This window comes from Phaethon aethereus, assembly GCF_964289735.1.
Source record: "Phaethon aethereus genome assembly, chromosome: Z".
NCBI lineage: Eukaryota > Metazoa > Chordata > Aves > Phaethontiformes > Phaethontidae > Phaethon > Phaethon aethereus.
In genome coordinates, this window is record NC_138577.1 from 54762361 (window position 1) to 54906539 (window position 144179).

At 39.5% G+C, this 144179-nt stretch overlaps 2 protein-coding genes across 2 annotated transcripts; both read right to left on the reverse strand.

The window, feature by feature from the left end:
* Positions 1-9768: 9768 nt before the first annotated feature.
* On the reverse strand, positions 9769-29518 carry PRRC1 (proline rich coiled-coil 1; the record flags this gene model as incomplete). Its single annotated transcript, XM_082012826.1, has 8 exons — positions 29059-29518; positions 24885-25268; positions 23446-23603; positions 19502-19604; positions 17664-17827; positions 16240-16343; positions 11706-11808; positions 9769-9978 (listed from the first exon to the last, which is right to left on the reverse strand). Exons 1-8 carry the CDS (start codon positions 29150-29152, stop codon positions 9769-9771), a joined length of 1320 nt encoding a protein of 439 aa, XP_081868952.1. The 5' UTR covers positions 29153-29518.
* A 12341-nt stretch (positions 29519-41859) lies between these two features.
* MEGF10 (multiple EGF like domains 10) lies at positions 41860-118657 on the reverse strand (the record flags this gene model as incomplete). The annotated part of the gene is made up of 24 exons (XM_082013096.1): positions 118533-118657; positions 115641-115742; positions 114166-114266; positions 104516-104608; positions 88752-88998; positions 88028-88148; positions 86030-86166; positions 83507-83719; positions 77344-77518; positions 76366-76486; positions 73857-74020; positions 70576-70678; positions 60878-61024; positions 58525-58659; positions 58022-58150; positions 54837-54965; positions 53005-53133; positions 50294-50422; positions 49464-49700; positions 48031-48158; positions 47739-47862; positions 45771-45815; positions 42984-43190; positions 41860-42020 (listed from the first exon to the last, which is right to left on the reverse strand). Exons 1-24 carry the CDS (start codon positions 118646-118648, stop codon positions 41860-41862), a joined length of 3393 nt encoding a protein of 1130 aa, XP_081869222.1. The 5' UTR covers positions 118649-118657.
* Positions 118658-144179: the final 25522 nt, after the last annotated feature.

A 144179-nucleotide genomic window follows, 5' to 3' on the forward strand; every position in this document is an offset into this window, starting at 1 on the left:
TTATATGTATGCAAGCAACACCCACTTTTATGTAGATACCTAGGTAGAGTGTGCAAAACCATGTTGTGTTTGTGATTGCTTCTAGATGACTCATTTTTTCTGCCTCTGAACTGTTTTCCTACAGTGCCTACTGTAGGAAGTGTTTTCCTACAGTGCCTGCTGTAGAACACGCAAATACATTCTTTACCAAGAAACATTTCCTCCTCGCTGTACAAACCTAAGTAAATAAAAAGATATGCACTGCAACTGTTTTATTCATATCAGTGTACTAGGAATTTGCTAGAATATCCTCTACAAGTAGCAATTTTATGAGTAGGTGCTTTGAGTGGCTTCAAAAATTCAGTGGAAATATGCCTTTCTTTTAAAAACTAAACTTAAAGATAATTAGGCAACTCCACAGTTAGAAGGATGCTATATTGGCAGTGGCAGGATGTTCTGCTCAACTTCATCCTGAAAACATGTGTCAACATTGACTGGAGAGATCTGCTCTCACAAAACAGAGTTTATTCAGCTCTTCTTTTTAATGCCAGATGAGTTCAGCTAGCACTAACTATAGGGGTGGTTTTGATCACAGCCAGTGAGTAGCCAGATTAATTTCTGAGGCTGCAAAATACTGGGCAGCATGTGAACTCTCTTCAGTTCTCAAAACTATGAGACATTTGCAAGCTTATGTTTCTGTGGGTTTACATTCAACTTTTTTATCTGTGGATTCAAGCCCAGTTTGTTTTGGTTTTGCTGTAACTCAAAACTCAAAACAAACTGCAAAGAAATTTTTTTTTCCTATTCAATTAGTTGCATGGAATCAATGGTTTGGTTTTACCCAGTTCTGCAGAACTCTGAAAAGTATCTTATGACCTGTTGTCTTTAAATGAAACCAAATAAAAATAATGAAAACATGGGGCTACCTCATCAGCCTGCATGAACTGGTATGTTTCCTCCTGTGTTAATAAAACAACACTGATTTAAACTAGCAAGGGATTAAGAGCTTGACTAAAACCAGTCAACAGAAATGGGAGAGAGAGGTGGGCTTCTGCATCAGGAAAACAGAGTAAATTGTAGGCAATATAAACAGGCCGCAGTGGTAGGTAACTAAGATTAGCAGGGCAAATTAAATACATCACTCAAAAATGTTACAAAAGTCTTTTGTGGGCAAAATGACAAAACTTTCCTTTTCATACTAGGAGAAAATTTACTACTAGAAATGAATCTAAGAAAAGGTAGCACTGTTTTTGTTTCTTTTGTCTGAACTGTGGGCTTTGCTAGTACCGCTTCATGTACATCAGCTATTAACTAGCCATTATTCTGTTTCAGTGTACCAATCTAAGCTGTAAATGCACATGCTGAACCATTTCCTACCCAGAATCAGTCCTCCAAGATAAGAAAGGCAAAGTTGCTCACGCAGTGGCTTCCAACATTATTTTGCATAGCTACAGGAGCAAGAGAAGATAGTGGGAACACATATCATCATCAAGAGTGGCTGGATTTTGTATCAGCAAGGCCTTGCATGTGTGTAACTATACTCATTTATCTCACAGCAAGATCTCAAGTACACCATTGATTGCAGGACACTCATTTCGCCTGTATGGGAAGACTTTCTAAACCTGTTACTCTGCAAGATACTTTTTTTTACCTCTTGTTGGATGGCATAGCTATTTCAGAACCCAACTACTGGTCAAAATACTCTTCCGTACACAACATAAAATTTCCTACACTTTTCCAAGAACTCATGGAACAATCATCACTTATTTGCAAGAGTTGTTCCTGTGACCGTAAAGAATAGATCATGAAAATGATCCTTAAGTACTATGCATTCATGTGTGGTCTATTGTAAAAGCAGTCAGAACAGCTCTCAGTGTCACACTTGAGGAAAAAATAAATTGGGGTGCTTCTCACTGCAGTTAAATGCTATTCTTTTTACAGCCTGGGCCAAGATGGTAAATATACCCAGTCAAGAAAGTTTAATTAAGTCTCTACCTCTTACCTACTCATTTTCTCATCAGAAGACATAATTAATCACTTTTTAGCATACAAACATTAATAACTTTTTAGCAACAGCTATACTCTTCTTTTTGTTACTGAGATGAAAAGAAACAAATTCCCTCTAGTGTTCTGTTAGATGAGAAGTGTTTTCTTCCATTAGGAAATAGTCCTATAAAGTCCTGAGCAGAATTGACTGAACTGCACGGGATGTAAGGCATGAATGAACATACAGATACTCAAACTAAGCCTTTTCAAGTGAAAACTTAAAACTCAGAGAACTTTTGATGCAATACAAGAGAAAATTGAGGGAGGAATTTGACTCAGTGGTTCAATGCATTGTTCACAACAAGCTACCACATTAGTTAATTTTAAGTTTGATCTTTATCAAATACATGCTGTTTGCATTGATACGACAAAAATAGATTAAAAGAAGTTTGAAAGTCATGATGCATAATTTCTAGCACCAGATGTAAAACAAAAAAGAAACCCATATTCATTTCTGTTGCGGAGTGTACTTTTACAGGAAGCATGCTTTTGTGATTAATACCAAAAAACTCCAGACATAACAGAATTCTATGTAATTTTGCATTAAAGAAAGCAAACATAACATTGGAAAATGTTCTACTATATCAGGTGCTTCCCTATTTTAAAGAGAAGTCCACAGCTATATTCACTCACACTTGTAGAATGCAAAGGTAGTTGGAAATCACCTTCTCAACACAACGAACTTTTAAGTTTGCCTGCAACATTTTTAAAGCTACATCTACTTTGATTCCAGTACATGAAAAATCATTGGATTAGCTCAGAAGCAGCAGTTGAGTGTTTTTGGATCTATTATTCCTCTGCAGCACTGTGCGTTCACAATTTAATTGCCAGGTCATAATCTGGCTGCTTTACAAAGTCAGCTGGCTGGAATATCTACAGCTTCAAGAGAATTCTGCACAATGAGACAATAAATCAAACCAATTGGCATTTTTTCCTTTTAGGAACTGAAGCACCATGACTTTTATGCAAATAATTTTTCTTTAATTGTATAACTATGGATGGAACACAGCCATAAAATCAAAGCCAAATGGCTCCAAGATTCAGGATGTCAAAATGTGAGTTCTTGATAGATTACAGGCAGACTTAATTGTTGAAGTTAAAATCCACATTGGAAAATTAACCAGGTTTGAAGCTATTTTACTCTGGTGTTCAAGTCTGTTAACAACTTTTGATGGGATTCAGAATGTTCTCATTTGCAACTCATTCCAGTGTCTGCTAACAGTAGGAAACAATGAAAGACTTTTTAAAAAAATTTGCTTGGCCAAAGATGATTAAATGTAATTGTAAACTAGACCCACAGAGTTCTATCCTTCAGAGTGAATGCTGTTCAGTGATAAACTCTTATTTTTCATCTGCAAAGTTTACATCACATCATACTATTATGAAAGAAAAGGCTACATTTACAAATATCCATAACAATTTTTACTAAAATTCTCATTTTCAGGTTTATACTTAGAGAAGTTCTTAACCTCCCACTTGAGAAACCTACCCTATGCTGTATGCAAGGGTAAACATCAAAAGCAACTTGTAAACTTCATTAAACACAGATACTGAATCACAGTTACACTAAACCTCTCTACTGCATGACTTGCATGTATGTGTTGGTGCTCTTCTAAAGCTGGCCAAAATCAGCAGTAGCAGAAACACTCAAGTTATTCAATATTCCCACCTGATTTCTCAGCTACCCTCTACCATCTCCTGCACCGAGAGCATCGAATACAAGACAATTAAGCTACTGTACCTTCTCCTCCATTCCTCACTTGACATTCCTACCTCTCTGGTACTCTCCTGATTACTGTCACATCCTTTCATAATTCATTCTTTTCTTTGCCACCTTCTTGCCATTGTTCCCTATCTTGCTCACATTGAGCAGTTGTCTAAAAAAGACTGGTATTGGCATTTCTGTAAGCCTTTTGTTAAAGGAGAACATTCTAGAAAACATATGAGCAGTCCTTGAGGCTGTTTTGTTTCTGATTTTGGATCAATATGTTCCACCAAACTTTATTTGCTGTTTCAGCAGGCCCCACATTCCCCATCCTTTCTTCACAGATGTTTATAGCAAATCTTGAGAGGGGCAGCTGGGTGAAAGTTATCAGATTAGTTTCAACAAATGTGTGAGGAATTTTATAACCAAGATTTTTCTAACAGAGCCACACTGTTGTGAATGGTGCTGCGACAAAGAAACTGAGGCCAGGCCCAGAGCAGTAACTTTTCAACTCAGCCTACTTGCATCCAAGCCAATGTGAGAGCAGCTCCAGATAACTTTGGCTCATCGTGAGTAGGGAGAGCGTATTCTGCTAGGAAGTCTACAGCGGTAGAAACCTCCACCAACAGGGCTGTAACACCTTACACACTACAGCTGCTTGTAAAGTCAATGTCTGACTCAGGCCACAGCATAAGACCTGGGATAATTATAGACTTTCTAAGGCAAAAAGCTGTCCAGACTACTGACTCTGTGCAAACGAAGTCCAGAAAAAGTTTCATCTGAGAAAAGCAACTCTATTTCCAGCCCTTCTCTACTGATAACCCGGCCATGCTTTCCTTCAAAATTATCATGACGAAAATTCATCTATCTAATCTTACACTGAGGGTATGCCAGTGTATTTGTTCCAGAAAGTACTTACACACATTAAGGACTTGAAAAGAAGCAGTAATAGCTATTTGCTCTTATTCATGGTTGCTATATCTTCAGTGAAATCAGATAATTTTCAACAGGACTGAATGTGACCCTGGCATGTATTTGCAGCATACACCTGATTTTAAACTTTGCTATTCTGTATTGTATATTCTTAGGGCAGGGCACCATAACAAGATAAAGGTGGAAATGCAGCACGCATAGCCAAACTGTTGCTACTGTAGCTTGACACAATTAGCAAGTGTTTTGAAAAAGCAGTGCCAAGGGCTTCATCGCAGAGTATCACCAGTCCAAAAGTATCCAGAGCTCAAACACATCTGTTTCTCCTTCTGTTGTCATCTGCACTAACTAGAACAAAATTAGCACGTTTAAGCTCGTCTCTGCTGTCAGCCCATGCGCAATTATTTCCAAGGTACTTGTAACTGGTAGGCACTCATTTCTCTCTTTGAAGATACTCCTGAAACAAGTGTCTGGCTGTTTTTGGCAAAGCTTTCAGCTTGGACCTCTGTTGGATAACTCTTCAGCAGGCTACAAGTATTTAAAAAAATATGGAGTTTTTTTGGTTTTTTTGTTGTTTTTTTTTTGTTTTTTTGTTTTTTTGTTTTTTTTTACAGAATGGATAGACTAACTATGGGACCAGAATATTGGGAAGAAGAAATAAAACAAAGTCTAAATACTTCACTCTCTCCTAAACGCTCATTCTGAACACAACGGGCAGGTAAATGGAATGTTTGCAGCAAGTCTCTGAGAAACTTTTCTCAGTTCTGACCTACCGAGCATTCCAGTCATGCAATCAGGCCCAGCTTTCACAGTTCATTCATTCTACTCCTGGGAACCTCTCAGCCCATTAAAGCTTTCAGCCTTATCACTGCATGGGAATATTTGTGGGGATATTCCTTAGCAGAGACATCCTTTTACAGTTTTTGCTTAGTTTCTTTAAACATTACCCTCTTGTGGGGGGTTACTTCTTGTGGAGTTGAACCAAACAGGCAGAGTAAATTTATTAAAAAAAAAAATCAGATTTTCCTAAGCCCATTGATAATAAAAACTACCCAGAACTCCTACTACAAATGGGAAAGCCCAGTAGTGGCCACTAGGAGTAACTTGTCACAGAAACTGCATGTGAGACAGTTTCTTTTTAACAGGACAGCTGTTGACATAGCAGTTTTTTTCCCCTTCGATAAAACCAATTAGAATAAAAAAGCTGGAAAAATGTTACTAGCTTCCTCTGATCTACTGATCTACTAAAATCTCACTTGCAGAAACAAACATTATTGATGACTCTCAGAGCTGGCATCACATACACATAATAAAGGAATTTCAGAGGCTTCTACACTCACCAGCAGATGCTAGCTATCATTTCTTTCAACAACTTCATTATGCCCTGAACCTATTTTTCAGCCTCAGAATAAAACCCCAGCATTCTTCCTATATATAAAATCCTTGTGCTGGTTTTTCTGAAAACTGATCGATCTCTTATTAGGCTATACAGATCTTCTTTCATTCAGCCTGAATTTATGACAGCTCTGCTAAATACTGCTTTCTGTAACAGTAACTAAAATCCTGCCATTATGCAATGCACAAGTGACTTAATGCCTTAATGTGTACAAAGCAGTGTATTTAAACACTTAGCATGACAGGGGCTGCACAAAAGCAGCAGGTGTTGCTGCTTAGGGTACCAGACAATAGCAGGGCTAAGAAGCTATCCCCAACATTTTAAAAGACTGCCTCAGTTTAAAGATCATGTAGCTCTGCTTCAGTTTAATGCAAACTGGAAGAATTTGGCTGCACCTATCTGAAAGACTCCTTAAAAAATGGTAGGACAAATATATACTTTGGCATGCACACAGACAGGTGGAGGTTTTTAATCAGGACATCTTTGTCAGAATCATGAAATAGCGATTAGGCAGTGCTGAGAATGTGCATCTGTCATCCGTCACATTCCAGCCCCAGAAAACTGAACTGACCACATACTGGCAGTGAATGAAATTACAGTATCATTATAAAGGTGTGCAGCAAAAACAATCATTGTTGCCAACACCAGAGCAGAGCATGCAGTTATTGGTACATTTTGACTCACCTACAGATGCAGACCATCTCTCACAGCCTGGCCTTCTGCTCCCTGATGATTACGTTTAATTACTTTTACATTTGACTGCAGCGAGGCAGGAGCTACAATAGAAGTGGGTCAGGCCAAAGTATGTTCTTTTTACAGTGTTATTTACCAATATGTATTGCCTTGCTGAGGCAAGGACCTCCAAAACATCATGAGAGTAGTGAAGATGCCCATGGTCATGGAAAAATTGCTTTCACTACTGCTTGCTACAAAAGATACAGTAAACAAAACAAGAATAGCAATTCCAAATACAGAAAAATAAACCACAGCAATTAATATAGCTGGTCTCCTTTCCTTCTGGATGTATCCCCAAGACCATTTTCAGCAATCCTTGATATCCTCCCATCTTCAAATGTGGGCAGCTTCCTGATGTTTTGTTTATGACAATCATTTGAGTAAACTTACCTATTCACAAAGCAGCAGAAATGGCTTCTGCTGCTGTATATACAGTGATGACTAGCAGTTGAGAATTGTCTTTGCATGTCCAAACGTCTTCTGATAACCTGCTTTTCTAAATTGATTTCAATATAAATTTAACACAGAATGTCAGTATCCTACCTGTTGAGCTTCCTCTCCTATTATTGCCCACAATACAACCCAGCAGATGGTAAAAAGCTGAATGTTGTCTTAACTTACTCCAGAATTCATCCATGCCAAATGCAATTCAGACACTGAAAAGGGCCTTCACTCAGATAGGAAGTTATTTCAAATTTTATTAGCTTTCCAGACCATACTGCTGACATTTTTCCTTTCCTTAACCTCTCAGGGAAGAAGTTGAGTTCTTGGCTTTTATGTGAGGATGGTTTTTTTTTATACATAAACAAGTAATGGTCAGTAAAGGGAGGGAACTGATCAAAAGTTATCGAGTTGAGCCACTTTAATTCTTGGGTGAGCAGTCAAACCTACATCAAAAGACCCTCATTAAGCCAGAGATTTTGAATGGAGAAAGACTGTTTAACTTTACCACGTCCTACTCTAGTACCCAAATATGAGGAGACAATACACAGAGAAAGCAGCAGGCAGTCACTCTCATTTTGGCATAAAGAAAGCAAATTTTTACAGGAGAATAGAGACCTAAAAATTCTCTAAGGCAGGCCAGGGCAGACTTGGGGTATGCCACATTAGCAGTTTCATAAGATAGCTGGAATGCTGGGCCAATGTCACCACAATTAACCAGGTGCTGCAAAATGAGAAGCCACCTTTTGCCTCCACTCTTATCACCTCTGAAAAACAGTGAAGGCCAAGGCCAGGAAAGGGAGAAAGAAAATGGAAATTCCTCTTCAGTTTTAATTTTAACTCGTGCCAGTGCACATAAACCTACTGATTTCATGTCCTCTTCCTTTGCATCATGGAGAATGTTGTACACAAGGGATAAAAGAAGGGCTGAATTCAACATATTATACACTGCAACATGAAATTACAATAAAAAGCAAAGACACCTTTACTGAACAATGACAAACAGAGGTCCCCATATCATCCTTTTAGTTTGATACAAAGAAGTGCTCCCAACAAGAGACCTCAAGACCGCAAAAGTCAGGTTCTGTTTGTTTTGGGGTTTTTTCAGACAAAATAGGCATTTAAGTATGTGCCAAATTTGTAACTTGACCATGTAAATATAATTTCACTAAACAGATATTCATGAGCAATATTAAAAAATAAACCTTTAAAATGAATAAAAGCTCTTCCTAGAGGATTTTATCGAACTCATCTACCGAGTCAGCCAATTAAGGCAAAATATATTACTTGGAAATAGACAGGCTTTCACGGGGTACAAATATGAGCTGGCTTAATAGTATATTGTACACAAAAATGTCCTTTGAAAGCATCTAAGAAAGGTAACAGTAGAGCAATATAAGCTGAAAAACTGCTTCTTTAAGGCAAAGAAAAAGTATCTGTTTATTCTTCCTTTCTTAAAAAAAAGTATTAACAAAATATTTTCTTCACAATTACTTCCGTATTTCAAAATGAAGATTTAAGATTGTGTGAGCATGGATAGAGGGCATTTATAGCCACAAAAAAAAAAATTTCAGACACCACTGAAGGAGAAACAGTGAGCTCATGACATCAAGAAGGCATTTAAGACATGAAAATGTTTAGAAAATCCAGGATAGCAAAGTAATACACATCTCACCATTTTCCGCATCAAATTGCTGACAACCTTAACTTTATAAAAGAAATTATGTAATTCCATATAAAATATGAAGTTTGGAAGCACTGGAATAAATTATGTTGTTGAAACTGCCAAGATAATTTTATGCATATGTGGTACCTGATCGAAAACCCACTGAAGCAACTTGAAACTTGTCTAGTGTTTTTAACTGGACATGAAATTCATTACCTTTACATAAAAAGAAAAAAGATGCAGCATGGAAAATGAGATTTCAAAATTATTTGCCAACAACTTCAACTAATGGGGCATGGATTTATCCTCTTCAGCAGCTCACTGTTATGTGTTGTAAAAACTATTCAGCATCACTCCTCAGAACTTATGTACAGACACCAAACCTATTAAGTGTTAAGTACCACCTAAACACAGGCCCCAAGAAAGCATCTAATTCAGAAGGTAGTCTCTCTGGATCGAAATGCACATATAACATATATGTTATGCTGTCAACATGTTTATATTACTAATATAATAGAAATAGCTAAACAATGAACCCCTTCTTTAAAAAAGTATACTAATATATCTCAGCAAATGCCTAGTAAGGTGTCAAATAATAGCACATTCCACTTCACAAACTGTAATTTTTTTTGTCCCAGTTACAAATGTTTGCTCTGATTTACTGTTTTGTGAATCATATTGGAAATAATAGTAAAAAATTTCACTTGCTCATTTCCACTATTGGAAATTATCTTCACTTCTTAAAAAGTAAAATACAGTTTACAGTTAGATTACAAATCTGTTGCATCCACTGAGAAACAGAGTATGTAGCTTTCATTTCAATTCTAGAATCAAAACCAGTATTCCTTAGTGTCATGGATCAGCCTTCTTTCAAACGGTCCTGGGTGGTAAGTGTTGTTTGTACATTCCTGCTAGAGCCTTAGCTGCACTGTAGATCATCTGTCGGCGGGACATGCCAGTGAATACCATGTGCCAATCAGTCCTGTTGACGTTCAGTATACTCTTCTCAAGCACTTCGCCCACGGTTACCAAGAGGCCTGACCATCTCAGACTGTAGTCCTGAGGAGTGAGACTCTTAGCCTGTGTAACATTTTGAGAAGTGATTATTGAAAGAGTTTGAAACGAGTAGTTTTGTTTCTATCTTCACCAGTACCAACTTTCAGAAGTAATCATTCTTCTATCAACAGGACTACATGGCAAATTAAAGGGTATCAGAACCCAATTTTGCCACTCAGCTTTTCAAAGCTGTAAAACCTCTGAAAAATAAGAACTAAAACCAATCTCATAAATGGTCACTCTACTGCAATTGGTACTACCAAAAAAAAAAAAATTAAACAGTTATATTCTGTTTTCTCAAAACAACTCCCTGAGGATCAACAGTTTTATTTTGAAATTCTTTACGGAAACATTTATTTTAGAAGAATTTTCAGACCAGAGTTCACTAATGTATGACTCATATCTGCTGTCAGGCAGCATGCAGTGACTGGAGTTTGGAGTAATTCCTAGTGTGTGCCTAAAGAAATGTAAACAATCTCGCAAAAAACTTCTACTGTTGATATTTAAGAACAGCACAGTACAGCATTATTTTCTATGGGATGAACCGTGATATTTCCAAGATTTAAATCTTGCCAGGGGAGGTTTAGGTTGGATATTGGGAAAAATTTGTTCACCACAAGGGTGGTCAAGTATTGGAACAGGCTGCCCAAGGGAAGTGGTTGAGTCACCATCCCTGGAGGTATTTAAAAGACGTGTAGACATGGTGCTTAGGGACATGATTTAGTGGTGGACTGGGCAGTGTTAGGTTAATGGTTGGACTTGATGTGAAAAGTATTTTCCAACCTGAATGATTCTATGATTCTATTTCAGAAATTTTACACCCTTCTCAGAATAGCACAGTCAGAAAAGGCAATCAATCTTGCCTTTTAGCTGAGGTCTGTATTTTCATGGTGGAATTAAGTCCAAGCACAGACTGAAAAAGGGGTATCCTTTATTTATTTATTAGGAATGACTTTTTGGAATACTAATCAGTCCAGTATGCTGTCTGTTGTTAATTAACAACATAAATACTAAGGCTTTATGAGCTTTTTCAAAAATTGAGAGGCAAGACCTCAATTCATAAACTTGTGCCTAAATGAAGTGTAAGCTACTTCACCGAATTGCTAACAAGTATATGTGTACACACAGACACTTCACTATTACACAGTTTTGTTGGCTTTAGATGAAACTCCAATACATGTGTGAAGTAAGTTATGGAAAGGAAACCAAGCCTTCAGATGGATAAGACTGCTTACTGCACTTCCTTGGTGTGGTTGCTTAGTGCATTACTTCAGCTGCAAAGACATCCTTCTGCACCTGAATAAGAATTTGTACTCTTATCTATGTAAAGATTCATGAGGGTTAATTTTGAGTCACTGACCCAGACTGATGACAATATTTCAATGTGTAAAGTTATCTTTCTTTTTTGAGGGAGTACCTCCTTGTGATTAATTTCTTTTTGGTTAGTATTTACTCTGTGATAATTTCTTCTTGGCATATTTCTTCTTTGTTAACAGAAGCTTCCAAGTGCCATGTACTGCAGAATGAGATTCTTGATCAAAAATTGCTTTGCCACAAATGCCTGAAGACTTTTAGCTAATACATAAACACAATTCAAATATAGTTTTTATCCTCACTTCTTAAATTAAAACATTCAGGTGGAGCAACTGGCAGTAATAACAGACATCATAAATGACATCAGAAATGAAATGAAAACTTAAGTCTTAGGTCTCAACTGTTAATCCAACATTGGCAAAAAACTGAAAACTCACCTGCTGAACATATTGCAAAGGCACTGGTGTTGCTTGGGTAAAAGCTTCCAGATGAATTCCATGAATTGGATCCTCAATAATCAGACATCCAATGTCAAACCACCTGCAATGACATGCAAGTTACTTTACTTTTGCATATTGAGTATCACTTAATTGAAGAACACATGAGTAGTTGAATTATGACCATTTTACAAATTCTACTACAAATATAATAATGAGTTTCAAAGTGTTTTTAAGTAAATTTTGCATTTATCAATTTATATATATAAAATTATAGTGCATGTGTATGCATGTAAAATACATACTATATATAAAAATATATAAAATACATGAAATGTGCAGAACAAAGAAACAAAGAAAACTGGTGGGGTGGGCATGTGTGCAGATACGTTCTTTTGGCCATATTTATTATGCTACAGTTTTTATTGAATCTTTGAAAGGATGTTTCTCATTAAAATAATCTTCCCTAACAATTTAAAAAATATCTATTATCATTCATGTTCTATATTCAGAAGATTTTTTGGTATGGCTAATCCTAACAATCATTTAAATGATTTACTCAAAGAAACACTTCTGCACCTTTCAGAAAAGATGGTGCCTGCTGTAGCAGATATGGTAAAGGCAACTGAAGCAGTACTCAAAATGGTTCCCTATCTAGCTTGCAGAAACACTAAATCATTTATCCCTATCAACAGACTAACAACCTGACATGATCCAAATAACACCAAGAGCACTGCATCATCACTACCTCATTGTATGCAACTCCTGTAACAGCTTTACAGTTGAGTTGCCACAGGAGAAACATACTCCAGGGAAAGCATAAACACAAAATCAAGGCCAAGAATCATGTAAGATTTAAAAAGGAAAATATTATTGTAGTTGTTGTTTCATGTGTACTATATACATGTCTACATATAAGTTGTATTTTATTCTTTAAAGAAGGGTAAGCAAGGATACTGGTTACAAAAAGAAACACAAGATTCAAACTTTAAATAACAACTGCCTGGGCCCCATAAGTTTTATGTTAAGAGTTTAGTGGAGCGAGACAGAAAGAAATACTTCACTTGCATCATCTTCATAGTGGGGAAGAGCGCACTGGAATGCTCTGTGATAGAGGACTACCTGCAACTATGGAAGACTGTTGAGAAAGCTTCATGGTTAAAGATAACTTGCTCCTAATTAGTAAAGGAGTTAAGAGTCTAAAGGGTAAAATACAGATAAAAGTTTGCAACCATTTCTGCAAACAATATTCAGGACATGCAACTGGAAGGGGAATTAATGTCCTTCAGCTGTCTGATGGACAACTGAGAATTTTAGCTGTGAGCAGCAACTATCTGTTAAGTGTTAGGGGCAGAGCTCTTAGTATTTGATGGGTGGTTACTTACTCCTTTGGACATGTGTTAATTATTGTGCACAGTATCAGCAAAACACTGACTGCATCCCTCATATTAGAACTGCAACACCACAATGCTCACTTCAGAATAGTAATCAATCAATTTCTAGGACTATGACATTTCATTGCAGAAAAAAACCAAGAGCCAGAAATAGAATCATAGAATCATTAAGGTTGGAAAAGACCTCTAAAATCATCAGGTCCAACCATCAACCTAACACTACCATGCCCACTAAACCGTGTCCCTAAGCATCATGTCTACACGTTTTTTGAACGCCTCCACTGATGGTGACTCCACCACTTCCCTGGGCAGCCTGTTCCAATGTTTGACCACTCTCTCAGTAAAGACATTTTTCCTAATATCCAGTCTAAACCTCCCCTGGCACAACTTGAGGCCATTTCCTCTTGTCCTGTCGCTGGTTACTTGGGAGAAGAGACCAACACCCACCTCACCACAACCCCCTTTCAGGTAGTTGTAGAGAGCGATGAGGTCTCCCCTCAGCCTCTTCTTCTCCAGACTGAACAACACCAGTTCCCTCAGCCACTCCTCAGAAGACTTGTGCTCCAGACCCCTCACCAGCTTCACTGCCCTCTTTGGACACACTCCAGCACCTCAATGTCTTTCTTGCAGTGAGGGGCCCAAAACTGAACACAGGATTCGAGGTGTGGCCTCACTGGTGCCAAGTACAGGGCCATGATCACCTCCCTGCTCCTGGCCACACTACTTCTGATACAGGCCAGGATGCTGTTGGCCTTCTTGGCCACCTGGGCACACTGCTGTCTCTTGTTCAGCTGGCTGTCGACCACCACCCCCAGGTCCTTTTCTGTTGGGCAGCTCTCCAGCCACTCTTCCCCAAGCCTGTAGCATTGCATGGGGTTGTTGTGACCCGAGTGCAGGACCCAGCACTTGGCCTTGTTAAACCTCATACAACTGACCTCAGCCCATCCATCCAGCCTGTCCAGATCCCTCTGTAAAGCCTTTCTACCCTCGAGCAGATCAATACTCCCACCCAGTTTGGCAGCTGTGATAAGATAATCTTTCAGATGAAGACCTGGTCATGTCTCAAACATGGTTCTTAAGAGATATGTGACCACAGAGAATGCACAGGTGTTGTGAAACCAGCTATCCAAGGGATGGAGGTAGCACAAGTCCTGTGTAGGCAGGTCAGTGTGGTTCTCCCAACCCCCTCAGAAGCAACCGGTGCATCAAAAGGTTATTCATTGCTTAACTCCCAAATGGGAGGGGCTCGACCACCAGAAACCCTCTATTCCACCCCCCCCCACCAAAAGTTCTAGAAGGTTAGACTGTGCATGAATTAATGGGCATTACCTGATAGAAACAGACTATATAAAGCCACAGGTTTGCCTCAGGCAGTAGCACGCATGCACACCACCACTCTGGCACTAAGACGACTACGACAGGGTGGTGATATTACCAGCCCCCCTTCTCTCTCTGTCTCTCCCCCCCCCCCGCCCTTCTTCCCCTTTATCTTATAAGTTTAGAAACTTTCACATTCTCCGTTACCTACTGGTTAATAAAGCATAAATAATCGTCTCAGAGTAGTTGTCACTGCTCTTATTTATCAAGCAGAGGATCACCAAAATTACCTAGCCCAGGCCCCACCAAGCACAACAGGACAGCAGCATCTACAAACTTACTGAGGGAGCACTCAATCCCCTCATCCAGGTCATCAATAAAGATATTGAACAAGACCAGCCCCAGAACTGAGCCCTGGGGAACACTGCTTGTGACAGGCCACCAGCCAGATTTAGCTCTGTTCACCACAGCTCTCTGGGCTCAGCCGTCCAGCCAGTTCTTTACCCAGCAAAGAGTGCACCTGTCTAAGCCACGAGCCACCAGCTTCTCCAGGAGAATGCTGTGGGAGACTGTCAAAGGCTTTACTAAAGTCCAGGCAGATAACATCCACAGCCTTTCCCTCATCCACTAGGTGGGTCACTCACATGTTTTTTGTAACACCATGCAAGGAAGGTTTTGGTGTTTCTTATTGAATAAAAATTAAAAGTATACATTAAGTTATTCTTTGTTTCTACTGTAACTAATATCGAAGATCAAGAAGTTCTTGGGGCCTGTCATGTGTGGACAGAAGAGCTAGCATTCTTTCAGTAACACCGCAGTCCTGGGTGAGCTCTTTCATGTCAAGTACCTTAAGCAACATTTTGAGATTTAGGAATCAGTAAATTCAAAGGACAAGAACAGCAATTATTTTGAAACAGATCTCATTGTCATAGTTACTCTTTTGTGGAAATATGGTAAAGCATCTAAATCACACTAGATGGAAATAAATACTAAACAAAAATTAAAACACATTAAAACACTTCATAATCTTATTTACTTCAGAACATTCACCGTCCATCTTCTACTAAGGATACTAAATGTAGCTTTAAAAAAGGAACAGAGCATGAGTATGTGTCAAAAAATAAATCAAAGCCTGTCAGAGAACAGAAATGCAAACATTAGAAAAAAACATTTAAGTTTGCATTAAGAAAAACATGACATTGTCCTTAAGGTTTTGGAAATTAATTATAACATTTTTATATTATATTATAATGTATATTTATTATAATTAATGATAGTTACTTCAAGAACTGTCTGTCAAAAAGCACGTTAAAAAATCAAATTGTAATGTATTTGAAAACACCATTTTTATGTCTGTGCAGTGCAAATTAAAAGTAGTAAGGATATTCTCGGTGAAGGGAAAATGGATAGTATATTATATGTGATAAACTCATACTGGAAGATGTTCTGACCTATGTAGTAATACACTTCGAATTGCATACAGTTTCAGAGAAAGAAAAGAGAGAGTGCACACACAAGAGTGAGCAAACCACTAGCCAAATTCCAACTTTTACAGCTCCTTAATTTTGTCAGTTCAGTATAACTTCATTGCTTTTTTATATTGTGAATCTTGAAAAACCTGAGAAGTTTTTGAACATTAAAGTCTCAAGATGCCTGGACAAAAAGTTGAACATCACCAAAATCAAGTCTGCCAAAGTAATACTGAAGAGAGACTCTCTTCTTTCTTCTGCCCAGAGTGATACGGCCAGCAACTCTTTATAGGCCCCTCTGAGTCAAAGAATATTCCTCCTCCACCCCGCCCCAAATATATTTAAAGTTCTCACTTGTCAGGAAGCAATTCCTCAATGAAGTTTTCTACTGATACAGCAGGCTGTTTTTCATGTATTACTCCTGTCCGACGCAAGCTGTCTATCCTTTCTTGGGCTCCCTAAATGGTAACATAAGCTATTAGACAACATGCTCTTTGAATCACAACATAGTACAATATTTAAAGATGAATGCAAAAAGAACTCTAGAACATACTTTTCAAGATAAACAGAAAATATGAGACATTTTGAAAATTACTCTCATTTCTATGTTAGAAAAACAAAGAACTCATGAAAAGCCGTAACGGATTCCCGAACAGTAACAAAAACTATGATAAAACTAATTAAATATTTTTAATTTGTTATTTTTCCATGAAAAAGACCTAGATTAGCATGCAAAGAATACCTAACTTGTAACTGTGCCAAGTTTCACTATTAGTTAAAGCATCAGTATATGTTTCTGTTACTCACACTGACATTTTTGCAGCTTAAAATTTGTTGGATTTAGATCCTTTAAGAGCTTTGGACCAACTTTAAGAAAAACAGAGAGAATCTCTTTGTTGTGGTACCTATATAACTCAAATGTAGGTATCATTTGCTCCAAACCTGTTATCACTCTGAAGTTGTAACAGAAATACTACTACTGCTACACTGCAGTAGCTAAACAGGTAAAGGAACATATACATTGTCCTCCTCCACCTCAGTATAAAATTGTATTAGCTAATGTATTGTTGATATGCTTTATTCAGCTGTGAACACCACCACAGCAGTTAGGAGAAAATAATTCCTTTTTAATGAATAAATTATTTGCTTACATTTAAGAAACAGAACACGAAATAGTTGTTTTCAGGGTTTTTAGTTATTGGCCAAAGAGATGGTTGCACATAGATACACCTGACAAACATGTATATTTAAGTCTGGTGAAACAACCTTTGCTAATCCTTTCTCTGGGACAGCCCAGCTGTTTGCAAAGCTGCACACTGAATTCTTACTTTTTACATCTAACATAGATCTGTTCATGAAGATCCCTGTCAAGTGGTGATCAAACTATCTTTGATCTACAGAATTAATGGGGAGACAACTCAGCCCCAAAGAGTCGCTTTTAATTTCTAACATTCCCAACAAGGTGTGCTAGTAATAGACTAAGAAGAAATGCCTGATATACTTTGAAACTACAGTAATATCATAATATATGCTAGATGTGATAGCAATCAATGACAGCATAAGAAAACTGACATAAATGGTCATTTGCTGTGATTGTGTTTGCAAAAACCCCAAAAACTATTTCAACAAGCAGCTTTAAACTGATCTAATGACCCAGATGGCAATTGAAAAAAAAAAGGAAACATTTACCTATCCCACAAATTGGTTTTCCCTTTATGGGAAAACAGATTCTTCTGGGAAATGTTTCCACACTCTCTTTTTGCATTGGAAGTACTTACTTTTAAACCTGCAGCATAGCCCACAGGTTGGGGTGCGATGTTAGACTGTGCAGCCTCTCCAGTAACAACAGCCATTCCAAAGACTTCTTGAAAGGCATCTCGAATTGCTGCGACTTTTACCTCTTTATTAGAGGTAACCACTATGTCGAGTTCTCCCCCAGTTTCTGCAAAATACATATATATATATATATATGCATGTATTTTTCCTCGTTCCCACTATAAGCTAGTTCAAATACAAATTCTACATCTTAAGGGTATGCTTCAGTTTCTTTCCTCTTTCTCATGCACTGTACAAAAGTTCTTTCATGAAGCAGAAGTAACTTAAGTTAGGAAGTTAGATGAATAGCTAAGTGATTCAGGGATGAAAGACAGAACAGGAACTGATGATTGCTCAGCACATGAAAAGAGCATACCACTTAAGATGACAGTTCATGGATTTAGGAGAATAACTCAGGACATCCATTTCTAAAGATGTTTTGATGTTCTGGGAAGTGGTAAGGAATGTTGGTGTGACACACAAACTCGTTCGTATGAAAGGGACCAAGATCACAGAATGTCACAGATCACAGAATGGTAGGGGTTGGAAGGGACCTCTGAAGATCATCTGGTCAAACACCCTTGCCAAGGCAGGATCACCTAGGGCAGATTGCACAGGATCACATCCAGTCGGGTTTTGAAGGTCTCCAGAGAAGGAGACTCCACAACCTCTCTGGGCAGCCCATCCCAGTGCTCTGTCACCCTCACAGTAAAGAACTTTTTCCTCACATTGAGATGGAACTTCCTGTGCTGCAGTTTATGCCCATTGCCCCTCGTCCTATCACTGAAAAGAGCACTACTGAAAAGAGACTGGTTCCATCCTCCTGACAGCCACCCTTCAGATATTTATAGAGATTGATAAGGTCCCCTCTCAGTGTTCTCTTCTCCAGACTAAACAGCCCTAGGTGTCTCAGCCTTTCCTCATACGAGAGATGTTCCAGTCCCTTATCACCCTCGTACCCCTCCGTTGGGCTGTCTCCAAAAGTCCCCTGTCTCTCTTGAACTGGGGAGCCCAGAACTGGACACAATACTCCAGATGCAGTTCACAAAATCCAGTGAACAGCTGTTAAACAAAAAACGGTGAATACCACAGTGCTTCTCCTTCCTATTAACTTTCAAGATGTAATTGAAATGCTATGCTTTTCCTTCCAGGCTCAGTGCTTAGCAATACTTCAGACTTCATTAGACCATTTTAGAACTTTAACGTTCCTACTGATGCAGCAACAGCTTCAGGTTTGCTGAATTTCCTCAAAACGGTATAAACACTATTAGGCTGGAAAAGTGGAACAGCTGAAAGTCAGAAGAAAGCCTCAAAAGCTATGTAAATACCTCTGTCCTATAGCTCTCTGAGTATGCCTGCCTTTTGGCTTGTTTCAACTTTAGTGTGATAGCTTGCACAGTCTGTGATCCAACAGAACACATACAGCATATTTTAAATCCAAATCTATAAGGCGTAAGTAGAGACACAGTAGGAGAAAACAGTATGCAACTTAGGGATTATAGACAAGGTATCGTCACCTTTTTTTCTTATAACTTCCTCATCTTTCACAATCTAAATTAAAGGGTATTACTATGCCACTATCTAACTCTACTGGACTACAAAAGTCAAATGGACCTCAAGACACACATAAAAAGTCAGCCTTCCGTATAGACAATACACTTGAGAAATCAGTATAGTACTGTAACTTTGAATTAACACACTACATCTACAAAATTCAAGTGTAAAAGTAGTGTGCTATTATATTATATTAAGCTCTCTAACATTTACATGTATTACTTAACGGTTTGTCACAAATACTTACTGATATATGGAACCATGCCAGGATCCAGCGTTGTTATCATGGTCTCTACTGAGTGTTTGGTTTTATCAAGAACAGACTTCACCATGGGATTCTCAGCTACACCCTAAGTTTAAGCAAATAGATTTCCATATTATCTTCTGGTTCCGTCCCCCCCCAAATGTTACAGTTAAACAAGCAAACAAAAAACAAGTATTAAGCTGCTATGCACTTTTCTTACCACATCTATACTTAGTAACATCTATTGTATCTTACTCCTCAGCACAAATGCTACAGGATAAGACTATCAGTGCATGATGTTTCAGTTACAACATAAAGTTCAAATACGATCTTTACCATCCTCATCTGCATTAATGCAGAAACAGCCCTATCAGTGGCGGTAGGCAACACACTTGATCTAGGCATATTCTGGGACCAGAAGCCTTAAGCATTTAGCAAAGTTGTAGATTCCCAACGTTAGTTATGGGTATCAGACTAGGTAGCTAGATTTAGACTGTGATAACTCAAGCCGAAGAGTCTCTCTTTTCTAACCTTCTTAACAACAATAGAATCTATTTTTGAATGGCCCATTACTAACAAATATTTCTAGAGCAACTGAGCTGGAAGTCCTTAAGTTATAAACAGATTCTAAACATTGCTGGAAAACATTCTACATTCTCCAGCCAAATCGTAGGTGGAGCTCCTGACAGACCTAAAAGTTCATTAAATATAAATACACTGCCCTGTGTCTTGCAAATAGTCTTAATGACTGCTTGTGTCTTACCAAAAGTTTACTTAAATTCAGGTAAGATCACAGGGTGAAATAAGAAAGATACCAACGCTGAATCATTGAGAGGTAAAGCACTGGAAACTATTTTTCAGAAACCTGTTATAAAATTTCTTCAGTAACCAGACTGCTTTCAGTCTATTATTAAAACCGCCTATGTTTGTATTTGTTTCACTAAATAACAAGTATTACACAGGACAGCACTGTGCACATACATTTTTCCAGAAAGTGCTTGCTTAATACACCTACACAGTATTTCAGAGAACTGCAGAATCATAGTAGTTTTAATTATCTCAGAATAACTTTTGCTCAGCAAAGCTTAATTCCCACAGATCATAGAATGGTTTGGGTTGGAAGGGACCTTAACGATCACTTAATTCCAACCCCCCTGCCATGGGCACAGATACCTCCCACTAGATCAGGTTGCTCAAAGCCCCATCCAACCTTTGAATGCTTTCTATTTCTTTGTAGCAAGCTTAAAGAAAAAAAACCCCACACTTCTACAACTACTGAGATATTGTACAGCTACTAATAATGATTATCTTATCCCATGCCTCATGCTGAAATAGTTCACTACTGGGTTCAGGTACTCCTCTCACCACTGTGCAGAAAACTAAGCCTGACTATAGAATTTGGTAAAGAAAACAAAACAATTACTCACTCCAGCAGAATTAAGCTTTTTCAAGCCAAAGACCACTGTAGCCACTTGTTTCTCATGAACATAATACAAGACTTTTCTGAATGGTAGCATTCATTGCGTAATACATACACTCTTGTGACTACTCATGTAACCACAGGATGCCATCAAGAACAGGGAAATTTATATTCCTCCTTCAGCTCTCTCACAATTTGAGGTTTGTCTGTTGTTTTAACAAAAACTGAGTGAATGCTATGAGACCCTTAGAAATATTTTAAGTAGGAATTTCCAGTTCTAGCATCTTTCCAGCAATGCAAAGCCAAGCAGTACTTCTCCCATCAGCAGCCTGGCCGTCTAACTACCACAAAGTCATTATACATTTCCTGCAGAGAATAAGGTTCCTCAGCACTAAAAAGCTCCTTCTACTTGTGGAATATGCCTTTATGTTCATCAGTCTAGCATAGGCAGGGAGAAATAATCTATAGTTCTATAGCTATGCAAAACATGAAGTTATCACAACACCATGAACCATAATGCAGTTAAGTTTGGAATTTCTCCAAGTCAATTCTGGGTCAACATAAATCCAAATTGCTCAAATGGACAACCTTCCACATTAGCAGAGCACAAACACAAATCATTTGAATATTCAGGTCCTGGCTGTCTTCATTGCTCAAACCATCAAATATGCAAGCTGTCAGGTGCAATGACTGCAATAGTATCCAGCTTTGCCTCTAACAAATTATGTAGAAATCAGTCTTGTAACTGTTATGAGACTGCTCAGCCATCTTTGACAGACCAAAGGACATGAAACTGTCTCATTCAATTCTAGACCATTAATTTGTCAATTTTAGATTGTCACAGTCTTGAGTATTATCTACCTTGAAGGAAATCTGGAAGAAAGGTGTATGGTTTCTTAAAAACACCAGAAGAAAAAGGGTTTTTCAAACCACTTCAAGAACAGAAATAAAGATAACTGCTGCAACTACTGGGTAAGCTCTTCAACAGGGAATCCAGGATGCGATGCATGTAATAATTACCAGTTAGTATCACACATTGTGGCTGACCTTTAAAAAACACCGTCTAATGTGTGCTTACGCACATAAAGAACTTGATGGCTTCAGTATAAATAATGATTCCTCATTCTTCACCTAGAATATTCTCAAAAAGAGGTCACTGAACACACAGGGCACATGGAATGCTTAATACTTCAACAAAAATCTAGATTTTATTGTTGAAGTCAATGATACAGACTTTCTCCATAAATAGAAACAGGACATCTTTTGGATCCTACTGGTATAAAGGCAACAATCATGTGGATGAGATTGGCTTTTCAACTAATTTGCAATTGCAAGCTCTGGTACTTTCAAAATGGCTACAGAATCATGTTACAAGAAAAATGTTCTCTTCTGGAACATTAGCATCTATTGTAAATATTAAGAGTAATATGATGACTGAGAAAAGGACATTATTATTTAAAGGAGAAAAGAAGATGTGTTTTTAGGATCACGAGAAGACATCCCTCCTTCAAAAAGGTGTGACGACTGTGCTCTGACTGTACTGATGAAGGATTAACTTGCTCTTTAAGACTGTATCACCATCAAGATCTGTATTTCTAGAATAAGGGAGGGCTCAGTTTGCCAGGTCACACAACTTTTTCTCCCAGCTTTACATGTTCAAAAGGGCTTGAAAGTCCCTCCAAAACTCTGTGATACCATTGGGACATCAATCTTCTTGATTCTTCATCTTCCCATTTAGTATGAGACAGTAGAGAAAGTGGTGTTGCTCTTGAAAACAGTTCAGCATTCATGCACAGTCCTTAGATCTTTTTACCACAATCTTTATGATGCTACTTATATGTAGCATTTGTCACAGTTTTAAAAACCATACAGGATAATGAAAGTCTACTAGTTGCTGCTTATTTCCTCTGTACAATTAGATCGCACCACAAGGAGCATCTATTCCATGCTATATACTCCACGCCTTCCAGCAGAATAGAAAAATCCTACAAAATATCTTAAGACACTTCTTAGGTAAACTGTTCTTTGGTGGAAGAAATATGTATTTGTCTGTCCTTGAAGAGACTTGTTTGTTATAGAACAGGCAGGACTTACATCCCATAGAAATCAAACTCAATTCATTAGGGAATGATAAAGAAACAGGAAATACAAAGAATTGTGGTGAGGTAAAATGGACTACATCCAGTCGCCGTGAAGTAAAAATTAGCTTTGAGGTCTTAAAGAGGTTCTGAAGCTTCAACTGATGTAAGAACATGTGACAGAACCTATTAGGTATGCATATCTTCCTGTTACAAGCATTAAATTTTACCTAGAACATTCGCATTAGCCTAGTCCTCCCTCTTCTATACAGAGGAAGAGCAAAAGCATAGTTTCAGTAAACACCACTATTAAAAACAGCCACCTTGCACATGAGGACAGAGAAAAGACAAGATTTATAGTAATACACATTTAAAAAATAAGACATGACTTGTTATAGTCACTAAAAAATGGTAGTTCCTTGTGAAGAGTAACAGGTAAAACTCCATACCTTTATAAAACCCCACAGTCCTCCAGCTGGTGCTCCACCTTGAGCAGTAGATACTCTGGGGTCTTCACGCTCCTCAGGAAAAGTGATCGCAGAACCAGTTCCAGGAGCCAAAGGAGATGAGAAAGTTGCTTGTTGAGTAATAGGATCTGCCAAAACACCTAGTAAGAGGGAAAAATAACACAGAAGTGTTCATTTATTGTACTGCATTCAATTTGTTATACTATAGCTGCATGCAATTGTTTAACAGGAAAATGAGCAGGAAGAACAGAATAATACTAGTCTGATTCACTTCATTTCTTGAAGGCCCCAGAACAATTCTGCTTGTTAAAGGTTAGTAGATGTAACTACTTTAAATTAATTATAGACAATATATATAAACAATATCTGCTAATAGAACCAAGACTGCCTGTACATTATGTATAAAACTAAACATTTTTTTTTTCTCAGCAGGTTAGCTTAACAGCGGTGCTTTTTATTGGATTCAAACTTTCATAGTAAGCCCTCAGCAGAGGAAAAAGAGGAATGGGTGTTTGAATAAAGAGATAGGAATGTTCTCATACATAATAAAAGAGAGAGAAATGGGAAATTTTCTAACCCCGAGTACTAGAAATTAGTAGCAATAGAAAAAGGAGCAAGCAAATTAATATTTTAAAGGAAAACAAAAGAAATCCAAACAGTAGAAAATTTAAGCATGAGCCTTTGCCCCATTACTCAAGCCTATTTTAACAGATTTTCCAACACTAGCCTTAATCAAGAGTTATTTTTATTTTACACTGCACAATTGATAGGTCTTTTTAGACATTTTCCTAATAGAGACTACTTAAGAGATATCACCAATAATAGTAAAAGCCTGTCCAAATTGCAGTTGAAGAGCCAAGTTTCCATTCCACTAGCAGAAAGTGACATCAGTTCAGCAACTACAGCAATGCTTGCATGGAAGGTATGTAATTCTAGCTGTCCTAATGCAATAGAGTGGCTGGAAACAAGAAAATAGAAACTGGTGTCATGTGATGAACAGCTTGTTATAGCTAGCTTTTGAGAGTAAAAAACTGACAATTGTGAGATTACAGCCTGACACATCATTCGGTGGAAATATAATGGCTGAAGTTGACTCTCTGATCTAAACAAAAGATATGTATATATGTTCACCTGGGCTTTCCTGTGAAGATTAACAAACAATAAAGCTCTCACACAAAGATTCTTCAGTCAGCCTCAACTGCTAGCAGAACTCTACTTAAAGAGGACTCTCTGTCCTAGACAATGACTGTATTTTAAAGGCTACTCTCCCTTCTTCTGAGTGCAGCTACATTAATTAAGTGCACCCAGAACAATTAAAAAAGATGAACTTGCAGGACTCTCCTAAAAGGAGTGGAAAAAGCCACCCAGGAGCTCCCGCATCCTGTCTCACAAACACAAAAGCATACAAACAAAAAGGTTACCTGTGACTGCAGGTGCAGAAAATGATGGCATCAGTGGGCTCTGTGGTGCTCGACCAGCATGACCTCTGGTAATGTCATAGGTTGAAGACATGGAAAATCCTGAAATAGGGGGACCAGTGGGAGGCACAGGAAGACCAGGGCCAGTAGTAGAGCTTAATGGAGGAGGTGTAGAGAACTGGGGCATGGAGGTACTAAAAGCTGAAGGGGCAACAGGAGGTGGGACAGGAGTCAGAGGTGGTGCAATAGTAGAAACTGTTGCAGAAGGCACAGGTGGAAGAGAAGCCGAAGTCATCATAGGAGGCGGAAGTGGAGACACTCCAGCTGGCAAGGGTGGTGAGTATGCAGGAGTTGACACGCTTGGTGTAGCAAGGGGACTGGACAAAGCTAGGAAATAAGAGGAAAAAAAAGAATTTTAGAAATGCTGAGCCTTCATCTCAGAGATACAGGTACACATTATTCAGATATTTCACAAAAAGTTTTGACCTGATCTCCATTTTTCCCTTCAAAGCAAATTTTAGTTCTGCTTGAGTTTACATACAACAAACACCAACAGTGCTCAATTTTTGGTGATAGTATCCTGTAAGCCACGTCTCTTTTTCTTGCATGACCCTATTTGTCATAAGGTTAAAAAGATAAGTCAATATTTGGCTATGAATTTATAGCAGCTGAAGACTGCCTCAGAATTTCTAGCTAGTACTGTTCTCTCTAAGTGACTGCTTAATCAACAGGAATAATGATTATGCAGGAAGAAGTGCCCATCTTTAAGAATAAAACATATGCTCACCTGGAAGAGTGAAAGTTACTTCAGATATGGTTCTATATACTTCAGATGGGCTGAGCAGCAGGCAGCCCTCTCTTCCCTGGCACCCAGCTTCCTAATCTCTCTGCTTTCTCTGTTTCAGTCTGGCCCTCAGCTGATCCTTGAATAAGCCAATTTTGCTCTCTAAACTAACTTTAGCCAGCAAGAAAAACAGAAATGACCATTTCTGATAGCAGTAAGCTGTTGGATCAGCTCAAAGCATCTCACTGGCCTCATCCTAAACATCAATGACAGTCAAATGATATGCCAAGTTGCACTAATACACTGGTTTCCAAACTTTATCGCACACATCTAGCAGTAAAAAAGTTTTGAGCATGCACTCCCCCAATTTATGTAAATTTATTTATAAATTAATTGCAGATACCACTGTACTAGTGTATTATGTATATTATAAAACATACACAACAGAAATTAAAGAAGGATGAGATAAGATGAATGAAAAAAATTATTTTTTTAATTTATTATCAGTACAAAAACTTTTCTGCTCCCACTAAGAATTGTTTTACTAATATACTATTAGTATAATAATATAGTATGTTAATAATGGTTAACTTACTATATAATACAATTATTAATAATAATTTTTAGTGTGAACAATGTGGTTGAAGAAGCCTCTTTTTAAATCTTGGTTTAACACCTTACGATACAGCAATTTGAATGTCTGGTTCTATGTTCAAATTATTGCAATATTTGGCTTTAATGGTTATAATAGCTGGAAAAGATACCTCAAAGATACATAGATACAAATGGAAGATGTTGGCTGTCCTTACTAAATAATGCTATTAATTTTCCACTCCCACTAACCAATTATGCAAAGGTTTTTCTTGCAATTCACCTAGCAAATTTCCATCTTCCCTGATTTCAATCAATTGTTTGTGCAAACTAATTAAGAAGGTGTTGCACTTCGGTATTTTTAACAAAGAAGTTCAAAACCCACTGAAACTCTTCATTTGGAAGATGTTTTACAGAGGTCAAACAACTCCCTTTGCAATTTTATGTGTACAGAGCTGACAGCTTTTATATGTGAGACTTGTATTGGTTTTGGCAACAGGATTGAATAATGATGGAAACATTTCCAAATATCAATTTTCAAACTGCTCTCTCAAAAGCATGACTTTCTTACAAAAGTAGTCACTGTATCATTCCTTGTTGAACCATCACCTTTAGGTCAAACGGACAAATTATGAGTGCGTATTTTTTTTAAAGTATCTACTTGGTAGCACACTACTGACAGACACCACAGAAAATGTCAGCAAATCTAGGAGACTTGTCTTTTTGTAAAAGAAAAATGTTCATGTCATCTTTAAGTTCAACAACACTTTTAAACACCTTGCCACATGACAACCAGCAAACCTCAGCGCGATACAAAAAAATTTCATGGTGACTCCCTATCTCATTACAAAGTATTGTTAAAAAATTTACTATTTAAAGATCATTTTTATAAAATTAAACACATTGCTAACATTTCTGGCTCCAGTTTCTTTGCTGCAATAGCTTGCCCATGAATGAGGTGGTGAATACATTTCCTGTGTGGCGATATCTCTGTAACCTTATTCCAGAATCCATTTTTATCCTAGTGAAAGCAACTGCTCCATCAGTGGTTACACCTACTGAGTTTTAATAAAAACATTGCTTCTATCAGAGAAGTCATTTACTGTTAAGGATATATCTTCTCTGGCACATCCCTGCTTTAGCATTTGACAATGAAGTAGTTCTTGTGTATTTTATGATTGAAACAGAATTTAGCAAAAACCGTAAGCTGAGACATGTTAGGAACATCTGTACTTTCAGGCAACTGAATAGCAAACCTTCCATGCTGTGTAATTTGTTCCAATACTTGTTTCTTCAAATTCTCAGCAGTGTTTTTCTATGTGTCTTCCAACAGTATTTTCTGACAAATGCATTTTAGTTTTTCACCATATTGTTTTCCATGTATTATTTCAAACATTTTTACCATGTCAGGAAGAACAAGTGTTTCCCCTATGTACAGGGCTTTTTGTCCTCACTGTTAGGTCAGGAATCTTGGGCTTCCAGGATTTATCATTAAATTTACTGAATTGTTTAATTAAAATTTTATTATTTTTTAATTTAAAACTAATTTTTAAGTACTGGATTCAGTACTGTATGACTTGAAACATTAAAAAAAACAGCAGAGGTTGTTTTCATGTTCTTAGTTTTTAGTTGTCTTGCTAGTGGCTTTATACTATCCTTAGCTAATATCTCAAGGCACAATACACACTTAGGGCAAGGTTCATCTTTAACAGTGGCAGATACAAATTTGTATTACAAATAGTCCTCTTGAAAATTTTGAAAATTTTTTTGCCAACTTTTTGTCAGATCTGACTGGACTGTTAGACATATTACAAGGTAAAAACAATGGCAAAGAGCTCATACTAGGAGTTGGAGAAATGTCAGCTCTTCCATTTTCTTGTTGTTTCCTCGTGCTCGCATTATGAGCAGTATTTTCAACCCATGGTCTCTTTGCAGCAATCTTTAAGTCACTTGTCCATTTTTTGAGGGTCAGTACAGTTAAAACTAGCTAACATAATCCATAAATCCACTTAAGCAGGCACACAAACTGCAAGGTGTCGCAGTATGATGAAAGTGAGCAAACGAGCAAGGGTGCCACTGTCAACCCCTTTGCACTGTTGAACAGCCACTCTTCCCTCAGGACACGTGAATGTCTGACATATGGACCAACTAAATATTAGTTGGACACTAAATATTAAAGCTTAATTTCTTTCTTATTTTTTAGAGAAATATTAATGGAAGTTCTAGTATTTTCTTCCCACACTTCAACAGATTGCTTTGCACATCCCCTGGGGTAAGGGCTCCTCACTCTGGAGTCCACTCCACTACTGTACTCCAGATAACAATACGTGTCAGAAAATCAAAAATTTGGTGTTCAGAATATGGTGTTCAGATTCTTGAAAAATCAGATAAAGTGCTTTGATTACCACCCACAATACTAAAAACAAGTGATTATCTAGGTTTACCACTATGCCCTACAAGACTGTAAATTTATTTTATTTTTTAACTCCCTTTATGCTGCTCATCTAACTGTGCATTGTAGTGGAAGGTATTATTTCCCTCGTCTCACACCCTTAAAAAACACAAGTGCACCCACATGACTTCATAAAAAAGTTTCAAGAATAAAAAAATGCTTAAACATTCTGTATCTCAGATGCATGTCAGATAAGAGGCACACTTCCATGATTAAGAAACAATTTAAATTCTTCCAATTAGTCTGGAGAAGAGCACTGTAATTATGCTGATTGCAAGATTTTTGGATGAATGGCTGTACTTCAAGAGACAAGATTAAATATGGCCAAGTTGCTTAGGAAGTTTCTGTACCTAATGAGACAGGTGTAGCAGCAGCAGCAGCCCCTGCTGTGCTTGGTGGAGGTGTGCCAGGTGGAGTTGACTCTATTCCACTCTCTTCCATCATTTTCCTTCAGCTATGAAAAGCTGTGACAAGAAAAAAAATGCGTATCTTGAGAAACAAGGGAAAAAAGTTCGAATCATAACGTAAAGGCCACAAGGCAGTGATTTACATTCCTGAACAGAGCAGGTAATCCAAATGTCAACTCTAAAAAAAAAAGAAGAAAAAATTGACTGATCTCAAGTACATAATTATCCAGTATGTCTCATTTATCCTGTATCTTCCCTCTATTTTTAGCACTGTGATAATACCTCAAACTCCAAGCCACTTTCTAAAAACCTTACTGTGCATGCCCAGTTACTGCTTCCAATATATACTGGTGGTACTGAGATGAGTAATAATAGAGAAGAAATTACACATTGCAAAACCCATATCCCATTGCAAGAAAAACATAACTACGGGGTAGTATTTTGCTGCATTATTGAGCTGTAGTAACTCAAAAAAGGACCTGCTATTTTCAGAGCTGATGCATGACAGGATGCAAAACGTGGCATAAGGCAAGACAGAGGGATGAAGTCCTACCCTTCTGGCAGTGGGGGACCATGACTACCTGTCCTGGTTTCAGCCAGGATAGAGCTGGTTTTCCTCACAGAAGCCAGTGTGAGACTGTGTTTTGGATTTGGGATGAGGAACTGTTGATAATGTGCTGATGTTTTGGGTTGTTGCTGAGCAGTCAAGGACAGTCCAGCTTCTTGTGCTGGCCTGCCAGTGAGCAGGCTGGGGGTGCACGGGGAGCTGGGAGGGGACACAGCCGGGACAGCTGACCCAGACTGGCCAAAGAGATATTCCCTACCATCCGACGTCATGCCCAGTACATAAACTGGAGTTGGCCGGGGGGCGGAAATCGCTGCTCAGGGACGGGCTGTCAATCACGGGGTGGTGAGCAATTTCTGTATTGGGCCTCACTTGTTCTTGTACATTCCTTTGTTGGTATTATCATTATTGTTCCCTTCTTTCTTTCTGTCCTATTAAACCGTGTTTATCTCAACCCACAAGGTTTTTCCTAATTCTCTCCCCCGTCCCACTGCGGGAGGGGGAGTGAGCGAGCGGCTGCGTGGTGCTTAGTTGCCAGCTGGGGCTAAACCACAACACTACCCAAGAAATTGTAGCCCTCTTGGGCTTAAGCACTTCAGCAGATGCTCCTGAGCATCACACCTGAGGACATGCACCTTGCTGAAAACTGCAAACAGCAGCACAGCTGGCAACAGACCAGGAGTCCTGACTCTGTGACATAAGCTCTAACCATGACCTTGTACAGCTACCTTAAAGTGGAAGCATTTGGGGGTCAGCTAAATAAACCTCCGGGAAAGCCAAATGAAATCTGCTGAAATTCACTTCCACCATTAATAAAATTACACTGAAATTAATTTACACTGAACAAGTTTTCCAGCAAAGAGTACAGTAAAATCCAAATACCATACTGCTCTGGTGACAGAATCAGAATTGAAAGTAATTGAAAAATTTGGCTTTTATTTTGAAGGCTAGATTATGTTGGAAGTACCTTTTTAAACATCTTTGAGTAAATAGTTAAAATATACTAATTCTGGAAAAGTAAAGCTATATACTTATTTAAAAATCTTCAATTAATATAAAAGGGCTTAGGAGAAGAAAAGCGAAGTACCTGTAGATTTTTGTTTGTCTGTACAGAGGCAGCTAACAAACCCTGCTTCCTCCCAAGTCTGGTAAACTAGACAGCAACGATTTGTACCACTCCCTAAGATAACAATTCCTACAGAAATTTTAATGAAATAAAAATCCTATATAAAGTAATTATATGTATGAAAAATAGACAGATGTAAACAGTTTCCGCCATACCCATTACATCAACAGCTACCAAGAACTGCGAGCTTACTCCTTTTAACAATTTACAGAGGAAAAGGCTTACATAATGTGTTGAGTAAAAATACCCATTTGTATATAAATAGAACTCCACTTATAAAAACCCAGCTATTTTCCTCTCTTTCAAACCCACACCATTTCCTCATTGTTGCTTTAAGTACATATACAACTTTTAAATTTAATATGGTGGAAAAATTACTGTTAGAACCAAATTGAAAAATCCAAGAAGTAGGATGTTAGTCTTGACAGGCTTACAAAGAGTCTCAAAACCATCAGAATCACTCAGGAGAAATTACAGTCCCTCTGACAAACCAGAATGCTTTGCATAAGTGATTAAAGATTAAACATTTGAGCCCAGACTCAGAAAGAAAGTAAATGTGGCTTATGTGCAGCACTTTTCATAAAAACTCTTATGACAGAGGGATTCTGAGTACTTCTTCAATTCATTTAAAAGCTTCTCTTCAGATGGGATGAAAGGGTCAGTATTCGCCTGGTGGGGAACAGACTGTCCTTGCAGAAGAAGTACATCTCTTCACCCCTTAGAAAGGAACTGTACAGTCTTCCGTTAAACTTCACTAAGCGAAAAAATTTGCAATAGCAAGATTTTGTTCTTTAATCAAGCTACAGGAGTTTACATTCCCCTCATAGAAGTATTTCTAAAGTCATTCTTCTTCCAATTACACACTGTAAAGAAAGAAAGAATTTTCCATTGTGCAACTGAAGTAATGACTGACCAAAACCTCCTGCAAAAGTTTTATTTCAACAAGGCTCTTTTAATCTGCTGCCTGATTTCACCTAATGCCATGATTAAAAACTGCTGAGAGGTGCTTATTATTTAAAATAAATACTGCAGCCATGTAGAATGACCGAAGAAGTTCCACTGAGTGGCTTTTCAAACACTCTGTACAAAGTTGTTTCAAAGCTTCACAGAGCTATTAAAGGGGGAGTGGGAATGACACAACCTCCCAAAAAGTAACCTAACTGACATCTAGAAAGTTAGGAATTAGTAGAAATGTAAATAACTCTTTAGTTGCCTTTCTCTATTAACTTTACAATGAGAAAAGTGAAGAAAGCATTAAACAGAAACAGCAATCCCAAATTTGCAAAAATGAGTCAGTTGCCGAAATACAATTATAAAAACCCCTCATGGAACTGACTTAAAATTTGAATTTAAAGAAAGCAAAAATCGGTAGTTTCACATCTTCTCCTCTCACTTGTAAGCCTCTCTGGGAAAGCCAACTATCTGCAAATACAACCTGGCCAGGAGATGGAAGCTTGAGAGAGGAATCCTGCCAGTTCTAGGGCCTATTTCCATTCCCTTGGACTTTACAGGTCCAGGTATGCACCCGCAGGCAATGTGTCCCAGCAAGCTATCCTCTGTCCCTAATACATCCCATATTCTGTCATACCTTGTCTGCTATAATCAAAGAGGGTTGCACCACTACCTGGGGAAAAGAAAACCTATCCCTACCTTTGGTGGAAGAGCAGACAAATTCCTTTATTCTCTCACATAACACACAACCACAATAGGCTGTACAATATACAATACAATAGTATTTTCCTCCCACTCTCAACTTTTTCCTTCTGTTTTTTCCCTTTCCACCCCCATGCCAATTAGAGAACCCTGAAGCCTAAATGCTCTTACATTTTTTTTCTGTTTAGTTTACCCATCCCCTCACACAACCATCAATCTGACTATGAAGTCCTGACGTAGCCAGGACTAACATGAAGTCTGCACAAGTAACAGCCTTCTGTACACTGAAGACCCAACATAAGCCAGTTGTAGTTTGCATCTGCTGCATGCAAAACCAGAAATAATTTAAAGAAATAAGGTTAAAGAGAAAGATAAGACATGGGAGGAAAGAATGCACAAAAGGAAAGGAAAGCAAAAAATACAATAGGTGTAACTGGAAGCTAATAACTCATTGTTTTGGAAGAATCCAGCACTACCTATAATTAAAACTGATCCTACAGGTTATATGGTTTAACACTTGAACCAAAATGGCCTACCTGAAACTAGTTATATGTGAGAAATTTGGAAGCACTGGGGTGGAAAAAGAACATGGGGGAAAAAAACCAAGCAATCCACAGACTTCCAACAGTGTTCAGTCCTCAACAAAGTTTCCAATAAGGGTTTCCAGCTTCCTTAGAGGAGTTGCAGGGAAAAAGTTCCCCAGTAAGCTTAGCCTACAAATCCTTAATGACTGCTGGATGTGGAACTGGACTGTGGAACTGGACTGTCTTTTCAGAGATTTAAAAAAATAGATAGTAATAATTCTTCATAGTTCAAGCTGCAAATACATAGTCTGCAGCAAGTAGTCCCTGAAAATTCAGCCTAACTTCTTACAGAAGTGACTTTTGTGCCTTCTTGCAAACTAGAACATTTTGTATTGATAAATTGAAGAGACAAAGGAGAAACTCTAAGACAGGCAAATTGAAGCATGTGCAATTAGGTGAAAATAACAGCAGTACTGCCATCTAGTGATTTGTGATCATAAACGGATTTAACAAATTCTATAATCTCACCACATTTAGCTAGGAAAAAATCTTGTCTTATGCTTGTAAGAAAGTAAAAAAGAAGGGATATGGAAAAGAGAAATAAAGAAAAATACAGGAAAATCACAGTCCCAATGATTCATCATCCTTAAAAAAAACCTTTAAGAAGCATGAATTTTGTTAGGCTTCCATGAATTATTTGGTTAAAATAGCAACCCTTGTCAGTACTAATGAAGAAGCTATAGAGATGATGTTAAACCCCCATATTACACAAAGAAAATATAGTATACCCACAAGGTCTATCCCTAGTTGACTGATAACTGTATTCAGTCGATTCTCACCAGCTGAATCTCATCCATTAACCTGAAGCCAAATGTCAGCCATTAACCTAATTCCCAAATGCAAGGACTGTGTATATTGAAGGGAAAATTGTGACTGAAAATTTTGACAGGACTCATGTTAAAAGCAGGAATGAAATAATTTGATGTAGAGACTAAAAGACTGAACTGGCAAATTATTTATCTTTTGACTTAAGTTTAATAGGAAGTAATTACATTTGCACTAATATTTTACAATAATCTTAAATACATAGCCATACTACTCTAAAAGACAGAAATTCACAGTTAACAGTAAGATTACCTACAAATGGAGATTAGCAAACTTCACATGGATAAAAACACATTATTGAGAAGTCAGTCATACTTCAGAGTTTGTAATGAGGCCATATTTTCAGTCATCTGTAATTAACCCCTTCTTGTATTTCAGTAGATACTTCTGCTAATAAAAAACCCCCATAATATAATTAAGAACTAAGTAAGGCAGTTCTTATTCAAAAACTATTCTCTAAACAGAGTCTAAAATGAAAAAAACCCACAGCTAGAATACTAAATTCAAATGCTATTAGACTTCTCATCTTTAATCATAATAGGCATAACTATTTTAATTGTGTGGAACAGTGCTGGTTACACACATTGTTAATGGCTAAGCACAAGTTGACAACTGTCCAGAATAAGGAGCAGTCATTTATTTATTTATTTGAACAAATCAATTGTTGAGAGCTATTCCCACTGCAACCACCTCTTCAAATAAACTGTTACATCCTAGGTTGCATTAACTGATAGACAGATGCACAGGCATATACTTCTGTTCAAGAGGAGAGAAGTCAAAGGGAAAAAAAGCCCAAGAACTCATAAACATGCAAACAAGAGAGATAAAAAACAAAATGACCAACAAGGTGGCAAGAAAAAAAAAAAGACAAAAGAAAAACCTTCAGTATAAAGATAGAGTGAAGCTGATGTCAATCACAAAAACAACACTTTAAAAAAAAAAACTCACCCCAAAACAAGAGTTGAACTGTTACTCCACTAAAGTTTCATCTGAAAAATCCGTCATGTTGCTTTATTCCGTTTTAGAAAGGGAGAGCACAAAGTCAGGGATAAAACTTCCTTCTGACTCTTTTCTGTTAAACGTAGGCAGGTCCCAGAGGACACACAAAGCCTCACTAAAGCGAAAAGAAGGGCACAGAGGGATCACCAGTTTAATCACCTGGTGTTAAATGACTTGTTCTGAAGTCCAAAGCCTTAAAAAGAGGTAAACAGGAAAGAAAAAAAAGACAACAGAACTATCCTAGACCTCTTTTATATTCATAGCATAATATTAATTTCAACACCCTCGTCACATTTTCACCTTTAAAAAAAAAATTCTGTTTACCAAGCAGAACCCAGTATGCTTCAGACCTAACTCAGTATCAAGATCACTCAAAACACCAAGCATGCCAAAAGGGGTTGCCCTTGTCTTGAGACTACTGCAGCTAAAGTTATTGTAGTCCATAGATACCATAAAAAAATAGGACGTTCCACTTTTCTAAAAGCTTCCTAATATCTGAGAATTATTTTGTTTCCCACATTCTTAGTGCCATTGCCAACCCTTGGGATTTGTTCCAGACCACATGCATCCTTACTATCAAATTTTTCTTTTTAAATATCACAAAGCTTATGTAGCTCCATGGACCACTTAGTTCCAGATCACTCACAATCAGGGTTGAAGAACTACAGATCTAGTATACAATGTTACATAAGGCCACATAAAACCATCAAAGAAACAGCTATACAAAACCACGTACATCCTACCAATTTGCACTAATAGCTATATCATATGATGTGATGCAACAGCTCCAGCACTTCTAGAGGTTTCTCCACAAAAGAAATAATGCTTTTCTCATGCAACAATAAAAATAAAGGGCAGATCACTTCAACAATGCCTGCAGAGACATAATAATTAGTAAACCTCCTGAAGCATCACTTCTGTCAGATACTAACAGATCTTCAAGGGTGGTGATTTCCACTGTCAGTCACACGGATTCAAGATGAAACCACACGGGTTTACCAGGACGAGCATTACCATCCCTAGCTGCAAAGCTGGAACACACAACCCTGAGGCCAGGCATCCAAACTCCCTGCACAGTGCCTAGAAGCTTGGTCACTTGGAAGGTGACTCACAAGAGCAAAACAATATATGTGACCTAGCAATGTACCAGGACCAGCCAACTGGAAAAGTGCTGGTCCATGCGTGCGTTGGCAATGGTAACCGAGGCAGCAAGAAGTCCTGCTGTAAGGACCCTGATCCACATTCATAGCCCTCGACCCTCACCCTACAAGAAGCCTCAAAGCGTGTTCCCGTCGGCAGGGAGGACAGGAGTCGCTGCTGCCCTTTAGAAGGCCAAGGCAGTTCAGAACAAGAGGAATAAATAAGTGCCCACAGCAGGGTCAGGCCCCTGGCTGCTCCCCAGGGCTGAGCCCGGTGAGGGAGTGACGCCGTGCAGCCCCTACGATGCCGCCCAAGGGAGAAAGGCGCCCAGGCAGGAGGTCTCACGACGACTCCCGGGGATCGGCCCAGGGTCTCTACAAGCACACACGCGGTCGGGCCGGCAGCCGCTCCGCAGAGCCCCGGTTCTGACGGGCTGTCAGAGCGGCGCGGCCTAGGCCGGCTGGCCAGGCAGGGCGGCGCGTCCCCCGCCGGCATCCCGCGCCGGGAAATACCTCAGCAGACATCCCCCCCCCCCCCCCGCCCCACAGGCCACAGCCTCCCACGCTGCCCGCAGCCTTAACCTCCGGACCTGCCCCAGTCGCTTCAGGCTCCAACAGCGCCCAACGACCGCAGCCGGCACCCGGGAGCGCGGGGATGCCACCGCTGCGGGACGCCGCCGCCGGGCCTAGCCCAGCCCTCCAGCCACTCCCTTCCCGCCGCCGGGGACGACGGGTGCCAACGCGTGCCCTCTGCCCGCCGCGACACCTGGCCTCACCCAGCGCAAGCGTTAGAGGCGGCCACCTTCCTCCGCCGCAACCCGGCCGGCCTCGCTCGCCTCGCGGGGAAATCGCGCCCCGGACCCCACCGGCGATGAATGGAGGCGCCGACCAGCTCCGCCACGGACTACAGCTCCCAGCAGCCATAGCGGCGACGTGCCCGCGCCCTAAATGCCCCAGCCCCGCCCCGCGGGTCGCTCCCCGCCCTGCCACGTCTTCCACGGCGCGGCCGAGCGACGGCGCGTGCCCGCCTACTCCTTCCGCCGCGCTGCCGGTGCGCATAGGGGCGACGCCGGTTCCCGAGAGGCGCGTTCTTCGGCCCCGGGCGAGGGTGCCGCTCGTCGCCCGGCGTGCCCCACGGGTGGCTCGTTCCCTGGATCCAAAATGGCGGCAGGGGAAGCAGGACGACTTTTCTGCCACGTTCGCAGGCGGCGGGGGGGAGGGGCCGTGGTGCGCGGCAGGGACGAGGGTAGGGCGGCCTAAACGGACTCTGCCCGGCGCCGGGCAAGGCCGTTGGGGTGGTGCGCGGGTTCGCTACCCGCCCACCCCGCCATATTTGCGCGCTGTCTTAACAGTCACACCTGAGCAAAGGGTCAGGCTTCTGGATGTCAGCCTTGATTTTCCACAAAGCACCTAATGAACTACTTACTTTCTACAGGAGGGAATATAAAAGACATTACTTAATGGTCCAGCATGGGCAAGGATAACATTTTTACATTCCTCATGCTATTTCAAGATCCATCATAACCAAATGAAAAACAACAAAAAAAATGTCAAAGCATTTCCCATCTTTCATTAGAAACTTTATTACATTAACCTACAGGTATGTGAAGTGAAATAAATGGTAGTGAAGGGCAGAGTGGTGAACATCAGTCATCTTTGGAAAATAGATATATTTTCACAACAAAACACTTTTTTGTTACAGCTAAGAAAAAAAGCCAAGCATACTTGATAGGTTTTCTTTAAAAATATATTACAGTTCAATCATATCAAAGTGAAGTCTTGTGGGGTAAAAAAATGAAGAGTTAGGTTCAGTGCTCTAGCACTAGTGTGAGTGTACCAAATGACAGTATTTTCTGTACAGTAATTAATAAACATGCACCCATTTGTTTTCATTCATTTAAGCTACTATATGTAAAATTTTTATATTAAAGCATTTTTGTCAAAATTAGCTCTGTATTCTTCAGTCTGGACTTTAGGGCTTGAATATAAGGATGATTATTTGGACACATATCTAATAAAAGAACTCAATTGTAGTCACAGTACTTGGAAAATGCAACATATTTTAAGTAACACATTCCTCACTTTTGAATTTATCCTAACTTCACTTCAATATTAAATTGACTTTGCAGATTGTCTCAGCAGAAAGTATAAGTACAGTGAAATCTTCTTTCCCCTGTAATCTGCATGCGCATCTCCAATTAAAATTAATGGGAATTCTCTGGGTAGATCAAGATAAGGGCAAATTTTATGTGTAACAGTGTGTTGTGATTAAAAATCTTTGATACAGTAAAAAGCCTTGAGGTTCATTATGCTTCTAAATGACCAGAATTAATATGCCTACATTATTTAAAAAAACTAAAGTTTATACTCACTACTTACTTTAAAATCAGCTATTAACTTTGTGCAGCATTTTGCACTTTATTCAACTGGTAACGAGTTGCTCGGGGATAGCTGTCTCCGTTTTCAGTGTTCTGTTTCTCACTACTGTAATGTGAATATATAGAGAGGCAAGGCATCTCCTTCCATTCCTGTCTGTGGTGAAGCCAATTCTTTGAGTAGGTGGTGCTTGCTAAAATTATTATATGAACTTACTCATTAAGTTCCCACTACAGTGTGGTATGCATGTTCAGAAAAATTTAAGTTCTCTAAGGAGCATACTGAGATCTACAAAAAGGGCTAATGTGACAGTCATGAGGATTGAGTTGGTGGTCTCTTAAATTGACAGCAGAGTGTACTCCAGAGCAAGCCTCCCCAGCTGTACAGGAGACAGCAGGATTGCTAATGCAAGTCCTGTGTGCTTTTTTTCCTCTGGAATGATACACAGCTATCATTTAACAAGAATGTATTAGCCCTGCAGGCAATTTGTTTTCTGAGTGTCTACCAACTATCATTCACTGAAGTAAATTCACAAGTGATTTACTTGATGTATATGTATTGCAAATCCAGCTCAGATATATGCAGACATTGCTTATGCTGACTACACAGCATGAGTTTTACCCACATTAGAAAGGCAGACTTTGGTAATGTGTATATTTAGAACATACACAATAGGCAAAATCACCAGAAACTCATCTGTTCTCATTAATATTTGGCTGAATATATCACTTGAGGATATGTGACATACTGAAAATTTTCAAACAAGTCTAATTTATTCAGCTCTTCGCTTTTTCCATATAAAAAAAGAACCGTTTATATTATGAAGATTAATTTATCTAGTGGTCTCCAAATTTTACATAGAGTAAGAAAATAAATTTTTGTGAGCTCATAATTGCTAAACACAGCATTTGCTGTTAATGGCTTCAGAGAAGAAAGGTTTTATTTTAAAGTCTCTTTCACACCATACAAACACATGTATATACCAGTAGCTCTACATGTTATCTATATGCACACAAATGAAATCAATACTTTGTCTTACGAAGGGATTAAATGGTTAACCGGCTTTTGAAATCTTGTAGTTAATTTCTGTACTTGCAAAATCCAAAAATAATCAATTTATTTATTCCAAGGATATACAAGAAATGCGCAGGGAATTGCAAAACAGCCGATGGTCATGGCCAGCGAGAACCAAGAATGTTACAGGGCACATCATACAGGCATATACATTCTCAGGCTTGGGCACATCCACAACGATGTCTCTGGATGCAGACTGCTCATTTATGACCACAAAAAAGCAAACTGTATTTTCATTTCAGCTCTAGGGTTCCTTTTAAAAAAAACTCAATGTTTTTTTCAGTTTTTCTTCCAGTTGATCCTCTGTTGCATTTAGTATTCCAAAGGCAACTGGCTGTGATTTTCTTAGGAATGCTGTCACAATAGTGATAATTCTTTGTCTCACACTGTATTGCAGTCCAGACGCAAAGATAAAAATGGTCGCGGCACTCCCTCTGCTAAGCCAGAGAGCACATACACCAAACGACCTACTGACTGCCCTTCACGTCGTTATAGTGCATCACAGGTCTCGTGCCAAAATGTGACCACAACACAGAAAGAAGAGACGACTAGTGCTTCCCATGATACGCCGTAACGATGCAACTGCCTGTGACCCTTCCCTGTCAATCAGGGATATACCAGCCCTCGGGACAAGCTATTCACAAGTGGCTGCAGACTTACGGCCAGGGCAGGGTGGAAAAGCGTGCTGGGATTCTGTTACAAGCAGGTTAGCAGGTAGCATCACTGACATTGGCAGCAGTTGGAAGCTGGAATGCCATGTCATTTTTAGGTTTCTTAAAGGTAACTTCCCACTGAAAGAGAATGTCCAGTCTATATCAAGCATTTTATTTTTAGGCTGACGTGTTTGGGGGACAATTTTGCTTCAATGGATGGATACCTTGGCAAATTTAATTTCCACTGAATTACGCAGTTCATAACAGACTGTTTTGGAGGGAGAGAAAGGAGCCTTTTGGAAAGATGGTCGCCATCCATATGGTCAACAGAATAAGCTGAATTTTAAGGAGGGACTGTTTTTTACTTCTCTTCTGCATTCTTGTTATTATCCTCAACACCTTGATTTTTTTTCCCCAATTAATTCATTAAGTTAAACTATTATGTAGTAGCTAACCACCTCTGATAGTGGTTATGTATGACATGAATTCTTACTTTAATCTCTCCCTCTGCCCAGAGGTCCCTTTATCCTGACAAAATAAAGGCCAGTTGGCAAAAATGCAAAAGAAAAGGACACACAGTAGAAAATTTTTGCAATTACAAGCTAAATCACTAGAAACACAGACACACAGCGTAAAAATGGAGACAAGTTAATGAAGAATGGGGGATACATGTGTCACATTATTAGCAATGCAAAAGACCAGCTTAAGCATGTGTTTCCCTACAACAACTATAAAAAAGGTGCCTTTTTAGCAAGTATGCACAGAGATTGCTTAGTTATTTCTAAGAAAAAAAAATCAGAACACTTTACTATTTTTATCCTATATTACAGTCATTTTTACTACCTGTTTATAAAATGTAAACCTTTCCTTGCAGTTAAGATTTACAGCAGTCATCACCTTTGTCCACTCCTTACATAATCAGTCCATGGTGACAAAAATAAACTGATTTAATTTACATATTTTATGAAGTAATTACTGATATGTTATGGATTGTTAGTTGTGTATGGCAGAAATAGTGGTCAGAACTGCAACATATAGAGTTCAACAGTAGTGAAAGATTTGTTGAAGACTGGTGCTGGGTCTGGAGTACCAAGAGATCTTGAGGCATCATATAATATTGATGTATGCAATGCTTTTATCACCAAAACTATTCAAGCAAGGTATGTCCACCACCAGTAATGGACAAAAAAAGCCTGATGATGGATTTCCCAAACAACTGCAGTATTGTGCTTACTTATCCCCATCAGATCTTGATTCTTAATATGTCTTGACTAAAGATCAGGATGGAAGGTAAAATTTTGCAAGGCAGTTTTTCTTCTACATAACTAGTGAATCAGATCACCTGTACAAAGTGGTATTTGGTAAATTGCACTGTCCTGGGAGTATTTCTACTCTGAAACATGACAAACATGAAGTCTATATTTAAAGTCGCTGAAATGGGATGTTACCAAAACTGATCTGCAAACTAATATTTTTAAGCCAGTATATTACAGTATAAATGTGTTGCATACCTGTCTCTATAAAATTTACTGCCATGAAAAAAGAATGATCAGGATCCCCATAAGTGTGGCATTTGTCCATCTGTCACTTGTATACACAAAACAAACCTCATGTTGAGATTCTGTTTAATGTACAGCAATTGTCTGCTGGGCAGATTACTGCCAAATATGATGGTAAACTAGAGGAAGGAGCACAACCATGCCACTTTGCCCCTTGAGAGTCCCACCGTGCTACACATCAGCTTTAGGGGTCATTCACTGCTGACCTCCTTCGTGGAGGATGTGGGGCTATCTCGAACTGGTAGCAAGTCGTAATGACATGGAATATGGCTGTTTTTTGGAAGATCATAAGGATCCTGGCTGAAACGTCCACTGCTGCTGAATGGTCCCTGGACAACACTCACCGTAGGTTCTGTGATAAAAGAGAGCACATACATTCAACACCAGAAGCAGCAAACAGAAGGCAAACACTGTATTTCATTTCAGTTTGCATGACAAAATATTATCTCCTTTCTGCTTCAACATAAAGATTCCTTGTCATGCTAAGTCCTGAAATGCAGGTGTAGAAACAAAGGTTGATGTTAAAGTGTTCTGGCCTTACACTGAGTTACACCTGTGGGCTTGCAGCACGGCCCTGCCATGAGTATATTAACTGACAGAAGCAAGTGGACCAGCATCTTTGTGTGTGGACAAACTAAAAAAAAAAGCCCAAATCTGTGGCTTTTAATCAAGATTTTATAAAAATCCTTAGAAACACAATGGGGATATTGATGGATTTCAGAAGAGACTCTAACTGGGGACAGAAAAGGAAAATGGTTATCCTATGACATGTGACGTACACTTTATTCCAGTCTAGAGGCCGTTAGGAAAACTACCATTCCACAAGACCCCAAGGTTTTCTGTAACCACAGGAACTAGATAGGGCTCATATCAGTGAAATACTACATCAGTAAGTGAAGGTGCCTTTTTTCTGATCAAAAGGAGGAAACAGATCTTTTCTATCCCTCCCGTACACTTACTCCGGCTGCCTTCAGTACTTAACAGCCTAATCTAGAGTTGAATTACATTGGAATCAATTGCTAATCTTATTTTATGCTGTTGTTTAAGGACAGACTTTCAAACTAGGGAAATTCAGAGGTACCTCTAGGTTATAGAACAGAGCTGAAGGTATTTCAAACTCTGTTTTTGTGAATTATACTACTTATCTCGAAAGAATGAGATTGTTATAGCTTTTGAGCAGAAAATAGAATCAGAACACATAATAGTTTTTTTTCAGTGATTTTTCATGTGTTTTGATTAAATTCATTCAAAGAAAAAAAAGTCCTGAGCTCTCTGTTCTTAACCTTCAACATCTAGAAGTAGATTTTGCACTTACCAACTTCATAAACGTTCTTATTGGCTGAAGCAGAGCCAGCGATCTCAGCATATGGGGAGTCCCTGCGTGCTGGTGACTTCATTTCAACGTATCCGCATTCTGAACTTTTTGGTACAAGAGCTGGTGGGTCTTTTATAGTAGCATATGGATTCTCAGAACTACTTAATGAGCAATTACTTAAGTTGTATTCTGAGTTCTTCACTAGATCTGCAAAAAAAACCCCATATTACTCTTTAAAGCATGCTACATATTGTGGACATGGGTACTGAAGAGGGTATTCTTTAATTTTGAGTTCTAAAAAGTCACTCATAACTGAATATTTAAATGGAAACCAGTCATAACACTTCAAAGCTGTTATACAGCAATTAATGAAAGGACCTTTATTGCTATGCTCTTTCGTGGGCTTGATCTTGCCATCAGCAAATTCTTGTTGCAAAGTCTGAGCACCTTCAATTCTGATTAAAATAGTAGCTAGCATTAAATACGATAATATGTAGAACCAGTTTTTAATGGGAACTTCAGAATACTTTTTGTCTTTTCAAGTGCTGAACTTAGGGTACTATTAAAATAAGTGATCTAAGACTGTTCCCGATAGCAGTCTCTGAGCGGATGGTAAGGTGACTTCTAGGGATGGCCTGTTTGGTGCAAAGTTTGAGCATGCAGCCACAATAAAGCATAACTTCTTATAAGTTTCTGTAAGGTGCACATAGGAGAACTGAAAAGGAACCCATCAGGTGGCTTGTCATTTCAGAATTTAACTGAAGCACAGATAACTAGTTTAAGAAAAGACATGTTTTCTTATGCTGGGAAGAGATTTTCTGGTGTCCATGTGACTTGTTCTCTGTGTTGTTTTGTGATACATTGTGGTTTTAAGCTTTAGAGCTGAGTCTTTCTCAGCTTGTTCCCAACTCTGAATATCCAGCACGAGACTGACCTTGGTGAACCTGCCATACCTTTGTGACTCCTTTAAGGTATTTTAAATTGGGCTTCCCCTAATCCTCCCAAACCAGGAAATGTCAGGTATAATAAATCACTCCTTCAGCTTAACTCTTCTGTATTATACGCAAGGTGACAAACCAGCTGCTTTGGTCTACATGTTTAACTTGTTATTGATATGGACTTAGCTACACTTTTTTGATTGTTTGGATTTGAATGGCGTTAAATCCAGCTGGCGGCCGGTCACAAGCGGTGTTCCTCAGGGCTTGGTTCTGGGTCTGGTCATGTTCAATATCTTTATCGAAGACCTGGATGAGGGGATCGAGTGCTCCCTCAGTAAGTTTGCAGATGACACCAAGTTGGGTGGAAGTCTTGATCTGCTGGAGGGTAGGAGGGCTCTGCAGAGGGGTCTGGGACAGGCTGGATTGATGGGCCGAGATCAACTGTATGAGGTTTAATAAGGCCAAGTGCTGGGTCCTGCACTTCGGTCCCAACAACCCCATGCAACGCTACAGGCTTGGGGAGGAGTGGCTGGAGAGCTGCCCAGCAGAAAAGGACCTGGGGGTGCTGGTTGACAGCTGGCTGAACATGAGCCGCCAGTGTGCCCAGGTGGCCAAGAAGGCCAACAGCGCCCTGGCCTGTATCAGAAATAGTGTGACCAGCAGGAGGAGGGAAGTGATTGTGCCCCTGTACTCAGCACTGGTGAGGCCGCACCTCGAATCCTGTGTTCAGTTTTGGGCCCCTCACTACCAGAAGGACATTGAGGTGCTGGAGCGTGTCCAAAGAAGGGCAACGAAGCTGGTGAGGGGTCTGGAGAACAAGTCTTCTGAGGAGTGGCTGAGGGAACTGGGGTTGTTTAGTCTGGAGAAGAGGAGGCTGAGGAGAGACCTAATCGCTCTCTACAAGTATGTGAAAGGGGGTTGTGGTGAGGTGGGTGTTAGTCTCTTCTCCCAAGTAACTAGCGATAGGACGAGAGGAAATGGCCTCAAGTTGTGCGCCCAGGGAGGTTTAGATTAGATATTAGGAGAAATTTATTTATGGAGAGAGTGGTCAAACATTGAACAGGCTGCCCAAGGAGGTGGTGGAGTCACCATCACTGGAAGTGTTCAAAAAACGTGTGGATGGTGCTTTACGACATGGTTTAGTGTGTTGGGTTTAGTGGTGTTGGGTTAATGGTTGGACTTTATGATCTTGAAGATCTTTTCCAGCCTTAATGATTCTGTGATTCTGTGATATCCAGGCATTCTAGTCACCCTTCGCATGCCTTAGTCATATAACAAAAATAGTGACATACACCAGTATGGTCCACTATGAAGTCTTATGAGAAAACTGGATAATTCAAAAGATCAAAATATCATCACTACCCTGGATTTTTCTAGCTTTTCATTCCTCTCCATATATTCATATTTTTATATCCTTTTCAAAGCCCTGCAGTAAATGTGGTTAAGAACTGCAGGCTTGTAGTCATGCAGTCCTATATCGACATGCCTGTTACAAGAGGAATTGGCTCTCCTTTCGTCAGAGGCAGCATGCATCCTTACCTGGCTCACTAGGCTGAATTCATGGGGCAAATCCCTTCTGCTGGCTAGAATAGAGCCATTCATGACTCAAGCATTACAGAAACATTTGATGCATGTGACATATAGGGGACTTAGAAAAGCTTGGTTTGTTGTTTTTTTTTTTTATTTAAAAAAAAAAAAGCAAAGAAACTTCATGCATTGATTCAGTGTCAAGGAATAATTTAGTCCAAAAGTATTTTGTATTCTCTTCATGCAGAAACCAAAGATAATTTAGAAGAATAAACTGAATGTCTATGCCATTTCATCTAAACGCACCAGAAAATAACCTTACCTTTCAGGGACTTTCCCAGATACCCCCGATCAAGTCCAAAAGCACCTGAGAAAGATGATATAAAAAACAGAGTAGTTTTAAAATCAAAGAAAAGTGACTAGATAACAGCTTCTAAAGCTTTAAAAATTGCTTTGGGACTAATTTCTACCTTAGCAGAATAATTCTTTTATAAACACTGTGAAACTGCCCAGTATATGGTTACAGAAGCATTGTTACTATTTGCTTGCGCACTTGCAAACAGTAGCTTCTTGAACAGGGAAGGTGTTATGGTTATAAGGGACCATTAAATTATCTGGTTTGACCTCACATATGTCACAGGCCATTACGTTTCCCCCAGTTACTCTTGAATAAGCTGAGCCTAATAACTGCTGTTTCATTAAAGCATATTTTTTGTCTGGATGAATCATATCTACCAGAAATGCATCCCATCTTGACCTGAAAATCTCAGGGTATGCAAAGTTCACTCCAATTCTTGGTATTTTGCTTCAAAAGTTAATCAATCCCATCGTGTTGACTAAGGTCACTCTGTTCCAGTCTCTTGACCTGCAGGAATGCCTAAACACCTAGTGTCTAAGCCTAAAGCTTTGCAGTTACCTGTCAGTAACAGATTTCTCTCAATATAAATTCCAATATAAACATCAGCATTCAGTAAATGTCTTTAGAGACCTGAAACTTACTTGGTTACTAATCCATTTAAATAGCTTTGATTGATGTTATGGAGTGCTAATTTTTTAATCAGATTGTACTGTGGTACTATGCTAGAAGCCCTAAAAAACCCTAAAATTATTTTATGTATACAATATCTCTGTAAACAAAATTCATAATTTCCAAGAATGAAATTACGTTACTTGAGAAGACCTAAACCAATTAATTTTATTCCTACCCCATCTTTATTTATTAGATCTCACATCAGCTGTTCTGTTGTTTTTACCAAGACTAATGCTTGGGTCACCAGCCTAGTGTTACCCAAGTAATACCATTTGATCTTCTAGAAAACAGACATAGTATCAGCATTCATCCAGTCTTCTAGGTTCTCCCTGTTACTCGAGATCTACTGCAGTGGGTCAGCCACAGCCAGTATCTCTTAGAAGTCCTAAGTGCTAGTACAAATGCTCTAAGAAAGTCTAAAGTTGAACATTGACCATTATGACTGAAACCCTTTTCTAAAATACCAGATCTGAGTGTAAACTGTGGTTAGACCAGGACTGGGGATGAGCAGAAAAAAACCCAATGCTGCATACTGTTGTTCTGATTCCCAGAATCTGATACTGAATAAGGATCAGAAATGATGATAATTAGATTATCTAAATTATACTGGCACTGAAAGTCGCTTTTAAGGCTTTCACTGGTAGGAGATATGGTCAGTGCAATCCAGCCTTTTCGGAATGCATGAGATTGGGAAAGGATGAAAAGACGGTAAAAGACAGCATAAAGCAGGGTACAGCAACTCTCACCGCTTCTAAGGAATTTTGCTTCTTAAGGACAATGCTCTGTCTTTTAGCAAACAGGAGGCTTAGCTGGGAAGATGCTCTTAGAATTTACATCTGGAACAGCTCACATGATGAGAAACTACTTTTCAGAGCATGGATTCCAGTTGGTGGGGATTAAAAAAAAAAGGATATATGCAACCTCTGATTTATTTAATAAGAATATGTAATTTTTGCCAAAGCACACCCTTATTGTTGAATACCCACTGTTTTATGAAATTAATTATGAAGCTAATATTTTTATAAAAATCAGATATTTTGCATATCATATCTGCACTGGGCATCAGACTGATTCACCATTCCTCACAAGGAGTCACTTTTTTATGTCTAAGGGTGCTGCCTTAAAGAAAGGTCCAACCCATAACCCTGAACCTCACACACAGTCAGACAAGCTTGGCGTTACCCTGAGTGGAGAACCAGGAAGACATCCCTCCTTTCCAATCCATCCTTCACATTCCCCTCCTTTCATTTTTTTTCTTACCAAGCTCATTGAGGTAGCCACCATGTTTCCAGTCTGCAGGCAGTGTTCCTGTGTAATCCATGATGGTGCCTCGTTTTCCAGGTTCCATATTTTTCAGATTCACAAACAGTTGATTGTTTTTTGCCTGTTTAAAAGGAAGATGGGTAATAGAAACTGAAACAGATGGGACGTGGCTGAATTTCCAGGTGACAATCAGGGAAAGCAAAAATAAACCAAATATGAAACATTAAGGAACAAAGTAAAAAAACCTAAAGCCTAATTTACACAAAAGCATCCAGATTTTTATCTTTACCTTTGCCAGAGTCAGTCTGTCAATGTTGTTGACATGAGGTGGGGTAGTGCATTGAGTTAGAGTGTGATAACTAGGGTTAGAGAAATAGTGGCTGTTAGCATTTCCACCATTACTGTGGGGCATGGTTTCTAAAAAGAAAAAGAAAGGACAATTAACAACTAAAAATAACACATTTCCCTCTCAGCATATGTTTTTGACAGTGACACACTGATTTCAGTATCTGATTTAGAGTCTCTTGAAAAAATCTAAAAATATTGCATTTGTTTAAAGAAATTAGAGATACAGAGCAGTAACTGACTAGTCATGTCCTCGCTTTCAGCAAAGAGCACTCACAAGTGTTACTCTGCTGTGGTCCCTTGGTCTCTTTTGCCTCTGTAGTCATAGCATTGTCTGAATTATAAACACTTTTACCACCAAGATCACAGCAACATTTTCTGGGCCTTCAAGAGCACCACCTTTGCTGATACATCTTTCTTGACTCTGACAATTGTTTCTGCTGGCTGCTTTACCTGCTGCCTTCCTTAATAGCTGTGTGCAAAAGACAGCATTGCCTGAAGTTTCATGTACCCTCTGCATCCCAACTCACATGCACTTTCACAGGTCAAAAACTCCTGTTTTGTTTCAGGAGCATTGCTCCTTCCCCTTATTTGTTTCAAACTCAAGCCTGTCTGCTGTCTGCCTCTCTAGAGAATCTTGGCACAGCTAGTGTGAAATCCTGATTTTCTACAGCTATAGCAGTCTTCCTGCATTCAAGCTGCTGGCATTGAAGTCTCAGTAGAAACCATATTTTGCCACACTTTCCGATTCTGTTTAAAAATAGGCAGAGAGGAACAAAAACGTCCGTACTTCCACTGTTTAATGCAGAAAAACATTTGAGGGTGCAATATGTTGCACAGTAAAGCGAGGTATATGGTAATTTCTTCCTTACAATTAACACATTTTACCAAGGTAAGCCACCTTCATAATATCAAAAGCAGAGATTACAAAGGCTGTGATGCAGAACAAACTAAGTAGCTATAGATGCTGGGGCAGCATCCTTCTGAACTTGGGTGAACCATCACTGATAGCTGAACGGCAAGCATACAAGTCTACCATTGCGTCCAACTGGTCTCGTGTGCCAGCTGACCAGCACCACTGTCGGTGTGGTCTCAGGGGCTGCTCTCCTGCAAAAGGCAGTTGAGAGCAGTATCTTAGATTTCTTCTTCCTCAAGAGGGAAACCCTCTCCTGCCTCTCTTTCCAGGAAGGCTTTCCAAGGCAGAATTGTAGATAGCCTTTTTAAAACCGAGTATGTTCCTGCTCACAGCAGCCCTTGCTAATGTGAAAAGGTGAAACACAAACTTTCAAGCCCTGTTAGGGGCAGATCTCAACCCCTTCAGAGCTCAGCTAAAAAAGTACGAAGTCAAGAGACAAAGAAAAAAAACGTGTCACTTACCTGAAACGGTATAATCTGCATTGATAACCCTCATAGCAGGGGTATATGTCACTGCAGGCATATTTGTTTCTTTTCCTTTCTGCTTATGTCTGTAAACGATGAACAGCACTAGCAGGAAGAGCACAACCAGGACAAGAATGATGATGCCTGCTATAGCCCCTATCTGGTAAGAATCAGCAGGGATGGCAGTACTGGTACGGCTTAAACTGTTCAAGTTTCCCACTATAATTACACCGGCTGAAATACAAGAAGTGAAAATATGTGGCATGAATTCAGAGGCTTATATGTCAGGAGCAGAAGACAATATTTCACTTCTAAATCTTTCTGCTAATTAAACTGTATTTAATAATGCCAAAATAGAACTATGTCAGAAACCAATGTGAAGACAATCCTTGCGTTAAGGAAAAGCATTCATCTTCTTCACAGAAAGAGATAATTTCATGGAGTTGAAAAAGTAAGAACATTCTATTGGCAAAAGCACAGAGCAGGTAAAGAACATGCTCTGTCAGCAGCTTTGGACAGTGCAGCACTGTAAAATATTCCATGCACTCTACACTTGAGTGCTTTGCTCCAATGAACTATCACTGAGGCATCTAACACTTACAAAATCTACAGAACATATGTAACTTAATAGAATGTGTGTATTTAAACATGTGTGTATAATGTGTGTATAATAATGTATACACGTGTGTGTATAATCCCCATGTGTGTATTTAAACACACATGCCTTACCAGATTAATTTAATGAATGATGCAGAGATGGAATTTAATAGGTTAATCTAATTTTTATATAAAACAATTACAATAATTTTATTGCATCTAGACTTTACCTTGATCACATCTGGCCCCTTTCCAGCCTGGGCTGCAGTAACATGTTCCTGTGATGTGGTCACAAGTCGAGTTGTTCAGACAGTCACATATCTGCCGGCATCCATACCCATATGTACCTTGAGGACATTCTGCACAAAATAAGTGCAAATAAAAATCACAGTCAGTATATTTTGGTATTACAGATGTACAGTACCATACATGGTACCATCTGTTTCTAAGTCCACACATTTTTTGTACATGGCCGGCAGATGGCAATGTGTAATTAGTAGTAGACCTCCAGGGAAAAGATTTTCTTAAGAGGACCTCTCTCTCTATATGTGTGTGTGTGTGTCTATGCGCAGGAAAGGAGACGGGAAAGGAGAAGGAAAGTGTATTCAGAAGTGATTTTCCTTTATGTGTAATGTTGCTTCCACTAAAGCAGTGAAATTAGGAAGGAAAAAAAAAAACAAACCCAAACAAAAAAAGGTAAGTGTAGAAGACAGTGAAGAAATGCGCAAAATGTGAACAAAGTGTCAGTTCCACACCAGAACGTCAGGTCTCCCAGGTTACTCAGATCCCAGCACTTGAAAAGTCACACAATCATGTGAGTGGAGCGAGACATCTGGCTGGTGTAATGTCATATGAGGGCTGTGCTGATGTGGTAAAAGAGCAAGAGATAAGGGCCATAAGAATGAGTCAAATATACACCATACATTTATATAAAAATAAAACTGGTCCTAGGCTGCTTATAGCATACTTTGATACTGTAATATATACATTGAGAAACTACCTACAGGAAAAAAATGCTATATTATGAAGAGTAAATTCATTGGAATAGTTTTACATGATTTTTCATCTCCCGGAATTATTTGAATACAATAATTAATTACTGATCAAAGTGTCTCCTACATTATGTAATTAGCATAGTAGAGAAATATTCTACACTGATATAAAATTATTTCCTTTATATTGCCACCTCTGTTACAGTGGGGCTTCCTACATTATTATAGTTCTGATGGTTTGAGGAAGTGTGGTATTTCTTCACCTTCTGACACTCGATTTTCTGAAATCTGTCAGGAGTTTTGTAACTATATTAATTTGTTGGGTTTTTCTGTCTTTTTAAAAGAATCTGAATCATCTTTTACATATTCCTATTTTAGAATATTTTACAAGATAATGTAACACAACAAGTGCCAGAGAAATGTTCTTGCAGTCTTAATAAATCCAGACTCAAGTGGAATTTCATGCTTATATACCTTCTCCTTCTCTTGGTTGCATTCAGTAAAACAAGATTATAACTACTGAAGTCAATGGCTGGGCAAAAACCATCATGCCATAATATATTTTGGCATTCTGAAATCTGAATTGGAATGAAAAGTCCATTTTTAAAACTGACATTCAAATTCAGAAATACTAAAACATTTAGTTAATATTGTTAAATAATTATTATCAAATTATAGGATAAAATATAATATCCATAAGACATGAGTAAAAAGTTAGATTTGCCAAAGTGCTCAAAATTATTTTTTTATATCATAACATCAACAGAGGATTTAAAAAAGTTTATCTTTTCCTAAACATTATTGCTCTTTTGAAGTGAAACATTGAAATCATCAGAGTAGAATAAGAACATTTAAATAGCTAATAATTACATGTTGCCAGTATTATTTCATTGAAATAAATATATTCCTCTAAACCATTCAGATTTTGTTGCAACTGTATTTTTCTTAGGAAAAAAAAAAATCCACTTCCAAATTTTTAGTGGATCTACCATAAATGGTGATTAGTCTTATAAACATAACTCCCGTTGCACCTGGGGCTAGACCCACTGCTGAGGGAAAAAAATATATATGTTATTATATATAATATAGGGACAGTAACCTCCCTTCTGTTACAGTGCTGACAGGTGTGACACATCCATCTCGGCCACCGCACAGCCCTTCAGATCCAGATGCAGCTACATCAGTCCTGTTTATAGGCAATACGTAGTGCCCTCCGCACATCAAAAGCAAAGCCCTGTGCACGACGCTGATGCCAAAGACAGATTTAAACCTTCACAATAGCAGGTTGAATGGGCTGCTTTGCATTGCAGAATAATGCATGAAGTGTGGGAGCACCACTCTGTAATGTTACCAAAAGTTGGACTAGCAGTTCTGTGCTCATGAGCTTGATTATTCTTTTAATGTTGTATAACATTATACCAGCATTGATGTCAGTGGTGTTATTCTTGATTTTCTTGGGTAAAGAATCACACACATGTGAAGACAAAATGCCATCTATTATGCTTTTATAGTCCAATTGTATTGTAAAACCACACTGCAAACATTAATTTTATCCATTAGGACCTTATCTTCAGTTTTATAACTATTAGTTTTCATTGTGGTTTATGCTAATGACAACTACTTGGATTCATTTGTTACATTTACATGACAGAGTTGTTGGGGGTTTTTTAGCATTATGTCCAAAGCAACTAGAATGTAGTACAAATGCCTCTTACATGTAGCTACAAATTGAAAGAAACAGCCATCACAATCATAATCAGTCTTAATAACTAATTTTGCATGGTTTTATCTGTTTGGAAAAAACCTCGGTCCAACTCCTGAAGCTCTTTTCCCATCAAAATTCCCACTGAAGCCAAGAGGTTGTATCACAATGCTGTCCAAAACAGCAGAGGTTCAGCTCAGGGTTCAGTATTTGCTATCGGGCATGAACACTCCCCGTCCCTACTCACTCTGCTCGCAGTGCTTCCCCATGAATCCAGTGCGGCAGGTGCACTGCCCACTGATGTGGTCGCAGTCGGCTCCGTTCTGGCATTGGCATATCAATGCACAGTCCTTCCCATAAAACCCTAGGGGACATCCTGCAATACAAGGAAGGGGAGGGGAAAGGGGGTGAAACAACCGCTCTAGAAACAAAATGCAAATATTCTGGTTAAGTGTGTTACTGAGAATTCATTTCTGTAGCCCTGCTACTCAACAAGGCATTCTATAAACTCAATAGATCAAGAGCCAGCCTATTTTAAGTGGTTTAAAACACACATTAGGCAAAAACTACGTAAAAATGAAGCTGGGAAATTGTGTAGACAGCAGATGTTCAGAAGAAGGCAGCAAGAAGGACTCCTCAAAGAATTGGGTTTAAGAAGATATTTGAAGGAAGAGAAAGAAGGCATTTTTTGAACCAGAGCAGGGAGTCGGTTCAGTGATGAATTAACCTTCATACATATTTTCTGCACAGTTGACGTTGAAGTGTAAAAAAAATAAAAATAATAACATATTGTATCTCAGCTCCTCAGAAAGATACCATTTCAGTATGAAGAAGACGTATCACCGCAAGGAGATCATTATTCACCATCAGGAAGCAAAATAACCATGATAGCTGACAGCTGAACCGGTATAGTGAATGTCTTCCAGGGCTGCATCCATATGGCCCTATAATATATCTGTTATTTCCTGCCAGTATGACATTATACAGTTGAAAAAGGAGAGTTCTCATTTTATGAAAAACATGTATTTAAACACTGAATGCAACACACAGTTATCAGTTTTATTTTTCTTGAGTTTGAAGAAAATGGTTGTGCACAGATTACAGACAGTGGGGGTGCCTGGATTGAAAAACCAAATTTAAGCTGTAATATGATAAAAATAAGAATCCAACTTTATCTATATCTATCTCTGACAAATGTTTATTTCTCAAACTTTGTATGAACTCTTAACCAGCATATAATGAGTGCCATATACCTACACCCAGTCACTGCACTGCTTGTATCTGTATTTTAGTAAAAAGCTCTTCGAAAAAAACAATCAGTATTATTGTATTAATTACACAAAGAAAATTCCAAAACAAGTTATAACATTACAGTCTAGTGAATTTAAGTTTCCAAGCTCTGAACAAAATAGTTCCTACATCAGTATGTCAATTATGGGTGCTGAGCTTGAGCTGTGTTGCAGTTGCCCCCGGGAGGCAGCAATTACAGACGTGAGATGTACTGCATGATCACTCTGGAGTGACAGCTGGGCTCTGCCTCAGTAGACCACAGCCACAGCTAAGCTAGAAGCTATTCCTATGGCTTCAGTCAGCTCTGTGTTATCTTACAGTCTTGGTTGTTGGGTCCCTGCTGCTAGACTACTTCTTGGGGAGGTTTCAGAGAAGGAAGGAGTTAGATGGTACCATCATCCCACCCTGCGGGGAATGCCTGCAGAGCGGACACCGTCCATGCTACAGACTGCAGCCATACCCACACATCTGCAGCGGTAGCATCTGAATGTCAGCGTCATTTATTTTCTGTGTGCACATGACAGACTCTTCCACAGGGATGCCCAGCTGCAGCCAAAACTTGTCTTCCTCTGAAGGAACGCTAAAGAAGAGCCCAAATGTAGAGGCCAGCACCCTGCCAGTGCTTATACAGTGGCCTCACCTGCAACCGTGGAGCAGAAGATGTGTTGCATCTTCTGGATCAAGAAAGGTTAGCACCATGGGAAGAAATCAATTAATAAATGCAAAAATACTGAAGGAAAATTCTGTCACTGATTTGTAGACTGAGAGTGGACAACAAGAGTCACTTACTTTGTGTACAGTAAAGGCCAGTCCATCCTGGGGTACATTTGCACTCCCCATCGTAGGCACTGCAGTAAGCTCCATTATGGCAGTTGCACGTGTGGATGCAGTTTGGTCCCCAGTGGGAAGGTGGGCAAGCTAAAACAACCCAGAGCAATTAATTAATCTCAAATGACAAAGATCCTTCATACCATGAATAGAGCTGCTTACATTCACATATGAATGTAAACAAACTGCTTCATTTGGGGTTTGTTGTTTTTCTTTTAAATGCATTTTTTTGGCTGCTCCATTCTGAGCAAATAGCCACAGTTTTTTTTAACTAAGGAGTCATTTTAGTCTAGATAAAAGTGCTGAAAAAGATTAAATGTGTGAAAGAAACCAGCGATACATACTTGATATTCAGTAACTAGGACACTCACACCAGCTTTCTCATAGAGAAAGCCATGTTATGTTTCCTTTCTTTCTTTCTTTTTTAACCTGCAAAGAGTTCAGTTGAGCACAGTCAAGGGGATAGGCCTTTAAAGCCTCAAAATGAAGAACAAAGAAGGTTGAAACACATCTTACGGCCTATAGCTTTAGACCCAATACTAAACTTACTTGTTATATTGCCACTGCTAGATTCTACATAATTGCCTAAGTGTGGTGCCTATAATCAGGACAGTACCTTAATCAAGTTGCTTCTGTGGGTCCATTAATCAATATAATATTTCTAAAAAACAAGTAGTTATCTATGAAGTAGAGACTTTTTTTCACTCACAATCATGTCAACATGTTGTGAGATACAATTTTACTGACTGCTTTGCAAATGTCATGGTGAATGAATTTGATACTATGTGCTACCATTAGAATAGTGAAGTGGTTCCAAAATGCTAATTACCATTCAGAGACAGCAAAATATAGTTTTCTTCATGTCACAGTATCACTAACTGCAGAGGGTACTCTAAGAATAGCCCCTCTCTGCTGATTAGGATTCACATCTTGAAGTTTTTGTTTCTTTAGTAAAGAAATGCATAATTTAAAAATAGTTTTTTGGAAGTACAACATGAGTATTTAATAGGAGAGAAGAAACAGATCAGACATGGAAGCCTTAACTTTATTCCTGTGTAAGTTTAAAAGGGCTGATAACTCCTTACTGCTGTGTACTGATTTGATTGTCCAGCGACCTGACTGAGAGAAATAAAAACTCTTGAATCCTTTAAATGTTTGCTTAATGACTCATCTATGTGTGGGCTGTATTTTTGCAAAGTGCTATCTTTGCCCAAATTTCACTTCAATAAGAAATAGACTATGTTGTATTGAAAAAAAAAGTACTAAGTTTGTTTTTTGTTGTTTCCACTTCAGTTGTGCCTTATAATGATTTTTATTACTGTTTTTTGTTTGAAATTAGTGGTCAACTAAGAAGGAATGTAAATCACATACAGACGAAAGGTTAGAAGTTCAAAAAGGTCAGTAGTTCCAAAAGAAATTAATGGAATCATTATTTTCCATGTGAACGAAAGGCCTTTATACAAAGCAAATAAACTTCCTCTGTTACAGTCCATGAGCACTGCCTCAATAGACGCTTCCATTCATATTCCTGGCACCATTTTCTTGTTATTGATTCAGTGAGTAAGTCCCTCCTCCTCCTAAATACCCCTATTCTGCTACTCTCCCAACTACCTACTTATTTTACCATAAAAACAGGGACCTTTGTTGCTACTGGCTTCCACAGGAATAGGCCCAAGATTTATTTTGGTATCATATTGAGTTCTGCATGCTAATCACTTGGCAGAATTTAGCCAGCAAAGGTTTTTTTCCAAATTGCCCAGATGTTACAACACAGTTACAGAGCCAGTTAACCTGGCCCAGACAAATCATAAATGATATAAACCAATGAGGCATGTTATTAGGAAATGCACCTCCCTGGAAACCCCAACACAATGTTTTTTGAATTTTGACATATCAGAGTCTGGTACAGCTTCTTTTATTCATAAAAATGGGTTGACAGAAATTTTGGCATGCGTGTGTTTCAGACTTTGTGGATTTTGGTACCTTACGGAATTGGATATGCTTCTTGTGAGAATTTTGCTTCAGATATTGCTTTCCTGTCATTAGTAATTTGCACAGACCCAGCAAGGCGTCTGGAGAATGCCTAATTATTTAATAAAATAACTCTATGAAACATAATAAAATTAGGGCCTAGCCCTTCTTTTTAAGTCAGTAACAACATCTTTAGTGAGTTTAGCATCTCAAGACAATACTCATTAAGTGAGGTAGAAGGACACTAAAAATGTGTATCTGTGAAACATTTATAAAAGAAAGAAAGAGAAAAATCCATCAAAAAGTTATAAGCACTTAAAAAAAGTCAAAGTGAAAAATTTCTTTAACAAAATGTTCAAATGTTTAACAAGAATAATGATGGTCTCGCAGCCAGAGCACTAACTTGTCTTTGAGAAAATCCTGCCTTTGTTCTGAGCCTCACCAGTAGCTCTCTGTGCAATTGTAGCAAGGAGAAACACCCTATAATTCAGTGCCTCAGCTCCTCATTTGTAAAATAATACCTCTGTAATTCGTAAGACTGTCCTGAGGATACAAGCCCTAGGATGTTCACAACAATACTGTAATAAGATGAAATAATTACAGACAAGCAAACAACAGCTCAAGAACTGTCTCTGCAATGCAAGATTCATCAAGTCACAGACTTTTTCGTGTTGGAAGAGACCTGTAGCATCACCTAGTCCAACATCCTACTCAAAGGATCTTCAGCCATGATAAATTTACAACTTCTTCTAGGCTGGAGACTTCAGAGCCTCTCTGGACAGTTGCTGTGCTTGACCACTCTCACAGTAAGGATTTTTCTTCTTCTATCTAGTAAAACCCACCCTTGCTGCAACCTGTGAGCACTGCCTCTTGTCTTTTCACAGTCCATTTCTGAAACAAGTCTGATCCAGCTTCTCTACAGCTCTTCATTGGGCAGTGAAAGACTGAAAATTGATCCTTTCTGTTGTATGTTCCATCCCACTTATTAGAAAAATCATAGTGTAAATGTGTTTCTGATAATGAATGAAATGCAGAAAAGTTTAGGATCTTTTCATTGTATACGATGAAGTCTTCAGTTCTGACTTAGACAGTGTTTCTTTACCAAAAAGTATAAAATTTAAGTTGCTGAACCCTGACTACTTTTTTTAAAAGCAGGAAAAAAAGCTGATACTTACGCTGAGAGCAGTCACTACCAATCCAGCCAGGGTAACACTGACAGGATCTATCAATAGGATTACACGTTCCATTATTGGTGCAGGTGCATATTCCAACACAGTTCTTGCCAAATCTGCCACTGGGACATACTGAGAGGAAGTTGTCAGAATTAGAACTCTTTAGTAATCAGAACAAGATTGTATTTTCTTTATTTTAAGAGAAAGCAACTGATATTTGGGTCAAAAAATGTATTGCTTAGTATAATGTTAAAGTAAGGCATTATAAATTCTGATAAGCCCATTATACATACTCATTGTACAAATAATACAAATAAGAATACAGTGGGTTTCATAGGTAAGAATCAAATGTTCAAACAGATTAAATCTTCTTAAGGTTCCTAATTTATATACTGCACATACTACCACAGAAATTATTTTTCGTTTTATAGTTTCCAAGTGGTGGAATGAAAATTACTACAGTGCTTGGTCTCTGCATCCCATAGAGTCTTTATTACAACGTGTACCTTCATTACAGAGGGCTCCTGTAAATCCAGGTAAGCAGTCACATAAGCCAGTAATATGGTGACAGGGACCACTGCTGTGTACACACTGGGGGCATGTCTGGCTGCAGCGGTGTCCATAAAACCCAGGGGAACAAACTGGAATCAGAAAGAACAAACTGTCATTGCTTCCTGCACTTTCTATACAGGCATGAACTACTCTTCAGTGCACTCCTTCCTGACTTTGAATTAGTGCTGCTTTCTAAATACACAACAGTTGCAATGCTGGTTTCATTATTCATACAGTTCAATACTTTATACTCACAAAAGGAAATTTGCTTGCCTTCCTCAAAGGTTTACCATATTCTAGTTAGTAATGACTTAGTTGACATTCTGTTACTTGTCAGGCTACACTGTACTTGGGTTATGTTTGAAATGCGTATATACTTTATGTATTATAGACATTTGGCTATACATTGCATGTCCACCACAACATGAACATCTTTTAAAGCATATTTGAAGAAAAGCAATTTAAAAAGATAGAGTGGATACTTTTATCTGTAGATGAGTAGGGTCATCTTAGACCTTGACTTCATATGTATTTTCTAACTTGGAATACAAATGGCCATTACTTCACTGAGAAAAACATACAAATGTTTTCCAGTCATCCTTTCATTTAGGCACCCACTGTACTCATTACGTGGTACAGACAGCTACGCATCACCTACTTTTTAGAGAACCTGAGCCCAGAAATAGAGAGTTGGTCACTTAATTCTTATGCTGAAGGCACTAGTTTCTTAAAAAAAAAAAGAAAAAAAAAGGGCGGGGAGGAAGGCTGTTGCATAAAATCCCCTTCTTTGTTGCTCTAATCCCTTCTGGCATTTATTTCCTGATAAATTAGAGTATTAGGTAATGCATCAAGAGGAATACCTGTTACACAGCCGCAATTAGCACTGCAAAAGCTAACTTGGAATCTTTTCAATATTTTAATTTCATTCAAGATTCCGTCTTTTAATTATACTCTTGATGCAGGTTATGTGGCCAGATCTCTCTAGAGAGATTAACTTTTCCAAGTGAAACAGTGCCAAAAGGTCTTCCTGTTTACTGAAAAGGCACTTGCTGACTGGGATCCAAATTATTCATATGACCTTTGTCTTGCCGGCCTCCAGACCGTGCATCAGAGAGGGGGTCTGAGAGCCCCCGGACTGGAAGCACAGTTCCAAAACACAGGGAACATTTTTACATGTAGTATTATACTTGGTCTGCCTTTGGATTAACTGATTAACTGCAAGGCCTTTAGCGATTAGATAGTGAGAATAATTACTGCACTTAGTTTGAAATGCTTAAGGAATACTAACGCCATACTAATGTGGGATTTAGTGGTGCCATAGGCAATCACATTCTTCAGCTTGAAATCTTGCCATTCCTGGACTGTTAGGCTTTCATCCTCCTTTGGTTCTTCTTTTACCTTCTAGTAATCATTTCATGTCATCTCCTGCCTTTTAAGTCTCTTTTGGAGGACCTAGTAGCATCTCCACTTGGCCTTATTCCACCTGCTTCTTGACCCTGTTTCTGGGAGACCTCCTCTCAAAACAGGGCTACCCTCCAAGTGCAGAGGACTTACCTTTCTCTTCTCTGAACACCTTTCCCTCACAGCTTCAACAACTCCAACTGGAGACAGCTAGTCTGCTGTCAAACTGTGACAAATCTTCTTGGGAGGGCAGATATTGTGCACATCATGTTATTTTTGCCTCCCTGTTTCTGGTATGATTTGCCTAAGTTCATCTATATCTCTCTTCTGGTAACATTTAAATTTTACAGAGACAAATTTTTCAAATGCAACTATGGGTACCTATGATATCCTCTACTTACTGTGAGGCCTGATCCCACTGGCCATTCTTTGCTGCTTCAAAACAAGTGTGAAAAAAAGCATAATAATTAAGCCAATGATTCATACCAGACTCAATGGGAAGCTAAGGTTTCCACCTTCTGGAACTCATGCATGTTTTATTTACTTACCAAAATATGTATTACAAAATTAATGTTTGTCAAACACATTTGGAAATCCTTGCCTTTAGAATGGAATCCCCTACTAAACTTGCCTCTTAGAAAATTGCGTGCATAACAACATCACGGCACAGAGAGTGAATAAAAGTAAAATTGTACCGTAACAAGAAAAGCACTACTAGTTGCAATCATTTGTTAATTTCAGATAACTCTTATTTCTGTATAGTCATACGTTTTTCCAAAATCTCCAATCAGAAGTGTTTCATAGTACTTCATACTACAATTAATAAAGCATTATGGTATTATATCATATGTATTCTAAGTAAGGGATGGAGAAACAGAGATTATAAAGCATTTATTTTGTCCTTACTTCTCTGACAAGTGGTGCCTCTGTATCCTGGTGCACACTCACAGATTCCATCATCTGGAGAGCAGGATGCTCCATTTTTGCAGTAACAAGACAACGAACAATTTGGACCCCACTGTCCCTCAGCACACACACTGTCACAGTGAATGCCTGCAACCACAAATGAATGAAACTGTCAGCCTTTGTAAAGAGCTCTTATGCATAGTTAGTTTAAACCTTTGGTCCTCAGAGAACTCATTTTTAAAACACAGATCACAAAACCTGTTTATGAAAATACCACTAACATCAGGAAAATAGAACAAGGTAAACTTGCATCCCTGCTCCTGCCTTCCCCTAGAACAGTGAATTTCTTTCGTATTCCAGTTTTGAAGAGATGTACATAAGGCCTGATCCCGAGTTCTGTAACAGGAAAGCACTTCTGCAGATTTACATGGAACATAAGAGCTCCATGGCATGCTACCTCCAGGCTTCCTGCCCACCAATACTTTGGGATCTATAAAGATGAATGCAAACCTCTTGCTAGCATAAAGACTTACATAATTTTCCAAGACCTTTATGCATATAAAAATGTAAAAAGGTCCTTTATTCCTCTCACTTTCACCACTTGTGTCAATAAAGAGAATCAAAAGTAGAAAGTAATTTAAATGCAGCAAAAGAATGGCTTTTGCTTCCTCCATAATGGCTGTTTCAAAACAGCAAAAGCTTATTTTCAAGTTTTATGTTAGGGAAATGCATGACAAAAGGTACTGCAGAAACTTTTCCTTCTGGATGTAAAAATTCTTAAGGTCTGACATAACTTTGTGTAATAATGGGGTGCAGGACACAGAATGATTTCTAATTAGTGGTGAGCTGATTACTACTAAGCCTCATACCAAATGGAAAAATGTAGCGCACACAAAGGGTTTCCAAACACACCATGTGAGCATTCCAAAATGCTTAGCTGCAACAGTGTTAAGGATGCTGGTCAGTCAATGCTTTGTCTAAGCACTTCTGGCATAAAATTGATTATAAAATGGCCACAACCTGAATCCCTATACATAAATCACAATACAAACCACTAATTATAATCATCCAGTCATAGCATGTTTTTTTTCCTTTGCAATGCAGCAACATTAAATATAACTTTCCTGTTTGTTTTTTCCACTATCTGCTTTTAAAAAGCACGCTGCCTATTAAATGCCAGCAGGCACCACTGTGGAACTCAGACCGTATTGTGTCTACAGTACTCTGCATTAACAATTAAGTATTATTGTAGCGCCTCTACTGAATGAAGCCCTTCGTAAGGGAAAAGTGGACGGAATCCAACCACAAGCACGTCTTGCTTTGTAAGTATTTCCAGCAAAATATGCCACAGGTTTACTGGTTGCCAGAGTCCTAAAAAAGCAAAACAGTTGCACATGTGACAAGAAAAAATCTTTTAACTCTGAAGAGCAAAACCTACTGTTCATAACAATACTGAAAAATAATTACACTGTTTACTGACAGACCAGACTCAGAGGTGATTCCTCAACCCCCACAATATGTGCTTTGTAAAGCTGCCTATATCCAAAGACTAACTCTAACTAGAGGAAAGGTGAAACTCCAGACACTCATATTGTTTGTTTCTCTGCAAGGCAATCGACAGATTGAATAATCGAATATGTGGTTCAACAGGTTGCACCAACTAACGCCAGCAAGGGAGAACACACTTGCCTTTTAGAATCCAGATGCTAATGAGCAGCAGACAGCACATGGGCCACCTAAAAGCCCTAATTGTACAATGATTGATCATTGATGTATACTGACCTAAAAGAAATTTATTGTCAAAAAATGAACGGCTTCTTACATCATTACTTTTGCATTTTTGCCTGCATAGGCAATGTCATTCTCCTATCTTCATCTACATTTGAGAGGCATTGTATACTTGCTTCTCCATAGCCTGGGTCAGCTTTGTCATTAACTCCCTATTTGCAGATAAATAGATAAAAGAGTGTGGTTTGATTTTGAGAGATGCTGGTGTATGTGAGCAGGATGAGATCACAGCTTTTTTTTTTTTTTTTTTTTTTGTAACAAGACCACTTTTTTCAGATGTGTAAGATTGCTCTGCTTGAGGTTCCCAAATCTGAGAACTCAAGTTTGTAAGTCTGTGAAAGCACAAGCAGACACATGCTGAGGATTTCAGAACTGAGCCTGGCATTCTGTTCATATGAGTGTTATGTGTCATATCATACATTACTTCACTCAGTGAACCCTGCTAGAGAAAAAACATTTTTCGCAGAGTCTTACTGGGTTTCAGTGGTGTTCAGTACACAATGGTCACTATTAACAAGTCAGCGGTTGCCAAGAGTTACCATAGTGCATTATCTGAGATTATGTAGACCAGTGACATACAATAACACCAGGCTCAATTATATCGTCTTGATCTGTGCACAGACGATGCTTTATGACAGCATGGTGTCAAAGGGTGATACTGGGCACACTGGCATAGAAAAGACAATGGGACCCATGATGCATAGAGCCACGATACTTAAAAGAGCCAACAACTACCACTAAAAATGACAAAGGAAAAGATTCCTCCAGTGAACATCAGGGAAAATTATCCATTAGGGAAACCAAAAACGTTATCTTTTCTTTCCCACTTTCACCTCTTGTGAGGAGGTAGTCAGGTGAAGAACAATATCCCTCTACTGAGCAAAGAAACAGTGTATCCTAAGTATCACTGAATAATAATTATGACAATATACCGAAAGTGCTGCATATTACTTCTGTTTCACTATAAAAGGAATTTTATTACATTCACTCTTGATCATAAGCAAAACCAATTTCACTTGTGTGTGTGTCAAGAATGAATGTAGCAAAGCAGAAATCCTAATTCATTTCATGATTTATTGCATCTCTACTTATAAAAATAGTTTTAAATCTTACTCACGTAGATACATTCACAAGGCACTTGAAAATGAGAAACAGTTTCACATCTTACTGGTGTAAAAATCACATATGTGTATTTTTTAAAATGAATAGGTAAGAAATATCAAAAGGATTAAAAAATAAAAAAAGAATGTTTCACACTCTGATACTTTATACAAAATTTCAGCAAAGCAAGCTATGCTTTTATAGAAAAGCTAGAATTAGTGAGGAGAAAGAAACATTTTTACTAGAAGTTGGAAAGCAAGATTAGACCCAGCTTTTACAACAATGGTACTGGCTTATGATTGCCACAATGTCAAGTGAGTATTAATCTCTTATGAGATAAAATTGTTTCTGATAAATCTTCATGTTAATTTTGATACCGATAAGGATATCTGCAAGGAAATGTTTTTGCCAGAGCTATGGACAAAGAGCTCTTTGATGGCCTTCACAAGTTGCTAGGCAATAGCTGAATGGTCCTGATAAACTTCAGCTAAGCTGCTCTGAAGAAATGCTCATGCATTTAATGCCCAGTGCTTTATGCTGGGGGCCTCACATCTAAATCAGCATTCCCCCAGCATTCATAATTGCATGAATGAAGTAAATAATTCTTTAGGGGTAACAGTGTTTCTGCCCATGCTGGTGAAGTGTTTATGTACTCCCAATGATACATTTTTAAGTTGAGACTCAATGATTCATCCAAGTCAGATAAACGGAGACCTAATTTGTTTTACCACTTGAAGGGGAAAAAAATCTACCAATTATTTCTTACAATCTTCCCAGGTAAATTTATTACTGGACTAAGTGCTATTTTCCAGCTTTTAATGTTTCAGTTAGTTTGATAAAAAGTTATCCAAACTTCAAAAAGAATTAATTTTTTCATCAAGAACATGGATTTGCTATACAATTTACCTTCACAACACATGGAACCTTCCAGTATAGTTGCTCAGAATTAAAACCTATGCTAGAATTTTTGTACTTCCCATATGTCAGAGCTAAAGTGGATATACACAGCCTGAACAAGAGAAAGATCAAACCTTCAAAACTTGGGGAAATCTTAGTGTCATTAAAGCTGATGATATATTTCCATTATGGTCCAAGATCTCACCTTGATCACCTCTATGCAAGGAAGCTGAGACTTCGGATGGTGAGAATTGCTTCCCTACTTGTCTGTCAACTGATGAATGAGCAGCCCAAAGAAAAGGGAGAAACAGCACAGAGAAGTGGTCAAAAACTTCATAGGCTCTATTTAGAAGTACCCTCATTGTCTTTAAGGGAAAGAAGTACCTTGCTCCCTAGCTGAAGATAGCCAGACGACTAAATAAAACTGTCTCAAATTACGGAGCTAACGGAAGGATCAAAGATTTTTTTCTAGCAGTTCAGACTGCTGCTTCTTCACTGTGGCAGCAGAAGAGTTTGTGACCGCGAGTTTTGGTAGGAAGCCAGCTACAAAAGCTTGTCAACAAAAACAACGCTGCATCAGAGTTTGAAGGCAAACATCAGTATCTGCAAATTTTAGTGGAAGAATCACTTTTGAGATATCCCCAGAATCTTCCTGAGGGCCACACTGTTGCTACATACTGTCATCCACTCCAGTGATGCTCTTCTTTTCATCTACCGCATTTTAGGTAGCCACAAGAAAATAATACTTCTCCTTTCCTTATCTTCTTGATAGGTAGAAAATAAATGTACTTCATCTATTGATTTAAAGGTCTTGTTCTAAAAGGGTGATATTTCTTCCACATAAAGACCCACTAAAACTCATAGGCAAGAGAGATGCAGACACAGTGAAGACCAGATGTAGGGTAGGCCAAACCTCTTATGGAAGAATTCATCTCCCTAAGTTTGGAAAGTAAGTAAGACATTTACCATGACACAGTGCCCACACATGATTTCATTTTGCGGCACACTGAATATTCATCAGAGTAGGACCTCGTGCTTCAGGCACCCAGGGGAAATCATCCAAGGTCGGGAGGAACCCATGTACATGCAACAGATGCTTGGCTTGGGTGCACCAGGGCACCAGCACCACGTATGCTGTTCCAGCAGCAGCTCGTTTCTCAGTCTTAAGGTGAGGGAGACCCACGACAGTACTCTTACATCTTTTTTCTTCTATGCAGGAGCGAAAAAGACTACATACACATTAAAAGCTAAGGAGCAAGGCAGAGTTCTGGTTCATGCTTCCCAGGGGACCTGGTTATTTGCCTCAGTGGGGCGGGTGTCAGATGGCAGTCCTCCCTGTTATAATCCAGCAACAAATGTGCCTCTTAGAAATAATGTCAGGAGCACATGGAAAGACACAGCACTTCCTCACAGAAACAACACATCTGGTGATGGGCAATCTGACTAGCGTCAGCAGGTGTCCAGCACAGCAAAAAGTCACCAACACCCTATCTGCTGTAGCATATGGATGAATATTATGCACTCTGGTAAAATGTAGGCTGATATTACTGCATCTGTCTTTTCCATAAACCAATGCTATTGTTTTTGTACAGATAGCAGACCGGCGGTATTTCATAATCCCTGGCACTGCATATCCTTTAAATTGATTTTACAAATAACAAATGTCGTATCAGTATGACATGACATTTCTTCACCAACAGAAAGGTCCAGCAGAACTGCACCCAAGAAAGCACGACAGTACGGTGTTATCAGTAACACCCACACTACTGCAATGAAGTAATAAACAAACTGTCTGGAGAAAAACTTTTGCCCTTTTTACAGTGCTTTAATGTGAAATCTCAGTTTGGAAGAATATGAATTCTCTACTCTTCTAGGCAATTTGGAAAAATTGTGTTTTGACAGCTGCTTGCAGAACAGATAAGATTAAGGGATGAAATTAACAGTTACTGTGGTGCTTGCTGGACTGTGGTCATTGAGCGAAGTGGTAGAGGTGGCTCTTTAATGGAAGTTAACTTGAAATTTTGAAGTGGGGAGTACATTTTCTGCATTTTTCTTCTGCTTTCTATTTTAATCGTTTTTACTCTTTTCCACTGTCTAGCTATTGTGTTCCCTCCAAATCAAGAAAAGTTATTTATAAGATAGAGTGAAAATGTCAAGGGATGAGAGTGTTTGGGACAGACATCATCCTCTGCGTGGGCGGATGTTTCCCGTTTGTGCCATCCTGTCATGTGGCTCCTGGAACGTGATGGAATGGTCAGATTGCCAGGAAAAAAACATCACCCTTAACTCTTGCTTTTCTAAGCAGAATTAAGCTGCTGTATAGGGAGCACTTGATGTAAACTACAGAGAGGGTAGTATTTCTAACAAAAGTCCTATAAATGAAGTCACTTTTGCTCAGGATGAAAAATCTAAATATCCTCCTAGGCAACAGAACCTAAATTAAAACCAGAAACCCTAAACCAAAGCAGAACCTAATTAAAACCAATTTTAATTATTTCTTGACTTTTATAAAAGCACATGACAAAGCAATAGTCAAGAACTGAACCTAGACTTTTGTTCATATCTAGGACCTGAGAAGCAAAAGATAACACCCTGGGCACGTTAAAAAATAAAGAAAATACTACTTAAAAAAAAATAAACCATTTAGTATCTTATTGTTGACCCAATGCTCTGCTGCAGCAATATCTGGAGACTGAAGTGAAGAGTAGGCTGTGAGCTAGGCTGCCCTTTGGTACAGGACAATAGCATTCGTGCCCACTTCAGCAGCTCAGAGCTCCCTCACTACCCAAGGGAGCATGCGCCGCACTGGGCCAGTGACCCCCCTCCCCATGCAGTGTGTTTCCCGATCCCCAGCATTATGGTACAATTGTGTCATCCAGCAATGGAAAAAATCTTCCACCCTTCGTTTATTTCTGCAGAGTTAAATAAACTATTCCCTCTGATGAAACTCCCTGGGGAAAGTGTAGACAACTGCTCTGTTCACAGGGCTGAGAAAAATACTACATTTAAAATATCTTTTTGGAAACTTCATATAATTTTGGTGACATCAAAACATTTGGAGAAGTTTACCTTGGATTCATCAATTTATTCCTGTTGAAAAAGAAAAAAGACTCTCAAGTTTGCATTTTGAAGCTTCTTCAAATGTATTTATTTTTTAACACTACCCTCCCAATGTTTTTTAAAAAACTAAATCCTTCATTTGTGTTGGATAAGCATCAGACTGATCCAAAAATCAGTTTCTCCCTCTCTTTGTTACTTTTGGCAGGCAATACTAACCACCAAAATTAGTAAGTCTGCTGGTTACTTTAACAATCTAACAGAAGAAATCTAAGCTATTCTAACATAATTTGTTGCACTTTAGTACCTTCCTGTATTTTCACAAATCCTCCATCTGCTTCTCCACCTATTATGCATACAAATATGTATACAACCTCCTTTCTTAATCCTACAACCTAATGCTATCTCTGCAATGTAACATTACAGTACAGCTTTTTGAGAACCTGTTTCTAAAGTATTCTCTCCTTTTTTTAATCATTCTAAATATAAGTAACTACACAAAGACCAGATTCCTCAGGGGTATTGGTCTGACATGTGAAGTGTGGGAGGAGGACTTTTCCAGACACTGAGTATAAAGCAAACTATGCCGTTTATGTCATATTGTGTGTCTAGACATCACCAACATGTTGCAACTAGTCTGTTACACATGCTGTTGTGATGACATCATTCAGGGATGGACACTAAATTTTATCTGTAATCATGCATGAAGTCCCTTTCTCGTGAAATCTTTTTACTTTCTAAATATGAAGATGAAGTAGGATTTCACTAAAGGCAAAAATACTGTCTCCTTTTCAATACCTTAGTTCAAGCACAGTCAAGGTTTGTGCTGTGCTCGAAGCCTTTGTTATGTCCTTGGTTAGCTGCATCACACTGGCCAGGTAATTTTTATTACCCGTTACAAAAAGTTGCTCGATTTTTAGTATGGCCTTTCAAAACTACCTATTTTAATCTGGCTTCACTCATTAACATAATTTTGGCCTCTGATGATTTGTCTCCATTTTAGAAAACTCAAAAGATGTATTTTGAGCAATACATCTGGAACGTATGAACAGCACTAACTGCCTACACCATGGTTGCTCAAGATCAGCAACTGTTCACATGTTTTTAATGTGGGTATTCTTTGCTTAATACATTTATTAATTTAAGAAGTAAAATTTTGAGCAGATCCATATAAAAGTTTGAGAAAGTGTGTTCAAACACACACACAGTGTTAGCTGAAACTACCTGCAAGTAAGAATAGTCATCAAAGGCCATCACAACATCACAACAAAATAAACACAAACCCAAAGCAGTGTCTCCCAAAATAGTAATAGATGGCATAATGCTAATAGTATTTTTTTTATATAATTCACTCAAAACCCCCGTCTTATTTTTGTACTCTTGTGGTAGTCATTTCCCAGAGGTATCTGAGTGGCTGATGCTAAGTCACACTGCAGCTTGTGGGAAGAGAATAAAACCAACAGACTCCTGGCTCAGTTAGGTGAGTGCTGGCTCTGGAAGCCCCTCTCTTTCACACTGAAAAGGGTGACAACAGGGAAACCCAACAGTGAGACAGGCCTTCTCAAAGAACTTGTCAGTAGCTTAATACACAGACAAATTGCACAAGTAAGAAAGGGGTTTGGTCTTCCAAAGCAAAGCAGGAGCCCTTCCTGCCCACATCTGTATCCTGTACAGACTTCCACTTCCTACCTCCCAATAATCATAAAAGTCATGTTCATCTGAACAGAAAGTAGAAAGAACACCAGGTAAGATGTGACCAACTACAGCAAAACAACTAATGATTTACTAAACTTGTCAAATAAATGACTTTGCTGCAGATTGTCTGCTTATCTCCATCTACTATGTCTGGAAGCATCAGGGGAAAAAGAAAACAATTATGTCATGAACCTGCAAGTCAGTTAGGAGAAATATTATCTTACAAATGAATGAGTAGATAACCAATAATACTAGGTTATATCTGAAATCACAAAAAACTCCTTTCTTTTCACAGTAGAAACATGCTTTATTCATTTAAGGTGTGTTTTTCATGCTGACTTCTCATATTAAATGGAAGGAATCCATACAGACAGTGACATGAAATCTGACCCTCGCAACATGACAGTATCACGGTGAGACACAAAGTCCAGAACACTCTGAGAGGGCCAAACTTACAGTGTCAATTAATCCTTATTGGACAGAAGAGTTTTCCCAACACTTAGAGCTTAGAAATCTATGTGAGAGCTAAAACTGCCTCCCAGGGATAAAGGGAACATTTCATGATAGCTTGTCCTTCTGCATAGCTGATCGTGTTTTCAAAAAATCTTGCTTTCCACAAACAAGAAAGTGCAGCAACAGTGTCAAACATGAATTCTGATGAATAATTAAATACATAGTTCTTAAAACCACAATGAGGATGCTGGAGAAACTGTGAAAAAAGTGCAACAATTTTCATAAAGAACAAAATATGTGCGGAGAAACTTAATTTTCTCAAAAGTTTGAGGAACTCAGATGGCAGCACAGCTTCTGCACTACTTATGCTCTTTTTGCCTCCGTGAGCAAAGCTTTCTGAGTTCCTGGATGTGATGCTTTACCTACCAAAGCTGCCAGAACAACCTTGAATATTTACAGTTATTCACCACTTTCACAAGGATTCTTACTGTGGAGGCACCCAAGTTTTAAGATTTCCCCTTCTATGCCCAGTTTTCTGTGGATTCCACACTCAACAAAGTTTCTACACCTGTGAATCACAGAAGGGACACTGGCCCTTTTCTCCTTCCAACACCACACACTCCTCCTCTACCCGCAAAACCAAAAGGCAAGACCAAGTCCCACCATAGTGCAAACTCTCGTCATACTTCATGCAGTCTCTTTTGTACCTGACCATCCTGGTAGACAGCGACAGTAACCCGTGGTAGGATGACAACCGTCCGCATGGCTGCAGTCACAGCGTTCAGCACAATCCATACCATATGTGCCGTCCTGTGGCAACAAAAAAAACCCACAACCCAGAGATGATGACAACTGGGAGTTAGAGGAGAACAAGTTCTGGTCAGTCCTGCCTCAAAAAGCAACCACAGATCTCTCATGAATCCGTAATCCACTTTCTTAATATAAAACGCATCTGGCTTTTGGAACATTTTAGCATCCTACATTTTCATTCTTTGATTTGAGAGGGGAAGATAAAGAATTAATTACAGTCTCTTGAAAAATCCCAGATTAATGCACCTGGAGATGGTGATTCAGAATATACTGTGAGAGACTGCAATTAAAGCTGTCTTGTACTGTCCTTGTAATTTCCCTTACAGCAGTGTTCCTACTCCACGACCTGGGGGTTCCTCGATGGGAAAGCAATTCAGCCTCCCTTCTGCCTCAGACCCTGAGGTCTCTACGTATTGGTCAAAAAGGACACCACATAAAGCCACAATTTCTAAAAAAGAGTAGTAAAACTTTAGATGAAAGTATATCTTCAGTTTTAAGTTTATTGCATAAACAATACAAACTGTATCATTTTCTTTGGATTAAAAAACCTTCCCTCTGCACTACTGCATGGACTATGTCAAAAAGGAAGCTCTTTTGCTCTGAGAGAGTACACAAAACAGATTTTTTTTTTTTTGGCTATGCAACATTTTTTGAACCAACAAGAAAGATTGAAATTACAAATTGAACATCCCTCTTGGTGTATTCAGCTGTGCCAAAAAAGCACAGCTGATTTTCATGGAACTACATCTAAACACTTGAATTTGCCTCTTCTTCCATAGAAGATGGCACATACATTTGGGGGCGAATCCACACAAAATCAATCTGAGAAACTGAAAAAAGCAAAATCTTTACAATTGCATTCTCAAAACAAGGCAAAATACAACAGTAAATTGATCTTACAGAAAAAGTGTCAAAACCAAATTTAAAAATGTGGAATAAAGCCAGTAAAGTTTAAGGTAATACTTTTGGGGTTACCCACAGCAAAGACAAAAAAGGAAAAAAAACATGGTAGGTTTAAAACCCAATTATTTAAATTCCAGGCTAAAAACTGGTCTCAGTCACATTAAAAATCAGAATAAAACCTACAAGAAAATCCATCTGCTGTTCTTTGATGTTCATGCCTACATTTCTACCAGTTCCACATGATTTAGCTATTCAATTCCCAGTCTTTCAAATCTAAAGTAGAACAAAATCTTGTATTACTTAAGTATAAGGAGGCCTTTGCTCATCTCAACAATACAATTTTATGTAGAGAAAGAGAAAAGATTAAGAATTTCCTTTGCATATAATCAGATTTGGAAAGAAAGAAAATCCTCAAATATGTTGTTGAAAAGCAGTATTTTTAGTCTGCGATGTATTTGGACTGAAGTTCAAACTTCAGGCAAATCTTGAGTAATAATCTGGTTGGTGATACTATTTTTCTGAAGTTATTGAAACAAATTGAAATACATTGAATTAAATAAACTCTCTGCTCAAACAAGAAAAATGTTCAGACAACACTGGACACATTTTAATTAGTTTTCTGCTTTTTGTAATTCTCCTATTCTGGAATTTTGAGGCAGAATATACATTTGAGATATATAAATGTTTATGGACATCATTTGACAGAGAGAGAGCACGCAAGACAGGGAGCATGGGCATGCTAAACTATCTGATATAGAAATGCTTTAGGCTTTATTTTGCTAAATTTGGAACAGTGAAGCAAATGCCATGAAACAATACCTATCTTTTTTAATAAGCCAGTTTTGGAAGAGCTAATGAAGAGATCTCATAGTCCTTCAGAATCGGACACTAAGTGATAAATAAATTTGCTTTAGAAAAAAGAAAAATTAGTCTTCTGATGGAGATATGCTGTTGGAAACACTGCATAAACATGCACAGATGGTACTCTAATCAGTTTCCAGACTCATTTTAGAATTTGTTTGCCACTTTACTCACTGTACCAGTGTATGCCATACCTCATCTTAAAAACAAAAACAACACTCCAAAAAAGACTTCTGAGTATTCTGAGAGAAGTTCAACACAACAAATTTTCATTCAAAACAAAGGTGTGGTTTCCAGTCTTATGTTGTAGTTCAGCTACTCCTACCATGTTATTGCACAGCAGAGCTAGTCCAAACTGACAGAAGCTTGAATGTGGTATGGGAGGGGAATTTACACAAGGTTTATGTTCAGTTCAGGCGATTCTTTTACCATTATATTAAAACCAAGAACCTGCCATGCAGATAGTATTGTAAATGTGAAGAAAAAACAGTGGAGAGGAAAAGGAGAGCAGAGAGAAGTTTATTTAAAAAAATGAAGTTTCTTAAAAATTTTCTGGAAAATTAAAGTCCATCTTCGGAAAAAGACTTTTCTTTGGAAAAGATGGACTCTGGAAAACACCATTTTTCATAAAATATTTCATTTTTTGTGTATGAAATGTAATTGAAACCAAATAGTTACATAATAAAACAAATAATTTTGAATTTTACCTTTTATAGAATTTTGAAACTACATATTTTTATGGCTTCCCCAAACCACAGATTACAAGGTGGAGAAGAACTGATGAGGAGTGTGCCTTTGTTAACACAGTGATTTCTAATTTTGCATTTCTCGAAGTCTGGGAGATAGCGGAAGCCAGAGCCTAAATAGAAAGGCAAAGGACTCTCATGGGACTGGGTAGTAAGAGTGCCTTCTCATGACTGACTGGGAAGGAATGAAAGCTCTTCATTCATACTGCACCATAGATACAAGCTAATTTAATTAAAATTACATTGTTTGATATGGAATATATTTTTGATACATTTTTTCTGTCATAATTTTTACTTACAGTAGTTTAACAGAAGCAGTTTAGATATCATTTGATGCTGATACAGAGGGAAAAATTTAGTTCTGTGTTTTTCAAAAAATTCTAAAGGAGCTGGTGAAAAGTTTGGGGTCCAACTTTAAAGTGTGAAAGCAGAAAAAGTGTTCATCTGTGCATCTTCATTTTGTGTAGTCATTATTTGTGCGCTTTGGTGTGCTGCACAGCAGAGTTCTTCCAGAAGGATCGTTGTGGTATGCACCTATCTTGAACCCAGTCGTACATGGGCTACCAGGTGCAGTGCTCCTTAGGGACTTATCCAAGTCAAAAGAACGACAGCAGTGTCCCCCTCCCCAGTATTATCCTACAGTGCAAAATTCAGTGCAATTAAAGTACCTGGCAAGGGAGTTCACATTTTTCTCCTCTCCAGCCCGGGGCACAGGTACAGGTTCCATCCAGAGCATTGCAAGCCCCTCCATTAAGACACTGGCAAGTTAAGTTACAGCCAAGCCCCCAGGTACCGCTGGGACAATTTATTGAGCAATCTACACCATGCCAACCTGCAAAAATAAGAATTAAAGTGACAAATTAATCAGGTTTTCCCCCATTCATCTCTGATGACATGCTTCCCTCTGCCTACCAATGTGGCATCTCTTGGAGATGCCCACTACCAGGGTAACATTAACTACAGGCTAATATCAGCAGTTTCAGCTGAGGACTTGTCCAGGTTTGAACAAAGGTGCTCAAGGGCACCTTGTAACATCTGTGCACAGCACACATTTGCAGATGGGTGCCAACATACAAAAGCAATTGATGGGAGTTCTGAAATGAAAACAGAGACACCTTGAAATTTCACTGAGAAGCACTGAACTATACTGAGAGTTTTAAGGCATATCCTGAAAAATATTAGGAACGTTTTCCCTAGATTTAAGCTGCTGCTTTCATAATTCTTCCACCAGTGCTCAATACAGACAGTTCTGCAATGTAGTTTTAAGAGAAATCTTAGACACACAAAAAAAGAGAAAACATAAAAGTAGTGCATAGCTGGATTTCTCCAAGGATACATAGAAGACCTTTTAGATGATTTCTGTACTTCTCTCCCAACACAAAAAAAGAATGTAGTGGAAAATGGTTCTAAAATGCAGCATTCACCACTGATTATGCCTGACAGCAATGATTCGCAGACTGTGCACTGGGTAGACAGAAATGTAAATAGATTTTTAAAAATGTGATCATCTATTGGATACAAGAGAAACAGCATGAGCCAGTCATATGTTATCATCAGCAATGACACAAGCCAAGTTTCTAATTTTGTACCTTGTTTACAGTAAGCGAAAGGAAAAATAATTCTGCACTGAGTCTGATCAATAGACTATGCAAAACACATGTATTGAAATGAAGCTGCCTCGTGCCCTGGATTGATAACTTTGAATTCAGGGGTTATTTCAGGAAAAAAATATTATACTATACTAGCTAGAAAATGGAGACACTTTCCTTCAAGTGCCTTTCCAGGATTTACAAATTTCCTTCATTTACATGACAAGTATGTGTGTAGTTGATTTTCACCATTTGCTGTCTTTTTTGGTTGTAGTATGACTAAAACTGCACAATGCACAAGAAGACAGGATTATGCATGGCTCAAGGAATAGCTTTTCTCCTTACAACCTAGCTCCTTATCTGCTTTAACAGAGTTAAATGAGCTCCACTGTCTCTGGCTAGAGCAGAAGCTGGAAACTCCACATTTGCTACATGACGCATTTAATTCTATCAGTCCCCGACAAATTTAGTGGCTATTTGTCTAGGAAACTCTGACACTTCTCCCCCACTCTCAACCTTTGTGTATTTTTAGAAAAACATTTTTCGACAGGGGGGTCTACAACATAGGCTTAGCATGGGATTTGCTTGGGAGCATTCAACAGCCTGCCCCTCTCTTCTCAGCAATCCAGCAACACAGCCGATGGAGGCGGACTTTAAAACCTTCTTCGCAGCAGGAGTGAAAAAGAGAACAGGCGTATTGCAAAAGCGAATCTTTAAGTGGAGTTTAGTAGCATATTTTGGGTTGCACAGGAACACCATGTGGACCTGTAGACCTTCATAAGGGAAAAGACCTTTGCAGAACTAGCGCTCGAAGATGTCTAAGGTATCTTTGTTCCAGCCAAAGGCATGTGCTGCTGGGAGGTGGAGAGGTGAGCAGGCACATACAGTTTCTGGTGGAGGTACAGTGACCATCACAAATTACCGTTGGGAGGACATAGACAGGCAGAGGGGTCGAGGAGCGTGAGTCCACCTGCACAAATACTGACAGGTTCAGAAGGTTGCTCACAGAAGCAGGGAACGTAGAGGGCACAAGCTGGGAAGGGGGTTAAGCAAGGTTTGGTCAGAGCACTGCTGAGGAAACAAGTATTCTGACAGAAAAAACTTCCAGTAGATGTCAACGTCAGTGGTAAACCAGCACGCAGAAGTCTGTGCCTCTGTGATGCTGAGAGGGGCAAGGGTGGCAGCCAGAGGTGGAGCTCACCCAGGCTGAGGGGAAACAGGGCTACGTATTTTGACTAGGAAGGCTGACTTCAGATCAATGGCACACCAGTAGTCCTTCTAGCAGACCATAGCACTGCCACAAGAGACAAGTGGTCCATCTCAGGGTAAACATTAGTAATTCACCCAGCCACAGTATCCATCCCCCTGCAAACTGCGTCAAGAAAACATGAATACGAGGTACACGCACTCCTCACTGAGCACGTATTCTCCTAGTTTTCACCTCCCAGAGCAGCAGAAGCGTAAAGTAGCTAGTGATACGGCCTTCAATGTGGTCCGCTTTTTATTAAATTTCTTTCTTCTCTACTTCAAAAACTCAGTTTCATTTTATGGTTACAAAAAAAGAAAATTAATCTGAAAAGACACTTACCTGCTTTGCAGGCACAAGAACCATCTACTGGTGAACAGATGGCTTCATTTTTGCAGTTGCATAGAGACGAACAGTTTACTCCGTATGTCCCCGGAAGACAAGGAGTACCACAAGCAGCACCCTGAATTATACAAAAGTAGAGTCTGAAAAGTATTTGAGGAGGTTCAGAAAATACAGCTAATAAATGACCTGGGCTGACTCAGGTGCTATAAAAGCCAGAAAACATACAGACCATGGCTGTCCGACGCTGTCACTAAGTTATCCTAAATTAAAGGAAGAGCGAGTCCTTCATGCTTTTTAAGTCTACGGTAAGCATTAATTTTCTATTAGTTGCTGCAACAGCTCAGGTCACATAGTTAACAACACTTGGTCAGATCAATGGACAGTATTTTCAGTAATAAAGAAGCCCTTTATGAAACCGAAACACAGAAAGACAGCGATTTAATGGAAAATAATGTGGATATGTAAAATATTTTTAAGAATTAATTTGGATGAAGTTTTCACAGCTATTATTCCTAGAAGAACAACCACACTGTAAAATGTTTTCTATGTTAGATTAGCATCCAATGCACAGGGAATAGCAAATGTGTGTAAATGTTTGCTCGTAGCAAACGTCTGTGAAAACAAATGTCTTTGTCTGGAGTTTCTCTGGATGGAGCATGAAGACTTGGTACAAGAAGACAATGACTGAAACCTATTGTTCCTCCCTTTATTTACACCACAACAGCACACTGTCATTCTTATCATTGTCCTATAAAGCAACTAACTTTTCTTTCTTAAAATGGCTTCATTTCAGTACTTGAGAATCAATCACAAATTTTGCCTTTTCAGGGTCTTATAACACACCCAGTGGTACCTAAATATGCTTACCTCTCTTTTACTGTGGTGGAGAAAGCACACTCTGGCATCTTGAAGAATTTGTCACTGAACTAAAGGCAGTGGAATTGAAAACGGACTGTGAAAGTGAGAATCATTTACCTTAAATCCAGGGGCACAGGTGCATTTTCCAGTCACACTGTCGCAGTCAGCACCGTTTTGGCAGCTGCAGATCTGCTGACATGACTCGCCGTAGAATCCTGGGGAACACGTCTCGTTGCAGTAGAGCCCAGACCAGCCAGGCTTGCAGGAGCATTCCCCAGACATAGGGTGACAGCTGCCAGGAGGGGATGAAAGGATAAGTAATTCAGGACTAAACGTGGTGTCTTTTTTTTTTTTTCTTCCAGAGAACAAAATGCTATTATAGATAGGTTGCATAAAGGATCTTGCATGCTATACATGGAGATGGTTTTACTGCCCAAACCACAAAGCAAAGGGTTCTGTATATGTGTATATAAATGCATGACAATTACGAGAAGAAATGTAACATCATACAACATATAGACATTTTGGGAAGACATGGAACAAAAAGAAGAGGTATCATTTTTCTATAGCTAGTTGAAAAGAAACCTATCTGAAATGCAGTTTTAACCATAAAGTAGATATCCATGGTTACAAATATTAAGGTGATGAAACTATTACATTCCCCAAAATGTATCAGGTTTCCGCTCCAAGTATAATAGGATCATTTTCGTAACATTGCCCCAGCTTAGCAGCATATTGTCTGAGAGATACAATGCTTCAGTAAAATAGTGTGGCATCCCACACAAAATAATAACACAGCACCCAATGAGTAGCAAGCATGCTCTTTTCTTTAAATCATTGGTTGAAAAGAAGACAACTGGCATCTTTCTGGGAACGATACAAAATCATTTGCATTGGGCAGAAGTCAGATATACTGTCAGAGCAGTGACCTTTTGGAGGGTATCTCCCCTGTGTTGGCCATACCTGGTGGCAGAGCAGCTGTCCCTACCTGGGACAGCAGTTTCATTGAAGGGCCAGTCAGACAGCTGTTGCCTCATAACAAATGGACATCATCAGCTGTGCAAAGATATATGTGCTGGAAAAGTGGACACAATGGGGTACTCTGTAGCACTCTGGCAGACAAAGCACTTGCTTAATTCTCACCAAAGGAAAGCCTTAATACCCAAATCCAATATATTTACAATGGGAAGACTGTTTAAAGATATGTCTGCTATTGATTGAAGTTCCTTTAAGTGTGCTGGAAAAAAAATGTGCCTTCGTCCAGACACATTAAGTGACCCATGACAAGAGCCTGATTTTGCAAGATTTGCTGACTCCTTGCGTGGGGGCGTGTTTGAAACTGAGTATTTTTCTGACCATTTGAAAGTTTGAAAAATAACCTATTGCGCTTTTAGGTGCTATAACATAAGTAACAACAATATTCTTTGAAAAACTTGCAACATAACTAGGGAATGCATTATTAGTTGCAAGTACGCTTGGACTTGAGGAGTACTTTTGCCAAACTAAGAGTTTCCTATTGCCGTATACAACCAACTGACAACACACCATTGCTCAAGGAAAGTATGAATTATAAGTGTTGGAATGTCATTATGCATTCTGCTCTCTCTATATTATTGTATACACTATAACATCATAAGAATTTGGGGGTCTTGAAGGTATTAAAATCTCTTGACAGTGTTAAGCTGGTTTACATAAAGTGAGAGGAAAGGTCTTTTAACTAAATGATATATGCAGAAATGGTTCAAAACTCATGGTGTTCACAAGTCAACAGTCTGTTGTATGCCTGCCATGAAATAAGTTGAAATGGAACCATTCTCATATAAAATACACGCAAAATTATGAAAACACATGATGCAGCAAGATAATCAGATTTGTACCCTATTCCTGACTTCCTGTAGGCACACAGTGGCATTTTGGATCCAATTCACATGTTTCTTATCAGTGGAAGAATATAGGGCAGGGAATATGAAAAGGTTTTTCAATCCACAACTGAATAGTCATTAGGATATGAATTAGACTATGTTCATAAGATAAAATAAGTAGTACCATCATTTTAAGACATAAATCCCAGCATTGTTTGTTGTTTTTTTGGTTTTTTTTTTTCCTTTCAGGAGAGGGGGACACAACACGCATGAGCAAGCACTGGGTATGAAGCAGAGGCATTGATATTCTGTGCCCCCCAGTGAGTGTTACTAAGGCATACTTGCACATGTATTGATTGACACCAAAATTAGTATTCTGTAATTTGTAATTAAATGTAGGAAGCTGGAGCACTTCTGAAGCTTTTTGATGGGTTCTCATGCAGTTAGCTTAATTGGCAATAAGATTTATATATTAAGATAGGGAAATAAAGAGATGTTGAGAGATACTGATAGAAAATCTGCTTTTATTCCTGGTTTTTTGTTCACACTTTCTGGAAATACTAACCTACTCTGTACAGAGACAAAAGAATACATGTGGGTAGTTGATATATTTGAAAGACTTAGATGAACTTAATGATTTTCATATGATTTATATAGATGTTTCACTATTTCAATATCCAACTAAATTCTGGAGCACCCTATGAAATATAAAATTTTCATGAAAAGTTCTTGTACATGTAAGTACATTAGAAAAATGCAAAATTGCAAGATGCCCTAATTTGACTTTAAAAACACACCCAGACTATATGAACTAAGCATGTATCACATCATAAGGTTCCACTCAACCCTATATATGTATCTGAAAAAGCATGAGACAAAAGAACCTCCATTAGAGCTCATGTCATGAACAAACCCTAATTCCAGCCTGAACTACACCAAATTAGTTGGTGATACAGAATGAACCCAGCTGATCCTACCTACACCTGTGAAGCAGTGGTGGAAGATCACCAGAAAGAGCTTACAACAACAAAAAAAAACAAACAGGGACATCTCAAATTTAGCTTGGAGACCAACCTGAAACCAGTGCATATGCTGTAACACAGGTGTAACAAATATCCTTTCTAAACCTTCTAGATAAATATGCAGCTACAGTCTGCCCTTCTTACATTTTCTGAATGATCATGAGGTGTCACTTGAGTAAAGGCATGACAAAACCCAGTCTAAAAGCAGTTTAGGCTGGAAGAACATTCCTGTACAAAATGAAGTGACATCGTTGGTGAAGCAGACTGAGATCTTTCTCGCTCGTTCCTGCATCTTCAGAATTCCAAGTTTCTGTGAAAGCCCCACAAACTGTGGATGGAAATGGCAGGGACACATGGGCCTGCCCATACCATCTCACAGCACTGCTGTTGTACCCCACTGAGGAAGCATGTTTTATGTGGTCTTAGTCTCAGCCACCCAGCACTCACTCTACTTTTTTTCTTGACTATCAAGTAAAAAGGGACAAATCGATAGTGTCACCTCGTCACAGACAACAAAGGTCTGCGTCTGATTTGCACTCTCACTCAAATCCTTTCATATATTTCACAAAGTGCAATAGAGAAGAACCATTTGTGGAAAAAACTCTTGACACAAGAGAGTTGTTACCTGCTGCTGTCCTCTGGACCCCTCAGAAAGAATAAAATCTCTCAAGTATATCTATATCTAAACCTTTACGAAGCATGTAATAAAGGCTGCTGATGCAACTAAGAACAAGGATGGGCTTGCCTTTCATCCTCAGGAGCTGCCATCAACCAACAGCAGCAGCAAAATCGCTGTACCTTAGTTTACCCAAAACGCAAATTATGAACTATTGCCAGAGCTGTTTTGATACAATTTCCTAAAACATTAATAGAAATATGTATACGTTTTGAACTATGGTGTATCATAATGTTTTTGTATTTTTAAGCATTTCAAGAAAATGGCTAGACACATACTTGTAGACTGCAACTACTGTACGCATATCTTACAGCAATATTTTTTGGTGCTAAGTATTTTTTTAACTTTAGTTCATTTCCATATCTATGAATACTAAGAACATAAGTAATAACTTAGGGCTCTAAGCCTACCAACAGCTCCTCTTCCAGCATATCTAAACTAGCGGTAATACCCAGATGAAAAAAATTTTTATGATATCAAGGCCCCTAGAAGTCATAACAGAATCCTAGACCTACAGACACACAAAGCATATTTGAAGAAGGAATTGTACTCCTTTTTTCATGCCCTGCGATTATTGGTTGTTATTATTACTGCTAAATGGGTTAGTGCTATGAAGAAGATCCTTTGGCTAAAGCCAGACCAAACAGTACTTGTGGTAGGCAAGTAAGGGATGACGATATTCCCTGAGGTGCTTAAAAAGTTGTCTCCTGGCTGACTGGTATTTAGTGAGAAATGAAGACAGCCAGACACAACTGGCTTCTGAAAAAATTCTCAAAAGTGTTCAAGTGTCCATAGGGAGCTTCATCTTCTCCACCATTATTCAGATGCCCTTTGATTTCTGTTATCTGGTGGTCTTAATCACTTCTTGACCTAGGGAACCTATGTATGAAAAATAAACTTGTGAAGTCACGAAAATCTTTGTTTTCCTCACAGATCATTATGCCCTTGCAAATATGCTGTCGAACCTATAGGGCTGTTAAGTGCCTTTTGGTTTGTCATACAGAGGGGAATACGGTCAAAAAAAGACCAGCCATATGCCGCTGTTTACATGTGAACATTTGTGATCTGATTTGACCACAAGCTGTTTTCCAGTGGTATAAATGAAGGAACAGCTGTGTTGAACATGAATCAGAAGTAATCCCTGGAATATCAGAAATACTATACAGTGTAACATGTTCCTGTCAAACAAGGCTGCTACAACAGTCTGCAGACAAATTTTCAGGAAAGCAGCTAACCATAATTCATAACACAAGAGCATTTGGTCTACTAGCACAATTTGAGAGCTACGTAGGTCAGTATTATGGTGCCATTTATTCTTGAATGCATTGCCCAAAGAATGAATTGCTTGATTTTATGTCAAAAGCTCTATTTTAAAAAAAGACATTTCAAGTAAATGGGATAAACAGAAGTGCAAGCACACAACTGTAAAAAGCATATTAATGGAAATGGAAAAGAATTCAGTTTGCTGTCACATGGTTTGTCGAAGAAAGGTATGTTGAACAACTCAGACAATGCACAAAGTAATTTTTCACAGAGGCCTAACAGAATGGGTATTTTCATGTATGTATTTGAGTGCTTTAACATCACTTCTAAATTCTGACTAAAGGCTTTTGGTTTATTTCTGAGGAAAAGTGCATCTTATATACAACATACAGCAGCATTCTATGTGACAGTCAATAACTTCTGCAAATTTCTTTCACAGCTATTTTCAACAGCAAAAATTTAGATTATGCTCACAAACCTTATCTAAAGTACTATGATTAGTAATGCAATTAAATGTAAGTAAATGCGCAAGTGAATGCACAATGAACAAAGTATTTCATGAGAAGAACTGTGTTTTGTAACAAGAGAAAGCTGTCCAGAATTGTTCTATAAATATGTTGGCTCGCCTCGACTGACATCTGACATTCCTCCCTCACAGCTGAAACTTTGTCTCCAAATAGCTAGTTTTTAGATTTTCATAACAATATGCTGAAACACTGCAAAATCCACAAAGCCACACAAGATTCAAAAAATAGGACTCATTACCACCTGAATAAGGAGAGATGGTGAAAGGTAAGCCAACTGGGAACTATTTTTATTAGATTTTTAGGGATGAAATTTTACCTGCTTTCTAGAAAAATAATTTCCATGACAAAAAATGTATTACTGAAACCTAGGTTTACAATTGGTAAGACCTTGGAAATTTTATACTGAAATAGTCACCTACACCAGTTTGTATATACATATACAGAGAAAGGGAGAGAGAAGTGGATTCTCCTCTCATGCCCAGCTTGTAACACTATACATCCATTGATTTCAATTCAGTTATTTCTCAGCTACAGTACACTAGAATATGCGAGGGACATATGATGTATCCTGACTGTATATAGTGAACAATATAATAATTTATTAATGTGGTAAATATAGACAAAGGTCACACCTTCTCTAACCATTTATTTCATGGGTGAGAAACCAAATACAACAGTGAATATTAATATCAAGTATAATTGCAAGGACTAAAATTCAGAAACTCTTTTGGGTTGATATTTTCTTTCTTGATATGATTACAGAATACCAAATACACTTACAAGTCTTTAGCTGGTTCAGTTTGCATGAAAGTAACGTTTAGTTTAAAAAAAAAAGTCTAGAAAATTCAATAAATATTTATTTTCAGATTACATCCGGATTTCTGTGTTCTATATAGAAAAAGAAAACAGGCTGAAGGGTGTAAAGCCTACCTCCAGGTATTGGGCATGTGGCAGGGACACTTTTTATCACACTTGAGACCATAAATTCCCTCAGGGCAAAGCCTGGTTTCGCAGTGCTCTCCGGTGTATCCTGGTTCACAGAGACAGGCACCACTAATATGGTAACATTTCCCACCATTCTCACACTTGCAGGTCTCAGCACACTGCACCCCATAAGTCCCCACTGGACACTCATCTTGGCAACTGTAAGAAAAACAAACAAACAAAAATTAATTTTACTTCCTGTAAGCTACAGCTTTTGGAGATTTAAGGGAAATAAGGTTTATGAGGAATCTCTTACACTGGTCTAAAACACCTCTTAGGCAGAGCAGGCATTTATATAACTTCATATTTAAAAGTGCCTGTCTCTCTGGCTTCTTTTGCTGCTCAGATAGAGAGGCTTAAAAACATTGGCTCTGCAAATTCCTTTGGAAAAGGTCTCCCCCTCTCCAACAAAGGAGACAACGTGCATACACAGACCATTGCACTTCACATTCAGAACAAAACCAAACCCTCTTAAATCAGACCTGAAGTATGAAGGAATAAATTTTCAAGTATTTTGTTTCAAAAGCTCTCCATCTGAAACTTTTTAAAGTGATCTAGATTCTCCACTTAGCAATAGTGTGAATAGCCAGCAGACACCCGCGCCCCTGCTGACACTCAAGCCAGGAAGTTGCCTGGCAATCATGTTCAGCAGTCTCTGACAAGAATATTTTCTAACTGTGTTTCCAAACACATGATGTTTCCAGAAAATCTTTGTTTTCAGAATTTCACTCTAAAACTATTTTTTTTTGTTGATTTTGCCCTTCAAAAATTCATAGGATGAACATGGAAAAATCTTCAGGAACACAAAACCCTTCTCCTCACCTGACTTTTCTAACAGATGAAAGTGCAAATTACTAAAGGCTTGGGTTTAAACATATACGGGAGAGAGCAGCAAGGTGTAGCATAATAACAGATCTAATAACCCTGTTTAAATGTTTCCAAATAAAGCTGAGAATGAATTTTCTCCAAATGACAATCAGGAATCCTAGCCACATTAGACAAAATTTAACCTTGAAATTTATTTTTTTTTTAATTGCATCTTTACAGCTTCTGAAAGACCCTCTTCCACTTCATGGTGAGGACAGGTATCAATCAAAAAGTACTAGGCAGAAAAATTATAAATGTAGTTTAAACTAGATTCCTTTGTGTTAACTCAGATCATCTAGGAACTGTTACATGCTCTAGGAGTCCTCTTTTTCCTGCTCTATGAACAAGCTCCAGGAGTCACCATCACACCGAAATCTCATACAAATACTGCTGAAGTTACACACAGAAGTGGAGAATAGCTTAGCACTTTTAAAAAATATCCTTTTTGCTGCTGGTATATATGTGCTAGCTCAACCAGTGTCCACACATTTCTTGTAACATTTTCCTCCCTTGCCAGTCCACTGAGATGAAGTAAGAACCAGGTTTACAACTTTCCTTATGACCCATTCCTGCCCTTGCAGTATCTTGAAAAACCAAAGAATTGCAAACAGAGCCTGTTTTCCAGGAAAAGAGGTAGCTCAGACTTGCAAAAGTGACCAAAATGCTGCAGCCTGTAAGGCATTTCAGATTAAAGTCAGATTTAAATTCCAAGACAAAACAATTAGTTGCTTTTAGAGATACCAGTGTAGTCCAATGCATAGACTCTCATATGAATATTCCTCTGATTTCCCTGCTGACTTGTCTGTGTCTCTTTAAATACATCTACCATCTTCTGCACTGCTTCTTCACAGACACAAATTTAATTTTGGCATCCAAATGGCTCTGGACTGATTGTTTCTCTTCTTCGTAAGTTTTTTTCCCCCTTATGTCTGGCACAGCTCTCCCCAAGTCCTGCGAACGCTTGCGTGGGAAGTGCATATGGTTATAATACCTACTATTGTTGGCAGAGATCCCCTGGACTGACCCCAGTGATTAAGCTACTGCTGACTTCAGCAAGAGTTGTGTGCCGTTTAAAATACATGCAGTAAAACACCTCCTTCATCACTTTTGACTGCCTTTAAAAATGATGTCTTGGTGTATTATCTTTCCAATCTACCAAAGAAAACCTTTAACAATCAAGTCAGAAAATAAACAAGTTTCACTTCTTCGTTTGAATGAAATACTTTAGAAGACAACTCTCCAGCTTTCTCACTTCGAATTAGCCTCCCTTGCTACTATAACTGCCAAACATCTGCACAAAACCAAGAGCTTCCTTCCTCACCCCGAACTGAATCACTCAAGTGAAGACCCACAAGACACTGCCAAAGCATGGGCCACAGCAGGAAAATCCTGAACCCAAGCAGTTCCTCACAGAAGGGTAATCACATAGGCACTTTTAACTTGTGGCCCAGCATCAGCTAAGTGGCATGGCAAACATTTCATAAGATCCTTTTAATTGTATCATAGGTATTTTCATTCTGCTTGCTACCAGCTTCTTAACTTTTTCTGTCGTAGCATGCCCCTTGGAGGTCCAGCAGTCTGACAAAAATAAGTTTTCCTTACCGTTCCCCTGTGTAACCTGGGCTGCAATGGCATTGACCTGTCGCTGAGTCACAGGTCCCTCCATTGTGGCACTGGCACTCCTGGGAACAGTTTTTCCCATGACGACCCTCAGGACAAGGCTCACCACAGACCATGCCCTGTGTGTGCAAAAAAGACCCCAAACTTAACATTAGATTTGGGATTACAGTTTGAATAGACAAGGAGGAAAGGTTTGCAATGAAGAAAGATCAAGGAGATCTCGTGTCACTCGTCCAGTGCTGATCTTGGAAATGCCAGACTCTTCTCCAGCTTTAAAAGCAGGGTATGTTTCAGCAGTAGAGGAATAATCTTTCAGGATTTCCATTTTGGAAGCCAAAGCTAATGAAAAACGCTATCTCTAAGCAACAGTGAAAACACTTAGACATTTAAGACTAATTGATGTCAAGCTCTTACCAATTTATTTATCAGGAGTAGTATATATCAAGACATCCGGAAATGCCCTCCAGTGAGTAGTGGTGTAGAAATCAGTAACTGCTGTAATGCCCCAATTATACTACTTTATGATAAGTTGTTTTTTTCTGAGGAAAGGAGAAGTTATTTGTAATTTCACTGAAAGCTTAGGTAGGATGTCTGCTTCCTTTCAATGAGTTTTGAATTTCTGTCCTGCTATTTACATCCTTGGAACTAGTTACACCTGTGTGGTGAAGGGAGCATCAGATCGTAAAATTTTTAAGAAGCTATTTAAAGAAAAACATATTTACAGGAATTTGATCAGGCAAAAGACATGCAGGTATTTCAGCTACCATAAGATACTGCAGGATTTATACCTGGCTACTTTAAACCTTCTTTTCATGAAAAGCAAAAAAGGTTATGCTGACAAAACTGTGTTTCACAGAATTGAAAAACCTAAAACTAACAAAGACTTATGCTTAAGTAACTACTTGGAATGGAAAATTAGTCAAAGGGCTAAACATTAATTTAATAGTTAAGACACACACTAGTATAAAATTTCCATCGCTGCTTCATATGCCGTCTCATTTTTCATTAGCTGTATTTAGGCAGATTAAGAGAGTCAATAATTTATGCAAACATTTGTATTCTATGACCAATAATTTAATTCTTTTAACATGAAGTGGAATAAAAAGCAAAAACGGCCATAATCCAGTTGGGTAGTCAGGTGAGTGGTGCTATTCAAACACACTACGAGAGATGATCATTTATAGTTATGTTCTCTAGTTGGTAAAAAACTGACTTCTGCCACCGGTTATCACAAGATAGTATCTCAGTTATCATGAGATAATGAATAGTTCAGTAAATGTGGATTTCCACCCACCCAAAGGTGGACATTTAAATAGAAAAAATTATTAACAAATATTATTGATAAATGTTATCTACAAATGTATTTGAAGAAATTGTTGGGCTTTGATCACCCTCCAGCCTTTTGATCACCTTCCAACTCCATTATTTGCCAACTCAGAGTTAGCAGCCTGGTAGTAGGGGAGGCTACTTGCAGCTCCAAGGTCAATTCCTCTTTCTCCACTCTCTGACAAAAGGGTAGAAAGTCTAAAGATAAAGTCAATGTTCTGATGTCCCATTTCCATCACCAACATTTAACAGAGTATCTAAGGTTTGGGGGTTTTGTCATGCATACAGGCACAAAACTCGCTACTAAAATATATAACAATGTCACTTCCCTATAATATCAAGTTACATCTGGAAATTAATGACTTCCAGACAAGATCTAAAGGATGTTGCCTTGCCACAGTATGGTTCATGTCTTTTGCTTCCCAGAATCTGATATGGTTAAAAAGGCAGCACAGAACTGGAGGATTTTCAGTAACAGATGGTTTTTGCAAGTATTTTATTCCAGTCCCTTATGCTAAAATACGTTTCTCATTACTCCTGGCTACAAACAGACTGCATTTGCTATCCTCATTTTCTACCCTTCGCTGACACTGCCCAAAATCCACAAATATGGAAGTTTTGTGGGGTTGTGTCAATTTCAGAAAGTGTTTTTACCATCCATCCTGGCGGGCAGGCACACTCCCCGGTGACATGGTGACAGACGCCTCCGTTCTGGCACGGGCACCTCTCCTCGCACTGCGGCCCATGCTTCCCAGGGGGACAGAGGTCCTCACAGCTGGGGAGGTGACGGTGTACAACAGAGACAACCATTACTTCGGTACACACTCCAGCCTCCACCCACCTCTTTATTTTTAATGCTATCGGTAATTTTTCTGGCCAAAAGTATGAAACAGAAAGCAGTGCAACATAAAGAGATGCACACTAAATATTGTATAGCATCCACACAACAAATCTAAGGAAACAGACATGGCAATCTAGGAATTATTTCTTCTTAAAGATATTTCTTTCTACACTGTTTGCTGCTCATTTGTTTTTACTGATAAAGCTCAAAATCTATTCTGGAATGAGAAAGCCAGATAACTCCATGTTTCAATGCTATTTTCCAAACTTGTAGCCAAACCATTTTCATCGCGGTCATGAAGAAGCTCCTGCTGCTACTTTTTGTGGTTTTTACTTAGCAGTCCAGATCAAGAGGGCTTTCTCTCAGCTATACATCTGAAAGTGCACTGCAACATGGTTTGCCTAGCCCTGCTGCCCTGCGTTACACAGCAGCCCGACCAACAGTATCATATCGAAAGTTAATCGAAATGTAATTTCTCTTGCTAGCACTACTTAAAACTTGTTTTTCTCCCTCGTAAATAATATAACTACTGCTTACAAGGCACCAGTGTATCCAGGAGGACATCTGCACTCTCCAGTCATGTGGTCGCAGGTGGCTCCATTTTGACATTGGCATTTTTGATGGCAATCGTTTCCATACGTCCCTTGACCGCAGCGTTCTTCGCAGCGCCAACCTTTAAAACCCGCTGCACAGTGGCATGCTCCAGTGATGGGGTTGCACAAGGCTCCGTTTTTGCACTGGCAGCGGCTGCTGCAGTGAGGTCCCCAGTGGTCACTGTCACATGCTGAAGGGGTAGAAGGAAAAATTTACAGCAGTTTTATAATAGCGCATGTTACAGCACTGAAGATACTATGAGTCAACTGTAAAAAAACCCAGAAAGTTATAAAATGGAAATAGTTACGTAGTACATCCTCAGTTCTCCTTGGTCCTCAAGGATCTTGGCAGGCAGATGGAACTTAATTTATGCACACAAATTAATTTCTCAAGCATAAAAGCAAACACTTTAAAATGTGAAGCTCTGAACTAAATGCAAGTTCTAGTCTCTTCATTGGCAAAACTCTTCATTATGACTCTCCTCCATCAAATAAGAGTTATGGTTGCAGTGAGCTTCCATTTACCCAGAGAAGTCTTGCTAACTTAGAAAAGTAAAAAACGTAGTCTAAATCCATAAACCACTGTCTGAATCCCACAAGGAAGTTGCAAAGCTTACTCAACATAAGTTTATGATTTCTTTGAAAACCAGAAGTACCTACTTGTTTACATAATTGCAAATATTTCCTTTTCAATCTTGCAATATACTATTAGGGCAAAAGAAAATACAAGAAGTGTTTCACCAAGCATTAGAAATTAATGATTATATGTTTAAACTTCATCTGAATGTTAGAAATTTGTATATCCAATGTGTCTTTGAGATCATTCAAATGCAACTTTTCTTGCCTGCCCCAATGCATCCCATTAAAACCCTATAAGCAAACCATTCACAGATTATTCCAGCATCAAAAGAAAAACCTTAACACTAAAGGAAGAAATTTTTCTTAAGTGAGAAACACAGGAGTTCTGTAAAGAGCCAGAAGATTACGGTCACCTAGAGTTCAACAGGAATGTACTAATCATATGGTCAAATGATCTGATTTTATTTTTATGTTCTGTTAGTAACAGACGTATAGTGGGAAAGCCTCAATTGCAGCGACTGTAAGCCCGGGCCCTCCTCTTAGAGACTGACAACCATTGTTCTCCCAGTCTTCTCTGGGGGCAAAAAAGCCCAGCAGAGAACAGGCACACTTTCTTAGACCAATGCAAAATAATTCAAGAATCCTCCTCAGGGCAGGAATTATTCAGCTATAGGAGCTGTTCACTCAGGTTACACAAATAAAAAGGGATTAGGGGTCTTTCAAAGAATCTACTCCTTAAGATTTTTTTTTTCCCAGGAGAGGTCACTAGAACATGCATCTATAATGGAGATATTGTGAGATACAGCAAAATAATTTTGTAGCTACAAAAAAATCTACACACAACAAAATACACATCAACAGAAAGTACTGTACGTATTATAAACAGCCAGCAATACTGCCAAACTGACAGAACAACTGTCCATCTTATTATTGGCATCTCTCTTTGAAGATGTGTGGTTTTTGTTCTGGACTACACTACAATGCATCGCAGTCTACAACACACGGCATTTCACAAGTTGCCTTTCCCCATGATAACGCACATGCTTATTTTCAATATGTCTGCATGGAGTAGAAAGTGTAATCCTCATACTTAACCAGTCCTCAAATTGTTGTCAGGAAATGAGTCCCTTTGGGATATATATAAATACAAGTGTGGGTGGTGAGACGTCTGAGATAGTTGCATGTTCTGTTGTGATTGAGCAGACACCCCTACATTTTTTTTCTCCTCAACACATTAGTCTGGATTCAGATAACAGTCTTCCTCCTCCTCCAAGACAAAATAGACAGTTTCAATTTCAGCCATTTTTCACTGAATAATTAGAAAAAATTTTGAAAAAATTAAAACAACTCTGTCCTGGCATGTCTCATGAACAGCAGAATTCAGACTGATCACCAGACCATGACTGTTCCAGTGCAGAGCTCAGTCAAGGATGAATGTGGCTTGAAGACGCTCTAGTTATAAAGACATGACAGGCAAGAGAAGACTTATTCTTGGTTGATAAGTGTGAGCTTGTGTTCTTTCACCAATACCTGGAAATGGGATATTCAGTGCAGTGCAACAACATTCATGTATCTGCTTGAAGACCCAGCATAATGATTCTCAGAGTCACACAGACCCAAAACCACCTACTACTATGCATCTGCCATTGCATCCAGCACCCAGGCACCAAGCCTGCCTTGCCAGAAACCACTTCATCCATGAAGCGGCGGAGGCCTTGTAACTCCCTCTGCCCTTTTTACAGTCCCATCCTCAGTCTGCCTCCTTGGGATGCACCCTGCTGTCTCCTGGAGAGTTACTGATGTCCAAGGTGAACGTGCTGTGTCTGTGAACTTGGAACATTTCTCAACTATTTTACTGTAAGAGCATGTACTGCACAGTACATAATAATTTATTAGTTTCCTGGCGTGATCTTCTCATTATGTTTGCAGGAAATCATTAAAATAAAAAGCATCATATAGCTGCTAATAGGATTTCCAGTCTCATGACCATTCTCTTGGCAACAGCTGGGTGGGTAACAAATATTGACTATGCAATTTTTCACTACAGCACAATGGTGAAGCATTCCACCAGGACAACGGTGCTCCCACCATACTATGACTGCATGGTAGTCTGTCACCAGCCTAGCATCTATCTATGAGTTATGGGCAGAACTGTGGAGAAAACTGTAGGATTAATGGGAATAAATAATAATTTAGAATGAGATGGATAAATCTCATAAATTTATGAGATAAGTTTTTCTTCTGCCCCCTGACTGATAATCAATATAATGCTCCCCGTAGGAAATTAAAGTGGCTTGTAAGAAACTGATGCTCAGTTTACTATTATAAAAGAAGAGGGCAAAGGGTAGAAATGTTTTCTATGGTGAGTTTGGTTTATTTTTAACTAGTTTTGGAGGCTAAATTTACCAACTATTGCATCAGACTATTTCTGCTGCTTACTAGTATTCAGGCACTAAGAAAGGCAGGCTGGAAGTCACACAGCTGCTAACCTGGTGGAATGGGATAGTCTCTGAGTTAATTACTATCTTCAGGTTACAGACTGTCAGCTGGAGTTTAATCAGAATAGCTGCTCTGACTGTCCTGACTGCACCAAGGTCACAGGCACACGCTACATGCACACACAGGCAAAAGCTACCGGCTTCTGAACAGATTTGGAGCTGTAAATCATCTGATTCAGCACAGGGTATATGTGAAAGGGAAGCAAAGTCTAGAGACAAGAGCCCCACATCCAGAACAGTTTCAACTCAGAGACGGTGCATCTTAGCCCCAGTAACTCCTGGAAACAGTCTGAATCCTGCAGAAATCCAAAACCCAATCAGTAAACCAGGGTTACTTTTCTGTAATCGGCCTAATCCTGCTCTGTTTTACACAGAGCACCTTCCTTACAGAAGTCACCGAATCATTAAAGTTGAAAAAGACGTTTAAGATCATCAGGTCCAACCATCAACCCAACACCACCATGCCCACTAAACCATGTCCCAAAGTGCCACGTCCACACGTTCTTTGAACACTTCCAGTGATGGTGACTCCATCACCTCCCTGGGCAGCCCGTTCCAATGCTTGGCCACTCTCTCAGTAAAGACATTTTTCCTAATATCCAGTCTAAACCTCCCCTGGTGCAACTTGAGCCCATTTCCTCTTGTTCTGTTGCTAGTTACTTGGGAGAAGAGACTAACACCCACCTCACCACAACCCCCTTTCAGGTAGTTGTAGAGAGCGACAAGGTCTCCCCTCAGCCTTCTCTTCTCCAGATTAAACAAACCCAGTTGCCTCAGCCGCTCCTCAGAAGACTTGTTCTCCAGACTCCTCACCAGCTTCATTGCCCTTCTTTGGACATGCTCCAGCAGTGTCCTTCTTGTAGTGAGGGGCTCAAAACTGAACACAGTAGTCAAGCTGCGGCCTCACCAGTGCCGAGTACAGGGGCACAATCACTTCCCTACTCCTGCTGGCCACACTATTTCTGATACAGGCCAGGACGCTGTTGGCCTTCTTGGCCACCTGGGCACACTGCTGGCTCATGTTCAGCCGGCTGTCAACCAACACCCCCAGGCCCTTTTCTGTTGGGCAGCTCTCCAGCCACTCTTCCCCAAGCCTCTAGCGTTGCATGGGGTTGTTGTGACCCAAGTGCAGGACTCAGCACTTGGCCTTATTAAACCTCATACAGTTGACCTCAGCCCATCGATCCAGTCTCTCCAGATCCCTCTGCAGAGCCCTCCTACCCTCCAGCAGATCAACATTCCCACCCAACTTGGTGTCATCTGCAAACTGAGGGAGCACTTCAACCCCTCATCCAGACCACCAATAAAGATGTTGAACAAAACCAGCCCCAGAACTGAGCCCCAGGGAACACCGCTTGTGACCAGCCACCAGCCGGATTTAACGCCATTCACCACAACTCTCTGGGCTCATCCGTCCAGCCAGTTCTTTACCCAGAGAAGAGTAAACCTGTCTAAGCCACGAGTCACCAGTTTCTCCAGGAGAATGCTGTGGGAGATGTGGTCAAAGGCTTTACTAAAGTCCAGGTAGACAACATCCACAGCCTTTCCCTCATCCACTAGGTGGTTCACCTGGTCATAGAAGGAGATCAGGTTGGTGAAGCAGGACCTGCCTTTCATGAACCCAAGCCATTCTCCTTCCCCTTTTCACATAGGTTATATCCAGCCTCAGGTTTTTGTGTGTTAAACAGAAGAACCAGCTAGCTGTGCTGGTCCCTATCAGCATTCATAGTAGACTCACAGGGTCCCTTCTGCTTTCAACTTGTGCTATAGGAAAGAAGTCAAAGTAAATGTTTAACAAACATCGTGGTATTAATGCCACAATGCCAAATGTCATTAATGCCAAATGTCATTTTTCTTTTTACGCATTCTGTTCATCTGGGAGTATATTTTTTGCCACCACAGTACGTGCTGTGCACATCACGCAACGCTACAAATACAGGACAGAAAACTTTCCCTCAAAAGGCTACTCAGTGAGAGCAAAAGTTTTTCTTTGGGAATAAGGGCACTGCATTGTATAAACCCCCATTTTGAATGCACAAGTATGGTACGAAATTCTAAGACAATACAGGTCTACCACCATAAAGAAATGCTCGCTGAAACTAAGTGCCAAACATCAACTTTAGAAACATACCGAAGCTCAAGAATTCAAGGGTGAAAATATCACCTTGAAGAACAAATTAAAATCTGTGATGCAGACTGCTATGGTTTTGGGGCCTTTTGTAGCATCTTTGAGGATTTAAAGTTCTGTATTTCCTAGTATAACTTTAATGCACATTTTTATAATGCTGGGCTATATGTGGTTTTATGCACATGGTTTCTGTGAGTGGCTGGTGATTTGCAAATTGGGATGGAGGAAGCCCTGATATTTTACAGTGCAAGGTATGAATTTTTACAATAATCTGAAGCACACTTGAAGAATTTGGTAACTCCTTTATTGTTCCTTATAAACAAAGACATTTTTAACTAAATGTGGTCACATACTTTAAGGGTTTTTTCTGCTTTTTTCCGTATTGATTTCATTAAAAGGCAACAAAAAAAAAAAGGGCAAATGAGTCCCAGTTTATTCCTGACAAACCCACCTTGATCATCTACAATTATGACCTTCTTTAAAGAATGGCCTATAATGAGAACAAAATAACACTATTAAATCAAGTCAAAGAACATTTCAGAAGAAAGACCTCCTTAGAAGCTCTGACTTGCAATTATATTTTAAGTATGCTAAGGTTTCCTTTATAACATGATATTCAAGCCAGACAATGTTTATTGTAATGCATTAAGATCTTTCTTCTCTTTCTTTCTTTTTTGATAATGGGGAGGTAAAAGTGAAGAATATCAACAAAACTAAGGTTTACTTTTCTTGTTACCATTTTTTGTAGCTGTCTTGTATGTAGTACCAAGACAACAGAATGAGATTTTATTCTGTCCGGTTTACACATCTTTCTGTAACACACACACTGTGTGTTTATGGAAATACGTATTATTGCCAGGAAAACAGAGGAGATACTTATCACAGCATTAACCTTATCTATATTTACGGGCTTTGAAAGCAACTGAAAACAAAATTCCCTATCACAGGCATCAGAAAGAGAGTCAATGCTCCCTCACTTGGAATGCAATATTGTAAAGTACAAATTTAAAATAAGGAGTGGCAAATATGCAGAATTTCTCTGTCTCCTCAAAACTCCAACAAAATTTCTTCAGGTAGGTTCAAGAAGCCACAGCATTTAGTATCTGAAAGTTGATTTTCCTTGCTCCAGCATGTAAAACAAACTGAAGCTGCCCATTAACTTCAACACCACCTTTGACTGACCTTTCTTCCTTTCTAGTACGTCACATCAAGGACTTCTCTAAATCTCTGTGCCTTCCTTTGCATCCCTCCTCTGACTCTCAGATCTCTGTTGCTTTGTCCTTACTTTCATGGCCTTTACGGTCTATCCCTCATCTATCATTTCTCATCTACTATCCAAATAGCGACCCCCACATATACATTGCCCATGACATTAGGGCATTTTTTGCATTTTCAGACTACTGTCTTCCTTGTTTTTCCTCAAGTTGCCTCTACAACTTGGCACAGCTTTCCATACCCCAAGCCATAAAACTGCCATGATGTCCTTCTCCATGTCCCTGCCTTTCCTCCTTCCTGTGAAGTCCACAAAAAGTTGATGCAGTAAGTGTGTCCAAACCACCACCTGCCACAGTCATTTATCAGTGTTTGCTTCCTTCCTCATGTCCTTGTGTTTCCAGCTTTGCACTACCTCTTTTCTTTTCCTTCAACCACAGGTTCTCTGGGGCAGAGGCAACTTTCTGTTCTGTATTTTTACTTGCAGAGGGAGTCCACAAATCCCCACACACAAGGTCCACCAAGGAGGAAGTCTACAACTAAATGTAGATCAGCCGTAACATGCCCTGTTTAAATACTATTCCAGTCTTTTGGAGCAAAGGAAAAGAGTGACATTTCTAGCAGGGCCCACAAGTGACTTGCATTATCAGGGAATAACCACCCCTAATAGCCCAGCATAGTCAGTGTAAGTAAAATAGGCCATTGAGAAAACTTTCATTTATCCAGAGGAGCAGCCCACTGACAATCTTGTTATCATAAACTGCCCTAAGCTGTCGAGAGTTTAGCATTTGGAAGAATGACTCTTCCCTCTGTTCCAGAAGCAAGAAACCTGTTTGTCTTACCATAAATACACATTAGCGGAACTACTACTTTAGATATTTAACTGGCAGTAGTACAATCTAATGAATCTCAGTAAGAATTTCACGACAAAACAGAATAACTTTTTATGTAGGCAGCATTTAAATTCATAGGTGAGAGGAGCCACTTACCTCAACTCTTTTTCTAATGACCTCAGTAAGGACACACACCCAGGACAAGTCCTCCCTTTTCTCCATCAACAACAGATGCCCATCTAACTTTCAGGTGTCAACAGAAGGGAAATTTAATTCTAATTCATGTGTTAGATAGTCTTGTATTTTGCATACCTTAAAATGTGTTTACTGTTTTGCCCAAAGAGAGTGCCATAATTACAATATGAAGGCTTGCAAAGACATGATGTACACCGCACTCCAGATTAAAATTTTGTCAGAAAACTGGACTGGTGTCCTTCTTGACAGGAAACAAGGTATTTCACATACCATGACAGCAGTCAAATAGTCATATATTACATTAAGGCAACATGTACCTTTGGTCTACACAAAACTAAATTTGGATAATCCTTTATGGATCCTCAATTACTCTTAGCTGATAAAGACATGAAAAGTCATAGCCATGTAGATGCTACTCTTAATGATCTTCATTTCTGAGAGTGTTTGTGTTCAGAACAACATCCATTGATTCACTAAAGCAAAAACCATGACAAAAATATGAATGTTGTTACTACTCTAAATTCAAACCATCCTTACCGGAAAGTTAGAGAGTATTCTTTAAACTGCTCTCTGCTTTTGCGATTTGGTTAACTGCTGATCTAAATTGATGGCCTTTGTTTCCCTTAGGATATTCCTGCAGGATAGGAAACAGATAATAATTCTCCCAAGTGGAATTTAAACAAAATAAAAGTAAATTCTTGCCGATTCTGAAAGCTATAAATACCCAAGTGTGTTCAAAATTTGACATGATGCATTAAGCCCCTAGTGACATCAAACCTGTATCTCAGCCTGGATTGCAAGACAGCAAATGTGAAACATGGCAAACAGAAATTTCAGAGATGAGTCGAAAAAGCCTTTCCTTTAGAAAACCTTCTAAGTCTTGTTTAATAAAAACATGTGATTATTTTCCATATATTTTTAATATGCTCTATTCTAGTCACCTCAGGATGTTATAAAAATATGTGCGCATGTGTATCAGAAAAGAAATCTTTTTCCTTTAGAGAATCACTCATAATAATTATAAAATATCAATGACTACATCCCAGACAGAGAAATGCATAGTAGTGGGTTTTTTTCAGAATGCACTTTCTATTAAATCTGGATTTTCTTTGAGTCTTTTGTTTCTATCTGATTTTATTTGTTATACTGTAGGCTTTTTACCCTGTGGCATATTTTTCATTCTTACTCTTTGTTTTGTGTATAAGAAAGGATTTTTATTCAAAATGTGAAGCTTTAATTTAATTTAGGGATTTTTCTTTTTTACTTTGTAAAAGCCTTTTGATCCGTGAAGTGGAAGAACAATGAAAATGTGTTTTTCAGATCTTATAAAAGACGGGAACTATATGCCTTTCACATGCCATAAATTTCAGATGACTCTTTAAAGTACTTTGGACATCAGAACACAAGGTTGGATAATTGCTAACAAAAACACATACAGATGGCTCTTAGTGTTCATTTTATCTTGCTACTGAGATAAAACCTGTTAAAAATAATCACTATTATAGGAAAAGTTACAAAATTGTAAAAATCTGACTGCACTGTATAAAATGGACTGTTGTCCATGATCCTGACTTTGCACAAATCTCCTTGTAGGACCATAAATTAGCCTTTTTCCTTTTTGCAATGACTTGAAGGTCACCTTAATTTTTAAATTAGCAACAAATGTTATCCTTCACATCCTTGAAAACATGCTAAGTGAGCCACTGACAATACACAAGTTTGCCAATATATAAGGCAGGCTAAAATTAAATCAATACTAAAAATACCTTTGCACTGTTACCAGGGGAAAAAAAAATTACACAGAAATTATTCAAGAAATCAGCTTAGGTAAACACCAGAAATATACTGAGTTTACAAAATGGTGAAAAGCAGAAATGAAAAGCATCTCTGATACCAAAAATGTTTACAAATCAATAAAACTATCACGGTTTACTGCAATGCCTTCCTTCAGTAAATTTCAACATAAGTAAATTTAGTAACTCAGTTTTGTAGAAAATCTATCTTTGTTCCTGCTTTTGTTTAAAGATTGGAATTGTAATTCAGCACAACACTGAAGCACGTCCATAAAATCCATTAATTTCCCTAGAACTTCAAAATGCTTTATAGGACAGAAATTGTATTAAACATAAGAATAGTATCGTTTCCAGTACATCATTGTACTGAACTCTAGAAAAGCACAGCTGCTACGGCAGCCCTGGGAATTTTGATACCACCTACGATAGTGACTCTCTCGTGACTCTGTCAACAATGAAGGTGATGGCAACTTCCATTAATACCCGTGTTCCCCGTTCGCCCCTGATCTGCTGGTGGGTTATTTTCTCAACCTAAAGATATTCAGCCTTGTTAGAGGAGAAAATAAAGAGTTCAGCTGGCAAAACTGAGAAGTCAGTTAGGGGAATTACAGAAGTAATAATTACAGAAGAATTAAGGGTAGTGAAGAGTATGGGGAAGACACATGTAGTAAGAAACAGTTAAATTTAAGACTGTTTATGACCTGCTGTCACTTTCGCTAACAGGATGCACTTGCACATGGCCGTTTGGGAGCTGCGGCAGGGAGCAGTTCTGCATTACTTGAATGAGCTATTTCTCTACATTTTCCATAAAAGCAAATAGCTCCCTGTCAGGATACTCTGCTATTTCACTTGTGTGTTTAGCCGTTCCTCAGTTCTGGGAATCAAGCCTTTCTGGTGCAAGCATATGGTTAAAATCAGAACCTGTTTCTATAGACTGTTGAGTGGAATGGAAACCTTAAGGATGATCTAGCTCTCTAAGTGTATCTCGCAAGCTCTGTTAGTCAAAATTCTTTCGACAAACAAAAAGGAAAGCAAAGCTTTGGTCAAGGCAGCTCAATTCAAGATTCACAGGCGGTGCCATCAGACTGTACAAGATGCTCCCAAGCACCCTGCCTGGCACCCACACCAAGGGGGCTGTTTCATTTGGGGTGCAAGCGTGTCTGTGACAAACAGTCACACATCCACCTCTGCAGGGTTAATGGAAATTACAAGCTCCACTGAGAAACTGGCAGTGCTTGTAACTCATGTGAGTGTCTCACACAAGCGATGCCAAGGGATCCAGTTTCTGCCATATCCTGCATCTGCCAAGTCCCGTGAAGAAAACAGTGAGATTTTCATGGAATTTGTGAAATTTACAAACACCACGACAGTAAAGGAAATCTGACAGTAGCAGAGCTACTATACCTTAAAATTTTCCTTATCAAGTGCATTTAAAGATAAGAAAATGTTTCTCTGAGAAGTCAGCTTTAAACACTCAGCTTAATGTACTAAGGAAAAAGCCAGTTCTCTTCTCATGCTTTATAAAACCCTGGAGCCAACTTACGCCTTAGTGCCTGCCGTGCTCTCAGACTGTAGTCCCAATGAACTCTATTAATCACCAACAGAATCAAATTACAAATTAAAATACAGTGATTCAAAGAAATCTCAGATTACTTAAAATAACAACAAAAATAGAAAATGCCTATTCACATTTCCACAAACAATCCTACCACACTTGTCATAAACAAAAAACATCATTCCCTTTTTGCTTTACTACTCAGGCCAGCTGGGGGATCACAGAGGCTATAACCTTTGCAGACGAGTCAGCGTAATATTGATTTTGGCCTTTTGCCTCTGCTCCAGCCTATTCAGAAAGTGTCCTATTGATTTTGAAGGAATTATTTGTGGACTACTAGGCATGCGAAGAAAAACAAAGTGAATGTCCTGATTGCTTAATGGGGCTCCGTGTTAGGCTGCATGTGTATCTATCTTGCACACACATTCAAAACTGACAATCAGGTACATATTATTACGTATTACAGCAAATAATGTGCAAGAGTGTGAGCAGAAAACAGGAAGGAAGCATAATTTACAAATGTAAAATATGGCTGGATCATCTGTACATGTCTAGCATTAAGTGTAGCAACTTTTACAGAAGACTGCTTTACACACAACCTGTAGTCAAAAACATTCTTATAACGTGTAGCAATCCAGTCTGACACATGCAAGTTAAAAATCTGATATAAACAATAACCCAGTTTGGGAGGGAAAGGTGGTGTTGATTTGTTTGTTTTTCAATAACATCTGTTTGTTTACATTTTTAATCTACAAACATACCTACCTTTACCACTGTGACCCTTTTTTTCATATTTTGTTCTTGTCCCCAGCCCAGAACTGATCAATTTATACTCCTGAAGTTCTCAAACATTTCTTCAAAGGGGTGCTGACAGCACGCTGGTTGTGCTGATTTGCTCACTCCAAGGTATAGGTTCAACACGTCTTCTGGCCAGTTGTTTGTCATTGACCTGACTACTGTGTTCAGTGAATAAATCTTCATTAGAATAACTTGTTTTGCATGACTGTCATCTCTCCTGCTAGAATGGAATGTTCTGCAAATAAGTGATCTCTCAATCCAGAGAGTATTTATTTTCAGAAATATGTATGTTATCGTCATCTCCTTCATCTCCTCCCACTGACGTTCACTGCCAGCAAACGCTGCCTAATACAGTATATTTCCTTTAAATAAAAAGAAAAGGCCTGAAGAAAAAATACATCTCACAGGGGAAATGTTCCCCAAGGAGATATTTAATCAGCCAAATTCCGAGACCACCACTCAGGTTTTACTCACAGAAGAATACATCCAATACTATTTTCCTCTCAGGTGGGATGTAAGGTTTTCAGAAAGGCAGAGGATGTGATGGAGAGGGCAGTTATAGGTTGGGGTAGAAGTAAGCACTGAGTGAGGACAGCCTCAGTAGTCTAGTCAAATCTTTATCCCTCTTTTCCCTAAACTGAAAGTAGCCACTGATCTAGGCTATTTGGAATTGGGTAAGACTTGTCACAAGAAGAGGTAATGGTTGCTACGAAAGGAAGTGTGAGTCTCCCAAAAAGTTTAGTCCCTACTAAGGTTATTAGGCCGTAGCACGCAGTGATGTGCAAAGACAGGGAGGAAGCGTGCTGATTCAGCTTTTAATGCACAACACACGAATTTAACCCATGCAATCACACTTGTCATTTTTGGAGAGAACATTATAGGGTTTAGGAAGCACTTGTCTGCAATTACCACCCACAAAGCCACTGCCACAGATATGCTGTGGCATATGGTTTAAACATTTATTTTAAACACATTGGGTAAATACAGCTGAGAAACAACAGATAAAATCAAGCCGGGGGTTGGCAGATGGACAGATGCTGCAATACGATTGACTCTGTTCTCAGGTACTTACAGGTGAAATTCCTTTGTAAGGAGAATAATCAGTCCTAATAGGATGGTACTTTGGAAGAAAAAGTTTAGTTCTGCAGTTTTACAAAAAGTTTAGTGCTTAGGTAGAACAGTTACTTCCAACACATCTGTGTCCATGAGAATGAAGAGATTACTAAACCTGGAAGTTTGCCAAGCATCTCACACTTTGAGGATAATCTCTCCCTTTCAGTCACAGTATTTTATTTGGTCATCAGTAACCATTAAATCCCTGAGTGTCTGCCTTACAAAAACACTGGCCTGCTTTGTAATCATGGTTCCTTCTCCATTATTCAGTTAAGTAGTTACATAGGTAAAATGTTTATCTGATAGACATTATTACAGTATGGCAATTTGCATGTATTTTTCTTGAATGAATAACTTGCCATATCAACAAAATTACTGTCAAAAAAAGGCACCTCTTTATCTCATTGTATCTTTATGTTGTTAAAACTAATCAAGTTGGGGATCATGCAGAAAATACAGTTAAAGGCAAAAGATTAAAATCACCTATGTAGGGCAAGCAACAATAAAACTCAGTGCCAGAGAGCCAAAATCCTATCCCTTACTGTCTTTCTGACACTATCCACTGCTCTTCAGTGCCGTTTGATCTGCACGGCAGCTCTCAGACACACGGATAAGGAAATCACACACAGCCAGCAACAAACAGCAGCACCCAAACTCAGGACAATTTGGTGAAAGCAACATCTTTCTTAAGTTTGTTCACATGGAATGGGATAAATTCCAAAACAAATGTCGCTGCAGCACATGCACAAAAATATCCTCTTCCTCAGCCTACCCTCCTTCTCCTAGGACTACACCAGCAATGCGAAACAAATTTCAGCGGTTCCAGCTAGCTCTAACGTCACGCAGAAGCCTTTAGAGGATCACCAACCTCTCCAGAGATCACACTGTTCAAAGCTACAGGAACAAAGGCTCTTTCAGCTTTGACCTGTTGTGCACGCACACCAGAGAGTATTTTTGCTATTGAGGCTGCTGTGACAAGCAATCAAAGGCAGCCAACTGAGGAAGAAGCAGAAGAAAAGAGCTGCACATGTATTCAAAATTAATTACACCAGACAGGTAAAGGAAATGGACTCTAGAAAATCCTACGAGAGGAAGGATTATTTCCACCGACAGATTTAGAGGTTCCTGTCTCATCTAAAGTGCCCCTTCAGTGAGTTTCAAACTTGGAAATCTCAATAAATAACAGTATCTCCCCATTCTATGTTGTCTAGTGATGCATGTCTTTTCTGCACATTTGATTAGTTACAGAAGAGCTCAAAACATAAGGCTTTCAGAAAGAAAGATAGCATTTTTTTACAATTTCTTTTGACAATTCAGCACTCTAGATTAAGATCAGTATTAGAGCAACACTGCATTGCTAACTCTTTCGGGTTTATGCCTTATGCAAAACTTGGTGTTTCTTTAGAACTGTTTATGAGAAGAATCACATTTAAGTATATACAAAGGCGATACAACAAATGTAAAAATTTTTAAATGGTTAAGTACTTCCCCAGGTAATTTACTGTTATTTTTAGTCATCCTCTCTCTCTCTCAAATTTCACAAAATACGCTGCCTGAATAACAGATCAGTTCCAGATGATGAGTCGCTATAGCACCTTGTTTGCAAAAAAAGAACACTTCCCTATTTTTGTTAAGTAGAAAGAAAAAAGAACATGAAAATACAACCATATTATTTTTGTCCTGCCAATGATCTAGGTTTTTCACAGTTGTTATTTTTATAGGAATCCCATACTAGGTAAACTAGAGTCATAATAACTTTGCAAGACATCAAGCTCTGGTTTATGAATTAGAATTTTATAAGGTCTATGAAATTTAAATGCTTTTTTTTTTTTTTTATTGTTGACTAAAATATGTTCCTTTCAAGTGGACAGTCACTAGCAGTGACCCACTTTGAACTTGATTGTAATGAAGAGTATTGGTTGTAATGTTAGCCTAAACATTAGATTTCCAAAGACCTTACAAAGATGGAATAAGTAACAAATTAAAATTAATTAAAAAATCAAGGACTACTCTGAGAAACTCTGCTTCAGGCAAAAGGGAAGGAAAAAAATAACGACCCATGGTCTGCCCAAACGATTGCCTTTTGCTGCAGGAGGTGACAGTGCACGAACACGCCAGCCCTGCCACAGGGGTGTTTCTACCCTCTACCCTCGCTGCCGCCTGCGGTGCCTGGTTTTACACTCAAAGGCTCCAGAAAACAGCAGTGGCTAAAAAGGTCACGAGCGGATATTGTTTTACTACTTCACTTTGTCTTTTTGACATTTTGCTATGTTCTTGCACCAAGCGTGTGGTGGCCCTTGATCTTCGTGCTTTCTTTATTAAGGGTGGGCGCCTGCTCGCGGGGCCGCACGTGACCGCACCCCCACGCCACGCAGGGGAGGTGCCAACCTGCCCCCCGTCTCCTGCCGCGCGTGTCCTCGGTACTCCCCTCCCGCCCCCCCCCCCCGCCTCCCGCGCGCGCGCTCCCGCCGCAAGGGGGGAAGGCGAAGAACGCCGGAGAAACGTGACCGGTAAGTGAGAGTCAAAGGGAAGGAGACGGAGCAGACAGGGCGCGACTGGGAATGCGAGAGGGGAGGGAAGAGAGCGAGGGGAGAAGAGGACGAGTTAGCGGCAGAATGAAAGAGGAGGGCAGGGCTGTGAGGAAGGCGTTGCTCACAGCTTTTAAACATGACCTGGCACCATCATTGGTTACGCAGTGGGAAAACAAAAAAGTATAAATTTTCTTATAGTTAAAATAGAATTTTATGTGCTTTACTCCAGATACTAAATTGTGGCGTGTTACTTAGCCAGATTTTAGTGCTTTTCACATTTAGTGCCGCTGCAGGGTAACATTGTTTCCAAGTAAATGAAGAGAAATCAGGTCACGCAGAGTAACCTGATAACGGAGAACAACCCCCTGACCAGAAAGCAGAAGCCCAAGCACAGGATCGATGACAATCTGCCCAGAAGAAAGGACAACACCGTGGAAAGAGCACGAGACAGGCAGAAGCAGGTGAAGACTCACCACTGGAGCAGTTGGGTCCTCCCCAGCCAGGCTCACACTGACAGGTGTTCGGAGCAATACAACGACCATGGACACATTTATCAGCACAATGAGCTGTCAGAGAAGAAAATAAAAAAGAATAATTACAGGAGAACTCTTAGCGCTAGGAGAAACATTCTAAACTTATTCCTAATCCAGATCTTTCATGTCCCAGATACCTTTTAAAGGCAAAATAAACGTTAGTGTATGAAAGTTTGATGGCATCTCTTCAAAATAAATTTTCTTACTTCACTCTCTTCTATTTCTCCTCAGTTTGAAGGAGACTAAAACCGCCTAAAACCATTTGGTGTTACTCAAATACTTTTGCATTTATTTTTGTCTACCTTTAAGGAAAAAAGAGTCGTAGTATGACATAGATTGGAAACCCATCTGAACATGGTCCTGGGCAAGAGGCTCTAGGTGGCCCTGCCTAAGCAGCGAAGTTGGGTAAGATGACTTCCACAGGTCCCTTCCAACCTCAACTTACCCTCTGATTCTCTGCAGCAAACTCTTACACCAAAAAAAAGAGGGGAACTTCTGCATGCATAAAAAGAGGCGTTCTCTTGCAATAGCATGGATAAAATACAATTTGCAACACATCAGTATTTTAATATTGATTTTTCTGATGGTTGCACAATTCAAATGAAGCACAACAAAACAGTGATGATGATTAATGTAAGGCACCAGATATAAACCCTGTGAATCACTGCAACCTTTTAGTGCTACGCAGAGCTGCTTGAAATTTTTCTTTGCGATTTGCAAGCACATGTTTCTACAGTTAAGGCTTACTTTGAAATAGAGCTTTTATTTGAAACTTGTAAGAAGAAAGAAATGGCTTCAATACCAAATGTAACTGGCTCAGAATATAATGCACTGAAGAAGAAGAATCTGCAAACAGCAACAGTTTGCTGGCATTATATTCATCATGAAATATCCTTAACTTTCCAAAACATATACACTGTAATACTTTCCTTCTAGTTTGAACAACAATAAAACTTTAAAAACATGCACAGGATGAGAATTTTCTGTGTAGCAACATTTCCAGAGAAACTATGCCAGGAATCTGAGCGGTATACCCATGAATACAAGGTGAACGATGGGAAACAGACAAAGTTGCTGTTTACAAGAAGATTTATGGGACTACATGTGAATCATTTTGGTTCTAAAAAGAGCTCTACAGTAATTAGGAAAATACTTGCTAAACATCCTGGTTTTTTTCCTAGCTAATCATGATTAAGCATGTTGGTCATCTTTGTATTTTGTGTGGCAAAGAAAAAGCATAGCCATACAGAAACAGACAGTAGTTGTACACATACATGCCTCTTCGTGTGCACATGTATGACTAACTTAGCAAATACCAATATACTCAACCCAAATTCCTGAGCACTAAGGCTAAATATAATAAGGCATCATTTCATCGCATACTCTGTGAGACAGACGGAAAAAACCACAAAATTCAACACGTCATAGGAAACTGGACCCAGCAAGAGCTACAGAAGCAGCTCTTTGAGCATCTCCTTGCACTGCCCCTCACACCATGATGAGAACATAGGTCCTTCCTATAATCCTTGTGTGACAGCACATGCTATGGCGCTGTGCAAATAATCATCAACTGCTTCCAACAATAAAACAGTCTTAGAACAAATGCATAACAGATGCAACTTTGGGTCAGTGTTTACATTGCAAAGTCATCTCACAAATTAAAGCTGTATTCTCCTCTTAGCCACAACAGCATAAACCAACAGTAGCTTCTCTTCAGCTGCTGGAGTGATGTTTCAGTTTTCCAGCAGTACAACATGAATCGAACACAACTCTTCAAAACAGGCTACCACTACTAAGTCTCTATAGAAGTTATCTATAGGTAACAATGTCGGGGGTTTTGACAGCTAAAACTCTGCTGACTCTAATGATGAAGAATAATGAAATAAGGACCACTGAAGGAAGTTGTGGTTCTTCCAAATAAATGCAATGAAGATCAATTAAAATTATGGCATACAAATACACAAAAATTTCTTTCTCAAAGAAGGGATACATGTAATTCTTTGCTTTGAAGAAGCCAAGAAGGTTTCAAAAAATATTCAAGAAAATACAAAAGAATTAAATATATGCAGGACTTCCTTTTCTTTTAAGTCTCTTAATGCCTAAAAATATATCCGATCAAAGAATGATTTCTTCGTACACTCTGGATATACATAAAAACCTATTTTGTAACCAAAAGAAATTATTCCCATCACACCTTATGGGCTCACTGATTCTTGGCAACTGAATCCTAGTTAACATCCCTAAGAGACAGCATCTGTAAAAAAAAAATTGCAATGAACATGGGGATAAGAGAACCAAACTTTACTACCTGCAAAAAAGTGTAAGGTGAGGACAACGTGAAAAGCACTGGAATGAGCTGAAAAGATGTAAGTGACATCAGGGACAGAGAAACTGTTTTCTCTGGTTTTCTATGGAATTGTTGGACATGGTATAAGAAAATACTTCTGTGCAAAAGGAGGTGAAAAACTTAATGTGAAGCCTTTTTGAGACTGAGCAGTGTAAAGAAGCACCAAAGCTTCACTGGCAGCAGTAAATTGCATGTCATATCTTCTTCTTTTGTAAGGGAAAATTCGTATCATATGAAAAGCAATCTGATCTTACTCTTGAGTATTTCCTTTAACATCTTATTTCCCCTCGTATTCCGTGTCTTATTGTTTCCTTCAAAATCTTCCCTAAAATCTTGTCTTGTCTAACTTACAGGTCTATTTCAGCGAATCATATCCTTCCATTTTCTTAAAAAACAAAAGGTAGATTTACTCTTTCTGCTTATAGAGTATCAGTCAGCTTGAAGGATCTATAAAATGTCTGCTGCTGTGTGTGCAATCCCCTTTCCGCACCACAGGAGGACCTGCCCCATTCCCTGGACACATGTCCACCAGGCTGCTTCAGCTCTGTTCCCACCTCAGTTGCAGGGACTGGTACTTCTGTAACCAGCTGAATGCACATGCCCTGCTGAGGAAGCTTAGCAAACTGAATCAATGTGAAAAGACATGTATAAGCCGCCCAGGCCATCGACACCACTATTACAGCAAGCTGAAAGTGATGAGAGGCAAGGGCTTGGCCAACATGCTCGCAGGCATGCCTTGGCACCACAGCTTCAGGAGGGCAGCTCACACCAGGGGGATTGAGCCAGTCCTGCTAGAGGCATAGAACGTATAACACAATTTTAGGTCAAGTTGCCACTTTCAAACACATGTCTTGTACTGATATCAATGAAGAGAGGGAGACAGTGCTCCAGCTCAAGAGAAGATTGCAATTCAAACGCCTACTTATACGCTGATGGGCTCCAGCAGACCCCCTGCAGCACAAACGCAGATTGCTCCTCCGTTGCTATACCTACTTAAAGTATCACAGTTGAGCGGAGTAACTCCTGTGCCTCACATGACTTCCACTTCTGAGCTAGAGCATATATGAAGAGCAGAACACAGTTAGACTTGAAATTTCTGAATGGCATTTTATGAATCTGCGCTCTGTGATTAAGAGAGTGACATGAAGTTATTTCGTTGTAAGACGCCATAGATGACATTTAGACAGCTGTGCATTGCATTATCTGGTGTTACAGGAAGATACAGAAGAATTGCCAGTAATAAAATTTGAAAAAAGATACTTTTATCTTTAATGGAAGTTTATGCATGCATTTAAGGATCTCTTGCTTTTTCATATTGAAAAGCCAGACATAAATCAATTAACATAAGCAAAGCTTGAAATAATTTGGCTGTAATTATGCATGTAAGTAAATGACCAGAAGAATCAATTACGGTTCCACAATTAGACTTTCACCTTTTAAATGAATTAATCACATCATCAAATGAGCAGATACCTGAAGTCATACCTGATTTCATGAGATTTCATACCTGGAATCTATTAAATAAAATTCCTATCAACTTTACAGAGAATTCATAGCGGGAAGACTGTAGCAATATCTGAACTGGGCCTGCTTCTGGATTGTAAGTGCATCTTCACATTATTTCTTTCATATAAATGACTTTCAACAAAAGAAGTCATGCCACATGCCTGTCTGTACTTCGTGTTTAGCGTTTCTGCTAATACCACTCTATCCTGACTTAGATACCTGGTCACTGAAAAGAGCAAATTGAAGAAATATATCCATTTTAAAAAAAAAAAAAAAAGCATCTTTAGCTGTTAAACTTTTCAAATTTAAATTACAGAATTTTGAGTGCACAAACCGTCTTAGACTGGAAACAGAAAAAAACCTCTTTTACATATTCTACAAGGTTTAACTTGAACCCCCTCAAAATTAATTAAAATAAGGTCTCTCAGCACTTATAGTGCAAAATAAAATTCAAATATCTTTTAAACTACATTATAAATGTGTTTTTTCAAATAAATTCTTCATTTCCATACTGTATGCTAGAACATATCCTTTGGTTAATCCTTTTTTCCTATGCTTGATGACTAGTTGTTATTAAAGTGAGTTTTAGCCAGTTATACATTGATAGGTGGTTTATTTTGTATTTCATGTCTAGGCGAAATTCAGCACGTATAATTCTCCTTTAATGTTCTTAGAAACGTGCTACACTGTGACAAACTATATGTGCAGTTGATGTTCAAGCTACCAAAATGCTACTAGGATCGTTCTACCTTCTGCATGTGTGCCAATCTACAAGAAAGCCACCAGGAGACGTCTTAAAAGTCTTTGAATCTTTTCATTTCAGAAACATGCTAAAAATTGAATGAACTTTGTAAATGTAAAAAAAATAAAACAGGAGATTGTACTTTTTGTAAAAACTTCTCAGTCTGTAGCTCAGCCTAGCATTTGTATGCCAAATCTCCTAGGGTTTGCCACGGATATTAGGAGATAAGTGACAGTAAATTATTTGGAATAAATAAGAGACTAAGTCAATCACTCAATCTGGTATGGACTTTCTAAGGACAGCAGTAAGTTCCTTTATAGAACTTAACAGAATGATTCTGTCTTTGTATCTGCATATAAACTGCGTTCAGATCACCTCAGAAAGTCCATCAGATCTAAACATTAATTAAATGTAATTTTTAAGAGGAAAAATAAATAATCACCCGAGCTCCTGTTAGTTTCCTCTTCTGCAGAAACACTGATAATAGTGAAGACAGAAGTCAGAAATTGGCACATTATTCATATCCTTTATAAACAGGAGTTATACGAGGAGAGCACGAACCAGGGTAATGCTGTAAGTACTAACAGATATTGTCATGCTTATAAAAAAGGCCAAGTATTGACCCCATATAATGTTGGAATTAAAATTAAAGGTTTTTTACCCACCTGAAGACAAACTCAAATGGCACAACTAATAAAACACTGGATAATTTTTCTATTCAGCATGACTGAGCACTGCTTGCCATAATAAACTCAATCTGCAAGACAATATATCTATACTGGCCAAAATTTACACTAAAAAAAAAGTGTCTATTTTAATATTTATGAACATCATTTAAGACTTCCCCAAGAGGTTCCCTGAAAAGCTTCCCAAGGGCTGCAGATGGAGGCTGACTCCTGATGACACTCTGTTGCTTACTAATGGTGATATAAACACAGCATCATTTCAACAAACTCAGAAACACTGAAAAGACAGGTATCCTAGTTGCCTAACAGGCTGCTTTTTTTTTAAACTTACGATAGCTGTAGTGGGGTGGTATTTTCCATAAAATTTTTAACAGATATCTGCTTCTAGTGTCTTCTTTTGACCAATGGCATTAGTCAAAAGAAGAGGATGCTGAAATTCTGTATCACAGTTTGGACAGTTTACAGTACAATGGTTATTTTTAATTCAGAGAAGAACAAACAAAACAAAAATTTCCATATGAGTAACAAAAAACACCTGTTTGTGTATTTTCCATATATATGTATTCAACATATATATATTCCACATACATATAGATATGTGTGTGTGTATATATATATACTGAATCCAAAGACAAAACACAAAAGGAATTTTCCTGAAAAAGTGAAAACATAACACAAGTTTCACCTATTGAAAGTTTTCAGGGACAGGTATGGAAGTTAGAGCCACAATTCCACAGAATCGTGTAACCTAAGAGGAATTCAAATTCATCTGTTCAGACTGGACTCCAAAAGACTCAAAAAACCCCACTTACATTTCAGCCAGTGCTCTTCTGTGGCTGTTGGTCATTCTTTTCCTTTGTAAATATAACATTTTCAGACTTTAGGAACATGAGGCTGGCACATTCTTGCAATTCTTTATGCAGTGACAGCTAATTCTCTTCCCATTATAGGCAGGGAAGTGGCACTACCACTAGTAAGTACTACCTCTAGGGGAATAGTGACTGGTGAGTATTCACACTGTAGATTCCTAATTATTATTTTAAAAAGGAAGTCACAATTTCAATTCATCGCTGTATGCACCAAGTGTTGAGTCATACCAAAATCATCTACCAGTAGAATTTTCTAACTGAGCTTTCTAAATTGAGAAGTCAAGTAAAGGAATAAACAAACAACAAAACATCAACAGCACCACAAATATTTTAGCCTTTTAGAAGCATCTTACATCCTCCATTAAGAAAAAAATAATCCACACTGCATGGAAAATAAAACTACCCTAATGGAAATGCAGTGTGCATTGTAGAGCAGCAACAGCATAAAAGAAGGTATCTGCAACACTTCAAATGGATTTGTTTCTCTTCTATCTTTGCATATAAAAAAGGAGGGAGGTGCATGTGTGCTTTTCAACGTGGTCAACATTTTCTTGCAGAAAAAGACTTTGTGTTGGCTTTCCGCCCATGATATTTCTGCTGCGATGACACAGGCGACGAGTCCTTCCCATATCACTGTCTCTTACCATTTGATCTCAGCTGACAGCATGACACTTGCTTTCCCAGTTAAACTGTATTATCACAGTGCATGCAGGCATCATCTCCTCTAGTATGTATACGTTCACTACAAAGAAAGCTGTTTGAAACAATGGAAAGCATGAGATATTTGCCACCTTCTATTAACTACTGAGCTTCTCCTTTGCCCTGAATCCTCAGCTCCAGCTGAAGGTCATGAGGACTGAAGGTTTCCCAATGCCTTCCAGAGTCAGCCGTTACAGAATCAAATAAATGCAAAGTTAGCTCCACTGAAGTACCTTTATTTTTACATAATTTGAAGTCTGAGGCACTCCAAAATTGCTTCGAAAGTCAAAGCAGGTATATCCTGAATATCAGCATTTGGCATCTTTTTATGTAGTAACGGTAAAAAATTAGTACATCCAATGTGATCCAAATTTACTAGGTTCTGAGTATTACTATGTTGATATAGAATGAATTCACTACATACAGTGTAGCTATGTAAAAGCTGTAGTTGCATAAAGAACTCATCGTCACACTTCTGATGTAATCAGTCCAACTGTTATACACTTCAAAACGTGTACTACTTGATAAAAAAATTAAATATGATCATTCATATATGCTGTACAACAACCCAATATAGTTAGAAATTGGTTCTTATAAGTCTAATACATACAAGTTAAAAACAAAAAGGTTAAAAAAACTGCCAATCCTGGTCTCAGATAGATGCATTTTTTTAAAAAGTTGTTTTTTAAAAATATCATTTTGACCTTGCTTTTTCATGTGCAGGAAACACTTTAAATTAGAAAATCTTTACTGCTGCATTTTCAAATTCCAAGAAGTGCTGTAAAACAAAAATATAAATGAGGATAGTATAATGTGCTGTGACATTCACAGGGTATAATCTTCCAGGGATACAAATAAATCCTATCGGTCACTTCCAGTATGCACATCACAAGAAGATGAAAAGCAAAAATTAAGAAATTATTTTGCATTTGTATTGAATAAATAAATTTAACATACATACTGATATTGATTTTCAGACTCTCATTTATCAGTAAAGACCAAAGACTTATGCACTGCACTGCCATCTCCTAAACTGGGCTGCAAAATCCATTGCCAATGACAAATCCCTTGCTATCTGTCTTCACACAACATCTTCCTGGGCAAGCTTCTCCATAGCTTGAGTGCTACATTTCACCACTGTCATTATAGCTGCAAGGCAGATGATAAAGCAATGAATGTATCTCCATTTTTTCCTCTTTCTCAGCTGAGGAAGCAAACTCCAGGTAAAGCAGTGTGCCTTAGAGATTTAGGCTGAAAACGTGATGTTACAGAGCCAGCCTTTTGCATGTGCCTCGGTCCAGGTCCCCCTCTGGGGCGGTGGGAGCGTGCCAGCGGGCTCCCCGGGCAGGTCAGCTGAGTCGGAGTTTGACTCAGGGACATGACGCAGAGCTTCACACGAGAGAAGCAAAAGCAGACGCCAAAACAGCTCACACACTGCGGCTTCCCCTAATAAACTGGGCTTTTCACTTTTTTCTCTTCGCAAGGCTTGCCAGTCTGTTGCCTGTTCAGAAACTGGGCAGCAAGCCTAAGGGCAGCCCCTGCAGTCCAGAGGCTCCAGCCCCTCATCAGTCTGCTCGTACAGGGCCCATTTCCAGAAAAAAATCAACTACTGCCTCAGTCCCTCTGACATTGTTCATTAACGTTCTGCAGGTTTTTAAAATCTCATTATTAGAAGAGGTGAAGCAAAACCAAGAAAGGGCTATCGCTGTTTTCCACTATAATGCACGCCCTTTCTGTGTCCTAAAATTAATAAAACTATACGCACAGGTCGACATCACACATGACACTACAGACAAAAGATTGTCCCTGATGAGCCCAGTTTTTCACGGAGATGAAAAGATGAAGAGATTTGGTTCCCTGTCTTCTGGAAACCTTACTGTTGCAGTCCATGCTGCACATGTGCATTCACAGGGACAAATAATTTGAAATACTATTGGATTAATTTCATTTGTAGCCCTACACATTTGCCCATCTCCAGGGATACATTATCCTTCACAACTGCTTACCTGTCACAAGTTCCCTATTATCAGTCCTGCCGACACGAGCGTCTAGATACCCAACCCGCCGTACGACGTTGAACAACCCTATGTTAAACTACTGACCATACACCCCAGGGCTCTGGACTAACACCTCCTCTATTTCCATTCTGCCTTTCTACTATGCTCTTGAATGAATACCATTTTAAGAATCAAACCTTCCCAGGTCAGCACAAGGCCATACAAGAGAGAGAAAGAGAGCTGAGCCAAGGCCACCACCAGGCTCTGGACACAGCTCTTGTCTCTTTAGACTTAGGAAGGTGTGGAGACAGGGGCATCTGCCACATGAAAACGTGCTGCTGCCTTCAAAAAGTTGTTACAGATCTCTGTAACCTGCAAGAGAGGCTAAGCATGGGCATCAACCGGGGCCCACGCTAAGGAGAAAAACCTTTTATTTCCCTTCTTGTTTTGAACCTCATATTTTTTTACTGTGTTGGAAAACGCACTGACACTTGTCTGTGCATTTTCCTTATGATCATTAGTTAGAATCACATCAAGGCTGGTTACTGAAGACATCTGAGATCCAATTATCCTGTCATTTGCATATGCACAACATCAATTGACTTCAACGAGAGCTGCACATGCACCACTGGTAAATAACTGAGCCCCCTTAACTCAGCTTCCACAAGTTGCCCGTCAAAGGGGAGTCAAATCATCATTTTGATAAACATATGGAATTTCAAAGCAACAAGAAGGTAAACTTACGGACACACATTTCCCTGCTTTCATAAAATCCAGGGCAGCACTGGGATTTACGCCTGTACATCGTTTTTTCACCATGTCTGTAAGCAGTGCGGTAACTGATCCTAAAGAAAAGAGTGAACGGTTGTTACCTACAATTCATGATTCAGTAACAAAACAACATATATTCTCACACATTTTAAAAAAATATTCAGGTATCAGTAAGAAGAGAGAAAAAAAGCTTGAAGAGACCTTGATTTATCTGTTGCTGAGTTCAAGAGTCCTAGTGGTTCCCCAACAAGCCTTATGTCCATGGGTGGCCAGACAGCAGGAGAAAAAGTTAAAGATTTTGGCTACTTAACTAATATGCAAACCAGAGCATCACTGCCTTTTCCATTAGCATCCCCTGCGGAGGCTAAAGGCTGGCAATACAGTTTGCTGGATCATTACAGCTATCAATTTCCAAGGGAAAGACTTCTGGGGATCATCCTCCCAAGGGTGAGATGTCATAAGAAGAGAAGTTCTTGCTAAGGAAAAAGACAGGAGGGATCAAGGGAGAGCTTGGACCTCCTGGGCAGCCGGTAGTGGGGCAGCTGCTTTTTGCCTAATGCAGCCCTGCAGGGCAGCGGTGAACTGGGCACAGAGAAATCAGCACATAAAGCCGTCAAGAACTGCAGAAAATACAGCTTCCCTCTAACACAAGCACGTACGATTTATCAGAAGCAGGCTGTCCCACTGCTCTCTCCTGTCTGCTCCTCGCCATGTCCGTACATCTCCACCCCCAGCTCTCCTGGCTGCTGACCACACACTTCACCGAGCAGTAAACACATCCCCACAACACCCGAGATGGTCTGAACTCCCAGCAAAGAGCAGCTCGTGTATGAATGGTGTCATAGGTAAATAAAGTGTAATCTCTCTGTGAACTCAGTATCTGCTTTTTACGTACTATCCGTACTGATCTGTCTCCTCCAGCTGCTGTGCCCCAGGGAGCATTTCCCACTGCTGACGGTTCATATTTATGGGCATATTCCTCTGAGGAAAATGCTTTTTACAGGTGTCACCAGTTTTTAATCATTCACCCCTTGCTTACTTTCTGCAAGCGCAAGGAGTTTCCTTTAAGAAATCTTTTTATTTTCCTTTCAAGTAGCATACACTTTCCCCAGAGCATAAGGTTGCAAGCAGCAAGGGGTCTCTCATGACATTTCTGAACAAATACACCTCACAGGGTCTGGGGAAATTAACTTTGTGCATTGCACGCTTTTTCACAACCTGTTCATTTTCTGTTAGCACTCCATGGGATGATACATACCAAGCTGCTAATAAAACGTATGTGACATTTCTTGGACAAGCACTTTCCAGTTGACACAGACCATAGCAGTTAGATAGGCTAGTCACTGTAGTTAAATATCCCACATACCATGGCTGATTTTGACAGACACAAAATCTTTACAAATATCTACAACATCAGCAGTTCAACAATATTAGCAATTATACATCACCTGTGTCGTGTGCACTTAAACCAGTTTAGGATGTCAGTACAACTGGTGTAGTAAATCTGATCAAAAGGATGTGGATATGACTCTTGCACTGTAACTGAGTAACTGGGGAGAGAGAGAGAGAGAGAAAGCAGACAGATTATCGAGCAAGTCCTTTATAGTACCGTCTGATTTACAAAGCCCTGGTGTAGAAAGGAATACATATAACAAAATATTAATGTGCAACAAAAACTCACATGAAGTTCAAGTTTAAGTAAAACATGAACCAGCTAACTTTATAAAACAGAAGATATCAAGTGAAAGGTTTTTCTTCCACCAAGCAAGGAAAATATGTATATATGCAGAGATCCATCATGTCTCTACTGTGTAATACATTTGACGAAATAGTACGACTAGGAATTTAAAGAAAAGTAATGCAAGCCTAAATTAAAACAAAAACAAAACACCTGTCCCCCAGACAAATTGAAGTAGCATGTAGTATGTGTTCTTCTGTGGCAATAAACTTTTACTAACATCGCTGGACAGCTGGAAAACTAGTTAAGAGCCAGAAAATTAGGTTTCTTCTGTTATCATATAGAATAGAAAAATCTCACTGGATTTTCTGAGAAATTTCTTTTAAAAACTGTAGATGTATCCATAGCAAAACCTCTTCTTTGGTAGTAGAAAGGTCTGCCAGGCTATTTAGATACTAAGTGCGCGTTAGGACAGAAATACACCTAAGTAACGGTTACTGAAAAATTATATAACAATTATGCCACCAAACAGTCTATTCAGCAATCAGAAATCATAAAATATTAAAGTCCATGCCTTACTTTGTTTACCAGTTGATTTTTAACAGAGCACTTCCCCCCCCGCCCCGAAATACTATACTGAAGTCCTACTGTTATTTTCTGCCAAATTATAAGCACAGTGCCCTAGAAATAAACCTACGCTCTGAAGTACAGAGCCTCCAGAGCTGTCAGTGGAGCAGGAGGAACAGAGTTCTGCTGCAAAAGGGAAAAATACTGAATCATCCTAGAAAACTCTTCAGCAGGCTGTTTGTGCTGGCAGTCGGTCAGTCCTTGATTGCGCAAGGGGGTTAGAAAATACGGGAATGCGTGGCAAGCTCCTGCAGCAGGACGGATTCCCAGGACCAGCCAAAACACTTACTAAGTATGTGGCCCGTCCCGCTTTCCCTCACTTTCACTCATGCCCTCTTTGACCTCTTAGCACCTATTGCAGGGCAACAGACACAACCTCCGCTCCCTCCTGTCATCACCTCTACTGAGGGAAAACACACCCAGACCCACTTACTCTAACTGCCCAGACCTTACTCCCTGTTTTTCCTATGTCCCTATGGAGACAAGCAGCCCTAATCCATCCAGCTGTCCGACCCAGTCCGGCAAAACTCCGGTGGGACGCCGACGCTTGCCTGCGGCTCCTTGTTCGAGGCAGGGCGTGGTCTACCCCTTCTTGCTGTGATGGCGGTTCATTTGTAAAGACCATTTTATTACTGACTGGGGTAGATTTACTTGAAGCATCTAGCACTGCCACTGACAGCAGCAGTGAAGAGCTTGTACCTGGGGCTTTACTCTCTCATACTGAGGTACCTTTGCCGCCTGCTCTGAGCAACAGCGTGAATGTTTCAGTAAGTTTACATGGAGTTCCTCCCCATTTCTGAGACTCAGCAGAAGAAGGAAAAAAGTTCATGCAACAAAATGGGTGTGCTTGCTAGACCTATGTTTCTTTCTGCAGACTTTGATTCCTTTGTTTTAAAATACATTATGCAATGTAAATAGTTATAGTTGGGTTTTTTCCCCATTTTGCTTTCTCTACATTTTAGCTTCCCTCAAAACCACTTTTATCTATAAAAACAGTAAACAAAGCATACACAATATAGAGCAGTATCCAGTAATACCACAGACACATGCCTGAATACTCTAAACAGGTATTTAGTATGGTAACTACTTCATATACACTTTGCTGTATAAGCCAAATTGTACACAACAGTAGGGGCAGAAACTCCAAATGCTTCACATGAAGCTCAGATAAATTTCTGGGGAAAGTCCTTAACTGATTTTTTTTTTTTTTAATAAGAGAGACTTTATAAAAAAGTAAATACAAGTTTCAGGTTTCTTTGTAAAGATTCGGACATAACAATTGCAAATAAATATACAGTGGCCTAGCAGCATTCCCATTGATTAAACACAAAACAGAGTTTACCTTAAATGCAGGAAATATGGATGTCCTCAAGTGAACAATTAGACTGTCTCAGGGATTAGCTGATCAATTATGGGAATAATAATAATAATAATAATAATACCACAAGGCTTAGTTTCACTACTATAACCTCTACACAAGGAAAGAAGTACAGCAAACACTTGTGGCTCAACCTCTGCTACCCACTGTAGTGTTCTCCTCACAATTAACGTGAAACTGGGTGAACAAAAAGACCAACTAAATTGATGAATTTCTCAACCTCATCAGACAAATTAAACAACAAATCTTAATTCAGATTCTGTGAATGTTGAATAGGAAAGAATCAGCATAATCAAATTTGGCCAAACTCCAATATGGTTAATTATATTTTGCATATGTAAAAGCTTCTTTTCACTTAAATTGAAAAAAGCTATTTTTATTCACTTCTTGTACCCAGATGGTTGTGTAACATTGCTGGTGCCACTGTAGTGTTTTTGGCATCCTAAGCCCTACTGCAAAGATGACTGCATTTCAGCCCAGTGTAAAACAGTCTTTTGCTTATCTGTGAACTTACCTTGCCCATGAAGTAATGTGAATTTTTTTGACCCATTCATTACTCAACTAGAAGCTTTAAATCATTTAAAATGTGCCAACTAAAACAAACCGAAGTATTACAATTAGAATTTGTGTCATGTATTTTACAGAAGAAAATATTACCTTTCCCAGTGGCTACACACATTGGGATCTTCCAGATTCAAAGATAAAGCTGCCACCATCCAATGGTACAGGAGTACGACAGGGAAGCCAAAAAACAAGTTCAAATGAAGAACCATCTTTCCAAAAAGGTGGCTCTAAGAAAAAACATTTATAATACATTAAAAATATTATACAAACAATAAAGGAGCTAAAACTCTTGACCCACTTATAATCAATATATATATGATATAAAGCAACAGGTACTTCAAGAAACACACACTGCTTGCCTAGCAGCAGCACTATCATGCCCATTTTGGAAGAACCACCCACATGGAGCAGTTTCCCATGAGTGCCAGGGCAGTCAGCCAGTGAACAAACTACATTTTAGAGGTCCCGCTGTCCCATCCAGTTGCAGGCAGTGAGGCTCAGTCTGTTTAGTGATGTTTTGTCCACACCAAATGACAGAGCGGCAACTTAAAGGCTGGCATTTGCTCAAAACCGCAAGAGTAGCAACGTTCAGCTGATGACACACCACCAGAAATCCTGCACATCCCTTACAGGAGGGGTTTGCGCCACTTGGTTCCTTGCCAGCAGCACCCCCAACTCCTGCAGCCTGGGCTGACCTCTTAAAAAGCCCGATGGCTGCCTCATCTAAAGCAGCACCTTTTGAAAAAAGTCCTCCCCAGTATTAGACACTGACAGAGTGTAATGCTGTACAAGGGCACTATCACTTCCCTACTCCTGCTGGCCACACTATTTCTGATACAGGCCAGGACGCTGTTGGCCTTCTTGGCCACCTGGGCACACTGCCGGCTCATGTTCAGCCGGCTGTCAACATCACCCCCAGATCCCTTTCCTCCGGGCAGCTCTCCAGCCACTCCTCCCCAAGCCTGTAGCGTTGCATGGGGTTGTTGTGGCCAAAGGGCAGGACCCTGCACTTGGCCTTATTAAACCTCATACAGTTGGCCTCTGCCCATCGATCCAGCCTGTCCAGATCCCTCTGCAGAGCCCTCCTACCCTCCAGCAGATCAACACTCCCACCCAACTTGGTGTCATCTGCAAGACGACAATATCCCAATATCGTTTGCAAAAATACACCCTCCTCTGCCAGTCGTACAATTCCCAAATAGAACAAACATTCTGCTCATAAAAAAGTTAATTCTAATAACACAAAAATCTAAAGATTACCCTAACACTTTGACTAGGTCTATCTTTGTTTTCAAGCAAATGATTTTAATTTGCTTACTGAAACACTTTTAATCCAACCTACCATTAATCCATAAATGCCAGAATGAATGCTGGTAATAGGTAACTTGAAATGACTTAAGCTAGTTCCCTTTCAGTGAACATTTGATCTTATATCCTCATTTTCACACAAATTTTAACACTATGTGGCTACAGAGATCACCAAAAAAGATGAGATCATTGATTATAATCTGTAGTATAATAAGAAAATAATTTCAAATAAACACATTTGTTTTGAAATAATACAAATATTTTTAAGAAAGTAAATTAATCAGAAACAGAAATTTCTTACTTTAAATATTGTGGAGCAGAATAAAGCAAACCACACCAATAACTTTATTTTGAGGGGAAAAAAGTCCACTGGGCCATAAAATAAAAATGGAGATGAGATAGTTTTACTTTATAATACCTTCTTTAGAAGTCAATATAAAAAGGCTCACAAAAAGGAACTATTATATTTAAGATGTGAGGATACAGAGGTGATCCCATTTTGCTAAATCCCTCTTGAAAAATCAGGGCTGCTGAAAGATATTGCATGCTCTGTAACTGTTTCTCTGCATGCACACTGCACAGCAGAGTAGTCAACATGGAGTTGTTTAAAAGGGAGTAAAAGCAGAAGTATTTTCAGCTAATAATTTCAACAAAGTGGTGACTTCCCTCACTGAAAATAGTCACTTTGATCGTGCAGACTTTAAACTGTATTTCGTTTTTTTCTTTTACTCTCAACTTCAGTAACTTTCCTTTTGGATACATTTAACAAAATTTAAAAGTTAAAAAAAAAAATCATTTGCATGAACCCCCTAGTGTAAAACTTGATTGCATTCCAGATCTTTTGCCTAATTATTAAGGAAAATCAAAACAGAAAATCAGTACAACTGATTAGCATTGCTAAAGTGTTTATATTAGCAATAAAAAATGTAGATGACTCGTTTAACTCTTGCCGTCTACCGTTTGCACTGAGATACCTCATTCACAGATTCATTTTTCTTATTATATATTGCTTAAATTATCTCACCTAATAATACATCAGTATCTTCACTATCTACATATACATAGTACCTGTGGTTTAAGTACTCAAAATGCTCATGTTGGAGAACATCATCTCCATGCAAATTAGTGACTAGTAGATGTATGAGAGTAAATAACTCATGCTAAACCAGAAAGCTCCTCTGACCTCCTACAGCATATTGTATAATATATGGTCCTGAGCCGTAAACAGGAATTTTGCTAGCAGGCATTGACCCTTCTACTGTGAGTAGCACTGTTGACCTCCATGAAAAAGAACTTCAAAAGAGGCAAGTGGTTGTTCCCAATGGGAACAACCCAGTGTTCCCAAGTGCTCTCCGGTATCCAGTGACACATTGCATATATGGGGCGGGGAGAGATTTTTCAAACTTCATAGGGGAGTTAGCAAAATACGTTTTCCAATCATTTTGTTAACCAGCACGTACAACTCTTCTCAGTGCAGGTGAAGCATCTGACTTCACAACCAGGCTGACCACACAGCAAATTTAACCTAGCCCCTGGTGTTTTACTGGCAGGTCTTTCTTCCACTAAGTACAGAACAGAACACCTATGTCTCAACAGAACGCTAAATTTAATCTTATTGCCCCTTAGCGTTTTTTATACTATTTGAGGCAAAAACTTTAGTTGACAAAGCTGCACCTTTACTCTCATTTGGGCAGGAACTTTAAGGTAGGTCCTGTGCAATGTGAGGTCTGTTTAGCTCAGGGAATTCTCTGTTTCCCTGGACGTTAATACAGGCCATGATTTAAAAATGTTAACAGGAAAGCAATGCAGCTGCGTGAAGCAACCATAGACTACTCCCCTAAATTTCTGTAACCTAATTAAGAAAATTTAGTTCCTTATATGTTTATTATACTAAAGGAAAGTATCAATAGTCATCAGTAATAGTTGTATTAAAAAATTAATCTGATCATCCCAAGGCATATGATAATTACGAACAAGCCTATTTTAAAATGGTGTAACATGTATCCCAAAAACACACTTCCATAAATTACAGGTACTCCCTTAAAGCACATTTTAGTGTGAGCAACTTGTACAAACTACATCCATCTTGCTAGTAAGCAGATGAAAAAGCCTGTGTGTGCACCATATAAACACAGACAGTTAACCATTACTACCCATCATATGAGATTTGTAGGCACTTTCTCTGCCACTACCAACTGTGTTGACAGTTTTGCTCACATTTTGCTTTGGTTTGGGTTTTTTTCCTATAGAGTTCGGGATCAAAACCAGAGAAAGAATGGATAACTAAAAAAGGCAAACAAATGCTTCTCCTCTATGCAGTGAAAATTGAGACGCAATTACAAACTAATCTCTCCACCCACCCAGAGCAGAGTCGCAAGCAAAACTCAGGGCACACAGCTCTCCCTCAGATTTGTTGTAACAAAAGGTAAATAAATGTGAGTGGAACTGGGGAAGTGGGGGAAGGTAAAACAATGCAAAATGTAAAAGCAGCGAAGGTTGCTTAAAGGCTGCAAACAAGTATTTTTTGGTCAGCAAAAGCAAGTACTGGCGGTGAATTAAGCAGGATTAGAACTGCATGAGCAACAGAGAATAGTACGACACAGTTGCTAACATGACATAATGGACCCAAGACCAAGGGAAATGCTGATGTAGCTTTCTCATTACTGTTGCAAAAGCATTTTTACCACTGCAACATAAAAAATGCAGCAGGAACATGCCATTCAGTTAGAAGACAAACTTCAGTATAGCAAGAGCTTTTCTCACTCTGTCGTGGTACCTCTAAGGTTTTACAACACTCATTTCTGCCTTTCTGCAGTGATACGGCACAGGTATGTCGAACTGTTCTCTGGGCTGTGATCCCATGGGCTGTTCTTAATTACACTTACATCGCATTAACCTGCACATAGAGCAAATCAAAGAATCCCACAGGATCACTACAGTTGGAAAAAACCTTTAAGATCATCAAGTCCAACCATCAACCCAACACCACCATGCCCACTAAACCATGTCTCAAAGTGCCACATCCACACGTTTTTTGAACACTTCCAGGGATGGTGACTCCACCACCTCCCTGGGCAGCCTGTTCCAATGCCTGAGCACTCTCTCAGTAAAGACATTTTTCCTAATTTCTAGTCTAAGCCTCCCCTGGCGCAACTTGAGGCCATTTCCTCTTGTTCTGTCGCTAGTTACTTGGGAGAAGAGGCCAACATCCACCTCACCACAACCCCCTTTCAGGTAGTTGGTATTAAAAAAAAAAATCTCCTCATTCTGTCCATCATAGTTAAACTTTCAGACTGAATTGTAAACCACATAGTCATTACTGCGGAGTCCCTCACAGGTGCCTTTGCCTTCACACTCTCCAGAGCATGACAAAGCCAGCACCCCATAACAGACTTAGTGACTGCTACCTGGAAATCACGGCTTCAGACAAGATGAAGACTTTTTCTAAAGATTTTATGGCGAAGAATTGTTTGGTCCTTCATTTCGTACATAGTGTTTCCCACAACATACTCTCCTTATTCCTAAGGTTCAACTCCTCTACCAGGGGCACAATTTGTTTATACTACCAACATCAGGCAAAGCAAAATTTGAACCTGACCTAATTTTGTCAATGATGATTAGTCCCATGTTAACTTCTGTGAAAAAAACTGATTGCTTTTATTGATTGCATTAGAGAATTAACGGGTGAAGAGCAGAAGGCGTTTTTCCTTTGGAAATCAGTAAATCAGTTTGATGCTGTGTCACATGAAACTTCACTCATAAACCAAATACGAATTAACCTGAATAGCAACATTATCACACAGACCCTAGGCTGGCTGAAGGAGTACAATCACAGCAAATGTAAATAAAGTGACTGGTCTTTTCTCGAATCCTCAAAATATGTCACTCCAAAGGCATCATCACCAGGGACGGTGAGCTCAGAAGAGACTGACATGCAACCCATCTGGCAAGGCCGAGACTCTGCTTGACAGAAAATGTGTGGGATTTGGACACCTAAAATGACAGTTTGCTAAACAATAACCCAGTGGTGTCCTAAACTGAACGACCCTATCACACTCCTCATGATCAGAGATTGCAAGGGCCCTTCTTGATGCAGCTTAATCAAATCTGACCCTCTTAGCCCATGATGCTTTACTTTTAAACTTCACTGTTCATCCGAACGTCTGCTGACTGGCAGGTGTTGCCTTAGTCACGCACAACAACCTGACCCTGCTGGATGAATTTGCTAAATATATTATTAGCTGTAAACCATACTAACCTAATCCCCCGATCCCTCCCTCAAAACACAGTATCAATTTCCTTATTTCATACCCTAGCACACTAAAGTAGCAGCCCCTCCAGTTTTCCTCTTCACTCATTCATTCTTCTGCAAGCTCTGTCACTCCTGAGGTCTCTCAGAGGGGGGCAGCCATTTACGCCAATTAAAGATGAGTTTAGTCCTACAAGGCAATGCAGCTGCATCGCAGGCTTCCTTTCTCAAATGCTAGCAGGTCTAGCATGAAAAAGAGAGTACCTCCAAGTCACTCAAAAAACAGTTATACCGCAGAAAAAGTCTCAAATTTGAGTTAGTATCTAAGATTCAAAGTGAAAGAAACTGACACATTTGAAGAGACCAAAGATGTTTAAGATGGACGAAGTGCATGAAATGGAAAAACAATTAATTTAGACTGGTACCTGAAGAATAACCAAATCAAAGGCTGAGCATACTGGAATAAGTCATCTTTACGGGGACAGATTTTTGCAAGTGCCATGTTACTAAGAAAAAGTAATCATTCATGAATTGCCATTTTTCTTCAGTTCATAGATTATCAGTTCACAGACTTTTATTTTTCTGTCTCACTTTCATTATCAGAGGTTTCTAGAAAAATTAAGTTTATGTAATCACAGTGTTGGTCTATGTGTTATTTGGCCTCATGCCCAATAACTTCCAAAACCTTTGGTCATTTAAATTGGAGTTAACAGAAGTGAAGAAGTCTTGAATTGTCAGTTCCAGAGAACCCACTGATAACACACAAGTGTGGAGGAGACCAGGCTTTATTTGCCCACAAGTCATGGCAATACCCATTTTGAGAGCTGTGGCACCACAACCCGAGTCATACCAACTTGTAAAAAGTAATGTTACCATTTCACAGGTTGCATGTCTGTACCATTCCTTCTAAATATAAATGCAATAATACCTGATCTGACCTTAAATAACAAAGAGCACCTGTTAAACTGTATTTTGGAGTCAGCACCTTCTACTTAAACATGAAAACTTCCAGGTGGAAGCTGGGAGCGGTTGGAAGCTGTCTCACTGCACGTTGTTTTAGGAGTCCAATCTCTTGGACTGCAATCACAAGGACCATTCCATTTCCAGAATGAAATAAGGTAATTACGAACATTGGAAGAAAGAGAAACCTTTTACTCCCAGCAAACATCTAGCCTTATGCTAGCAATGCCACTTAGTACCACAGCATGGTCCCAGATCGCTGGCCCCTCCGAAGCACTGCATGCCCCAGCATCACGCTGCAGGACAGGCCAGAAAGCACAACGCGATTTCATCACCAGCATCAACTGGGTTCTCAAGGACTCTGTATTTCCCTGCAAGTCACCCAGCAGTATCTTTTACAAGATTTGTTCTTACTGTAAAAGATCAGATGAGAGTTTCCCTGGGGTCTTCTGGCCCCTTGAAAAGCAAGACTCTTTTTTGGCCCGCCAACCTCACTCATTGCCGTGCAACTCTCTCACTGTACAGTGAGAGTTTCCTTAGATGCTAAACGGGCAGGGATGATACGTCCATTTATCAGTCCTCTTCTCCCTCGAATCAGTATTAAAAAAAAAGGGAAAGAAAGTTCAGTGGAAGTCAAGTTTGCATGAGGCAAGAAGGCATGGTAAAGACAAATGCCAGAATGTCAGACCCTTTGCAGATTGACTCGTCATTATTCCTCCAAGGCAGGCTGCCAAACATCACAAGCATGGGGTCACTTCACTGTAGCTGTCATCGTCCACTAAATCAGAGCACTCCTCACATTAAAAGATTATTTTTTTTTCAGGCAGATAGCAAGTATAAGCCTTGAACATGCAAACCTGTGATCGTGAAGGTTACACACAGCACTTGGTACTGTGTGTTTAATGACTATTCACACGGGAAGTCGACAGGATGAACGGCTAACAAAAATCTTTTGGCTAAATGTGCTGTCTGGTTGTTTTCCACCCAAATGAGAAGTTACCAAATAAAGACAGTTAAAGCTGTCTAGAATCCAAACCGAAGTATCTGAAAAGCACACTTCCAGAAGATGAAGTAGCAGCTAGAACATAAACCCTGATATACTTCTTTTACACAAGACACTCTAAGCAAACCATACAAAACTTTGTCAGGTAAGTATATTTATTACCTATTTCTGGTCTGGGTATTAGTGAGCAATAATTTATTGCTTTAACTTCAGGCTCTCGGACCAAAGAAAAGGGAAAATTCCTCAAGAAGCTTAGTGCTCCTTCGTCCCAAGCCAAATAACGAAACAAGGGTAAGCAATCGACAGAGAAGCTGTATGTGAGATAAGGAAGGACAAGCAAAAGGAAATTGTTTCTAAAAATAATTTATAATAAACCAATTTTGTAAACACAGACCACTGAAAATCTTCACAGGGTGTGTCTGTACTGTTGATGGTAGCCATTCCTCAGGGTCATATTTTTGGGTAATGGCAACATGCAGCTTGTCACCAGGGGACAACTCAGAACCAAGAGTAGTTCCCCCTTTCATGCACACGGAAGGGCATGCAGGAGCCTGGTTTTAGGAAGGCCACCCTCACCTCCAGGTTTTAGAAAGGCCACTGTTGCCTCCAGGCTTGCCACCTGCCCCCAGGGAAGCCACAGGCTATGTCTGGGAAGAAAGCAGTGGTGGGATGCAGAGACACGCGTGAGCCAAGGGCTAGCTGGTGATGTCGCCTGGCTGGGACAAGGCTACCGACACAGGGACCAGCCGCTTTCAGTCCGTACACAGATGGCACCTATCAGCCCTGGGCATCTTTCCCAGGGTGGCTGTCGACAGTTAACAATCAGTTAAGAGTAGTGAAAGCAAGTAAGATGTGTTTTAAGAGAGGCTATATGGTAGAGGCTATATACCATACCCACACAGACAGACATCCTTTCCCCCTTCTCCCCCTTTTCTTTTTTTAATGAAATAATGTATCCCTTACTGGACCATAAGTCTGTATATTAATCCCACGGCTGTCTTAATAGTACAGGTGAAGTCTAGAAGGCTAAGAGTGAAAATGTCTGGTTGCATGTGTTTAAGGAAAGTTACTTCCCCAATTAGATGTTAGTGGCATGTATGAAAGCCCTGTTTATTACAGTATAAGATGATAAAAAAACCTGTATGAAATTTTTAGCGTAGTCCCTTAAGCAGATAGCATCACCAGGCATCCGATGGTTCATTTTTTTTCTAATGGGAATCATAAGAAAGGATATTGTATTCATGGATGCAACTGTGAAAACTTTGTGGTTGCTGACAAGTTGCCTGGGACAATCCTGTGGTTGCCTAAATACACCAGTGTCCGGCTTCCACTGTTGCGGAAATTCTCATTCGTGGTTTTACCCTCTCTTGACCATAGCTTTTGTGACCCCTCTTTTCCTATTATCTCAAGTATTTATCTCAAGTGTATATGTGTGTATATATATATATAAAAAAAGTATAGTATCTCAAGTATTATCTCAAGTGTCTTCCAGACACTATGTCACTTCCAGTTTATTGCCAGCATATAAAGGAGTAAAATCACAGGACTCGAGCAATTCCTTTACCTTCCTGTGCAATTTAGGATCCGTTTCAAATGTGCCTGCCTGCCTTTAAAAGTCGTCTGCTTTCTTGTTGCAGCCCTCTTCAAAGACTGACTCTGTTTATTTCCTTCCGCCATTGCATTCATTTTCTGTATTTCCACATACATTTCGACCATACATTAGATTCTTCTCCTGCCCAGACACAGCCTCCGTTGTCATTGCCAAAATTCTTCAGTCTGCAGCTCCCCACACTTGTCACAGCCTTTCACTGGACCCTTTCATTATGAAAATCAGACATATGAACACCCTCATTTGTTTATATCCTCTAGTTGCTAACAATTTGTTATAATTTGTGAACAAATTTGGTGGTGACACTGCTTCAGTACATTCATCTTTGTAGATAATCCAAGGAAATGCCATTTTGCATATAACGCTTTACAGAAAATAAAGTTGTCATTCCAGTTACCTCCTGTTTTTGTGATTTAGACTAAGTATTTAACTCTTGTAAATCCTTATCACAGTACTTTGTAACAGACTTCAATTTTCAAATTACCTGCTTTTTTTTAAAAAAACTTATTTAACTCTGATGCCATCTCATTTTAACAAGTTCTGAACATTTCAATGCATTGTTTATCAGCTTTTCTTTTACACCTCCAGCAATCTAGTTCAAAACATCTGTGATTCATTGCACAATCCTCCCATGCCCCCCTGCAAGGTAAAGCCAAAACATTCTGGTAGAAGAATGGGGAACCCAGAAGTGTTTCCTCTGACACTTCATTCATTCATTTCATCCATTTTTATTTTGGCATTTGCAAAGGTTAGAATGGATGTAGTACTCCTGTATTCTTTCCTCAAAGGGGAAAATGGAAGACCATAACACAAAACCAAAAGAGACCGGTTAATTCTAGGGACAAATCCTATTCCCATTAAAGTCAACGGGAATTCTGCCCTGAACAACTTTCAGTGAGACTACACTACCACCTGATGAGGCCATCCTACAGAGTAAGCAACACATAGGACTGTGGTTTTCATAGTAAACTGGCTCAACAACATTGGGAGATCCTTTCAGTGCATCTTTTGGAGTTGCTACTAGCTGGCACAAATGGAAGGAGCCCTGTAGACCAACATGTGCAAGACCAGACCTACGTTCCCACCTAGACATTTCATTTCTTACCCATCTCCGTCTCTCTCCACCAGTTAATTTACTACTGCTGAAGGCCCTGACGAGGTGCCATCAAGTGATCACACTGTGTCCATTTACACTGGTGGCAGCTGTGTATCATTGCTACTGGGGGCAATGTAGCAGGACTTAAATAAATGTCATGACTTAAGTAAGACACTAAGACTAGTGGGGCAAGACTTAAGTTATATTTTAACTGTATACCTTTCATAATGCTTGTAAGCACATGCAGTTACGGAAACAATGCTTCTATCTGTGAGCCTTCTCCCTGACCTTTACTTACTAGCTCTGATTCACACTGCTGCTTGACATTACAGGGTGACACACTTGGTCTCATTATCCAATTTGTGGCCTGTAATATCTACAGACATAATATGAACAACAGGTTAAGGAGCAGCTGAACATTGACATCTAAACGCAACATGACATTATTTTTAAAAAATGTTACAAACTTAAAATCATGTTTGCAGTCGTTAATTTTAGTGCTTAGTCCCCCTATCTGTCAGGGGAAAAAAACCAAAATATTCCTAGGGAGAAATAGAGCTTGCCAGGTGCCAATGGTGTCTGCAGGTTTTCTCTCTTTCGTATGTGTGTGTGGACACGCACACACACCTGCACACTGGTGCATATATATACACACAGGTAAATGTACACAGACGGATTCAGTATACTCCTAGATAAATAGTTGAAGCTGTAAGACAAGATGCTGTGCTTTAGTGAACAAATAATACTTCTGAGAAATAAAACTGCTACCAACACTCATGATGGGCAGTAGAAAACGTGTTCTTTCCAACAATGCTGAAATAAACAGCTTTGTATTTTATGCATAAAAACACTTTGATACTAAAAGAGTAATTTTATATCAAAGTTTCCAGTTCTGATTTATATCAGTTTCAGTTTTCTCTTATTATAACTTTTAAAACATCTCAAATCATTAAATTCTTAAATTATTTTTTTTTAATGATGAATCAGACTGTTCCTTAAAAAGAGTGCCCAGTACATCATTAAAAGAAACTAATGAAGGCAAATGCCTTAGAAGCTCTAACAATCAAAAGATGACTTTTTTTGGTTGCAGTTAATATCTTTTTTTCAAGATAATTTGTCTTATTAAAATATGTTAATTTACTTTGGTTACAGGTTATCTGAAACCCTTCCTAAATATCTGCTGCTAATTCCAGCCAAAGGCAGTGTAATTTGAACCCAGAAGAATCAAGACTACATTTTTATTAACTTGAGCACAAGGCCCTAAATCCCTCAAAATGTAATCCTTCAGGACACATGTTGCCTTCTTTAAACCTGCACCTCTTTGCAGTATGGGTTGTAAAAGGACAGCAGTAGTAGCATGAGCACATATCTGTCATTACAAAAATGGTCTATTCATAGCATTGTCTGACAAAGCACCTCCAGTAACAAGGCACCCTATTCAGAGATCTAGTTTTTGCAGAGATTTGTATGCCAAATTAAAAAAAAATCTCTTATGATGGTGGGTTTAATGAGGTACTTTGTTATTCTCTGTAATAAAAATTAAAAGAGAGAGACAGAGTTCTTCAGCTTAATTGCCACATCTGTTATTAGGCACTTTACTGTGATTGACTGGAGTGTATGTGTCAGAGACTGTGCCAGAAAACAGGCAAACTTTGTAAGTAGACTTATAACTTATAGCCCAACTGGCATTAGCAGCATCTCCATTACAACTTCTGCTGCTGCTCAGTTAAAACGACAGGAACGTTGGCCTTGGTTCAGTCATTCATGAAAAATAAAAACAAGTATTGCAAACTGTGCACTTTTTTCTTTTTTTTTTTTTAAGGGAAATTAAAAGCATTCACTATTTTCAGAAGGAAATGCAGTGGTCACCTGAATGTGTGAATGGGTCACCCCTTGTTAACAGCAGAGTTTGGGAACTGCACAGGACAAAATCTGGCCTTCAGCAGTACATCTGCCGCTTTATTTTGCCAGCAGGTGAGCAACCAGCCGAGAGGACCGCGAAAAGCGGCGCAGCATTTGCAGGGGGACCAGACGATCCTGGTGATGGAGCTTCTGGGAAGAGCAAAGACAGAATGGACGCTCTCCTCTGATCTGTGGGGAAATTTGGGATGAAACCTGAACTCATGCAGGAAACCGCTTGTTCTCTCTGAAATCCAGAGCAGCCCAACAACTCAACGCTGCCAGCGTTTGCCAGGTCACCTCACAGGCTGCCGGAGGGACACCGAGAGCAAACCTCACTGCAGCTCCCCGGCAGCAGACCGTGCCAGGGACCAAGGGAAAGCAAAGCCGACGTACGAGGAGGGAGAGATCAGAGGACCCACCCCGCGGGCCTGCGTGATGCGGGGGGAAGCGCGTGCCTCCTCCTGCCCGAGGCGGCAGGCTGACTTCTGACGGATAAAGGCCCAGATTCACGGCCATGACGCCTGGTGAAAAACTCCACGCTTGTGCTGGCCAATACCTGCCATTACATTGTTTTTACTAGCAGTTGATCTTTTGGCTCTAAAAAACCCCAGGCTCCTAGCACCTACCGGTCCTGGCATAGCGAAACGACTCTGAGCTTACACGCACTTTCTCCCTCGACTAACTGCTTCTTTCCGATTTCACACAGGCTTTCCATTAAGAGCACAGAAATGTATGTTGCTATTGTCAGCAAGGAAGATGGACAGGCCAGCTGCCATATTGCTTAAAATTACTTCTCTTCATCCATTTCATCCAGGAAGGAGCACGGGATTATTCGACTTTCCCTATCGATTTTCTGCATTGCTCTAGAGAGTGCGAAGAAAGGTAGGAAAGTACACATGGTCAACAAAAATTGTACCGATATCCATTGCATCCTCTCCTGAAAGGCAGAAGGATGTCCTTGTGTTGAAAGCTAAAGCTAAAGCAAAGCTGTCTACCACTGCCTGGGGCAACCAACGGGCGCTGCACCTGACCCAACCTATCAGCCGCCCAGTGAAAAAATTAATTAATAAATCCTTCTGGATCTGCCCTCTGGAGGGCAGATTGGGACACTCTAACTCCCCCCCTCCAGGAAGAGCAAGTGACTGTTTTTTGGAAAAGGTCTCCCCCAACGGGTGAGATGAGCCAGGGCAGATGCTCTCTGTCACTGTCTGAAGGTCTTTGTTGTGCTCTTAGGAATCCAAGGCTGCTCTACACTGCAAGGGGTTCCAGCAAGTTTCAGTGTGGCTCTATCTCTGGGGTCTCTTTCCTCTCATATGCCTTTTGCCAATACCTGATCTCTCTCAACCTCTTTAACATAGCAAAAGATAGGATTCACTTGCTTAAGCACACTTATTTTTAGGTATATGCATGTAATAATTTCACATACAGTATTCTTATCAACATAACTCCCTGTAAGATCTACAACACTTTTTCTAACACTGTAAAGCTTTTGTTCTTAAGGCTACTCTTAGTAACCACCCTGTATATGGAAAGTATTTAGACTCCTGTCTAAATGTTTTATCTCATTTCATAAAACAAATCAACAGCAGAGCTGAAAACAGAATTTAGGTCTGCTGGTTTCCATTTTCATGCCCCCAGTTCGGTATTTTGCCACAGTGGCAATAACATGCACATCGCACTTACAGTGCTTACTGTGGGTGCAGCATCAGAATCATGAAATACAGAGTTCTGGGTCTCCGACATTTGCAAAGGAATCACCACACACAGTATCACGACTGAGAGAATTTTTAACAGATTTGGGTCACCTCTGAAGAGGCCAATAATGCCCTCTTCTCTGTCTGCTTTTTAATTTCTTTATTTTTCCCACTGGTATTCTTGTTGTAAAGTGCAATGATGAAAAACACACATATATGCCTAAGATAAAACCTCAATGTACTAGAACTTTGGTATTTCCCTGGAGATAGGCAATACAACATAAAGCAGGGTTATTTTTGTAAGTGTAGTGAGAGACTCCCGCAAGAGAAGAGGAAGCTTAAAGTACATCCTACGATGCAGCCTCCAGAAATGTTTCTGAATGCTACTAGACATTTCTGGAGTCACTGCAGTGGATTTCTACTTCATTCCAGAAACTTCCTACTGAAGACCAAGAGGCAGCAACCTCAGACTTCTTTTATATCTTATCTCATTTCTAAAAGTGAAAGCGCATTTCCTCCCTGCATACCAGCACCACTTAAGCAAAACAAACCAAACCAAACAAAAAAAATCTATTTTCTGAAGTTGATCCACTGTCAAAATAAAGAATCTACTTGTAAAAGGGTGTGGTACACACAGAAAAGTTGACAGTCGGCAAAGACACAAAAAAATTCTTCTGTATTTTAGTGGTGCTGACCAGAACCCCAAATCATTGCTTCCTTTGAGTTTCGCTTACCGTGAACGCATACTGGGTCTGTCATTATTCATAACATGGGGCAAATAGTCATGAACTAGTGTTCTGCAAGAAAGAATGAAGTGTATCTTAAAAGCGCATAAAAGTTGCAGAGGAAGAATATTGTTCCAGAGATGAGATTAAGTCTCCCAGCTCTCTGAAATGAGTTCTAGAGATGGAAAAATCTACTGACAGCAGCAAGGATACTTAAAGCAAGGAAGCATCTCTCTTGCTGCATTTTTGTTTTTCAGCGACTACTCATCCAATCTTCTTATTCAACAATTAAATATGCACTCTTTTGTGGGTTTGGAGTTTAAACAACTTCCCAGGAACTAGTGCAACTCACTTCTATTCAGTAAGATCTTCTGTCTTAAAGTGATGAAGCCCTGTGGCTTAGCAGTATTTGCAGCATGTACTGCCTTTAATCCAAAACAAGCCTAAAGCATAAAGAGCACTAATGTTGCTACGCATTCTCAGCAGAGTCCAGAGTACAAAGCTGGCAATTCAGCTTTTTTCTAAAAGAAAACTTAATAATCTTTTTGTTCTGGCTTTGGTGGAGGCAGCTTTGGGATATCTGGACAACACAGATGTGTGTGTGTGTGTGTGTGTTCATAGATCCTACAATGCATTACCCAGGCAACACACAAGGGATCCACATTCATGCACCTCACCTGAGCTACTCTGAAAGTCCCTGATTTCACTTGAGTTTCACCTGGTTTACTCAGTGCGAGTAAGAAAATCAGGCCCTCAGCGTCTCTTCTCTTAAGCCTTTTATTTTAAAAGAAATGAGACTAGGTAAAACTAACTTACAAAAATAAATAAAGCATATTCTTTGCACATAGCTAAAATCTTCATGAAATCTATCCCCCAAATCCTCAATTTAAAATATGCATTGCAATCTCACTGGCAGGTACCCTTCAGAAACAGTTGTTATTTACAAAATCAGTCTGGGGAAGGGGGCGGGGGGGGGGGGGAGAGATTAAAAGATCGAGTTACTCTTCACTTCCAAACAAGCCCGGCCACAGCTGTACATCAGCTTCCGAGCAACTGCTCCACAAACACACAACAGGGCTTCTGTCTTCCCACAGGGTTTGCTCGGGTCACTCGCATGTGGCACGGATTAAAGCAGCACTAAAGCTCCATTACAGAGCAGGCGGGGCCGCGAGTTAAACGCACAAGCCGGCAGTGCCGCTGGTAAACGGCCCCGTCCGGTGCTCTGCCCCGAGGGGTCCCCCGATCGCCCGGAGGAGCCCATGCACAGCTCTTGCGTGGAAAGAAGGACCCCAGCGATTTTTCTGCTTTTACGTTTTCACTGTCTAAGCAGAATGAAGTTGGAGGGAAGGAGACGAGTGCATTAAGAAGAGGTTTGGTAGGCAAAAAGAGGATAGTGAAGAGGCTGCCTATGATTTCGGTGGTGACGGAGCAACGGAGACAGGCAGCCTGTGCAAGCTATGAAATTTCCTTTAGAAATACCACTGTCAAAACTGAAAACCAGAGGAAGGCGCAGTCCCTGTGTCAAACACCCGAGTACGTGGTGCAGAGGCTCCCTGTACGGGGTTGCCGCCTCAAGCTGCTGGGAAGGCAGAGCTCGCCCCTCAGCACCCAGGCAGGCTACAGCTGGAGCACCCAAGCCTGCACAAAAGCCCATGTCCCGGACAAGGTTTAGGACCTCAGTCCTCTGCACAGGAAGGGGACGTTTTTACCAGGGCTGTTACACCTGGTAGACCACCAGCCCTCCTGCACCTCAGCTGGCAAGCGAAACAGCCTGCAGGGCCGGGGAGGTGGGTTTTTCACTCCTGGACTTACAGTTCCTCTCTTCCTAAACATGACATGAGAAGCTGCGGAGTGTTAATGTATTTTTTCCTTCTTGTGGGTCATGGTAGGAAGACAACACCAGTGCAAAGCAGCGGCAGCAGCTGTCCAGCCACAGGTGTCCAGATCTTCATCATGGCAGGAAAAAAAATCAATCAAAATCCACTAAAAATAAAATAATCAATAATAAAAATAATAGTGCGCTGCAGCCAGTGAAGCACTCCTCAGCTGCAGTACACCAGAAACTTCCAAAGGGCAAAGCAACACCACCCTAAAGGAACAATGGCACCAGGCATTTTGTTCTGGCTCTCTTCCAAGCTCTCCAACCAACATACCACCAATGTGGACAGGTATTAATTACTTTTTAACTGCTTCACCTTTGCTGCTTTGAGGAACATGGCTTTTGTTCAGGAGAAGGTACGGTGAAGTAGCATCTGGGGATGTGCAGGCTCTGATGGAAGAACTGCCCAGGGTTTGTGGCTATGTATAGAGAAGGGCAACGAAGCTGGTGAGGGATCTGGAACACAATCGGATGAGAAGCAGCTGAGGGAACTGGGGTTGTTTAGCCTGGAGAAGAGGGGGCTGAGGGGAGACCTCATCGCTCTCTACAACTACCTGAAAGGAGGTTGTGGCGAGGTGGGTGTTGGTCTCTTCTCCCAAGTAACTAACAATACAACAAGAGGAAATGGCTTCAAGTTGTGCCAGGGGGGGTTCAAACTGTGTATTAAGAAAAATTTCTTTACTGAGTGGTCAAGTATTGGAACAGGCTGCCCAGGGAGGTGGTGGAGTCACCACCACTGTAAGTGTTCACAAGACATGTGGACATGGCACGTTGGGACATGGTTTGGTGGGCATGGTGGTGTTGGGTTGATGGTTGAACTTCATGATCTTAAAGGTCTTTTCCAACCTTAATGATTCTGTGATTCTCTGATATTCACCAGCTCACTCAGAAAGCACATGAGGTCTCACAAAGCACAGGAGTAATGGCTCTGGAAGTAGCATCACAAAATGCACTTAAGGGCAAACAGGACAATGGTACAAATGGGACTTCCATTTAGGAGTTCACAAAAACTATGTTTACACTTAAGTGTCTGTTTATTCCTATCACAATTATCTAGATTTTCTATGAAAGCAAACACCACCCTAGAGAGGATATAACTAGGACTTGTTGAACATGATAATTCTTTACAAAAAATCTTCTTAAGGTGTTTAGATTCCTGAAAGTCTCCTAGTTGCATTATAAAAAAACAAAATTTTGCAAGTTTCAGACTTCCCATATTGTGACACCACTGCATACAGTAATTCGGATACTTCCAATACATCAGAAAATACCAGAAGGATGGGAGGCCCTGACAACATCAAACAGGACTGTGAGAGCTTGCATCATATGAGACAGTGACACCTATACCAAACTCTATATAGCAGGCAAGAATCATGCAGCACCACCTCTGCATTAAGCCCTACCCAGAATTTTCAAAATACATACTCAAATGTCCTTGTCTTCTGTGGTCCCAAAACCAAACACGGTACAGGCAGAGGCAGATGCAATTTGAACAGTAAATCACACTGGGGACATGAGTTCACTTGTACAAATCCAAACATTAGTATTTGGAAGTAATAATTTCCTCTTGCTGAGTAAAGGAGCCATGTGAGAGATGGCATTTCAGATTTGGAAGAGGCTGTTTGCTTCGCTGTCCTCAAGATGGACAACGCGCTGTTTCACACAACACGCACTTCTAGGACATTCATAGTGACATTATAATTGAAGAGACTCTTATGCACAAAAAAGTAATTATATGGATAATTAAAAGCCACTGCTGCCATAAGGTTGCGCAGCGGCCTAGGAACATTGTTTAATGGCAGCACATAGAGAGATCACAAACATCATCTCCATCGTGCTTGCAAGGGAAAAGGAAATCCTCACTTCTGTGCAGTCTGTCACCCTTCTAACAGTTTAAAAAAATTAAGTACTGATCCTTTTCTTGAGAACTGTTTGAAAAAAAAACAGCCTCTCTAGCCCAGCTTTACCCTCAGCAAGCATTTATTCACCTGACTTACTCGGGTCACGGAATTTCTTAGACCGACAGCTCAGTCTCTTGACACCAGCTGGGCTGCATCCTCAGCATTTCTTTCTATTACAAAGGTTTACTAAAACATGTAAGGTAAACACTGGAGGAAGAAGTTGGTCAGGAGTCTGACTATGCCAACGTTGCTCCCCAAACCAAACACCCCTGTTTTTTCCCCCAGGAGCAGTGAGGGTCTTCAAGCACACAAAGTTTTAAGAAAGAAGCAATAACCACCACAAAACCATCCGGGTGTCAGGCCAGAATTTGCTGGGATTTTTACTGACATGTAAAACTCAGGTGAAATCACTAAGCTCTCTATAGTTTTGATCCGCAACCACAAACAACTTGGCATAAAAAGGAATTGGTGAGCAGAAGTGCCAAGGCCATACAGAACCTGCCACAGCTCCCGAGAGTCAGGTTTTTGGAGTGCCGGGAGTGAGCCCTCGGCTTGGACCTTCCTGGATGCGGGCGAGAGGAACAAAACCACCTGGCCTTCAGGCACTTGTGTGTGTTTAAAAAGAGCTACCGACAGACCGTGCTTCTTGATTGATCATTTGTACACCAAACACCAAATACAGCCTCGCCCTCTTTGAATTAATTCTTGATGACACAGAACTCTTAATATAGGCATAAGTACTTTTGGTGATTGCCTCTCCCAAAAGTACAGACAAAAAAACCCTCCAAAGAAAAGCCTAATGCCAGAGAACGGAATAAATAAAAATATGAATTATTTAATTCTACTCTGTCACCAGTTGCAAAAAATGCTTTCTGTTCCTCTTCGCACTTCAAAAGCTTCTCTAAAGTAAAATATTCACTAGGAAGTGTAACTGAACTAGAAAAAAATGTGTCAGTACAAAAAAAAAACACAGCTGCAGAATATGAAATAATTTTGTATTTTGAATTTATGCATTCAGAGTGTAACAGTCAGAGCAAAATAAAAAAAAAACATTTGAGCCTTACGTGAAATTAAAGAAATTGAACTCATGGTGCTTTGTTTTTATACCAGTACCAATATAACTACAAATGGGGGGGGGGGGGAGAGAAGGCGGGGAGAAGGAGAGGAGAAAGGGGAGGGAAACGGGGCGGAAAAGGGGGGGAGACGGGGGGGAACCCCCTACAGCAGTAGCCAGGGCGTGAGTCCAAAGCGCCTTTGCCGTGTGTGATCACCAGCAGCTCTGGTCACCCCCGGGTGCCACCTCCTGTGTGCTGGAGAAGACAACACAGCCCTCGGGGCTGCAAAGGCGAAACAGTTGTTTTTAAACAAATACTGTTCTAATTGAAGAGCTTTCCACTCCAGCTGCACTATCCTATTTTTTAAGCAGATTTACAATGGCTGACGCAAGTATGCTGCCTCTGCGGCCAAGACTGCCGCAGCTCACAAGTTGTCAGGGACACTTCTTCGTGCAACAAGTGCTCTGATTCTTGGCGGTGGTCTTGAACCTTTTGAAGAGGGTTTATAAGTCACCAAGCTAACGCTTCCCACAAACACACATAAGCGTTATTTGTGTCCAAGTTCCAGTCATGGTAACATGTGTGTGTAGACCAGTGGAGTCCAAAATTTTGTAAACACTTTAGAGGAAACTGAAACTCAAGTGATACACACTTAAAAGCACACTGTGGAAAGCAATCTTGTAGCACAGACCAAAGGAACTCGAAGATCTACTTGCTCTGTTGACATACTCTTATTCCCACCGTGTCTGTCCTCAGTGCGATGCTACGTGTTTTTCACTGACCCCTGACAGCAACTTCCAAAAAAACACACACAAATCAGTTATGTCATTTTGTACTTACAACTTAACTGGCCCTTGGCACACACACACGTGTGTGTGGGTGTGTGCACGCATACACATGCGCACATGTCTTTTTCTTCTTTTTAAACATGTAAGTGCTTCCAGTGTATCCACGTTCTTGGAGTGACGAAGCTTAGTCTGACTATTGGCTTTGGGAAGATCTGATGCCAGCCAGCCGTGCATAATGGCCTCTTTGTCTGGCTGTCACATGAACAGCGTTGTGTTACAATCATTGTCACTCCCGGCTTAAACTGCAAGGCATGCTTTCACACGAAACATTCACTTTGGGGGCCCTTTTTGGCAGAGCCCTGTGATTGAAAGTCTTTCGTTCCTCTTTAGTTAATCAGTTCAGCAATGCCGAAACTTTAAAAGTCAGGATTCAAAAGCTCTCACCCAAATCAATTGATTCTGAAACTTCTCTATGGGTCACATGAAGAAAGGCACAAGGAACATTAAAATAGCCATCATCTAAATCACTACGCGTGAATCAACACGAAACTCAAGTGTTGAGCAACATGGTTAATAAAAAATAGACTGCCTTAGTACAAAACGTCTGAATGAAGCCAACAGTAGTGAAAACGTAGAAGCAAGTTTGATGTGGTTCACCTTTGCAGTAGTCAGCAGGATACCACCATAGTACTGGGATTCCCCTAAAATCCTGTTTAGGAGAAGACAAGCACAGCATCACAGATGCAAATTCTTCCCCTTTGTCCCACCAGCCAACAAACTCACTGCTCCCGCGTCTACAAGGCAAGGCAGATTGCACCATGTAGCCCTGATCTTTAGATACAAGTTACGACGGTCAAACCTGCACGTCAAAACAGGCCGGCAGCATACAGCTTCCTCCGGCACATGCTGGCTCCCCAGGGGAAACCCCAACACAGGAGCTGAGGAGCTCTTGGGCAGATCCCTCACCCTGGGCTGGCACCGCGGTAGAGCTGCGGCATGACTGCAGAGTACAGGCGGCATGCGGCACTGCCAGACCCACTGCGACCCATGGATGAGGATCTCATCATGACTTTTCCTAAGCCCTTTGATAGCAGAGTATTTTGTTCCAAATAACAGCTGGGGACGGGAAAAATCCCAAGTCAAAGTTATCTCCACCTTGAATGTTTTTCTCCTGTACTTCAGAAAAATGTCTGCAAGATGAAATCAAAACATTTCCACAGGACAAAGATATGGAATCTTTGTGATTACCAGATGACAATGTTACTAATTGCTGTGTAAGTCCTTTAAATTCACCAAGTACCCAAAAAAAGTCCTGAAAAGTAGATAAACAAGATTTCTGTGTAGGAGAAACTTCAAAAGATGTTGTGAACATGCTGAACTCCTTGAGACTCTGCACGGTTGTCTTTGTTTTCATTAATGAAAAATATTCTCACAGGGCTAAGAACAAAATATGTTAAGAATGACATCCCTCTGCCCTTACTTTTTGAATCATTGTGTGCTGCATGTTTTTGTCTCGTACAGTTACTTATGGAATACAGGGCTACTCACTGTGAAGAGGGCTTATAGGATCTACCCCTGAAGGACACAAGCATGATATGCCAAGAACTCATAGCATAACGTCTGCGATGTACAGAAAACTTTACAAAGCAGTGGCTTCTTTCCAAAAGAAATAGGCGTGTGCATGGAACAACAAACTACCAGCTTGCTCACTGTTTTCTGTCCAGTTCATTTTTCTTTCCTTTGCAGTCCATCAGAGTAAATTACCTCCTGCTAAACCCTGGTTTGCTATTCCACTCTGCTACTGCTCACAGACATGCCAGTCACCCTAAACATGCATTATCACTCTCTTGATTATTTTTCTTTCTTGAGCAGCCTTGACCTCCCTCTTCTCTACATCGCCGACCTCCCTCTTCTCTACATCGCCGACCTCCCTCTTCTCTACATCCTCCACCACTGTTTTGAGCACACCCTCCCAGATCAGCACTGCCCACTACCACTGGGCTGGGTCAGGGCTCCCCAAGCTCATGCCTGGACAACTTTACCCCCACCACAAAACCCTGCTGTGGTCTTCTCTTGTACAGCTTGACAAATCCATCTTCTGCATCACCCTAAGTTTATGACTTCTCTGAGCCTCCCCTTGCCTTTCATGGTCTCTGTCCATGCCCAACATTTCTCATACTTAACAAGATGTTAACCCATGTTGGGTCTTTGGCAGGGGCATGGTACAAGCCCTCACTGGTAATCTAGTGGTATTTCAGAGAGTAGGTCTACACTGTCACCTCTGACAACTCTCACGTGAAAAAAAGTATTTTAATTTCCATGATTTTTAATGAGTAATAATATGACTGTGGCTTCACAGCTGATTTCATTATTTCATTGTCCTTCCTTATTTCCTATTGTCTTTTGTCTTAAATTTTAGAATATAAAAGGCAATAGAATTTTTGCAATTGTTTTTGTGCTGTTGTAGAGCTCCTGTGACTGGAGTGGTGGGACACTAGAGCCCTACAACCTCCAGCTGTTAGTGTTAGTGTTTCTATTTTAAATAGAAGACACATTAATATGAAGTCCTTAATTCAAGTCGCTTTTCAAGAGTTGACTTGCATCTCTGTGTGTTCAACAAAAATAATCTGGTAGGCTTAGAATAGCGTTCTTGTACAGCAGCAGAAAAAAGATTAAATTTCTTTCCTGAGGTCACACAGCAAGTCAGTGTCAAAGTTAAAATTATGGTTTCTGCTTCCCAATCTATACTCTTTCCTTGTCTTCCACATCAAAAGGGCTCAGAATTAGTACCTCATTGCTGACTTTGGGCTAATTTCTCTAACAATCAGATACAAAACACAGATAAAACATGAAAAGCTGGCTGTCTGCGTTTTAATATAAACCTAATGTGTACATCCAAAGGCATGAACCACAAATCCTTACACAAGCAAAACATCAATTAAAGACTAGACAGTTTGAATGGGTTAATTAACAAGAATGCTGACACAATCAATAAAGCTGTTCTAGTAAAGCCAACCCCTCCCCAGAATACTACTCCTATTTCTGACAGATGGCTTTAGATGATACATACTTTTTTCATAAGAAGAACATTTGGAGTATCAAGACACAGATTATTCTCATAGATGAAAAAATAACAGTTATATCTAAGTTCATGATATGCTGATTCTAGCGTATGTTTCAAATCTTCAAAGGGGAACATGAGTACCCGTTACTGGGAAAGTCATCTCTTAATATTAAAAATGAGGGTCAAAATTCCATTGCTGACAGAGAGTTGGTGACATAACTACTGTATAGTGAAATCTAGTGCCACTGGGGTCATTCACCAAGGAAGACACTGCTTAATGGGAATAAGGATGTAAGAACTTCGTAATTCCACTACACCATTCTGCTATGCATCTAAAGAAAGGCTTACGGTGGATTTTTACTGCTCTACACTGTGTTCCATTTAAAAAAAAATGAAGATACTGGATCACATCCATGTTACAGTATACTCAATGGCAGAATCACCATATCTTTGTTTTGTAGCACATATGCACAGAAACTGGTTTTTTCCTCCCTCAAAAACCACTTACTTCAGGTGATGACAAGAACTGAAAATGCCTAGACAAGCAAAAGGAGAGACACGATGCGAAACTCCTGCCAAGTAATCTGAATATAAATTCAAGGGATCCTTACCAGCTGCAGTCAAAAGCCCACTCCAAACTCTGTTAGGATGTTAATCAAACTTAAGTATGTTAATGCACGGTTCCTTACATAGATGAGTTAACTGCTTTTGTTAAACTGCATTTGCTTCCCTAGGTGTATGCCCCCATACAGCAGAATACATCCTTTTGTGGAAAACGTGGTTCTGAGAGTGACCAACGGACTGTTCACTTGGTCAAACTTTCTGTCCACCTGCAAGGCAGAAACAGCTCATTTAACACTAACTCCTGGAGAGGTCCTCCCGGTGCCCACCCTGTGAGGACACAACCCCACACACCCCCAGTCACATTTCAAGCGTTGTAATTAGCTATGCATATTTTAGCTAGAGCAGCTAAATGGTAAAATTTATGGTATACAAAGGGCTGAAGCATCATGCTACTGAGGCAAAGACAGTTCAGTTTCCGTCTGCTGGGGCTGGCTGTGAGGAGTCGAAACTGGCGTGCACAGCCTCTGCGCCTGGACAGCAGTGCAGCCTCTGGACAATTTCACCACCTGATACTAAAAACAGCGGACCTCTGATAAGTGATTTCCAGGGAAATTAAATAGATACAACCAGCTTACTTGACACAGGTCACAGGGCAGCCAGCAGTTGAGATTTTTTTTTGCAAGACACGGATTGTAATCAGTGAGCGAGACACAGAAAATTCATTGCCGATCCTGTGAACTGCTCACCTTCTAGCAGAGACTTGTAACACTCCAGACTTAGAATGGCACCGTCTTAAGAAGCCAAACGCAAAGCCATGCCACCTCCAGAGCACATTAACAATCAATACTAACATGATGCAACTGAACCACCTCTTGTGGGAGCGATATGCATTTAACTTTGATTATACGACAAGGCCACGTGCTGATTACAGTTGTCTGTGTAAGAAAAATTAAATTAATTTTACTAGATAAGGTCCCATGTTTTGATGCTGTGCAGGTGTATCAGTTATATGGCCAAACAAGTGGAAATTTGGCCTCTATTACATTGTCCAGTTTATTAAAGATCTGGTGCACAACTGCCCAGCTGGCCTTTCTGACTTCAGACAGAAAATTAAAATAAGCTTCCTAATACCGTTACCTTTGCAGGGCCATTGAGTAGCAACCAATACAGATAATTTGGCCACCCAGGCTGTTATTTTCCTAAATTCTGTCTCCAGCTCAGACAGTTGCATGCCCCCCTGCGCTTCATGAAGAACGCACATACCTAATTACATACGCTTGCCTCCCAGTATTGTGTTATTGGGCACAAATGCCATTTAGGGGTGTTGACAAGGAAACAAGCCTGAAGCCAGCTTTCAGTTTCAGTCTCACATCAGAGATGCTGCTCAGTCAAAGCATCTAAGACTTTTCAGCGTAGCTCTGTAGCTTATCTGCTGGGAAGCAAATGTCACTCTCCAGACTTGCCCTTTTTTTTTTTTTTTTTAAATTTTGTTCTTCCAACTTGCTGGATAAAAACATTTTTCCTAAATATCTTAATTTGCTTTCCAAACTGCTGCCGCCAAAGCTCAGTTACAAACCTGAGAAAGTATGTCATGAAATGTCTTCAGTGCTGACAGCATGTTCCAAACTGAGGTTTTAAACTCACTCTGTAATGAAAAGCTGGTACTTGAGAAAAACTTCAGAGCTGTACACGATTCCAGAAAATACATTTCTGCTTCGACTACATTTAAGTACTCCGTAACTGGCAGCAACATTTAAGTAATTAATAAAATTACCAAAAACCCTTGCATTACCAGGTCATTCTAGGAAAAGCAGCTGCTTATTTTTCCTAATTGATTTGCGCCTACATTTCCAGATCGAGCCTACTTGGCTGAAACACAAAATAGGAAATATTTACACTAGTATGACTGTCGCCAAAAGAAAATCTGCACAGGATACCACACA